Consider the following 144,179-nt stretch of genomic DNA (forward strand, 5'->3'; position numbering starts at 1 on the left):
GGACAATGATGCGTGACTCAAACCCTGCGCCTGCTTGAAGCAGACGTACGGCTTGACGCAGCATTGGGGAGATAGGGCACCCCAGAGCATTGATGGAGCTGCACCATCGTTGCGACGCAACTCCAGCAATGCGCCACCTTTACGGCACAGATGCGTAACTCTTTGGTGACGTTTTGGGCCCATTATGCACCACTTTGTAAATACGGCGCACCATGGGTGATAGTGGCGTGATGCACAATTACTGGCGCATCCCTGCTACTTTGCAGGGATGCGCCGGTAATTAAAAATCTGAACCTTAGTGTGTAGCATTACGCAGTTCTTTAAACTACACTCATACATAATTTCACAGGCCAATGAAATGAACACAAAATCTAAAACAAATAAGCATAGTAGCAAGCAACACTACTGAGAAGAAGGAGAGCAGTGTACCTGAAATGCACAGAAGATTTTGAAATATAATTTACCTACAATGTAATGAGCAGCATTATTGCTCTTGGTAAAAAATAAAAATTTGCAATATAATAACACAGCAGGAGAAAACAGAGTAGTAAAGAAATAGCTACTACTACTCACCAAGCCCGGGGATCTCAAGGCCAAGGAGGTCGAGCAGATCTCGCTCACGGGTCAGGATATCCGTCCAGCGGTGGGTGGCCTGGTTGTAGGTGCGCCCGACCCGAGAGTGGTGGTAAATGGCCTGGCACACCTTCTCCCACCGCTTCCGGCGCTCCCGGATCCCGTACCCGGCACTGATCTTGCCGCCTCCTATGATGGTCCTGGGGAGGCGGCGCTGAACATAAAAAATGAGTTGGCCCACCTCCTCCTGGCTAAAGATCTCCCTGGGTACGACCTCCTCCCCCCTCAAACGCAGGCACGGGAGCTGGACACGGGGTGCCGGACCCTTCCCCTTCTCGGGATGCTTCCCGGCTCCCTTCACCATGGTCTGGGCGGAAAGGAATAAAGAAAATAGAATAGGGAAGAGAAGAAAAGAAAAGAGTTTAAAAAAGTAGTTTAAAATTAACCAAAAGTAGCAGTAAACACAAAAATATAGGGCTAGAAAAATAGAGGGATAGATAATAAGTAAAATAGATTAAAAAAAACTTCAAACAAGCAAAGGATGGCAGAGATTTAGAGAGGATACAAAGACCATGCCCAGAACCATAGCAATGAATGAGAAACAAGATGGCCGCACCCGTTCACGACCGCGCGGGTCAGTTCGCGCGAGATTTTCCTCACGAACACTCGCGAAATTGTACTGGTGAGCCGCACACTTTGCGAGATTACACTTCGCGCCCGGAAACACGTCAGGCAAACAAGATGGCTGCGCCCTTGAACGACCGCGAGGGTAACTTCGCGCCTTGCGCTACGAGCGGCTCGCGAAAATGCACAAAGCCTTGCGAACTAACACGCCGCAAAAAAACAAATCGCATATTCGCATGAATTCGCGGTTTCCGAATCCGATCTCGCGAGTGTTCGCGCCCCGCAAATCCCGCGAAATTGCAGTGAAACGAGTTTTGCAAAACTGAAAGCACTCGGCAGGTGCAAGAGTTCAAACTCATCATTAGTAACAATTCCCTGTAGTGCTTCCTGACTGGGGCCCGTCCAGAGTTCAGTTGCTAGTTGCAACAATTGTATGACCCTGCTCTGACCCTCACAGCAGGCTCATAGAATAGCTACAAGTAGGCCACAAAAGTCCTGGAAAAAAAAATGCACTGCAACAGAAAGCAAATTACAGATAAGGAAGCAGGTGCCAGACTGGAATTTTAAAACAGTGACACATTAATAAACTAACACCAAATTAATTCATGTCAGTTGAAGCAGGGCTGGTGTGCTTGCTTGCTTTTCCCCCCCATAATCTACAGTGATGATGAACCAGAGGGTGGCATTGATGTAACAGAGGGTGGCAATGGTGAAACAGAGGGTGCTGGGAACCTGTGATGATGAACCAGACGTAGAAACAACATAATCGCGACCGTTGCGAGCCGAAATGTAAGTTTGCAATTGCGAACTGGTATAAAACCCTCGCGAACTGGCAGAAATCCTTGCAAACACAAAAAAAAAATCCGCAAATTCGCGAGAATTCGCGGATTTTGCGTATTGCGAGTTCGGCTATCCGCAAAATTCGCGAACGCGAGATTCGCAAAATTCGCCCATACTTAATGAACATGCACAATTAGTATGAAATCATCAAAATAGTATCTATCGAATGGAATGTAAACAAGAATGATTAGAAAACAGGTAATTAAAGAATTCAGGATTCTATTTTTAACAAGAACATGCACAATTCTTCTAAAATTAGTTAAAGAATAACTATGAATATATAATGTAAGCAACAAAGGAGCAAACAATATAATATTGTAAAACGTTATTACCTAACGGAAAGAGAAGAAAGAAGTCAAGAAAGATAAACAGATTCAGGATTAAGTAGGAAAACAAGATAAAGAGAAAAGTTATACTGATAAAAGAGTATTGGGTAATGTAGAAATAAAGAGAGAGCAAAAGAGAAAAGGGAGAAACAGGGAGAGGAACAATGAAAGGATCAGGAATAAGGAGAGAAAAAAGAGAAATATAAGGAAAAGACTGAAATAAGGAGCATGATAGAATATAGAAAAATGAAAACAATTGAAAGAAAAGGGAAAAAACAAGGGAAAAATATCTGAGAGATAAGGAAACACGGAACATGAATGCAATTTAATTCAAACAATTGACAACAAAAAAAGACGACAAAAAGACATACCACAAGAAGACAATGAGACTGGGGATGGTGGAACCACATGAGGAAAACAGCTTACTGGACCAAGGACTCCGTAGAAACGCGCAAGGGGAGAAGAACCTCCAAGTGAAATGTGAAAACATAATACATGAAGGGATCACGAAACGGCATCTAAAAGAAACCAAGAAAAAATAATGTAACAACTGAAGTCACAGTAAAATAAGAATAAAATGCAAAACTCAGATCACAAAATACAAAATGCAAAATACATTGGGATGAATTAAAGGAGAATAGCATGACGAAAATCGCCCCATAAGAAAAATACATGCGTTTTCCATTATGGTCGAGGAATGTCCATTGAATCAGTTCTACAAGAGTCAAGAAATTGTTGGAGCATCGCCGGATCTTCATAAGCTGTTGTTTTATTATTGTAAGTCCTTTTAAACAGGCATGGGTGGAACAAGCCATAGCGAGCATTTAGGGAGCGAAGAGCAGGCCTCATGTCCAGAAACTTCTTGCGGAGATCTGAGGTGATTTTGGCGTAATCTTGTGAAAAGAAACGATTAGAACCATTCCATGTGATCTTCCCTTTCTGCTTGGCAGCCTGTAATACCTTGAGAAAATCTGTATACTCCAAAAAATACGGGATAACACCTCTAGGCTTTGCTGACGAAGGAGAAGAAATAGGTGAACGAGAGGGTGGACTCAGACGATGTGATCACTGAATATTCAAAGTTGAAGAGCTTGGAAGACCAAGGAGCATAGGTAGGAAAGACTGAAAAAAGGATATGGCATTCGATCCTTCAAGACCTTCTGCAAGCCCATAAATGCGTAAGTTGTTATGCCTATTTCGATTTTCTAAATTTTCAACTTGGTGTTTGAGATCCTGAATTTCTCTATGCATACAGGTGATATGGTTAGTGACTACCTGAACAAGAAATTGTCTTTTCAAGATGTTACACCTTTTGTTCAGAGTGCGACCATTTATCTTCGAGATTTTGAAGGCGAGAATTTGTTTCCGTCATGTAGGATTTGAGTGAAAGGATTTCCTCTAGCAAAAATTCCATAGAAATAGAAGAGGCTATGTTGGTCGGAGATAGTGGATTGTTTTATCTCATTTTCCTGATGTAGAAGTAGAAGGTGACGGTAGTTTGGAAGAATCTTTGGCGTTTTGGCAGGAAATACTAGGAGAAGAACATTTTAAAATGAGGGTATCTTTTGATGTATCTTCCATCTTCTCTTGTAAAACACTAAAAGGATTAAAGTCCTCCAAAGGTGTTTTGGCAGTGTTAATTTGCTGAGGAGAATTTTGGTTGCCACGGGGCATTGCCATTGAAAAATTGAGGAATACATATAGAAAGCAGACAAGAGTTGGAGAGCCAAAGCAGAAAAATTCCTCAAGTGTAGAGGCAGAATGCTGTAGTAACATATTTGAATCAAAACATCAGTACCACAAAAAGGTGAGCAGTATCCCACTGGAGGAGAATAATTGACAACATGTGATGAGCACTGACTAAAAACTGTGGCAAGCAACATTATGACATGTAGAATAAACAGTATATTAGAGGAGCAAAAATGAAGCAGAAAGGTGTTCACTCTTCAATTCCAAAAGAAACTGTTACTTAACTAAGTTAGGAAACGTCACATTCAGTGAGTTCATGTTATAAGAAGGATAACTTATTGGGCAGGAAGCGTAATTTGTAAGCAAATGAGGAAAAAATCCCCTCAAAATGACGGTCAAAATGCAACTTCAGCCCAGAAACCACAGAAGAAAGCAGTCTGTGCATGTAAATGTCATTACGCCATTAAACCATCAAAGTAGGCACATATTTGAAGCCTAAAATGCAACAGGAGAATCATATGCGCAATATAGGAAGAAATCCTGAGGTGAACAGAGTGCAGCACTCACCAGGCATCAGGGAAGCTAAAATGGCGGTCGCGTCACTGGTGCAACCTGCCAGAGAGAAAAAAGCGGAATAAAACCTCCTACGCTCACCCCGCTCGGCTGTAAATCCTTCTACAAAGGCAGCAGGCACTGCAATCCGGGAAAGAGGTGAAGGCACTTGGAGGGCTCCAGTCGCTATTACGAGCCAACGGAGCCCATCGGAACAGCAGCCATTTCCCTTGGTGCCGTAGCCACGCCCCCCTGCTATAGCTTTCTTAGTCAGGCCTTGCGCCTTTTCTCATTTCAGTGCTATAACTTATGCTCTACCCCATTTAAGCATATCTGTACTCCAAAGCTGTATTCCTGGTAGTGTCTTTGCCTTCCAGTGCATATCTTTCAATCTGCAGCCCAGAAGAAGGCAAACAGAATAGGTGACATAGGGCAGCTTGAGGTGCACCTCTATGGACACAAAAGGGGGCTGATACACAGCCACCAATCACACCCTCACAGTGGGCTCTGTATAGAGAACCCTTTTACTCTCTGGGGTTTCCCATCTATGCCCCTGATGTTGAACTCCTTCTCTAGGTCTATGGCCATGCATGCTGCAAAAGTCCAGCTAGGGGCTGCATGTTTTATTGCTCTTTAAAGTCTCCTGAAATTGAGGGTTGTGGAGCGACCCAGAGTGAACATATTTTGTGCCAGAGGAACCAGATGTGGGAGATGTACCAAGAGTCATACTGCAATAACCTTTCGGAATATCTTATAGTCTGTTCCTAACATGGAGAGGGGGTGGTAAGATATCAGCTTTAGAGGATCTTTTACTGGTTTGTGGAGTGATATCAGCAGTGCCTCTCTATGTAATGAATGTAGTTGACCAGCCACAACGGCTGCATTTTACACCTCCATTAATTGTAGGTTTTACCAAGGCCTCCTATGCTTTGTAAAACTCCATCAGTAAGCCATCTAGCCCCAAAGACTTGCTTGTTGCAGCTCCTCTAGTTGCTTCCCTGACCTCTGGCACATTGACGGACGGATTGAGTTCATTTTGTGCCTGCAGTGCTATAGTAGGCAGCTTGGATGCACCAAGGAAGCGAAGGATCGATGTTTGCCAGTCCTGAAGCAGGGGTGGGACTGGGAGGTCTTAGAGTGATCAATAGATGGCGGTGACTGCTTCATGAATGTTCACTTGATTAACAACTACTTGACTCAGGGAGATTCGTATTGCAGTAAAAGTAAGATTTTCTACAGCGCTCCTGGCTAGTTGCCCTCTTCATGTATTCTGACTTGGAATGCCATATAGTCCAGACACCACAGTGATTATATGAAGATGACATGCCACCCCCGCATCGAGGGCCAGTTTATGAGTGGGATCATCCCTTGCAGCTGTCTTAGTGGCACTGAATCCTCTAGCTGAAATAGGTCTTGGGGTAATGAGGCTCCCAGTGTTTATACATTGACCATGCACGACTACACGCATGCATGGCCACCAATGCAGAATAGGGCATTCCCCGGGTTTCTGCGAAGTGCTGTGTGTGTGTGTGCCAAGTCTCAAAACAGTGAATCCTCCAAAGCGGATTCATTCAAGGCGAGCTGACATCATGTTCCACCTCGTCAACAAAGAACAACATTTAAAGAGGGATGGAAAGTCAAGTAGGTACTCAGTAACTGACCCACTTTAAAACATGTACACATTTAATATTGAGGCCATCTAAATCTGCCCATGCCCCCCACACCCTCATCACTGCAGCATATTATCATTGAACTCATAGGGGGGGCAAGAGGAAAGAAATCTCAGTGGGCTCAGACTCCCATCTTTGGATCTCAGGCATATTATGCCATCCTGTAGTTGGTATAGTTTCAAGGAGTGGTTCATATTATGTAATGTCCCCTAGGGTATTACTGCAAATATGACAAGTTGAAGCCCATTTTGGATGCTGTTTCTTCTCGGGATCTCACTGGGAAGGATCTACGCTCTAGCCAAATATTATTGACAGTGGACAGTACCTATAATAGTGAGGACCATTTTTTTACTCCCCTGTCCCTGGCAGCACTGGGACCATTGGGCTTTCTGAAATTTGTGTCAGCTCTCATGGCGCAGGAGGTGCTGAGTTCTCATATCAGCGCTGTTCCACCCAGTCCCAGGCATCCACAGGTTCTGAGAAGAAATGGACAGTGTGATTAGCTATAAGCAGGGTTTAAAATCAAGAATAATCCTCCAAATGATGAACAAAGAAAAAAGGGGTTAGGTGAACACTGTATCTCGACAGGTATTGTCAGATAGTGATTCAGATTCTGAAGTAGATTGTGGACAGATTGTATCACAAGTGTCTGATAGTGATAAAAAAGGACCTTTTGATGAGATACTTGTGGAAGGAATGTCTACACGAGTGTTGTTTGACTCCGGGGCAAAAATAACCATTGTATACAGACATTTCAGGGCCACTGGAATTATGCTGCAGGGGTGTGCCAAATAATACCGGTTGAGGACATGATTCGGCTGCCAAAAAGGGCAAATTATGTAGCATTGTGCAGCACATTTTGTGATAGTATTTCTTCACTCTGTTGTCATGTTTAAGCTTGTAAACACTGTCTGGGATTTGTTGTACCTCATCAGTACCAGTTTAACACCCACTAACACCCAAATATAGCAATAAACTACAGAAAGTTGACTAGTCAACATTTGCCATGGGCGTTACACTATGCAGAACATGTGTTGCTGTGTTTTCAGTAACTTTTGAACCGTTTGAGCTAGGAGCACAATTATTTTGGGTTAAAATCTGCAGATTATGCTTCAGGATCATGGATTATGAGGCAAATGTGGCAAATCTACAATTATAAAAACATCACACCCGCAGCACAATCGCATAGTTCCAGTGGCCCTGGCTATATATAACCTTCAGTTTGGCTTGGAATAGCAGAGAGTATGTGAGGCTCACCATTTGCAGCCATTTCATTTTGCCTAGGAAATCAGGTAGAATAAACATCTTGGCGTTTTTGTTTGTAATGGGACTCCTGGTTCTCACAGCTTGTAGATTGGTTTTGTTGTCTCTGTAATTTAGTAAACTTGTCACAACCAGGCGAGGCAGCGCTCCGGGCGGGGGTCGCCTCACCGGTACTAGATGCACCCTTTCAATAAAAAGGTGGAGAGACAGTCAAGCTGGCGCTCCCTTATTTACCAACAAGGTTTCAAAAAATCTCAAGGGATCTGTAACCTATGGGAAACGGGTGTTGTTTCGCCGCAATCTCCCCAGTGTGCATAGGATCTTGTTGTCCGGGATTCGAGCACTCTGTTCAAGCATGACTGAGACTACCAATCGCAATATGCACTTTCAAAAGGATGGTAGGAAAATCTGTTGAAAAACATCTCCACCGGGGTTTTTGTATTCATTTCATTGAGTTTACTTTGTGTTTCACACATGCTACATTACGAGCCAACATGGAACGTGTTGCAGGCCTGTGAGAAGTCACCACAATTGGGAAATCCAGGACAGAGAGCGCCCTGAGCCCTATGCCAGGGTGAGTTGAAACACGACTCCAAAGACTAGTAGGTAAACCTCACTTTGAGTTACGATTGTCATTTTCAATGACCTGCTCCACCACTGCAGCCAGATTATGGGGCGCTGAGCATATAATGGATTCGGGGTGTATGGCAGGGATTTGCCATCCTGTGTTACGCCCTTGAATGCTAACCTGAGGAAAAATGTAAACCTAGCATTTTCCAAACTTTTGGTTTAATATTGTCCTCTAAAAAGTTCATATGAAAACCATCTGCAGATATCTTTTTTGCAGGTCACACCAGTGAATCCTTTACTTTGTGACATCTCACAGAATCACTGTAAGGTTTCGTATATATTTATGTTCTATATATTCAACGTGCTGTTTGATTAGAACACATTGAGCAGCAGCACTGAGTCTAGGCCCTGAAGAAAGCTGTAACACCTTTGTTGAGGGTTATTTGCTGAAACATGTTGACCCACATTTGACACTCAAATCGTAGCCTAGGGATGCACCAATAAAGCAATGTGCGGACCCTGCTGCTAGTTTTAATTCTCACTTTCACTTTTGCTCTGCTGCCCTTAAATTTGATTTGATTTGTGGTTTTTTAAAGCTCTCGTATGCCCGTGGGTGTCTTGGCCCTGTAGAGAAGACGTGTTGTCCTAAACTGGTGAAATTAGTTTATCAGGACTTGAATAGCCATGTTTTTACCGCTTTTCTAAATGACATTAGGGAGGTACTGTTTTTGATTGAGAGAGGGAGTTGATTCCAGTCTTTGGCGGCATGTAGCAGGAAGCTTCTGCCTCCCCACCTCGTTTGTTTAAACCTAGGAACTTGTAACAATTTTGCCTGGCTGGACCGTAGGTCTCTTGTGGGGACGTATGGCTTGAGGTGTGTTCTAAGGAACAGAGATCCCGATCCTTGGAGCGCTTTATATGTTAGACACAGTGATTTGAATCTAATTCGTTTTGCCAAGGGGAGCCAGTGTAGCGTGTCTAGATGGTGCGATATGTGCTCTGATCTCCGTATGTTTAGTATCAGTCATGCTGCTGAGCTTTGCAAGCGTTGTAATTTGGTCAGGTATTGGGCTTGCATCCCGGCATATAATGTATTACCGTAGTCGAGTCTGATAAGGCTAAGGTGGTCACCACTGTTTTTCGGGAGTCTATGGGGATGTATGGCTCCAGTTTTCTGATCATTTTTAAGATGAACCACATCGTGGATACTAGTTTGTTGGTTTGGGCCTCAAAGGTGAATTTTATTATCTAGTAAGATGCCTAGGTTTTTAACTTTGGCCACCTGTGATGGGCAGTTGCCAAGATCTGTCGGCCACCATTCTGGGGACCAGATTTCTGTATTTGTTCCCAGTAGCAAAACCTCACTCTTATCCCCATTTAATTTTGGGCAATTTTTCTCCATCCACCGGCTTACCAGCTTCATGCAATTATTGAAGTTATTTGCCGTGGCTGAGGTGTCATTTTTTATAGAGACTACAATTTGCATGTCGTCGGCGTATGACACTGGCATAAAGCCACAAGCCCTGATGATTTCGGCTAGCCGTTTTACATATAGGTTAAAGAGCGTTGGGCTCAGCAAAGACCCCTGCGGGACTCCACATGAGGAGTTGAAGGGTTTAGACTTTTTCTCACCCAATTCCACTGTGAAAGTTCCATTGTCCAGGAAAGATGCCAACAGCTTTCTTGCCTCTTGGTGGACTCCTACTGCTGTTAGTCGGTCCAGGAGCGTACCATGGTTCACCGTATCGAAGGCCGCTGATAGATCTAATAATATCAAAGCGGCCTTCCCCCCGGCATCCAGCACGCTCCTGAGCTCTTCCACTGCCATCAGCAAGGCTGTTTCAGTGCCGTGCCCTTCACGGAAGCCGTACTGTGAGGGATCCAGTATGTTCGCTTCGGTAATAAATTGGGCAAGTTGTTTGTTTAACAGTTTCTCGGCTACCTTGGCACCAAAAAGAATTCTCGCTATTGGCCTGTAGTTTCCAGGTTCTTCTGGATCTAGATTGGGTTTTTTCAGAAGGGGTAGGACTGATGTTGTTTTCCAAATGGCTGGATATGTGCCCGAGTTCAGTATGAGTTCCAGAAGGCTGATCATTTGCTCACTGTACAGCTCTGGGAACAAGTGAAACCCGGAGCTCATCATTTGGGTATTTACAATACCTCACTCTCGATAAACATCCCTGGGCTCCTCCATCTCAGAGAGTGGGTTGCAGCCCATACCATGCGTAGGCATTACAGTACGAAGAGGTTCCCAATGATGAAGCATGCCACCTACAGTGAGTGAGGGAAACCGCCCTTTTAATTTTTATTTTTTATTTATACATTTTTGTATATCTCAAACATGACCCTAGCGGGTATCAGAGCGCTTCACATTTAGGGTATGAAGGATACAATAGTGGGAAAAGAATATTCGTTACATATATGTGCACAGCATGATAGCACTGGGATTCTCAGATGTGCAACAATGTAGTAATCAATCAGGGCATCAGAATTGAGGGCAGGTAAGTAAGCAGTAGAACCAAGGCTTTTTAGGGCAGAAACGTGTTTATTAGGATTTTTTCACTTCCTTTTTTAAAGAACCAAAATGGATATTCCACCATGGCTAGGTCTCCAGCTATGACAGAATTTTCCATAGAAGTGTTTCTTTTGTGGTTGACACATTCTGTGATTCGGTGTGCAAACAAAATATCAAGTTGGAAATATTGAACTACAGAAATATTGAGTTCTAAATACAGTGAGTCAGAAATAATGACAGCAAGAATATCGTGGTCAAGAATAGTGATTTTAAGGTAAGAAATATTGTTTTTAAAACTATAGAAGTCATTAATATCGTTTGCACAAATATAGTTGTTTAAAATATCGATTTTGTATTAGTGTTATGTATTTTAGTATATATTTTAAATATATGTCATGTATTTTTTTGTATATCAATTTTATTTAAATTAAATTTTGCATTTTTTAATTACGTAGCAGGTTGTGGATTTATAGGGGAATAGGCTGGGAAGTAATTTAATTTTAATACATGAATGAATATTTTGTATTTATTAATATTTAATTAATTGGATTTTTATAGTGTTAATTATGGGAAGAAATGCATTATTAATTAAAAAAATAGAAATAATATTAATTAATTAATTGGTATTAATTATGATAATATTCTAATTTATTTAGGGGAGGGTTGTGGGCTTTATACGGGTAAAGGGTGGGAAGTAATTCATTTTTAACTAATTAATAATAAGTTGTTAATTTACATTAATTAATGTTTTGAAAATTAAATATGGAAATTGTGTAATTTTAGGTGCAGGTCGTGGGGTTTATAGAGGTAATGGGTGGGAAGGAAATTCTTTTTCATTAATTGATAATTAGTTGTTAATTGATACAAATTAAATGATTGAAAATTAATTATGGACCTTTTGGAATTAATTTTAGGTGCAGGTTGTGGGGCTTATAGGGGTAAAGGGTGGTAAGTAATTTATTTGTAATTAGTTAATAATTAGTTGTTCATTAATATTAATTATTTAATTGAGAATTATATATGGACATTGTGTAATTAATTTTAGGTGTGGATTGTGGGGTTTCTAGGGGTAGAGGGTGGGAAGTAATTTATGTTTAATTAATTATTAATTAGTTTATCATTAATATTAATTAATTAATTGATATTTATTTAGAGTAATTGTTTTTTGTGAGGGTTTTACTTTTATAGGGGTAAAGGATGAGGAGTACATTATTTTTACTTACTTCATATTTATTTGTTAAATACTATTAGTTTTTTAATTGAAAATAATTTTTATTGTGTAATTCATTTTTTTTACAGTTTAATTTTAGGTGTGGGTTGTGGCGATTATAGGGATAAAGTGTGGGAAGTTAATTAATTTTATGAGTTTTAATTTGTTTTTAATTATTTCTTTAATTGGTAGTTAATTATGTTCATTACGGAAGTACATTTGTTTTTAAATTTAGATGTGGGTTATGAATTGTTTGGTGCTATAGAGTAGGAAATTAAAAAACTAATTTTATGTGATAATGGTTTTGTTTCTAAATATTTTCTAAACAAAACATATTTTTTGTTTGAGAAGTATTTTTTATTTAATTTAAATTCATATTTGTATTTATTTGTCATATATATTTAACATTTTATTATGTCCTTATTTTTTAATTTTTAATATTACATATATTTGTATATTCATTTTTAACATATTTATATATATTTGTATTTATTCTGTGTTTTAAATCTTTTTTGTTGTGTTTATTATTTTGTTTGTTTATAATTTTAAACTGACTGGAGCGGGAATAGTAATTTGTACCCATCCGCTATCCAACACTTTCTTTACCGTTACAATTATTGGAGTAGTAATAGTAATTTTTACCCCTCTGCTATCCAACACTTTCCCTACTGTTGCATTCACTGTAGTGGGAATAGTAATTTTTACCCCTCTGCTATCCAACACTTTCCCTACTGTTGCACTTACTGTAGTGGATATAGTACCTTTTATTCCTCAGCTATCTAAAACTTTACCCACTGTTGCACTTACTGGAGTGGGAATAGTACAGTTTAACCCTCCGCTATCCAACACTTTCCCTACTGTTGCACTCACTGGAGTGGGAATAGTAATATTTACCCCTTCAAAATCCAACAATTTCCCTACTGTTGCACTTATTTGGGTTGGAATAGTAATTTTTACCCCACTGCAATCCAACACTTTCCCTATTGTTGCACTGACTGTAGTTGAAATAGTACATTGTATTCCTCCGCTGTTCAACACTTTACAAACTGTTGCACTCACTGGACTGGGAATAGTAATTTTTAGCCCTCCGCTATCCAAAACTTTCCCTACTGTTGCACTCACTGGAGTGGGAATAGTAATTTTTACCCGTTCAATATCAAACACTTTCCCTACTGTTGCACGTATTGGAGTTGGAATAGCAATTGTTACCCCGCCGCTATCCAACACTTTCCCTACTGTTGCACTCATTGAATTGGTAATAGTACATTTTATAGCTCCATTATCCAACACGTTCCCTACTGTTGCGCTCACTGGAGTGGGAATAATCATGTTTACCCCTCCTCTATCCAACACTTTCCCTACTGTTGCACTCTTTGGAGTGGGAATAGTAATTTTTACCCATCTGCTATCCAATGCTTTACCTACTGTTACACTCATAGGAGTGGGATTAGTAATTTTTACCCCTCCGCTATCCAACACTTTCCCTACAGTTGCACTCATTGGAGTGGGAATAGGACATTTTATTCCTCCATAATCCAACACTTTATCTAGTGTTGCACTGACTGAAGTGGGAAATGTAAGTTTAAAGATTTTTAAATAGTTTAATATTTTAATTTATGTTATATATATATATATATATATATATATATATATATATATATATATATATATATATATATATATATATATATATATATATATATATATATATATATATATATATACCAATCCCCTCCAAATTCTGAAGGAAGCCAGGACGCTCAGAGTTCGTTGCAGAATATTTTAATGGCAGTAGAATACGGTGCGACGCGTTTCGCCGATAAGGCTTGCTCACGCTCGTCAACAACACATAGTCAGCCATTTTTAAATGCTGAAAAACACACCCCCAGTGTACTACAGTGTACTCAGACGTTAACACAAAGTCGCCATCTTATAATATATAAAAAACATTGAAAGAATTATCCTACAGTGTAATTCATACAAAACAAAGCATCGTGTGCGTAAGGGGTTAAACATAATTCTTGCATAATGTATGCTAAGTAAATTTCAGCCACAGATAAGATATTGGGTTGCTATCCCCTCATGCGCTAGTAAAACCACATAGTCCAGTACAGATTGTTATCGAGTATCCTTCAATCATTATAAGCTAATATACTAAAGATCTTGTGATAGCGAGAGGTCGCGATCACGTGGTTTACTAGGAAACAATATCCCCGCGCTCATTGGCTGCTATGAATATGTCTGAAGTCAAACCCCATGTGATTGGATATCGTCGCTAGGTAACGAGGGAAACAACAGTTTGTCACGAAAAGGACATGTAGCTGTTAAATAGCAATTCAAACATTGCCCAAGTGGGCAAATGAATAATAGTGTTAGATTGCAACATTTATAATATATACAATGATGTTACGATATAGAGTCCAAATGCGCCGTGAGTGATCATTGATCGCGCCATTTCAGTGACAGTTCAAGGTCCTTGCCCCAGTGGGCATTAATGTTGTATTTCCACAAATTGTTCCAAACGAAATAGTATCCAAATCCAATCCACTCATGATAATACGCAATGCCACATAACGTCTGTGAAAGAAAAGGTTTCTTGTGTAAGTGAGTAAAATTAAAATAAAAGGATTTAAAATACAGACAGCATATATACAGTACAGTTCATTGTAATGTGTGTATCATTCTTCATGTAAATGAATGGCCAGTTCCTCACTGGTATTCAATCCTACAGGGGCCAGACATTGAAAATCTATAATGTATCTGGATTCAAGTTTTCTCATGGAGAGCTCACAGTTACCACCCCGTACCCCCAGATCCACACAATCAATTACCACCATGCGTAACTTAGTATCATCCTGCATGTGGTGGTCAAAAAAGTGCCTGGCGACGGGATATTGCTTGGTATGATTCCGAATCGCTCTCAGATGTTCTAACACCCTCTTTTTGGCCTCAAGTTTGGTACTGCCCACATACCACTTGTTACATGGGCAGATTAACAGGTAAATACTGTAGGGGGTGTTGCAGGATAAGCTCTTTTTAATGGTAAAGACCCTCGATGTACCAGGTATGGTGAGAGATTTACAATTGGTACTGAACCTGCAGGCCTTACATCTCCTACAGCATGTGAATCCATTGGATGTGGCTTGGGTGGGGGGAATGGTGTCTGTCACATAATTGCTACTGAGCTCATCACGTAATGATCTGCCCTTTCTAAACGTTATCTGGGGGTTATCTCCTAGATATTTTTTGAGGTGATCATCCGTATTTAAGACATGCCAGTGTTTCTTAAGTACTTGTCTGACATCATGGGATTGACCAGAAAAGGTAGTGATGAATCTGATGGTTTCAGTTTGTTCTTGAGGTGGTTTAGGAACTAACAGTTCCTCACGGGATTTGCTGCTACTACGTTCTATGGCTTTGGCAATAATTTTATTGCCATAACCTCTTTGTCTGAACCTTTGGCACATGATTGTTTCTTCAGCTTTGTAACTCTCTTGTGTGCTACAGTTTCTCCTGGCACGCAAAAGTTCTCCATAGGGGATACTGTACACGAGGCTTTTGGGATGGCAACTGGATGCTTTCAGAAGGCTATTCCCTGCTGTACTTTTTCTAAACAGTTTAGTGGTCAGGGTATTGTCAATCACTTCTACTTCTACATCCAAAAACTCCATCTTCTTCTTACTGATGTGTTCAGTCAGAGTTAGATTGAGTGTGTTGTTATTAAGTTTGTCAACAAATTGTTTCGCCGACTTCTCATCACCATTCCAAATGAAAAAAATATCATCAATGTATCGCAGCCACAGGGACACATTGGTGAATTCCGCCATCTCTTGGACAATGGCGGAACACATCAGTAATATATATATATATATATATATATATATATATATATATATATATATATATATATATATATATATATATATATATATATATATATATATATATATATATATATATATTACCTACTGGCGATAGCCAGTAGGTATATATAGTTAGGATTTTTTCTCTATGGAACTTTTGAAAATTCTATGCCTAATAACTTTGGCGTTTGTGGACGGAATTGGCTGAAATTTTCAGGAAAATGGCACATTTTGTTTCTGAGCAGCTCCTGGAAATTTGGGGGGGGGTTCGTCAAGGGGGGGCCGAGAAAAAAGGGGGGTCCCAAAACGCGTTTTTCCCATGTTAATTTCCATAGGGCGGTTGGCCTCACTTTTAGCCCGAACGGCTGAATGGATTTCCAGGAAACTTGGCAAAATTGTAGGGACTGTTAGCCCGATGTGCCTTTGCTAGGTCTCAATATATGTGCTTCAGTGGATTTTGAGAAATTAACGTTTAAAACAAGATATATATCTGTAACAGCGCTCCGGGTAGCGCTCCGGTTAGCGAACTTTTCGCGTATCCGAACTTTGCGAAGCGAAGCTGATTGGCTCTCCGGTGTCTGTCAGCATTCTAAACAGTCCGGAGCGGCCGCCATCTTGTCTCTCGGTAGGATCGAGAGACAAGAGGAGACCAAAACAAAGGGGGAAATGAAGGAAAGAGGGCAAGGTAGACCCCTTCTGACCCCATAGGATTGATGAGGGGGATATTATAAAGCCACGCAAGCCAAAAAAAAAAAAAATCCGATTTTTTCGCCGTAGAGACGCGTCTTGGTACGCGAACCGGGCAGCTAACCGGACAGCTAACCGGGAAGCTAACGGGCAGTGTAACGGGAGTCTGAGGAGTAGCTGATTGGCTGTCAACATTGTAAACAGTCCGGAGCGGCCGCAATCTTGTCTCTCGGTAGGATCGAGAGACAAGAGGTGGAAAAAAAAAAGGTGTAAATGAATGAAAGGGGTAAGGCAGACCCCTCCTGAACCCCTAGGATTGATGAGGGGGCTATTAAAAATCCCTGCGGGGCAAAAGAAAAAAAAAATTGTGATTTTTCGCGGTAAAGGTGCTTCCTGGTACGTTAACCGGGCAGCTAACCGGCAGAGTAACGGGAGTCCGACATATTGTGTTTTTTGAACGTTTGTGATATGTGCATGTGTGGATTTTGTCTAATTAAGGTTAAAAAAATATATATATATCTTTAAGCGTGTTCTGGCGCGCTTACGTTTTGGGTTTGGTTTGCGCTGCAGAGACGATACGTCACAGTTATGCGATGCATCATGAGGCGTCTCACGGGCTACGTGATACGTCACTTAATAAAGAATATATTTTACAGCTATAGATATTAGCTTTTAAAAAACCAATGAAATTCACAGAAAAAACCATAGGTTATAGACCATATATAGTTAGGAATTTGCATTTACAAAACCTTGAAAATTCACTGAAAAAAACCATAGGTTATAGACCATATATAGTTAGGGATTAGCATTTAAAAAACGTTATTTTATTTGCACAAAACCATTGAAATTCCATATATAGTTAGTTGCACTAACTATATATCGCGGACCCGCAATCCACTGCTAATGATGTCACATATTACATCATTCATGACATGGTCAGTGACATCACTGATGACATCACTGATGACATCTCAAATGACATCACTGATGACATCACTGATGACATCTCAAATGACATCATTGATGACATCACTGACATCTCATTTGACATTACTGATTACATCACTGATGATATCATTTATGTGATAATACATCTTCAGACTCTAATATAACCTTAGATACACTCAGTGTAAACAGGCACTCACAGACTGTCACACATCCATGGAGTTACTCACACACCTAGTCAGTCATGCAAAGAATCAATCACATCTCCATTTCCTCAACTATACAGTTATACACACCTTACTTATTCAAACATATAGTAACACATATTTACTCTCTTATACAATCCTTGATACAAGTTCACAATGATTCATACAGCCACTCACACATTCACTGGCTCTTATGTTCAGTTATTTATATATGTCAACTCTCACATGGAGTGTGTTTTACATATGTACTTACTTTGACATGTAGCACTGAGATATCCATTCACTCACCAATATACTTATGCACACAGTCAACTGTCCATACAGCTGTTTCTACATGCACTTTTGAACCCATACACCTAGGGAATCAACTGCTCACACATCTATGCACAGAGTTATACACCTCCCAGCCACCCACACACATACTCAGTCTCCCATACAAATACTTGGGCAACCATTCAATAACCCATATAGTTACTGATATAGCTACTGATTTAAACATGCAGCAGTTTACAGAACAACATAAATAATGATTGCCAAATTAAGACACTTTAATCACTAACCCATACACTCAGTGAGACACATTTAATCATTCTCTCATACAGTCAGTCATGCACCTACTAAATCCTTCATCCAGACACTTATACATCCACTCATTCTTCAATATGTAAGACATATTTTAACTTTACAGAAACATACAGTCACTGGGTGTTGTCATCAGTGATGTCATCAGTGATGTCATTTGAGATGTCATCAGTGATGTCATCAGTGATGTCACTGACCATGTCATGAATGATGTAATATGTGACATCATTAGCAGTGGATTGCGGGTCCGCGATATATAGTTAGTGCAACTAACTATATATGGAATTTCAATGGTTTTGTGCAAATAAAATGAGGTTTTTTAAATGCTAATCCCTAACTATATATGGTCTATAACCTATGGTTTTTTCAGTGAATATATATATATATATATGTACAATACCTACTGGCAGCAGCCAGTAGGTAGTTATAGTTAGGACCTAGTTACAATAGGAAAATTGCAACATTCTATTACCAATAACTTTGGCACTGATTGACAAATCTTTGCGAAGTTTTCAAGACTACTTTTATGTTGATATCAGCTCCTATGTTGAAAATTTGGGGGAGATTCCTTAAGGAGGGGTCCAGAAAAAATGCAGGCCCCAAAACATGGTTTCTCCATGTTAATTTCCATAGGAAATCTTAGACAAGGCTACATGTCGAACGGGTGAACTGAATTACCCCATATTTGCCAGAGAGATGGGTTTTGGTGTAGAAAGCACACTTTTGTTTATTTGGTGTAAATCCGTTCAGTAGTTTTTTAAGGAATATCGAAATTTACAGATATCTATATTTGGGAATTCTGCCATCTGATTGGCTGAGGCGTTACAAGCAGGAGCTTGCTGCTTATTGGCTGCAAGCGGTTGCAACTAGGAAGTGTCGGACGCCATTTTGTGATTCCGTTTAAGCGAGTAAGGGAAAAAAGGACGAAAAAAGTAGGAAAGGAGGGTAGGAGCACTGTAAGCTTTGTGGGGGAGTGCGAAGCGCAGTAGTCACTGTTACCGGTCTGAAAGTGTGGTGTTGACCAGAGTGATATGGTGCTGATATGATATGATGCTACACTCGGGTATGAAACCGAGAGCCTAAACCGTGAGCTCATTGCTGTAAAGTGATGTGGTCTGCTGTTTGTAGCATACGTGTTCAAGTAGTGTTAGTAGGCATTTATAACATACAGGGAGTGGGAAGAGAATTACTGACCGCTACCGTGAGTTGATAGTATACTGGAAGCAGGAAGTGAAGTACTCACTCCTACGGTGTGAAAAGTTGTGGATGAAACCGAGGTAACTGGTATAAAGGGATAGGAACTGGGCGCTGTAGTATACGTGTGCAGGTAGTGTCAGTAGGCATTTATACAATACAGGGAGTGGGAAGCAAACTACTGACCCATGCTGTGCATTTACACAATACCGGAAGTGGGCTAGCGAAGTACTCACGCCTGCTGGTGTGAAGATTTTGGATGAAACCGAGCTGATTGGTGTAAATTGATGGGCTCTGGGCGCTGTAGGATACTAGCCACTGTAGTATAAGTGTGTAAGTAGTGGTAGTATGTTATTATAGTATGTAGGGAGTGGGAAGTAAACTACTCGCCCCTATTGGTCTGAAAATTCGGGGATTAAAACTTGAGCCTAAATTGTGAGCTAATTTCTGTGAAGTGAAGTGCTCTGGGCACTGTAGCATACATGTGGTAGTGTTAGTTTGCGTTTATAAAATATAGGGAGTGGGAAGCGAACTACTTATCCCTACAGGTGTCAAGACTTGTGGATGAAACCATGAGCTCATTGCTGTAAAGTCATGTGCTCTGTGTAGTATTTCAATGTAAGTCATAGTAGAATGTTCGTATGTGATTCTACTAGAATCTAAGTATGTAATGTTAGAAAGTAGTGCTGTCATGAGGGGAACCTTGCGGAGTTTGTACATGGTACTGGAGAAGACGGTTGCCTTGCTGTCTGCTCCTTTTGGTGGCTGTTTCAGGTGTCTTCTTTTCCTGTAATAAATCTGCTTGTTGGATCCACTGCTGTCTGCCTCTTCACTATATAAATTTGGCAACGAGCGGGAGAAGGTAAAAAGAAGGCACCACTCACCAATATTTAAAAATTGCCTGCGTTGTGCTGAAGACCCGTTTTCTTCATATAGACGTTTCTACTCATGCCAGGGTTGTTGGCTCATTAAACTATGTCATCCGACTTCTAATAGGATTTATATTTTTAGATTTTGCGCTTCCTCTGCTTCTTCACTACATTCTGGTTGCTGTACTACATGTGTGTAAGTAGTGTTAGTATGCGTTTGAACTAACAAATGGATCATGGTCTTAGGGAGGGCGACAACTCAGGCGCAGCTCATACAATGTCCCGGGGTGTTCATTAGTGGGACATTTGTGTTTGCTATTAGAAAGCTGGGGCATGGCTTCCACCCTTTGATAGCAAATCCTTATTTGACTACTTGAAGTGAGAGGGGGAAAACCTCGTAATGCTTTAATAGAGGGGATGAGGATGGTAAAAATAGAGAGAAAAAAGAAACAAAAAAAAGCGGGGTCTCACCTGTTCATTTAAATGAGGCCCCTTGTGGGTAATGTTCAGTGGCCAATCCAATTATTATATTGCGGGGTCTCTGTAGGACTTGGGATCTTAATGTCACATGTAAATTAGGCTCGGAAGGGCAAAGAGATGTTTCGCGTCTAGGGGCCCGCCACTTTCCTGGGTTTTGTTTACTAATTGTTTGGTAGGTTCGATGCCAACTGAAGTTTGGGGATCGCTACACTCCGGGACTTTATTTAAATATGCAGGGTGGGCCTCTGCATTCCTGCAGCCTCTGTAGTCCTAGGCAGTGCCTTATTGGTTCTGTAGTCACACGGGCAGTACTCATGGTGTTATAAAGTGATACACTCATAGAACTCTTGCAGTTGTAGAATTACCCAGGCTTCATTTGTGTAATAGTCAGTTAGATTATGTTTGGTAGGTGCACTGTACTATTAGAAAGGTTTGCCCTCATAATCTCCTATAAACAGATGATTTTCAGAATAAACTATAGACAAGTGTTGTCAGAAAAAGAAGACCTATACACTCAGTTATTTATTTGAAGAAAAAAGTAACCTTTATTAAAACACAAATAAATAGAAACTTAAGTTTAATAGAAAAAACATTATAATATTAAAAACGTGGGTTGGACTCCACTGGAAGCAGTATAGAAAACCTGCAAGACAAAAATGAAACCTAAGTACGTGTGCAATCTGGAAGAGGTAAAGAAAGGTAGTCCAAATAAAAAGACAATACTGAGGATGGGAGGGAGGGGGAGTGGGTGGAAGGGAGAAGGGGAGGGAAAGTCAAAAGAAAACCAGTCCTTGGATGCTTGTTTCCAGTCGAGAGAGGACCTGGCATTGCGGTTCCGGCTGGACTGTTCCCATAAGGCACAGGGCCAAGACTGATTTGTATACGGCCAGGTCTAAACTGGAGTGGCATGGTGAGCAAAAGAATGATGAATTTAACCCAGATCTCTTGACTGGGGGTGAATGTTTGGATTTGTTCAGCATTCTGTCCATCAATTGTGTGTCTTTTGCTTTCTAGCCCTAAGTGCACCAGACGTGGGTCCTGGGCATACTGTGCCCCTGGAATCAAGCTATCCTGGCTGAAGAGGGGTGAAACCCCAAAACCGGTGTTAGGATGCTTGCTTCTGGTCCAGGGAGGACCTGGCTTGGCAGTTCGGGCGGGACTCTTTCCATGAGGCACAGGGTCAAGACTGATTTGCATATGGCCAAGTCTAAACTGGGGTGGCATGGTGAGCAAAAAAATGATAGATTTAACCCAGATCTCTTGCTTGGGGGGTGAATGTTTTTCTTTGTTCTGCATTCCGTCCATCTGTTGTGTGTCTTTTGCTTTCTCGCTCTATGTGCACCAGGTATGCCCAGACGTGGGTTCTGGGCATACTGTGCCACTGGAATCAAGCTATCTTGGCTGAAGAGGGGTGAAAGTAAGCCTGGGAGACAAAATCCGTTCCGCTCGCGGAAATTGCGATATTTTGACATTTTCGCGCTCCGTGGAAAGCGCGAAAATATAAAAATTTTCGCGATCCGCATCTTACCAGAAATTTTTTCTTGCTTGCGCTGTAAAAAAAAGCATTTTGGCGTGCGTGCAATCGCCTTACCTAAATCCCCGCGTTCGCCGACAAGTTTTCCTGATCCGGTCACGTTCTCCACGAGATGTTGGATTGTTGGTAGCCACTTGCGCTGTCTCGTGACAGTTCGCAGCTGCATAATTGTCATTTGTCACGTGATCACATAATTTGTCGCGCAATCACGTCTTTCTTCTCGCGATCACTCACCGCGAGATTATGAGATGATTGAGATCTCAAACACGTCATTCTCCACCACGAGCGAGAGAGTGTGAGGACGCGGGCACGTCATATTGAACGCGACAGGGAGGGAGAGAACGCGCACACGCAATTTTGGATGCGCCATCGACATCCGGCGGAAGTAATGTGAAGCTAGAGAACCCGAACATGTTAAATGTTCAATTTGGAGAAAAATATCAGCTCTAGCAGCATGAACCTTCTGCAAATGATGATTTGGATGAAAACTCCTCAGATTGACATTTGGCTGTCCTTTTTGGTGCAAGGAGTCATTTTTTAAAAAGGTGGGGAGAGGGAGGAAGTGCCACAGAATCTCAAACTTCCTGTTCCTGTCCAGCAGGCTCCTCCCAGTGCTTTGTCCATCTCCTGCTCATTCTGCCTTTGGATTTTGAGCTGGAAAGATCACTCTTTTTGTCTGCTGCATCATTGCAATTGGATTTGAGGTATTTTCAATTGAATATTTTTCAAGTAAGTGGTTGTTGTGTCTCTTTGATTGGGGCATTGCAGTTGATGTAACTACAATTTATTTTTGGTAACTATCATTCCTTTTTAAAAAATGTTGTGGATAGTAGTAGTCAGTAGTAGGCCCCAGCTAATCATGGCCTCATGGGTGTGTGCATGATGAAGAAACTGTTCATTTGGTGTGTTTTGAATGTATTTCATTTTCAAGCATCATTTAGGGCCTGGATGGCATTGAATTGAGTTGGGAAATGTCTTTTTTGGGGTTGGCTTTCTGTTGTTGGGACTGGCCTTGTGTCTGGTGGCCATTTAGAAGCCCAGGCCTGCAAGCTTGTCTAGCCTTGTCTGCCAACAGGCCTGCTTTTATCCAGTAGGCTCAGAGCAGGTAGCCACAGCTTTACTAACCAAGTGTTTCTGTGTGGTCGGTTGAATTTAGACATCATTTAGGGCATTGATGGCATTGGATTGAGCTGGGAAGTGTGTTTTTTTGAGGTGGGCATTCTGATGTTGGGCGTCTTAAAGACAATAAGCATGCCTTTGTTGTGTGTGTTGGTGTGCAATGTACCCTGCAGACCTTTTTGGGGCCTGGGTATTTTCATATTTGCATTTTGTTGCATTAAAAATGCAGAGCAGTGTGCTTTAGCATGCATCCTTTGCCTGGCTTTTATAGGCCTTTTGTCAGCTCCTGGTGTTTCCCATGCCCCCTGCTTGTTGCTTGTGATTTTTTGAGTGTCCAACTGGGGATACTTGGCGGATCACTTTCTTCATTTTCCTGGCAGACGGCTCGTAAGTGGCAGCAGATTGGACTCTGTTTCCCTACGTTTCGAACAGCAACTAGCGGTACCCGCTGCGCGGGTCCCGCGTCATGTGGGAGGCGCTTTCCAGCCTCGCTATAGACACTTGGGCACTGGAGTGAATTGAAGCACCTTGAATCTGCAGGGCTGCGAGCAGGCGGAGGCGCAGGACTACCTGTCCCAGGAGTGCCCGCCCGCCCTCACTCAAACCACCTGGGCAGCTCTCCCTGCAGGCTCCTCCCCCCTCCACACTCTGATCCTATAAACAAACCAGATTAGTCCTGCTGCGCGGGAGCGACCGGGAGAAGCCGGGGACAAGGGCGGGACCGTCTGTGGCCGTCCGGGGACGATTGGGGACGCGACGGGCCACCCCCCTTTCATCTGGATTTTGTGACTCTAAACTACGTGATCTCCATCTGAAGATAAGTATTCACTTCTCTTTAATACATTGTAACACATTACCTCCTGCTTGATAAATAACGGCTACCATGTCTACAAGGGGTAGCCGGAGTAAAACTGCAGCTGGAGGTGCCAAGGTTACTGGTCCCATTGACAATTTCATCACGAAAGCAAATGAGGCAATAGACCATGGAATATCCTTATTGGAACAACGCATTTCCCTAGAACTGGCAGAGGCGAAAAGGTCGTCATTGGGTTTGCTAGCCTCAGCCAAAACTCCTTATCGAGACTCTGAAACACATGTTACGCCTGGTGTAATAGTGGAAATACATAGTATGCCAAATACTGTAGACTTATCTGCAACCCAGTCACTGTCGGAATTACAGTTGAGTTTGGAAAAATCACCAAATTTAGACCTGACAGATGATTTTAATACAGAACTGGGTATGATGACTGAGTCAATTCCAACAGCAAGTCCTGTAATAGTCCCGGACTCTATCATGATAGAGGCATCTCAAGTTACCTCTAATATTGACATTGTAAGTAGCTCCATTGTCAATGATACCCCGACTATAAACCTGGAACGGGTAGTTGCAAAGCCTATCCCTGATACACCCACTGTCACCAGTAATACTCTGGATGACTCAACCACCATTTCAAGAAATTTGAGAGGTTTAAGGGAGGGGGCCATACAGAAACGACCACCCAAAAGTTTAGATACAAATACAACTATCCCTAGGGGAAATCCTCAGGTACAGAAAAAGCAGGGGAAGGGCTCAGCAAATAGTTTTAAGAAAGGGAATAAGAAAGGGACTACAGATTCTGCATGCTTAGGGAAAATGTCTAGTCTGTGTTTGATATTGAAAGATTGTACCTCTAACAGCCAACTAATAATGAAGGTTGGGGAACTTGTGAGTGCTCATCTAGCCACTATAGATGCACGATTGGGGTTGATAGAAAAACAACTAACTGAATTAAGTACTATAATTAGAGGCCCCCCTGTAAAAACAAAACATTGTCCCCCTCCACAAAAAACTGTCCAGCCAGCATTAAAAACCATGCCACCCCCACCATCACTACCAAACCTAAGGCAGTCCCAACGGCCAAGGACTTGGTAATAAAACCAACAGTACCCACCCCAACTGCAAAATTGAAAGATAATAACCAAAAAACACCGGGGGAAAGCTCTACTAATGGGAAAGATAAAGTTAATGAGAGGAATAAGGAAAAGGAGTGGCATAAAGGGAAGAAAGGACGATTTGCCGCCAACCTCCCCCCAGGCTCAAGTCCTTATGTGGTAGTGATGACGGGAGTCCCAGAGACCCCGGATAACATAGATGAGCCATCATGGTCCCTACTAAACAAAGTTACCCACTGGTTGAGCAATAATAGGCCCTTACCACCATACTGTGCAAGCAAAATTCTGACAGTACGGAGAGTACCCTGGGTAGGCCATGAGAAAAAGAAAGTACAAGGTGATTCTGTGGTGAAATTAGTTTATCGGGACTTGAATAGCCATGTTTTTACCGCTTTTCTAAATGACATTAGGGAGGTACTGTTTTTGATTGAGAGAGGGAGTTGATTCCAGTCTTTGACGGCATGTAGCAGGAAGCTTCTGCCTCCCCACCTCGTTTGTTTAAACCTAGCAACTTGTAACAATTTTGCCTGGCTGGACCGTAGGTCTCTTGTGGGGACGTATGGCTTGAGGTGTGTTCTAAGGAACAGAGATCCCGATCCTTGGAGCGCTTTATATGTTAGACACAGTGATTTGAATCTAATTCGTTTTGCCAAGGGGAGCCAGTGTAGCGTGTCTAGATGGTGCGATATGTGCTCTGATCTCGGTATGTTTAGTATCAGTCATGCTGCTGAGCTTTGCAAGCGTTGTAATTTGGTCAGGTATTGGGCTTGCATCCCGGCATATAATGCATTACCGTAGTCGAGTCTTGATAAGGCTAAGGTGGTAATCACTGTTTTTCGGGAGTCTATGGGGATGTATGGCTCCAGTTTTCTGATCATTTTTAAGATGAACCACATCGTGGATACTAGTTTGTTGGTTTGGGCCTCAAAGGTGAATTTTATTATCTAGTAAGATGCCTAGGTTTTTAACTTTGGCCACCGGTGATGGGCAGTTGCCAAGATCTGCCGGCCACCATTCTGGGGACCAGATTTCTGTATTTGTTCCCAGTAGCAAAACCTCACTCTTATCCCCATTTAGTTTTAGGCAATTTCGCTCCATCCACCGGCTTACCAGCTTCATGCAATTATTGAAGTTATTTGAAGTGGCTGAGGTGTCATTTTTTATAGAGACTACAATTTGCATGTCGTCGGCGTATGACACTGGCATAAAGCCACAAGCCCTGATGATTTCGGCTAGCCGTTTTACATATAGGTTAAAGAGTGTTGGGCTCAGCAAAGACCCCTGCGGGACTCCACATGAGGAGTTGAAGGGTTTAGACTTTTTCTCACCCAATTCCACTGTGAAAGTTCTATTGTCCAGGAAAGATGCCAACAGCTTTCTTGCCTCTTGGTGGACTCCTACTGCTGTTAGTCGGTCCAGGAGCGTACTATGGTTCACCGTATCGAAGGCCGCTGATAGATCTAATAATATCAAAGCGGCCTTCCCCCCGGCATCCAGCACGCTCCTGAGCTCTTCCACTGCCATCAGCAAGGCTGTTTCAGTGCCGTGCCCTTCACGGAAGCCGTACTGTGAGGGATCCAGTATGTTCGCTTCGGTAATAAATTGGGCTAGTTGTTTGTTTAACAGTTTCTCAGCTACCTTGGCACCAAAAGGAATTCTCGCTATTGGCCTGTAGTTTCCAGGTTCTTCTGGATCTAGATTGGGTTTTTTCAGAAGGTGTAGGACTGATGTTGTTTTCCAAATGGCTGGATATGTAGTTCCAGAAGGCTGATCATTTGCTCACTGTACAGCTCTGGGAACAAGTGAAACCCGGAGCTCATCATTTGGGTATTTACAATACCTCACTCTCGATAAACATCCCTGGGCTCCTCCATCTCAGAGAGGGGGTTGCAGCCCATACCATGCGTAGGCATTACAGTACGAAGAGGTTCCCAATGATGAAGCATGCCACCTACAGTGAGTGAGGGAAACCGCCCTTTTAATTTTTATTTTTTATTTATACATTTTTGTATATCTCAAACATGACCCTAGCGGATATCAGAGCACTTCACATTTAGGGTATGAAGGATACAATAGTGGGAAAAGAATATTCGTTACATATATGTGCAAAGCATGATAGCACTGGGATTCTCAGATGTGCAACAATGTAGTAATCAATCAGGGCATCAGAATTGAGGGCAGGTAAGTAAGCAGTAGAACCAAGGCTTTTTAGGGCAGAAACGTGTTCATTAGGATTTTTTCACTTCCTTTTTTAAAGAACCAAAATGGATATTCCACCATGGCTAGGTCTCCAGCTATGACAGGATTTTCCATAGAAGTGTTTCTTTTGTGGTTGACACATTCTGTGATTCGGTGTGCAAACAAAATATCAAGTTGGAAATATTGAACTACAGAAATATTGAGTTCTAAATACAGTGAGTCAGAAATAACGACAGCAAGAATATCGTGGTGAAGAATAGTGATTTTAAGGTAAGAAATATTGTTTTTAAAACTATAGAAGTCATTAATATCGTTTGCACAAATATAGTTGTTTAAAATATCGATTTTGTATTAGTGTTATGTATTTTTGTATATATTTTAAATATATGTGATGTATTTTTTTGTATATCAATTTTATTTAAATTAAATTTTGCATTTTTTGTTTACGTAGCAGGTTGTGGATTTATAGGGTAATAGGCTGGGAAGTAATTTAATTTTAATACATGAAGGAATATTTTGTATTTATTAATATTTAATTAATTGGATTTTTATAGTGTTAATTATGGGAAGAAATGCATTATTAATTAAAAAAATAGAAATAATATTAATTAATTAATTGGTATTAATTATGATAATATTCTAATTTATTTAGGGGAGGGTTGTGGGCTTTATACGGGTAAAGGGTGGGAAGTAATTCATTTTTAATTAATTAATAATAAGTTGTTAATTTACATTAATTAATGTTTTGAAAATTAAATATGGAAATTGTGTAATTTTAGGTGCAGGTTGTGGGGTTTATAGAGGTAATGGGTGGGAAGGAAATTCTTTTTCATTAATTGATAATTAGTTGTTAATTGATACAAATTAACTGATTGAAAATTAATTATGGACCTTTTGGAATTAATTTTAGGTGCAGGTTGTGGGGCTTATAGGGGTAAAGGGTGGTAAGTAATTTATTTGTAATTAGTTAATAATTAGTTGTTCATTAATATTAGTTATTTAATTGAGAATTATATATGGACATTGTGTAATTAATTTTAGGTGTGGATTGTGGGGTTTCTAGGGGTAGAGGGTGGGAAGTAATTTCTGTTTAATTAATTAATAATTAGTTTATCATTAATATTAATTAATTAATTGATATTTATTTAGGGTAATTGTTTTTTGTGAGGGTTATACTTTTATAGGGGTAAAGGATGAGGAGTACATTATTTTTACTTACTTCATATTTATTTGTTAAATACTATTAGTTTTTTAATTGAAAATAATTTTTATTGTGTAATTCATTTTTTTTACAGTTTAATTTTAGGTGTGGGTTGTGGCGATTATAGGGATAAAGTGTGGGAAGTTAATTAATTTTATGAGTTTTAATTTGTTTTTAAATATTTCTTTAATTGGTAGTTAATTATGTTCATTACGGAAGTACATTTGTTTTTAAATTTAGATGTGGGTTATGAATTGTTTGGTGCTATAGAGTAGGAAATTAAAAAAACTAATTTTATGTAATAATGTTTTTGTTTCTAAATATTTTCTAAACAAAACATATTTTTTGTTTGAGAAGTATTTTTTATTTAATTTAAATTAATATTTGTAGTTATTTGTCATATGTATTTAACATTATATTATGTCCTTATTTTTTAATTTTTAATATTACATATATTTGTGTATTCATTTTTAACATATTTATATATATTTGTATTTATTCTGTGTTTTAAATCTTTTTTGTTGTGTGTATTATTTTGTTTGTTTATAATTTTAAACTGACTGGAGCGGGAATAGTAATTTGTACCCATCCGCTATCCAAAACTTTCTTTACCGTTACAATTATTGGAGTAGTAATAGTAATTTTTACCCCTCTGCTATCCAACACTTTCCCTACTGTTGCATTCACTGTAGTGGGAATAACTATTGCACTTATTTGGGTTGGAATAGTAATTTTTACCCCACTGCAATCCAACACTTTCCCTATTGTTGCACTGACTGTAGTTGAAATAGTACATTGTATTCCTCCGCTGTTCAACACTTTACAAATTGTTGCACTCCCCGGACTGGGAATAGTAATTTTTAGCCCTCCGCTATCCAAAACTTTCCCTACTGTTGCACTCACTGGAGTGGGAATAGTAATTTTTACCCGTTCAATATCAAGCACTTTCCCTACTGTTGCACGTATTGGAGTTGGAATAGCAATTGTTACCCCGCCGCTATCCAACACTTTCCCTACTGTTGCACTCATTGAATTGGTAATAGTACATTTTATAGCTCCATTATCCAACACGTTCCCTACTGTTGCGCTCACTGGAGTGGGAATAATCATGTTTACCCCTCCTCTATCTAACACTTTCCCTACTGTTGCACTCTTTGGAGTGGGAATAGTAATTTTTACCCCTCCGCTATCCAACACTTTCCCTACAGTTGCACTCATTGGAGTGGGAATAGGACATTTTATTCCTCCATAATCCAACACTTTATCATTTGTCATTTGAGATGTCATCAGTGATGTCATTTGAGATGTCATCAGTGATGTCATCAGTGATGTCACTAACCATGTCATGAATAATGTAATATGTGACATCATCAGCAGTGGATTGCGGGTGCGCGATATATAGTTAGTGGAACTAACTATTTATGAAATTTCAATGGTTTTGTGTGAGTAAAATAAGGTTTTGAAAATGCTAATCCCTAACTATATATGGTCTATAACCAATGGTTTTTTCAGTGAATTTTCAAGGTTTTGTAAATGCAAATTCCTAACTATATATGGCCTATAACCTATGTTTTTTTCTGTGAATTTCAATGGTTTTTTAATAGCAAATATCAAAAGCTGTAAAATGTCAAGTACGTGATAGGTAAAAACTTTTTCGTGTTTATGCACGCTGATGTGCTTTGAACGCTGCCCCCCTCCCCTCTTTTCTCTTAGTAGTACTCTCTCTTTGCAGATAGTGAAGAGTAGTTAACGCAGGCCTTTACCCCCGTTGTAATCCGTCGTGCCTGCTTGTCTCTCCATTTGATTGATTGTTATCCAAGCATTTACTGTTTTACAATTGATTCTCTTTGGTTCATTCTCTATTTACAAACAAGCACAAAGTCGCAATACTCTGTTTAGTCTTTGCAGATAGTGAAAAATCGTGTAAAAAAATAAAATTAATCGAGCAAAATCAGTAGGCCACTAATTGGATCTCTTTTTGACCTCGCTAAAATAGAAATATTAGGAACAACCCTTCATGAGAAATACGAAAATAGTGAGATGAACTGAGCTACACACCATGAGGGCTGCAAGACAGCTCGGCTCCGTCACCCACCCCGCCCAAAATAACAACAAACCCTATGCAAATATTAAAAATATAGACAACACACCAGCAAAGAAACAGGGTAAAACATTTTATTAAATAACTATTTACATAACTATTTTATACTTTTTATTGCCCGATCCGGCTAGCTCAATCGATCGAGCATGAAACTCATGCACTCTGATAGCAAGCGTTGCTACTGATGCTATGCAGACCAAAACTGGTTTTCAGTTTGTACATTTTTCTAGATTTTTCCATCCAAGGTTGGTTGAGTTTGTAGAACGATGGCTTCAGATTTTCAACATACGGTGTGGTGGCCCGGACTGGGAGGGGGCGCTTCGCTCCTGCCCACTCCCCAAGTAAGATTTTCATACGTGAAAGTACGTTAATGGTTTTGGTCCCTGAGTTGCTTCAATGTCACTGCCATTCTCAAATGGCATAAGTTCTGGATGTTGGGTGCCATAGTTCAGAGTTCTGAGCAGCGCTTGTAACACTGTCTGAAGCTTATTTCCACCTACTGCAGCTTCACTATTCTCAAAGTAAGTGAGTGTCGTTTGTGGACCTGACTGCATTTGAAAACAATGTGATATGGTACCTCCCTAAACCGCTTAACGGAGGCCCCCGAGGGGCGGTGTGATGGCACGGACTCGGAGAAGACGCTTGGCTCCGACCCCCTCCCCAAGTCTTATAGCACCGGTTTAGCCTGAGATCGCCCCCGACATAGGCGGCCGGCTCCCTTGGTCTGGCGGAACTTTTTGCCTTTTGATGACTCTTCTATTCTGGACCTTGTCCCACAATCCGTTTGACCTGAAGACACGCTGTAGTGGGGCGCCCCTTTACCGTTTTAGTTGCCATTCCGCCCGCTTTTGCTACACTGTGCCTCTTCCGCCATTCAGCTGTTTACCGCCCGCTCTTGCGACTACAGCGTCTCGCTCACCATGTAGTTGAGTTGCTCCCGCTCTTGCGATGCAACGATAGCCGACTGCCACAGGACTCTCAAAATGGCGGCCGGCTCTTCAGATTTGGGCGTGGTCCACTAAAATGGCCCTGGGACACCTTGGAACTCGGAAGCTTCCCTGATAGGGCTTGGGTCCCATTCTCGAAAGCGTCCCCTCAGCCGTGAAGATTCTACAAAAGTCTTGGGGGCCCCCGACTCCCGCAGGCTTCTGGTGGGGAGCGGCTGCCATGTCTGCTCGTGGAATGGCCACGACAGAGCTACGAGATGGTGGTGCTCTCATGCTGACTCCAGCTTTAGTCTGAAACATCCAGAAACACTGTAGACTACCAATTCGATCAGTTCCGGTAGCGCCCCAACATGACCCGGTAGAGAAGAACTTTCCCTCCCCTCTTTGACTGATGGTTCTTGTTGCCTGTCCCCTCTGTTGTCATTTTACAGAACTTTTTGGACTGCTGAAAGGGGTTGTGTTCCGAACGCTGGTTGGTGGAGACATTTTGACTATATTCTTGACCTACGTTGTCGCGTAATGCGTTATATGACACGCCGCGTTAGCGCACCCGGAAGTGATACGGGGCGCGGCGCGCAGCGCGTAACGTAAGCATAACAGGTCATGTGACTTGTTAATAAAACTTTTTATTGGTTCATTTTACTTTTGTTATTTTAATAATGAAAAGCTTGGTCATATGACCTAAAAAATACGCTTTTTATTGATTTCGAACTTTTTTTTTTATAACATATATGTTATAATATTCCAGGCTAATGTACTTTCCCGGAAAATTTACAACTGTCCTGCAAGTAAAATATATTCCTTTTTCGAGAAAAAGGGCGTTTCTTCGTTCCATGACGGAGCCGTTGAGTAAAAGAGACTCGGCCTGCTGTCTTACTCGCCGATACGCCTGATTATCAGATTCTTATCAATCACTTTATGTTGCAGGAGTGGAAAACACAACTGCCCTTGACCATTTATCTTTACTGCGTTCCTACATATTATACCTTTTATCCGTCATGTAATTGGACTGCTTTATTTCACTTGCCTTTTACTGATTCTAAAACAGTGACTAAAAGTAAAAACTTTACCAATGTAAATACTACTACCATGTTTTGTTTTAAAAACCTTTATTGTGAAAATGTCAGTATACAAATACGGGCCTATAACCACGAGGGCCGGCCACGGAGCAAACTGAAATCGTATATGATGAGGAGACATTTACATTATAGAGGAACGTAACGAACGAGCCATTAGGTTGCAAGAACTAAGGTGTCTAACAGTTGGGGAATCGGTGGACGTACATTTTGTAATTAAAATACGACAGGGCCACTTACAAAAAATTTATCTAGATATACATTTGCGTGCAAGTACCATGGGTGACGTTAATTCGAACTTTCAATAGTACAGTAATCAATAACACATCAGAACTTAATATCAATAGGGATGTCGAAATTTTCAATCAATTCTCGTCCCCGCCCGCCATGAGCATCAAAACTGCATTCATATCTCGTGATATCAACGTTGTTCAACCAGTACACAACAAGGAGTTACGAGTCCCATTTATACCGGCGCCATTTTGGGCGAGGCCGGGCAGGTCCAAGATATAGTCAAAATGTCTCCACCAACCATCAACCGGACCAGAACCCCTTTCGGCCCTTTATGCTACAAGATGGTGTCTTCCATTCAGAAAATATTGTTGGCAGCATTTTGAAAGGAAAGTTAAACAGCCGTTCTCCTAGTGAGTCTCACATTGTTACATTTAGGAAGAATGTTGAAGAGTAATATGTGGAAAATCTGAAGCCATTTTTCTACAAACTCTCAATCAGCCTTGGATGGAAAAAAAAATCCTGAAGAATGTACAAACTGAAAACCAATTTTTGTCTGTATAGCATCAACAGCAACGCTTGAGTCAGCTTTGTGTCAAGTCGCCATTTTCATTCAATCAATAGCGTCCCCCTGCACACATTCAGGGACCTGGTCGTGTCTTCAGGTGAAACGGATTGTGGGACAAGAAGCAGAAAGGAAAAGGAAAAAAGTTCCGCCGGACCTCGGGAGCCGGCCGCCTATGTCATGGGCGATCTTTGGCCACACCAGGGCAATAGTGAAGCTGCAGCAGGTGCAAATAAGCTTCAGACAGTCTTACAAGCACTGCTCAGAACTCTCAACGATGGCACTGAACATCCACGACTTGCCATCCGGATCTTGGCGCCTTGTGCTGCTTCCGAACTATTCACACATCGGTCCACTACTGACATCACCTCATAAGCCAACGGGGCACCCCACACCGACTTTCGGCGCAGCATTGTAGGATGGCAACTTGCTGGACACAACCTCGGTGCCATCCGGATCTCGGCGCGTTCGAGTCACTGTACCGCAAAAGTGACCGGAACTCAGCTGAACACGCCGTCTTTCGGCGCAGCATTGTAGGATGGCCACACCAGTACGGCAATTTGCTGGACACCACCTCGGTGCCATCCGGATCTCAGCGCGTTGTGCTGCCTTCGGCCTACTGTAGCCACAAGTGCGACGCAACTCAGTTGGACGGCGAGTGAAAAGATAAGGGGCGCCGCACTGCAGCCGAGGAGCCTCCATCTTGGGGGAGACGCACTGCCCCCACTGACTGACGCGACCTCACAGGCCAATGGGGCGCCCCATGCCGACTTTCGGCGCAGCATTGTAGGATAGCCACACCAGTGCAGCAACTTGCTGGACACTAACTCGGTGCCATCCGGATCTCGGCGCGTTGTGCTGCCTTCGGCCTATTTGCACACCGGTCCGCTACTGACGCCGCCTCACGTGCCATCGGATTTTCTACGCTTTTTGTAGCCCTATGCCGCATAACAGGTCATGTGTTTTGTTTATAAAACTTTTCATTGGTTCATTTTACTTTTGGTTTCCTAAAGATGGAAGGCTTGGTCATATGACCTAAAAATAACACTTTTCATTGGTTTAGAACATTTTTTTTTCCCAAACGATGAAAGCCCCACCTTGTTTCTGGATGATTCAGACTGAAGCTGGCGTCACCATGAGAGCACCACCATCTCGTGGCTCCGTCGTGGTCATTCCGCGAGCAATCATGGCAGCCGCTCCCCACCGGAAGCCTGCAGGAGTCGAGGGCCCCCAAGACTTTTGTAGAATCTTCACGGCTGAGGGGACGCTTTCGAGAATGGAGCCCAAGCCCTAGCAGGCAAGCGTCCGAGTTCCAAGGTGTCCCAGGGCCATTTTAGTGGACCAGGCCCAAAACCGAAGAGCCGGCCGCCATTTTAAGAGTCCTGTGGCAGCCGCCTATCGCTGCACTGCAAGAGTGGGAGCAACTCAACTACATGGTGAGCAAGACGCTGTAGCCGCAAGAGCGGGCGCAACTCAGCTGGATGGCCGCCACCTGGGGAGGCCCGTTCACGCCGCCTCCCCCACGCCCCCCCCCGGGCCGCCCCACCCCAATTTTCGGAGCAGCATTGTAGGATACCAAAACCAGTGCAGCAGTTTACTGGACATCACCTGGGTGCCATCCACATCTCAGCGCGTTCTGCTGCCTTGGGACTATTCGCACAACAGACCGCTACTGACGAGGCCTCCCCCCGCACCACCCGGGACGCCCCAAGCTGTTTTTCTGAGCTGCATTGTAGGAAACCAAAAACCAGTGCGGCACCCAGGTGACATCACCTGGGTGCCGTCCAGAACTCAGCACGTTGTGCTGCCTTGGGACTATTCGCACAAAAGTCAGCTTCTGACCATTGTTGCTTTTTTTTGTCAAAAATGTTTAAATGTTTGTTACAGTTTTTGTTCCGTTCGTTATATTTAAAAGTTAATAAAGTTTTATAATCCTACTTTGTTGGAGTGCTATATATTTTTAAAAAATCGGGTGAATGGGGCCTTGAATCAGGGTATTGTCATGTGTGGGCTTTGCAAGTGTACTGCTACAGGATCGGACATTTCAAACTCAAATGCACGTTCTTTTTCTTACCTTTCCGAAGCATGGAGCGCAATAGCAGGCAGAGAAAGGGTGATGCAAGTGTTGAACACTGCCTGGCCTGGCAAGTTGCTGGCAGTGCCCCCCCCCCCGCCCGCTCCTGAAAGAGGACACACACACACCGCCGCCCAGAGTACTTCACAGATCTTTAAAAGACCATGCGCTTGTTCATGAGGCTTAAATGGTTTATCACCCCTTCTAGAACCCCTGCATCGACCCTCTGACGTTTCCTGGAAGAATTACCACGTAACACAATACCAAGCCTTGTCAGCTGAAACCCCCGAGGAATCGTGGGGCATAGTATCAAGGGGGTTTATCTCCGCTTTTTTGGCTTTAAAAGCCAAGAAAGCGGAGATAAAATTATCTCCCTATTACCAAGCTGTCGCTAACACCAGTTAGTGACAGCTAAAAGGAGATAGCGACCATCTTGGGCTCCGCTTTGCATGTCAGTGATATTTATCACTAATGACATGCAAAGTGGGCGTGCCAAGATGTTAGCGACTGGAAACAGTCCCTAACATCGCTATCTCCTATTACCAACTTTTGGAGATATTCGCGCTAAGCGCGAATATCTCCAAAAGCTAACACCTGACCTGAGCAGTTCTTAGCCATGTTATCCAATGGGAGGTGGATAACATGGCTAAGAGCATTTGCTCGATAATGCATGAATATCGCTGACTTTTCAGCGATATTCATGCATTGCGGCCGTTTTTTTTCGCATTTGCGATAAACCTTGCTAATAGCAAGGTTTATCTGCGATAAAAATCGCCGATGTGCGGCGATAATTTTTGTCTCTAAACAAGTTAGAGACAAAAATTATCGCTAGTTGTTGGTAATATGCCCCCGGGTTTTTGCTTGCAGAAATCGGGAGGCGGGAGACTAGCACTGAAATCAGTAGTCTCACGCCTGAATCGGGAGGGTTGGCATGTCTGGATTCTCTGCAGCTGGGGCCATAAACTACATCCGCAGGGCTAGGTGATAGCCTGGGACCGGCCTGGCATCTAAAATGGCTGCCGTGCACGACAAAATTGTGGGATTGGAAAAAAGGCAAGATGGCGCAGACAATGTTAATCAATAAGGATTCATTTATAACAAAATATTTTATCGCACTGACAAATTGGCGGTCAACACTTCCTGATTTCCATCGAATCGAACGTTAACAGACGTAACGCAGCAAAAAAAAAAAAAGCTCACGCACAGCCGCTGGAAGAGATGTATCAACATATATGAGCCTCCTCAGCCACCCTCAGAAAACATAGGGGATTAGGATACGTCTCCCGCACCCCCTTATACCTAGTAATTTAATTAAAACAAAGCACAAAATGGCGAATTCCCGTTTCGCTACCAGTTTGCGGCCCAGTTCGCGGCCCGTGAAGCGCTTCTACCGTGAAAAATATTTTTTTTTTATTTTCCCCACGGGACCCTTTAATAACCCCAACAACATTCCTAGGGGGTCAAGAGGGGTATACCTTGCCCCCTTTCATTAAATTCCCCTTTCGTTTTTCACCTCTTCTTCTCTCTCGATCCTACCGAGAGATAAGATGGCGGCCGCTCCGGACTGTTTAGAATGTTGACAGACACCGGGGAGCCAATCAGCTTCGCATCGCAAAGTTCCGTTTCGCGAAAAGTAAGCGGACCGGAGCGCAGCCCGGAGCGCTGTTACAGATATATGTCTTGTTTTGAACGTTAATTTTTCAAAATCCACTGGAGCACATATATTGAGACCTAGCAAAGGCACATCGGGCTAACAGTCCCTAAAATTTTGCCAAGTTTCGTGCAAATCCATTCAGCCGTTCGAGCTAAAAGTGAGGCCAAAGGCCCTATGGAAATTAACATGGGAAAAACGTGTTTTGGGACCCCCCTTTTTTCTCGGCCCCCCCCTGACGAAACCCCCCAAATTTTCAGGGGCTGCTCAGAAACAAAATGTGCCATTTTCCTGAAAATTTCAGCCGATTCCATCCACAAACGCCAAAGTTATTAGACATAGAATTTTCAAAAGTTCCATAGACAAATAATCCTAACTATATATACCTACTGGCTATCGCCAGTAGGTAATATATATATATATATATATATATATATATATATATATATATATGTATATATATATATATATATATATATATATATATATATACAATACCTACTGGCGGCGGCCAGTAGGTAGTTATAGTTAGGACCTAGTTACAATAGGAAAATTGCAACATTCTATTACCAATAACTTTGGCGCTGATTGACGAATCTTTGCGAAGTTTTCAAGACTACTTTTATGTTGATATCAGCTCCTATGTTGAAAATTTGGGGGTGATTCCTTAAGGAGGGGTCCAGAAAAAATGGAGGCCCCAAAACATGTTTTCTCCATGTTAATTTCCATAGGAAATCTTAGACAAGGCTACATGTCGATCGGGTGAACTGAATTACCCCATATTTGCCAGGGAGATGGGTTTTGGTGTAGAAAGCACACTTTTGTTTATTTGGTGTAAATCCGTTCAGTAATTTTTTAAGGAATATCGAAATTTACAGATATCCATATTTGGGAATTCTGCCATCTGATTGGCTGAGGCGTTACAAGCAGGAGCTTGCTGCTTATTGGCTGCAAGTGGTTGCAACTAGGAAGTGTCGGACGCCATTTTGTGATTCCGTTTAAGCGAGTAAGGGAAAAAATGGACGAAAAAAGTGGGAAAGGAGGGTAGGAGCACTGTAAGCTTTGTGGGGTAGTGCGAAGCGCAGTAGTCACTGTTACCGGTCTGAAAGTGTGGTGTTGCTCAGAGTGATATGGTGCTGATATGATATGATGCTACACTCGGGTATGAAACCGAGAGCCTAAACCGTGAGCTCATTGCTGTAAAGTGATGTGGTCTGCTGTTTGTAGCATACGTGTTCAAGTAGTGTTAGTAGGCATTTATAACATACAGGGAGTGGGAAGAGAATTACTGACCGCTACCGTGAGTTGATAGTATACTGGAAGCAGGAAGTGAAGTACTCACTCCTACCGGTGTGAAAAGTTGTGGATGAAACCGAGGTAACTGGTATAAAGGGATAGGCACTGGGCGCTGTAGTATACGTGTGCAGGTAGTGTCAGTAGGCATTTATACAATACAGGGAGTGGGAAGCAAACTACTGACCCATGCTGTGCATTTACACAATACCAGAAGAGGGCTAGTGAAGTACTCATGCCTGCTGGTGTGAAGATTTGGGATGAAACCGAGCTGATTGGTGTAAATTGATGGGCTCTGGGCGCTGTAGGATACTAGCCACTGTAGTATAAGTGTGTAAGTAGTGGTAGTATGTTATTATAGTATGTAGGGAGTGGAAAGTAAACTACTCACCCCTATTGGTCTGAAGATTCGGGGATTAAAAGGTGAGCCTAAATTGTGAGCTAATTTCTGTGAAGTGAAGTGCTCTGGGCACTGTAGCATACATGTGGTAGTGTTAGTTTGCGTTTATAAAATATAGGGAGTGGGAAGCAAACTACTTATCCCTACAGGTGTCAAGACTTGTGGATGAAACCATGAGCTCATTGCTGTAAAGTCATGTGCTCTGTGTAGTATTTCAATGTAAGTCATAGTAGAATGTTCGTATGTGATTCTACTAGAATCTAAGTATGTAATGTTAGAATGTAGTGCTGTCATGAGGGGAACCTTGCGGAGTTGTACATGGTACTGGAGAAGACGGTTGCCTTGCTGTCTGCTCCTTTTGGTGGCTGTTTCAGGTGTCTTGTTTTCCTGTAATAAATCTACTTGTTGGATCCACTGCTGTCTGCCTCTTCACTACATAAATTTGGCAACGAGCGGGAGAAGGTAAAAAGAAGGCACCACTCACCAATATTAAAAAATTGCCTGCGTTGTGCTGAAGACCCGTTTTCTTCATGTAGACGTTTCTACTCATGCCAGGGTTGTTGGCTCATTAAACTATGTCATCCGACTTCTAATAGGATTTATATTTTTAGATTTTGCGCTTCCTCTGCTTCTTCACTACATTCTGGTTGCTGTACTACATGTGTGTAAGTAGTGTTAGTATGCGTTTGAACTAACAAATGGATCATGGTCTTAGGGAGGGCGACAACTCAGGCGCAGCTCATACAATGTCCTGGGGTGTTCATTAGTGGGACATTTGTGTTTGCTATTAGAAAGCTGGGGCATGGCTTCCACCCTTTGATAGCAAATCCTTATTTGACTACTTGAAGTGAGAGGGGGAAAACCTCGTATGGCTTTAATAGAGGGGATGAGGATGGTAAAAATAGAGAGAAAAAAGAAACAAAAAAAAGCGGGGTCTCACCTGTTCATTTAAATGAGGGCCCTTGTGGGTAATGTTCAGTGGCCAATCCAATTATTATATTGCGGGGTCTCTGTAGGACTTGGGATCTTAATGTCACATGTAAATTAGGCGCGGAAGGGCAAAGAGATGTTCTGCGTCTAGGGGGCCGCCACTTTCCTGGGTTTTGTTTACTAATTGTTTGGGAGGTTCGAGGCCAACTGAAGTCTGGGGATCGCTACACTCCGGGACTTTATTTAAATATGCAGGGTGGGCCTCTGCATTCCTGCAGCCTCTGTAGTCCTAGGCAGTGCCTTATTGGTTCTGTAGTCACACGGGCAGTACTCATGGTGTTATAAAGTGATACACTCATAGAACTCTTGCAGTTGTAGAATTACCCAGGCTTCATTTGTGTAATAGTCAGTTAGATTATGTTTGGTAGGTGCACTGTACTATTAGAAAGGTTTGCCCTCATAATCTCCTATAAACAGATGATTTTCAGAATAAACTATAGACAAGTGTTGTCAGAAAAAGAAGACCTATACACTCAGTTATTTATTTGAAGAAAAAAGTAACCTTTATTAAAACACAAATAAATAGAAACTTAAGTTTAATAGAAAAAACATTATAATATTAAAAACGTGGGTTGGACTCCACTGGAAGCAGTATAGAAAACCTGCAAGACAAAAATGAAACCTAAGTACGTGTGCAATCTGGAAGAGGTAAAGAAAGGTTGTTCAAATGAAAGGACAATACTGAGGATGGGAGGGAGGGGGAGTGGGTGGAAGGGAGAAGGGGAGGGAAAGTCAAAAGAAAACCAGTCCTTGGATGCTTTTTTCCAGTCGAGGGAGGACCTGGCTTTGCGGTTCCGGCTGGACTGTTCCCATAACGCACAGGGCCAAGACTGATTTGTATACGGCCAGGTCTAAACTGGAGTGGCATGGTGAGCAAAAGAATGATGAATTTAACTCGGATCTCTTGACTGGGGGTGAATGTTTGGATTTGTTCAGCATTCTGTCCATCAATTGTGTGTCCTTTGCTTTCTCGCCCTAAGTGCACCAGACGTGGGTCCTGGGCATACTGTGCCACTGGAATCAAGCTATCCTGGCTGAAGAGGGGTGAAACCCCAAAACGGGTGTTAGGATGCTTGCTTCTGGTCCAGGGAGGACCTGGCTTGGCAGTTTGGGCGGGACTCTTTCCATGAGGCACAGGGTCAATACTGATTTGCATATGGCCAAGTCTAAACTGGGGTGGCATGGTGAGAAAAAAAATGATAGATTTAACCCAGATCTCTTGCTTGGGGGGTGAATGTTTTTCTTTGTTCTGCATTCCGTCCATCCATTGTGTTTTTTTTGCTTTCTCGCTCTATGTGCACCAGGTATGCCCAGACGTGGGTCCTGGGCATACTGTGCCACTGGAATCAAGCTATCTTGGCTGAAGAGGGGTGAAAGTAAGCCTGGGCGACAAAATCCGTTCCGCTCGCGGAAATTGCGATATTTTGACATTTTCGCGCTCCGTGGAAAGCGCGAAAATATAAAAATGTTCGCAATCCGCATCTTACCGGACATTTTTTCTTGCTTGCGCTGTAAAAAAAAGCATTTTGGCGTGCGTGCCTTACCTAAATCCCCACGTTCGCCGACAAGTTTTCCTGATCCGGTCACGTTCTCCACGAGATGTTGGATTGTTGGTAGCCACTTGCGCTGTCTCGCGACAGTTCGCAGCTGTATAATTGTCATTTGTCACGTGATCACATAATTTGTCGCGCAATCACGTCTTTCTTCTCGCGATCACTCACCGCGAGATTATGAGATGATTGAGATCTCGAACACGTCATTCTCCACCACGAGCGAGAGAGTGTGAGGACGCGGGCACGTCATATTGAACGCGACAAGGAGCAAGAGACCCCAAACACGTCATATCCAACGCGACCGGGAGGGAGAGAACGCGAACACGCAATTTTGGATGCGCCATCGACATCCGGCGGAAGTAATGTGAAGCTAGAGAACTCGAACATGTTAAATGTTCAATTTGGAGAAAAATATCAGCTCTAGCTGCATGAACCTTCTGCAAATGATGATTTGGATGAAAACTCCTCAGATTGACATTTGGCTGTCCTTTTTGGTGCAAGGAGTCCTTTTTTAAAAAGGTGGGGAGAGGGAGGAAGTGCCACAGAATCTCAAACTTCCTGTTCCTGTCCAGCAGGCTCCTCCCAGTGCTTTGTCCATCTCCTGCTCATTCTGCCTTTGGATTTTCAGCTGGAAAGATCACTCTTTTTGTCTGCTGCATCATTGCAATTGGATTTGAGGTATTTTCAATTGAATATTTTACAAGTAAGTGGTTGTTGTGTCTCTTTGATTGGGGGCATTGCAGTTGATGTAACTACAATTTATTTTTGGTAACTATCATTCCTTTTTAAAAAATGTTGTGGGTAGTAGTAGTCAGTAGTAGGCCCCATCTAATCATGGCCTCATGGGTGTGTGCATGATGAAGCAACTGTTCATTTGGTGTGTTTTGAATGTATTTCATTTTCAAGCATCATTTAGGGCCTGGATGGCATTGAATTGAGTTGGGAAATGTCTTTTTTGGGGTTGGCTTTCTGTTGTTGGGACTGGCCTTGTGTCTGGTGGCCATTTAGAAGCCCAGGCCTGCAAGCTTGTCTAGCCTTGTCTGCCAACAGGCCTGCTTTTATCCAGTAGGCTCAGAGCAGGTAGCCACAGCTTTATTAACCAAGTGTTTCTGTGTGGTCGGTTGAATTTAGACATCATTTAGGGCACTGATGGCATTGGATTGAGCTGGGAAGTGTGTTTTTTTGGGGTGGGCATTCTGATGTTGGGCGTCTTAAAGACAATGGACATGCCTTTGTTGTGTGTGTTGGTGTGCAATGTACCCTGCAGACCTTTTTGGGGCCTGTGTATTTTCATATTTGCATTTTGTTGCATTAAAAATGCAGAGCAGTGTGCTTTAGCATGCATCCTTTGCCTGGCTTTTATAGGCCTTTTGTCAGCTCCTGGTGTTTCCCATGCCCCCTGCTTGTTGCTTGTGATTTTTTGAGTGTCCAACTGGGGATACTTGGCGGATCACTTTCTTCATTTTCCTGGCAGACGGCTCGTAAGTGGCAGCAGATTGGACTCTGTTGCCCTACGTTTCGAACAGCAACTAGCAGTACCCGCTGCGCGGGTCCCGCGTCATGTGGGAGGCGCTTTCCAGCCTCGCTATAGACACTTGGGCACTGGAGTGAATCGAAGCACCTTGAATCTGCAGGGCTGCGAGCAGGCGGAGGCGCAGGACTACCTGTCCCAGGAGCGCCCGCCCGCCCTCACTCAAACCACCTGGGCAGCTCTCCCTGCAGGCTCCTCCCCCCCCCACACTCTGATCCTATAAACAAACCAGATTAGTCCCGCTGCGCAGGAGCGACCGGGAGAAGCCGGGGACAAGGGCGGGACCGTCTGTGGCCGTCCGGGGACGATTGGGGACGGGACAGGCCACCCCCCTTTCATCTGGATTTTGTGACTCTAAATTACGTGATCTCCATCTGAAGATAAGTATTTACTTCTCTTTAATACATCGTAACACATTACCTTCTGCTTGATAAATAACGGCTACCATGTCTACAAGGGGTAGCCGGAGTAAAACTGCAGCTGGAGGAGCCAAGGTTACTGGTCCCATTGACAATTTCATCACGAAAGCAAATGAGGCAATAGACCATGGAATATCCTTATTGGAACAACGCGTTTCCCTAGAACTGGCAGAGGCAAAAAGGTCGTCATTGGGTTTGCTAGCCTCAGCCAAAACTCCTTATCGAGACTCTGAAACACATGTTACGCCTGGTGTAATAGTGGAAATACATAGTATGCCAAATACTGTAGACTTATCTGCAACCCAGTCACTGTCAGAATTACAGTTGAGTTTGGAAAAATCACCAAATTTAGACCTGACAGATGATTTCAATACAGAACTGGGTATGGTGACTGAGTCAATTCCAACAGCAAGTCCTGTAATAGTCCCGGACTCTATCATGATAGAGGCATCTCAAGTTACCTCTAATATTGACATTGTAAGTAGCTCCATTGTCAATGATACCCCGACTATAAACCTGGACCGGGTAGTTGCAAACCCCATCCCTGATACACCCACTGTCACCAGTAATACTCTGGATGACTCAACCACCATTTCAAGAAATTTTAGAGGTTTAAGGGAGGGGGCCATACAGAAACGACCACCCAAAAGTATAGATACAAATACAACTATCCCTAGGGGAAATCCTCAGGTACAGAAAAAGCATGGGAAGGGCTCAGCAAATAGTTTTAAGAAAGGGAATAAGAAAGGGACTACAGATTCTGCATGCTTAGGGGAAATGTCTAGTCTGGGTTTGATATGTAAAGATTGTACCTCTAACAGCCAACTAATAATGAAGGTTGGGGAACTTGTGAGTGCTCATCTAGCCACTATAGATGCACGATTGGGGTTGATAGAAAAACAACTAACTGAATTAAGTACTATAATTAGAGGCCCCCTGTAAAAACAAAACATTGTCCCCCTCCGCAAAAAACTCTCCAGCCAGCATTAAAAACCATGCCACCCCCCACCATCACTACCAAACCTAAGGCAGTCCCAACGGTCAAGGACTTGGTAATAAAACCAACAGTACCCACCCCAACTGCAAAATTGAAAGATAAAGTTAATGAGGGGAATAAGGAAAAGGAGTGGCATAAAGGGAAGAAAGGACGATTTGCCGCCAACCTCCCCCCAGGCTCAAGTCTTTATGTGGTAGTGATGACGGGAGTCCCAGAGACCCCGGATAACATAGATGAGCCATCATGGTCCCTACTAAACAAAGTTACCCACTGGTTGAGCAATAATAGGCCCTTACCACCATACTGTGCAAGTAAAATTCTGACAGTACGGAGAGTACCCTGGGTAGGCCATGAGAAAAAGAAAGTACAAGGTGATTGTGTGATCATTAATTTTGATGACCCCCGCACAGTGGACTATATCTGCTCCTGGGTTATTGAGGGATATAACGAGGGCATCGAGACAAGGCATCTTTCATATTTCTACCCACCAAGGGGAAATGTTAGACAAGAACGCTATGACCATGGATTGGATGAAGGATGGTCTCAGGTGGGGCAGAGGGACTTAGGAAATAACTGGGGAGAATGGGGGAGAAATGAGCACAGGCACAATAATTATAGAAACTATCAGAGATGTCCTCCAGCAAGGGATGCTATTTGGGGGTTCCCTACATCTAACAGATTCAACAGCCTGGATATGGTTGACTGACTACCATCACTAATTGAACCACAAAATACTACAACATATGTCAGCGCTGGGGAAAAAATCAGCAGCGAGGTTGAGCTGGGAAGTATACAAATAGATGAGGCACACCTTACACTAGCTCAAGGCTTAGTTAGTGTACCGGGCCACATGTTGCCCCAAGAAAAGGAAGAATATGCCACCCCCTATGAGTTGGTGGCACAGAGGATTCAAGACCCGGGTTGCTACATTAGTACTCAGGACACTAATTTAAATAGGGGCAGACAACACTCACAGGCGCCAAATAAGGAACTTAGAATCATAAGCTGGAATGTTGCAGGACTCCAGCAAAGGGTCTCTGACTCGGAATGGCTAAAGGTTATCTCGGATAAGGATATAATATTATTGCAGAAAACCTGGGCGACAACTGCGGTGCATATAGAGGGTTTTCATTGTTATTGTATCAAGGCCCAAAAGCCTGTTTTTGGCCGCCCGATTGGAGGTCTACTAATCAGGTTTAAGATAAATATAGGGGGGTCTATAAAACTGATCCCCTCTAAAAGTGCAAACATTCAGATAATTGAGTATACCCGTAGGCTTCCATATTACTTAATTAATTTTTATAATAATGATTTTAATTCAACTCCGAATAAGAACTATATAGAAATTTTCGGAGAATTATCCAAAATAGCGGAAAATTCTCATAACCAGGTGAGCACTAGGACAATTCTTGCAGGAGATTTTAATGCGAAGTTCTTAAAATCTAAAATGGACAATACACAAATAGACAGGGCTTTCAAACGCGGTGAAGAATTAGAATGTTTTATTAATGAACATATCTTAACAGATATAATGGATATTAATAAAAACGAGCCACCTACTTACATCCCAACCTTTAGAGGACGAGAATTCTCTAGCACAGTGGACTATATCTTTATGTCTTCCGACCTAATAGATAGAGTCAAGAAGGCTGGGGTTCTTGAGACCGCCTTCGGGGACCATAATGCCTTGGAGGTAAACATTGGTCTAGGTTCCTCTAATGCCTTTGCTCGCACTTTGGGAGCTAGGGACATCATGGCCTCAACTAATAATTTTTAGAATAAAATGGCGAGGGGTAGATAGTAGTCAAGTAACAAACACAATTATGAGTAACCATGGCTCGCTAGTCGACTCCTGTTCTTTTGATGACGGGAACCATCAGAGGATAGTAAAAGATTTTGCCACACTCTGCTATATTATAAAATCTCTCCTAAGTGTCCCTACTAAATTGACTGCCCCTGAGCCAAGGTGGTTTGATAGTTATTGTTCAGCAGCTAACAAAGCCCTTCGCAGGGCCTTAAACTGTAAACCTAGAAGTATAAGGGATTTACGGGCTGCTAGACAAAATTATAAAACAGCTATAGGATCAAGGAAGGCGGCTTTATTAGTTGAGCAATGGGAGGCACTAACAACTGCTGCTGCAATAGGGAGCAGTACGACTTTCTGGCCTGCTGTTAAAAAGATGCAGGACATGGGTAAGCAGCTAACTCCAACTAGCTGTACCATAGCAAGTGAGCAATGGGAGTTACATTTTTCCAAAATATATGCTAGCCCCGGAGCTGCCATAGGAGATTATGCCCCAGGAACACTGGAATCTTTAGAAATTACCTTGGGGGAAGTCACCGTGGCCATTAATCAGAGCCTTGGTAATAAGGCACCTGGGCCTGACGGCTTCCCAATGTATATAATCAAGTATAAGCCGGAACTCTGGGGACAAATTTTTGTAAATACTTTTAATAGTCTCCCGTTTGTCCCAATACCTGCAACCTGGTCCACGAGCATAATTGTGCCCATTTATAAAAAGGGCGAAAGATCTGATCCTGTAAATTACAGGCCCATTTCGCTCCTGGACAACACACTGAAGATCTTGGGTAGGGTATTGTACAATAGAGTTAATGACTGGGCTGAGGAAATGGGGGTACTAGACCGTTGTCAAATGGGGTTTAGATGTAAGGTTGGGACCATTGAACAATGCCTAAATCTAAATCTTTTAATAAGCAAATACAACATAGCCCAGGCATCGCCCATTTACCTTGCATTTATGGATTTATCGTCCGCATTTGACCTGGTAAATAGGTCAAAATTATGGTCGACTCTTTTGTCCTACGGCCTAGATGCCCCTTTGGTACATTTCCTCGCCTACCTGCACAAAGATACAAAGGCGCAAGTACGGATTGACATGGAGGGCACAGTTTCCGGGCCAATTAATGTTGAAAGAGGTGTGAGGCAGGGGTGCGTTTTAGCACCCCTGTTATTTATTATCTATATAAATGGCCTGAGTAACTCCCTGAAGAGGGCCACCTCAGATGTTCCCAAAATTAAAGGAGGCTTACTACCCTGTCTTTTGTATGCGGATGATGCTGTGCTCATGGGATTAACACCTAATGCCCTACGCGCATTAGTCAGGGATTTTTCTTCCTATATGGGGAACTTGGATCTTAAAGTAAATTTTAATAAATCATTTATTATGTCCTGTGGGCCGGGTGCCAGGCAACTAAATTCTGTCACGGTAGGAGCTGATAAGTTGCTCTAAACTAAAACTTTTCCATACTTAGGTATGGTCTTTGCTGCGAACGGCCTGTGGAGTGGGCACATTGCCCACGCCACAGGCAAGTTCTCAAAGGCTATAAACTCAATCTTATCCCTTCCCAGACCGAGGAAAATCGGAGCAACTAAGGCAATCCTAAAGATATACAGGCTACAATGTACTCCTGTGGCAACCTATGGCGCCGAAATCTGGGGGTTAGTAAAAACCCCTACATTACAAAGAGAAGAGAATCGGCTCTGTAGGAAACTACTGGGGGCTCCCATTTCATCATCGGGGTACATTTGTCACTCAGTGTTGAATATACCGTATATCAGTGATTTTATTGCTGCAAGGCCTGCCCTACTTTGGTTGGCTATTTGGGCAAATGACTATGCTAGTTTAACACAGGATAACCTGAGGGAGTGCTTAGCCTGTGATAAATGGAACAGGATCCCATGGCTTCGTGCTATACAGGAAAGTTTGTCTAGCATAGGCAGAGGCGATCTCTTTGATAATCCATCTCACATTAAGAGTAATGATAAAAAGGAAGTCCAATTTGAATTATATGCCACCTATAATAAAAAGAGACTGTCAGATGAGATGCGGAAACAAACTGTTGTGTCCTATACCAACAATGGCTTATTTATTCAACAACTCCCATTGTATTTGATACTGCCAATGTGTAATTGGGAAAGATCCTTACTCTTCAGAATGAGAGCCGGAACTATCACGTTTTCACTCTGTTTCCCTCTGGGACACAGCACATCTGGAAATAGTCCTGGTCCTTGCGACGGAGTCAGTAAACAAAATGACTTACACTTCTTTTTTATTTGTAAGTTTTATATGAAATATATCAAATGGTTTTTAGACCCATATTTTAAAAAACATAGACCGCTCTCCTTGAATCAGTCCTATTTAATGCTCCTAAAATTAGAGGACGATGAACTTATATTCCGCACAAGCACTTTCTTAAAAGTTATTTTTAATGTACGCAAAACTATGGAATGTCCCTGATTTATTTGCACTCTTCATGATTGTTGACCTCCTTTGCACTCTATACAATGGAAATATGTTACTTTGAAATTGTATTGATATGCACTTTATAACACTTATTACATTTATTGTAATTTTGAAATGTTGAATTGTAATTTAAACTGTGCTTTTATGGATTTCTTGTAATCCGAATAAATATTTTGAATCGAATCGAATCGAGTGTCCAATTGTCCATGTGGCTGGTGGCTTTTCTTTGTGTTGGGAGTTAGTAGTGTCCTGCTTTGCCATATAGGCCTGCATGGTTTTCCTATTGGTTTACTGCTTCCATCCATCCACCCCCTTTGCCAGCAGCAGCTCCATGAATGATGTGATGCTCTAATAATTGTATGGCAAATAGGGTCCACCCCACTTGTTCTTATTCTCTTTCCTATCCTTTCTGAGAGTATAGTGGGTGTATACACAGTAGTATAACATAGCCCTTGTTGACAAAGTCCCAGAAATGGCTAGACTATATCTTTTGTTGTACAGTAGTAAGTAACTGAACCACAACATTTTAAATGGATCCATGCTTTTTAAATTGTTCAAGTCACTAAACAGTGATCAAAAAGAGATTGCTCTCCAGCCAAATGGCTGTACTCAATAGTCTTAAACCAAAGAGAGGGGCTCAATCTAACCCAAAGGGAAATAGAGCTCCAAAATAATGTAAAGTAAAAAATATATTTTTCCTTTTGGGAGGTAATATGATCTCAAGTTCAAACAGTCACTTCACTCAGTCAAGATCTCTCACTCAGTTATGCGTTATCAACTTATTATTTGGGAAATACTCAGCAACGAAAAAAACAATGATCATATAAAATATACACTTTTATTTTCCATAAAAAACATAAATCAGTATAATTTCATTAAAACCCTGCACAATACATGTTAAAACCACCTAATGTGGAATAGGAGAAATGTGGACCAAGACAATAAACTTTGTCTTGATATTGTTAATTTGGGCACTTTGTTGACAACATTGGGAAGTTTTCCATTTCTTATACTCAACTATTAGCTGACAACTCCAAATGTAACCCTTCTGTAATGCGTTGACGCGTTTCGGAAACCTTTGATGATTATGGCCTCCTTCTTCAGGACTATGTCTATGAATTTCTCCAAATTCAATATTTCACCTGATGCATATAAAATATTGCTAATAGCAAACATTTCTTAATTTTAACTTTAACATAATATATGAACAGTAGTAAACTAAAAACAATCTTTTTCCTGAACCACAACAACAAATGCAACATTTCACTGATGTTCTTCTCCTGCCTTATTTGCTTTTAGGTGCACAAAAAGCCATAATCATTCATCACCCGTTGTACTGCCAGCCAGACAAAGTCCTGCTGCACATCACATTCACGTGTGACCACAACTTGTTGTGCATCTGCATCCTGCCTGACATTTGAAGAAGATGTCCCAAAGAAAGATACCAGGCACAGTACCAAGAAAGTTGCTGGTGAGAAGAAGGAACAGAAAAAGGAAGTGCCATTAACCACAACTGATGTTACGGCCAATTTTTTTGGGGTCCCAAAAAAAAGGGACGCCTGTAGCAGCGTTGTATGGGAAACAAGCTTGGAGCAGCATCTCCGCACCAGCGGGCCAACCCCACCAACCTCGGCCCAAGCCCTTGAGTGTTGCAGAGGTAGCCAGTCTACTAACGATCAGCGATGTTGAAATGTCATTATCACAAAGTAGTGCACAATCAACGCAGGCGGAAACTCAGCAGATAAGTGTGCAGCCGCAACAAGAACAGCAGCAGATGCAACAAGAACAGCAGCAGCTGCAACAAGAACAGCAGCAGCCGCAAGAAAAGCCCACCATAGTAGCTGTTGCTCCTGACGTAGGGGCATTTCAGGAAATCGAGTTTCCTGCAGACAAAGTAGAGCAAACCACTGTTTCTGAAGATCTATTGTCTTCCAGACCACGAGCAAGGAAAAGGAGGCTTAGTCCATCATCTCCTTCTTCAAGCCCCGCCCTGATGACTGTGATGCCACTTGGCAGCCACCAGCTCAGTCTGAGAGTGATGCATGACACAAGCAATGCTTTTGAAAAGAAGGTCCCTGAAAAACTTAGAGTTATGGAGGTAGATGTAGAAGAGGGTGGTGATGTTGATGAAGATGAGCAAGTCATCATGCACATTACCCCCGCCCCAAAGGGATTGGAGACCAACATTCTTACCCTATCCAGAAAGGCTGCTACTGAGTCGGATGTAGCACGGATATCACCAACACAGGTTACACCACCACTACCTCCAGCTGCCATATTTTCAAATCCAGCTCAACCATCTCATTAGGTAGTCGTAGTAAAAGTCACAGTGTAGCTGCACTGAGTAACATTCCAAGCACACCCTCCAGTTCATCTGGTATTGAAAGTGTCACATCCAGCAGTGCCACAAAGTTCTCCTCATCAGTTTGGGACTTCTTTTCTGTTAGCACAAAGGAGGAGAACATTGCTATATGCTCAATTTGTTGCACTGGTGTTCGGCGCGGTAAGCTCGGTACAAACTATGGTACCGGAGTCAAGTCATCTCAGAATACTATTGTGTGGGAGAATCACCTACCTCACTTAAAAGAAAATAGAAAAAGTCAACCCATTGAAGTTGGTCATGAAGAATCAGGGGATGATATTATTGTGGTGGAAGGTGAAGAAGAAGGAGGCATTTAGAGCCCTGTCCCCAGTACTGTAGTGGTACCTCGAATATCCTCCTCAGTAACATCTGAATGGCACCACAGTAAGAGCCATACTAAGAGTAAGGCTGTGACACCAAGGCAACCGAGTACAGCAATGAGACAACCTGCGTCGTTGAGCCTAAGTGGGTTAATGAAAACAACAGCACCACAAAGGAAAGTAATCCAGCCTACCATTGAGAAAATGCTTAGGTTGGAGGGGCAGTTCCAACGCAACCACCCAATGGCACAGTTGTAGAATGCAAAGCTTGCTAAAATGTTAGCACTGGACCTTCTCCCTTTTTCATTTGTGGAAGGGGTGGGTTTCCTTGAATTTGTGTCTGCCATCTGCCCTAAATGGAAGGTTCCCAGCTGGTCCTATTTCGCAAGAATTGCTGTTCCGGCACTACATCATGATGTGCTGGAATTGGTTGGACAAACTTTGCAGCAGAGTGCTGTTCACAAAATCCACCTGACAACAGGCATGTGGACCAGTTGCCAAGCCACATATTACATGTGCATCACAGCACCCTGGGTGTCTTTTGAATGGGTTAGAGATAAGCTATCTGAAAGAGGTGCTGTTGACACAACTCAGAAACATGAAACTGTAGTCATGTTTGCCATGGAGAAATCTCATACTGCTGTAAACATTTTACAAGAGTTTTGCAGCAAGGTTTTTGAATGGCTGCACCCACGAAGGCTTAGTATGGGTTTTGTTGCCACAGATAATGGCAGTAATGTACTTAAGGCCATGGAGCTTGGTTCCTATTTCAGGGTTCCGTGCTTGGCATACTGCATAAACATTATAGTTCAAGACTTTCAGAAAAAAAAACATGGTCAGCAACTTACTGACCATCTGCCAAAAAATATGCATTCATTTCAGCCATTCTTTTAAAGCTCGGAAGCAGCTGAGGATCATTTAACCTGAATATAGGATGCCAGTCAAAGCACTCATCCAGGAGGTGGCAACATATTGGAACTCAACGTATTACATGCTTGATCGTCTGTTTGAGCAGTACAGGCCGCTCAATGAATATGTTATGCAAAGAGGGGATGCTACTGTGAAAGGCATGACCCTTCAGATGGAGCAATGGGGCCTAGTTAAATGCCTGACTAAGATGCTTCGTCCTTTTGAGGTCTTCACACTTGAAGTCAGCAAGGAGGACTTTACAATGGGCCAAGCTATCAAATTATTGCAAATGCTAGAGCATCAGCTGAAGAAGGTGAAAGAATCATACAAAGGTGTACAGGACAAAAAGGAAGCATATGACTTGGTGAAGAGCTTAGCCCGTCACTTAGATGAAAATACATGGATAGAAAATAAAATGTTGTTACAAGAACATTACATTTCTGCCACAATTCTGGATCCACGGGCAAAATTGGGACTAAGGGCATTCTTTCCTTTTTCAGAGATTGATGTTGCCCTCTACAAAACTTGGATAGCTGAGGTAGTGAGTAAGTTAGAAAATGAATGGCTGCTAATTAAAAGCCCGCAAGATCAACCCACAAGAAGTACTGCAGCAGGGAATGCAGCATCAAGTGCAACTTCGGAGGCTGTGGGCAGTGCGTTTGGATCACAACACTCACCATCACTATTGACAATAGCAACAATACATGGATCATTAGGACCAGTAGAATCGTTAGACGATTGGTATGTACAGTTAGGCATTAATAAGCACAGTGCTGATGCACAGAGAAAAGAGCCTGAAAGCTTAGAAGCAGCACCCCTGAACATTGAGCGGATGGTCCAGGCCTATCTGGATGACCCAACAGTGGTGCACATTGATTAAAACTCATTGCAGTATTGGTATAGGAAAAGGTCTGAATGGCCACTGCTCAGCAGGCTGGCGATAAGCTATCTGGCTTGCCCTGTCGCAAGTGTCTCTTCCGAACGTGTTTTGAGTCCTGCTGATTCCATTTTAACAGTGAGAAGGACCACTCTCGCCCAGAAACATGGAGAGGTTAACAATGATCAAAATGAATCAGCACTTCATACCACCGAATTACACAATACATGAAGCAAGGGAGTAAGATGAGGAGGACAGCGGAAGTAGTGTGTCACATGATTACCTACTACTGGCTGAACCCCCAGAGTTTGAGGACGAGCTATACTTCCCTGACAATTAGGCTTGCAGTTACTGTCTTTATCCCTTTTTTCCTTTATTTATATGTCTGTCATTCTGGTTACAAACTTGTGAATCACAACAAATCCATTCCATTCCCACCATCTTCTACTCTTCTTATTTCAATATACAACTTTCAGGTGTCTGCATTTGACATTGCAGTCCCCTGAATACAGCTCCTCCGCTCCATCATACTGAATCTCCCACCTAAATCCATTGCCCTCATGATGATTGGATGATGGAAAATAGAAGAAGAAATAAAAACGTTCCTTGTCCCGCCAAAAAAAGTGGAACATGATGACTACTATAGCTATCCTCCTTTCAGAGCCGAGAGAGACTGCCCATTAACTAAAAATGAGATGGAACAGGAGCATTCTCCAGGTTCAGATGCTCCGTCCATCACCACCCCCTTTTGTACCGCTAAGTTAAACATCAAGCAAAAGTAAGAGAAGTTTGGGGAAGGCATAATTAATAATGGACATGTTTTCAATGAATTCACACACCCCTTTGAGTCCAGATAAAGAATGCATAGACTAGAAGAGAGAGACTGATAGTACTGGTAGGACAACTCAATCAGTGAGGGGTGTCAAATCTATCTGTTCGTGTCTTACACAGTCAGCCAATTATTTGAATCAAACACTGGCTATAGGCGGACCTGCACAAGCAAGGAAACAGTGTGATGTAAAACAGTAACCCCACCTACAAAACATTACCAACATTGCATGTATAGTATACATATAGATTTAATGTACCCTAACAAAAATAAACTCACAAAAACTGACCCACCCCCCTCTCTAACCCCAACGAATGTCCGTAAGAAACTGTAGTCCAAATGTCCAAAAATCCCCAACGCCCAATTCCCACCCACCCAAACAAGAATTAAAAAAGGGGCAGAAGACAGCGACTCTAAGATGAGTGGCGTGATTAGAGGACGACACGCATTTGCTCCTCTAAACGGGCGAAACAGCGCTTGAGAGCGCGGCAGCTGGAGCAGCAGTTGGGGGGCACCAGAGATGGCAGCGGGCAGCCACCAGAGGGTGGCGCCGTACCACTGGAGGGCAGTGGCTGGGGCCAGAGGCACTGGAGGAGGCTTCAAGTGCTGCAGCAGTCTCCTCCTCCTCCTCTGCCAAGACCACCAGCTGCCGATATTTGCGCTGGATTGCCTCCAGCTTCCGGCGCCGTGCCTTGGCGGTCAACTCCTTCTGATCAACTTTGGAAGGAGTAGCTGTAAATCAAGAAGAAAACTGAACACCAGGTGATCTGACCTGACTTTTAGTCTTCTCCATAAAATTTTCAACGCAGATTTAAAATCACAGATAGATGAGGCCATTGGTTACTCAATACTCCCGCCCCTATGCCAAATAAAGGGTGTCTTCACTCTTCAAACGTTCACAACAACTCTTACTTACTTAGGACATCGGATGGCGGGCGGGCAAAGTCTGCCCGCCATCCTCACGCTAAGAAGGAACCGCCCACCATAAGGGCACGAGTCCCTTGTGGATAATTAGGATGCCACCGCCACAGTGGCGGGTGCATCCTTTATTTTTAACATTATGGTGGGCGGTGCCAAAAGCACCACCTGCCTCAATGCTATAAAAACATGTTGTGCTTTTCCAAGCACAACATGATAGGCCCCGCGCGGAGCCTGTCAGGTTGTGCTTTGAAAGGCAGGGGGGTACCATAGCATAGGTACCCACCATGGGGGCCCGCAATGGGCACCCCAAGCATACTCCGCATGCCTTTCTGTGGCGGCAATGGCTCCACGGAAAGGCATTCCAAAATGCACAATATACGGCTGGCGGTGTGTTCAGACACCGCCCGCCACCATATTCAAAACGTTTCCGCCCAGTCGACATGTCGACTGTGCGGAACATCGGCTAACGGTTTCTATCCGCCACGGACCTCCCAGCCATTGTAATAATGCGGGGGTCTTTTCTAACAGGGATGGCTGGAGGTTTGCCCCTTCGGGGTCGGCGGTGACCACCGCCTGCCATCCTAATGGGGCCCTAAGTCTCAACAGTACATTATATATACAGTACACCCTTGCAGTGAGTGTAATGTCAACAATAGTTATGGATTATGAATCTAACTTACTACCGCCCACCACTGGTGCTGGCACTCCCACTACCGCTCCATCGGTATCATCGGCAACTGCTGCATCCTTTCCGTGTCGCCTTGGCTGGCCCCGGCAATGGTGGTCATGGTCAATAGTGCGTCTAGAAAACATCAAACATTTTTAGGCATCATATACACCTCCCCCCATTGGTCAGTAGCAAGATTGAAAAATGAGTTAACAGTATATAACATAAATCACTAGTACAAATCAGGTAGTAGTAGAGTAGACACTAGTAGTTATATATGGTTCCTAGGGTCATTCTAGCCTTTGCTTAGTTAGCCCGAGCCATGCAACCATTTTACCTTTGTGTCTTTTATTTTTGCACATGTGACGTTACCTTGCAGCTTGTTGTATAAGACACCTTTGAGCCCACATGGCCTCACACTGCTACTGTATAAGCGCTGCGTATAAGCGGTCAACTAAAACATGAACAAGCCACTTTTTTAATGAAGTTCTGGTGTACTGTTAGTCCATATTGCTTATACATAAATGCTACACTTTTTTGCACGGCTGAGAAATGCTTGCAATATACTAACGCGCACCATTTCATATTTCGCATTACAGACGGAAGATTCCCTTCTATGAACCAGAGCTTTGCAGAGCTTATGATGCAACAACTACCAGTACTAGGTTCTTTTAAGGTGAGGGGTCCCTTCACTCGGAGATTTTCATTCATAAATTTATATAAACTAAATTCCTACCTAGGGGATGTTAGTGCTTCCACCACTGTCCAGTTATCATGATTTAATTCCCAACTGTAAGTAAGTATAACAATGTTTATTGTTTTAATTTTATTGATTTTCCTGTTGCTGCTGCATTATAAAAGAACAACGTACAGTGCTTGTCAATAAACATTTTGAACTTACATAGACTTGGTGGTATTTGGTGTGGACTTACACGAGTGAGCAAATTAAAAGAAGGGTGTGCAATGTGCATTTGCATTGCTTCCACGACTGAGAGGTTGAGTGTGTTATGTTCTGGGTTGTGTACTTGTTGGGTATCTTGGGGGGGAGGGTTCGGAGAGCTAATAGTTATGACAAGACACTACTATAACTAGTTGGGCAGGGGATTGCGGTGGGTTCTGAACTTCTGATTGAGGTATGTGAGGAAGGTCCAACCTACCATCACCAACATCCTATTTTCTTGTGCAAAGGTCTGTATGTGCAAAATCCCTACAACAGTAGTAGTATGTGCTATCATATCAAAATAGTAATACATCTGGTTGTGTATTTGTTGGTGTGAATTGTCAAAGCCTCAAGATTAATAAAGACTCAAGATCAATAAGAGTAGACATAGTACAAGAGGACGACCAAAGGATTGGACTCAATGGCTAGAGCTACTGGTGAATCTGAGTTTTATTTACAACCTTTTAAATAAAGAGTGGCCATTTGGGCAAGCTTAGCTACTACAGTACAGAGAGACTAATAGTAGTAGTAGTACAGCGAGTCATCATAGCAGAGGCAGGGATAACAAAATGTTTGAAACAGTACATATCGAAGGGGGAAATATGGTGCAGTAAAAGTTATGGAATAAGAATTATTATTAAAAACAAGAAGACTTACTAGGGCCAGCAGAGGAGGCCTCGTTGGTGTCCTCCTGGTGTTGCTCTCCCACCGACTGTGTCCCACTCCCTGTCTGCCTGCCCCTGGGTGCTGAACAGGAAAGATATAAGAAAGAGAGAGACAAACATTGATGGATGGTGTAAAACAAATAAAATATTTTTAAAGAATGTTAAAAAAACACTTATGTAAACAACAATTGCAATAACTAAATTGACCAATCTCATCTGGTCAACAAGTATTATCAGGGGATTCGCGGATCGACTACTTACTATTTATCAACACTAATCCAGTCTGCCATTCTGATTCCAGAATACTAACTAAGCATAAGTACAACGTACTACCCGACCTAGCCCACCTATTCCAGGCATGCCAATTGTACATTAAGTATGCATTTCCACTTCTTTTAGTCCTCAACAATGCATATGGTCAAATGAAGGACACATGACTACATTTTTTGTATACACCAAATTTTGCGTTGATTGATTGATGATGATGTTCTGCTAGTGCTAAGCCTATTACCACCACTCATTGAACAAACTAGAAAAGGATCTAATACTAGGGACTAGCATCACATGACGTAACTGAAGGGGCATCACGCATACCACTAAAAAATTACAAACTCATACAAAGTAACTAAACCTGAGTATTAATCTGCCCCTATCTCTTAGTGACAGGACAAAGTAAGGACTAGAGTCACTATATCATTACGTAACTTAATTTCTCTAAAATAAACTCTTACGTAATCACGCTAAGCGAGCGCAAACGCAAAGTTGCAAACAAGTAAAATTAGTAGTAGCGCAGAGGAGCACCTGTGTCATAACAATCACGGAGACACAGGACTGCCACCTGCTGCCAGTGTGGAGGGGAGGTTGCGCTGCACAAAGAAGATAAGTGCAGCAAACTCCATCTCCCCAAATAAGGCCCGTGCCTGCACCCCTTGTGGGCGCCGCCTTCCGCAAGGAAGGCGGTCGCGGCTCTGGCTGCAGCGAGCCCTACCCTTCGGCGTGGTTTTGGGGAGAGAGAGACGGGCGGGAAAGAAAAGGTAATACAATTTAAAAAAGTAAACAAAGGAAATAGCAGGCAATAGAAAAAGAGTGGAAAGTAGCTAAGAAACACAAATAAAGTAGACAAAAAACAAAAATATAGAAGCAGGAAAAGGGTTAGAGAGTTAATAAAAAAAAAAGATTTAAAAAAGTGGCTTGAAACAAAGGATTGTTAAGATACAGGGAGGATTGAAAATCAGGCCCCAGAACCATGCAATAGAGTGAAAAATAAGATGGCTGCGCCCATTGTGACTACGTGGGCAAGTTCGTGTGATATTTTCTCCCCGAGCACGCAAAAAGCGGCGCAAACAAAAAAAAGCATACCCGAACAGGAAATACGTACCGCGAATGGGCGCGAGCATGCATTGCGTGACCCGGAACAGGAAGTAAGCATTGCGGGTGGGACAAGTGAAAACAAGATGGCCGCGCCCATGAGCAACTGCATGGGTAAGTTGGCGAGCCGTGATCACGTAGAAAATACAGCGAATGGGCGGGAAAAAAACTTCTGCATATTCGCGATATTTCCGTGTGTTTGCAGACATTTTTTACATTTTCGCGATAGTTTGCAAAAGTGAATTTCACAAATTCTGCCCACCCGTAGGTGAAACCCCGAAACTGGTCCTAGGATGCTTGTTTATGGTCCAGGGAGGACCTGGCTTGGCAGTTCGGGCTGGACTGTTCCCATGAGGCACAGGGTCAAAACTGATTTGCTAAAGAATGATGGATTTAACCCAGATCTCTTGACTGGGGGTGAATGTTTTGATTTGTTCTACATTCCGTCCATTAATTGTGTGTCTTTTGCTTTCTCACACTAAGTGCTCCAGGTATGCCCAGACATGGGTACTGGGCTTACTTTGTCTCTGGAATCAAGCTATATTGGCTGAAGAGGGGTGAAATCCTGAAACCGGTCATGGGATGCTTGTTTCTGGTTCAGGGAGGACCTGGCTTGGCAGTTCGGGCTGGACTGTTCCCATGAGGCACAGGGTCAGGACTGATTTGCATATGGCCAGGTCTAAACTGGGGTGGCATGGTGAGCAAAAGAATGATGGATTTAACCCAGATCTCTTGACTGGGGGTGAATGTTTTGATTTGTTCTGCATATCGTCCATCAATTGTGTTTCTTTTGCTTTCATACCCAATACAGGCAGCTCCTGGTCACTCCCGAAAGGCTGAGATAACCCCTCAGTGCAGAAGATCACACAGTTCTTAGAGTAAGGACAGGCTTACTCATAGAAATAAATCATTCTCTTCAAACCATGCGATGTTGTTGCAATGTTTCTAAAATTGGCCATTGAGAGAGGATTGCATGTTTGAACATTAGTCAGTATGTACCTTGGGAAAACGCCCTCAGTGAATTTGTGTGCTAGACTGAACGAGTTTGTCAAAACCATCTCCCCAAGGCCACCTATTAGCATACTTTGAAGGCCGCTAAAATGGCATAAATTTCCAGGATGCAAGCAGAGAAAGGGATGCTCTTGTTCCCACTTCGGTGCAAACAGTTGTCACTCTGTTGTTCCCAGTGAACTTTCATTCCTAACATGGGTCAGAACCCCAGGTCTGCTGCTCACATCTGATTAAAGGATGCAGCGCTGTTAAAGCTCTTTAACCTACTTTTTCTCAGTGCTTGAAATGGAAGAATAGAAGCACAGGTGCTCTGTAGCAGAATACCTGCTTGTTTCTGAGAAGTACTCTACCTCTCAGTTAAAGCACTATGTGTTGTTCGATCTGCACTTAGCTTCAAACCAACTTAAATTAGCTAAACTCCACCACATTGTCATGAAGCCATTTCAACACTTCACTACATGGCTACTGGATTAATTGATCAACTCCTCACTGTACCAACCTCCCTCCTAAATCTGTTTCTGCAGTGAAAGAAGAAGATCTGTACGGTAGCTCCAGACAGAGAAGATCACTGGGTGTTCAGGTACCAGGTTCAACCTTATAGTCTTATAGTCCTGATTTAATGGTCATGCTATATTTTTTTCAAGACTTTGTAAGTGCTTGCAGGTTCAAAAATCAGTATGCTCTCTTGCTCTCTCCCGCTTTATTTCTCTCTCTCTCTGCATATATATATATATATATATATATATATATATATATATATATATATATATATATATATATATATATATATATATATATATATATATATATATCCAAAGTTAGTTTTGCGCTCTGGACCCCTGCCCCTTGCAGCGGAGGGCCTGGACGGGGTAGCCACTCCCCAGATCTCCAAAAACAATTCCACACGGTGAAGAAAGGAATGTCCAGGCCAGCTTTAGGGTAGGAGCTGAACATTAAAGCTCTTTAAAACTGCAAAGCTGGCCTGGACATTCCTTTCTTCACCGTGTGGAATTGTTTTTGGATATATATATATATTCACTGAAAAAACCATAGGCTATAGACCATATATAGTTAGGAATTAGCATTTACAAAACCTTGAAAATTCACTGAAAAAACCATAGGTTATAGACCATATATAGTTAGGAATTCGCATTTACAAAACCTTATTTTACTCACACAAAACCATTGAAATTCCATATATAGTTAGTTGCACTAACTATATATCGCGCACCCGCAATCCACTGCTGATGATGTCACATATTACATCATTCATGACATGGTCAGTGACATCACTGATGACATCACTGATGACATCTCAAATGACATCACTGATGACATCACTGATGACAACATCCAGTGACTGTATGTTTCTGTAAAGTTAAAATATGTCTTACATATTGAAGAATGAGTGGATGTATAAGTGTCTGGATGAAGGATTTTGTAGGTGCATGACTGACTGTATGAGTGAGTGATTAAATGTGTCTCACTGAGTGCATGGGTTAGTGACTAAACTGTCTTAATTTGTGCATCATTATGTCTGTTGTTCTGTAAACTGTTGCATGTGTTGATAAGTAGCTATATGAGTAACTATATGGGTTATTGATTGGTTGCCCAAGTATTTGTATGGGAGACTGAGTGTGTGTGTGGGTGGCTGGGAGGTGTATGACTCTGTGCATAGATGTGTGAGCAGTTGATTCACTAGATGTATGGTTTCAAAAGTGCATGTGGAAACAGCTGTATGGGCGGTTGACTGTGTGCATGAGTGTATTGGTGAGTGAATGGATATCTCAGTGCTACATGTCAAAGTAAGTACATATGTAAAACACAGTACATGTGAGAGTTGACATATATAAATAACTGTGCATAAGAGCCAGTGAATGTGTGAGTGGCTGTATGGATCATTGTGAACTTGTATCAGGGATTGTATAAGAGAGTAAATATGTGTTAGTATATGTTTGAATAAGTAAAGTTTGTATAACTGTATAGTTGAGGAAATGGAGGTGTGATTGATTCTTTGCATGACTGACTAGGTGTGTGAGTAACTCCATGGATGAGTGACAGTCTGTGAGTGTCTGTTTACACTGATTGTATCTAAGGTTATATTAGAGTCTGAAGAGGTTCATCGTATTATCACATGAATGATATCATCAGTGATGTGATCAGTAATGTCAAATGAGATGTCATCAGTGATGTCATCAGTGATGTCATTTGAGATGTCATCAGTGATGTCATTTGAGATGTCATCAGTGATGTCATCAGTGATGTCACTGACCATGTCATGAATGATGTAATATGTGACATCATCAGCAGTGGATTGCGGGTGCGCGATATATAGTTAGTGCAACTAACTATATATGGAATTTCAATGGTTTTGTGTGAGTAAAATAAGGTTTTGTAAATGCGAATTCCTAACTATATATGGTCTATAACCTATGGTTTTTTCAGTGAATATATATATATATATATTATTCCAACCTCATCTTGAATTTTCCAATGCCTTTGAAAAAAGACTAGCGCAGACCCAAGTTCGGTGCATTAGTTTATTTTCGCCGATGCCACCATGACGCGTTTCGGGAGATCCCCTATATGTGTGTATATATATATATGTGTGTGTGTGTGTGTATATATATGTCTATATATATACATATGTATAAATATTTATGTATATATATGTATATATATTGCAGTTAACCCTATTTCCTTAACAATGCAACACTTCCGGAATCGGAAAAACGGAACAGACTTCTCTTCTGTTGTGCAACATTTTACTTTATGTTTCTTTGCGCTGTACCGCCATGACGCCTTTCGGCGCGTGCGAGCCTTGATCACATGGCACGCTGACAACACTTCTCCATTTTTAAAGCGCCTGTGCATACAATAGATAGCAACAACAGGCTATCATGTTTCAGAAAGATTTAGCAGCATGGTAAAGTCAAACGTTACATTTGTTATAGGTTTCAAAACCCAATGTGCAAATATGCGTAATTATAACTGTATCAATGCAATAAATAACACACATGTGTAAGACATTGTTAAAAGCTTAGTAAATCCATTCGATAATGTGTATGGTTACCTAATAAAATAAATCAATTAGGCACGCCCATAGTGCGAAGTTGCGCATCAAATTAATTCGTATAAATACATTAAATACAATAACAGATATGATTTCCTCTACTGTTTCAATACATCTTAGGTTACTGATGTCTAAAATGTTGGCCTTATTTTTATAACAATGTTGATGAGACATCCCGCTCTGCTCAATTTCAGACTCTACTACTACATGATAGTTGAAGTGCAAAATAATATGTGTGCAAAATAACGCCATTCTGTTCACCTGTGCAATGAAAGCTATATTTGAAACTTGAGGAGTTTTTTTATGTGACAGTGCTTTGTACAGTTTACTTGATATTGAAATCTTATACTACAACTGTTTTTCTAAAATATATATATATTTTCAGTGTTTAGTATTATGCAGACAATATATATATATCTCTATATCTATATATATCTATATATATCTATATATATCTATATATAGATATATATATATATATATATATATATATATATATATATATATATATATATATATATATATTCCTAAATATATATAAATATATATTTAGTTATTGAAATTATGTACACAATCTGCCCACCACCTTCAGCTACACTTGGTGTTGTTGCAATAGCCATGAGTCAATCTGTGGTACTTTGAGCATACATAGTAAAAGAGTAAAAGAGTGTTCACATATAGAGTGGTAATTAATTGTATCACTGGTCATTCCTCCTCGGCGTTCTTTAGTACAAGGCTTCCATAAGATATAAAACTTGAAGCAATGCTCCAGTGCTTTAAAATAGCTAGATTAAGTGATACGTTCATGCCATATTTCTTCAATAGATGGTGGTTGTGCTCATGGACTTTTCAAGTTTTTGTAAGCTGACGTTTAGACACACCTGTTTTCATAGGGCTATCGAGTTTCACTAATTGGTCAGCTCAGGCAGACTTCTGTCTCTTGCTCTTATCAGAGCATAGCAGCGAATATGATGCTGATTTCTTGATTGAGACAATCGTTCCCCAATGCCACTCAGGGAGCTATATTTGTCAAGCATAGAGCATGCAAACTGGAGTTACCAAGCATTTTTGTTATGCTGGTGTTCTCTTTTCCTGTTTGTGTGGTAAAACTCACACTCTCTGGACGGTTGGTAGAAAATAGCCCCATTGCACTTTGCCAGTGATGACTACACCTTTCTAACTAACGGCCAGATTCATCAAGCCGAAAACGGCTCGCAAAGGGCCGTTTCTGAGAATCTGGCCCTTTGCGAGCGCTATTTTTGCATTTTGGATTCATCATCCCAAATGCAAAAATCGCATTTTTTGAAATTCCATATTTGCGAATAATTGCATTTAAGAAATCTCAATTAGAGATTCCTTAAATGCAATTCAAGAAGCATTTAAAAATTGCAGAATCGCTATTTTTGGCCGCTATTTACCACAAAGTCTGATTTCGTGGTAAATAGCGAAAACCTAGAAAAATGTACTTTAGTGCATTTTTCTAAGTTGTATGTTACACACACACATGTCCTTTGGACATGTGTGTGCGCAACATCAGTCTAAAATTACATTTCAGGGGTGCTACAGCTAAGGAAGCTGTAGGAATCACAATTTTTTTAGCGATTTCTACATGAATCCCGTTTTGCAAGTCCTTAATAGCGATTCCTTAATAATCGCTGTTAAGGACTCGCAAAACGGGACAATGATGAATCTAGCTGAATGTCCCTACAGTGTGGCCACATCACAGCAGGAAATATTTGGTTTGATTTCAGGGCTCCATAATACTTGGGACAAGCTCTTTTGCGTTTGGCATTAAGGGAATGAAACGCATATTGTCGGGTAGAAGAGCTATTAGGCAGTGGCGGCTGGTAAACTTAGAAAATGGAGGTCGTAAATACGAGTCACCGACTGGAGGGAGAGAGCAAATCAAGCAAGCATGGCCTCTTTTCACGGGGTTCTCTCACTGTGACATTTCTGGGGGCAATAGTGCCAACTGTTGCATTTTGTAGCATAGTTTTGAAAAAACTTTCCTAAAACTCCAGAGGTTCTGAAGGGATATTACTGAAATATTCCAAAGATTTTCATGCGTGAAGCCAAATGTACCCTGCCAGAGGTGTTATCAGCCAACTTCCCTTAAATACGGATATGCCTCCTTCTGAAATATACGGTAAAGAACATCCTGGGCTTTTGCTTTATAAACAATCACAAACGCTTTTCAATGTGAATTTCTATTAGTCAGAGGAGAGGCCTCCTTCCTGATGCATGTACTGCTCGGCTGTGCCAGCCTCTGCTATTAGCCAGGCCGTTATGTTTTCTGGAGGACTTTGAAAGATAGGATGAAAGATTCAGGCTGTGAAGGTATAGTAGATATATTTTAGCGGACAAACCTGATTATGGCACAACAGGCTTTTTATTCAAACGTGCTCATTATAGCCCAGAGCGTGGGATGGATTTAGCTCCGGACATAGTACTGTGAGATCGACTTCTGATAATATTTTGGTGTCTCCACCTACCTTCACATCTAGTCTATATGTCAATTTTCTTGCTTGCTGCTTTATTAAGTTACAATACATAAAATGATTAGGTTCTGTTCCTGTGCAGGCTTGGATTTTACCTTGTCTTTCAGAAGGTATATATCTTTGCATGTTTTGCATTCATACGTTGTGAAATTACCTCTTAGGTGTTTCTGAGCAGCCATGGCCGGTAGTGGGAGTACCTGCCGGGCTGTGACGTGGGGAGGGGGAGGGGCAGAGTGGGGGGAGTAGTAATGTATGGATTACGGAGTTTAACAGGTAAGTAAACACAGTGGCGGCTGGTGACATTTGAAAGTGGTGAGGCTGCAAATTATTGCCGGCCCGCATGGCAGCAAGCGAGCGTAGAAAGTGAGCCCGTACAACCTCCGGGGCCTCGGGGGAGAACATATTGAAAAAAGAGTGGACAAATGGTGCATTTTTAAGCAAATTTGAGAAAGCAGGAAGGTTAATAAAGCAATACAATTGAATTATGTCATTTAAGAAATTGCCAATTTTTATGAGCTCTAGAGGACAATCTTTGCCAGAAGCGCCAAGGAATGCCCTACACTTCTACTGTTGCCCGTGTCCAGCGTTACGTAAAAACTCCATAGGTATGAGTGAACCTACAGAAACAATATTTTACTGAGACAGACATATAACTTAGAAAACCAACAGTAATAGCTCACTGTGACCCCACAGCACAAAAATATACCATGTCAGTGTGCAAGCGCTGCAAACGTGTACAGAAACTACCAGCAGTAAAATCATGGGAGAACAGCAAAAACAATGCACCGTGAATTCAAGTCACAGAATCAAATTCACACTGTGAAATAACAGCACAGCCTACCCGTAAAGACACATCTCTCTGCACCATCTGAGAAAAGCAAACACGTGGACAGCATAAATACACAAAAGTATATACTGTTAGCAGAGGAAATCACAAATATGTAAAACTCTTCCGTTTTTTTTGGTGCATGAAAACATGTACTTAATCATTTCATTTTTCCATCAGCCCGAATGGAATAGACCTAGACATTTCTATGAGTTTGTTGAAAAGCAAAACAGAGAGGCACACACATTTGACGAGACCGGACTTGCTGTAATACATTAGCAAAAAAAAACACATGGACATCATTATTTTCGGTCTGTAGAACACCCTTTGACACCCCGTCCATGGAAGGCATAATCTATGGAGTCCGCAGCTCACATCAAGGAAGGCCTGTGTTTGAGGTGCCCCGTGTCAAAGTAGCAACCAGCAGTGTCACTTTATGGTACTAACAAACACCAGCAGGCTGCAGCTCCCTGATCGCGCGCTGCCGTTCATTATGTTAACCTTATCTCACAGATTAATGCATGTCACATTTTAGAATCTCTGTAGGTATTAAGGGGTCAATTAGGATCGCGGACGGACTTGAGTCCGTCCGCGACCCCAGAGTATGAGGGAACGTCCGCATGGGCTGCGGCGTTCCCTCATGTGCGATTAGGATGTGACCGCCACCCTGGCGGTCACATCCTGGATATTTAACATTGCGGCGGGTGCTGCTTCAAGCAGCACCGGCCGCAATGTTAAAAGTGCATGTGTAACATTTACATGCACAAAGCGGCAGGCACCGCGCGGTGCCTGCCGCATTGTGCATGTAAATGCTGGGGGGTACCATAGGTACCCCCCATGTGCACCCCCCACCCGCAAACACCCTGGGGGCCCGCAACGGGCCCCAAAAATCAAAAGTACACATGCTTTTCCACGGCGGAAAAACCGCAGCGGAAAAGCATGTTTTCAAATGCTTCCTAATTTGGCCGGCGGTGTCTGATAGACACTGCCAGCCAAATGAGAGCTTTTCCACCGCGGTTGTAATCCGACCGCGGCGGAAAAGCAGCGGACAGAAACCAAGACCCACCAGCCATCGTAATGCGGCGGTGGGTCTTTGGTGAGTCCGCAGAGGATTTTCCGCCTCCTCCGGGCCGGAGGTGGCTTCCGCCGGCCCGGAGGAGGCGGAAAATCCTCCATCCTAATCGGCCCCCATATGTGGTTCAATTCGTTCACTGGTAATGATGGTTATTATCAATCAGTCCTGACCCTTCATTTAACAAGTCATTGCATTCAGTGACTTTATGTGCTTTCATGGAACCATTTGGACCAACAGATGACAAGTATGATTTATAGAACTCTCTATTCTAAGTTGTTTTTTTGTATTTTTACACTGTAGTTCTGATGGATTATCTGGCCTACAAATTCCATAGCGCAAAATAAATATTTAAAAAAAACACAATGGCCGACTCATCACTGACAGGTGGCCCAAGGAATGGTGAGACAGTTGATATATCTGGCCATGAGATTAGATCATAATCCTTCCGGTCAGGACACAAACGGTGTGTATTGTATATGGAATATTGTAAGCTTATGCCTTAACATTTGCCCCTCGTTGCCATCAGCCATAAAAAACATTGGGAGGCACACGCACAGAAGCATGCACACAATCGCTGTTTGCTTAGACGAATCATCACTCTGTCTGCTACTCAAATGATGTCACCCAAACTTATCTTATTATAAACATGGAAACGTACTTAGTCATTTATAAAATTATGCACGAGCGCGGAGACAGACGAAGAACATATCAGTTGCTAAATTTAAAAAAAGATCATTCGTCATTTGAAATGAAAAGCATTTGCTTTTATATGACGTTAGATAGTCTAAAATTCATGCTAAAACAATATCTCTTAAAAACGTTTGGCGCGGGAAGCTGACAGGGTGCTGGTAGGCGGCGGACGGAATTCAAGGAGTCTTGCCCTGAGTTGCCAATGCCTTTGCACTTTCTTCTAAGAATACCCGATTGTGTCCAGGAATGAGGGCCAGCAGTGCTGCAGGGGGCCGGGCGCCAACAGCTGCTTCAGGTTACACGGAACCGGGCAGCGTGAGGCGTGTTGTGGTTGGGGGTTTACACACAGCTCACTCTGACACGTTTAAAATCCTGGTTTGCCATTTAACCAGTAGCTGCGTGTTCAAAGTTTAAGTCACCCAGTGATGGATTGCTTGGGGATGCCTCTCGAAAAAAAGTAACATGATCAAAGCGCTGGGATTTCACGAATTTCAGAAAATGTATGCCCGGTTTCACATAGGTTCATCGAAGGGATTTCCGTTTAAACAAGAAGACCACGCTGATTAATCTGGGGCAAGAATTCGCTAGTTCCTGTGCATGCAGGCACGCGCGGACCTCCCACCTGAACTAGTTCACGCATCATCAGTGCATCTGCGTTACCTCCCGAGTCCCGTTCCTCTTTCTCACGATAGTCAACTGGTGGGGGGGTCGAGGGAGGTGGGGGTGGGGGGCCGGCCGGGGAATTAGAATAAAGGAAGAAAACTTACCTGACCGCCGGTCAGCGCCGCATCTTCTGGGACCTTGGCGCCTTGCTTCACTGGAGCAGAAATCCCGCCCTCCGTCCTCAGCCAATCCTACCGCAGGAGCAGCGCCAGGATTGACACAGGGCGTGGTTGCTTTCTGCCCGCCTGCCCATTAGGAGAGCGAGGTTTCGCTCTTCTAATGGGCATGCACCAGGCACAAGTGCGCATGCGTGGGCAAGGCTGAAAAACGTGCCTCCGGCCCCACTCATGCGCACCTGTGCTGCTGCCTGCCCCTGACAATGCCTGTCAGTCAACATGAAACAGGACCGCCCACCCACTTCAGACTCTGAAGAGAGTGGGCGGTCCTGCTGCATCATGCTGACTGACAGGCATTGTCCCGCGGCGTCTTTGAACTTGTTTACTTCAGTTCAGACTCAGAGACGTCACGTCGAGGGAGCTACAGGTGCGGGCGGGGGGGGGCAATGCCCCAACGCCCCCAATGGACGCACCGCCACTGAGTAAACATATAAATAAATAAAAAGAATTTCGTTGCGCGTACTGCATCGCATTTGGAGATGCAGTGCACGTAATGAAATTTGTTTTATTTATGTATATGTTTACTTACCTGTTACACTCCGTAATCCATACATTACTACCCCCCACCCTGCCCATCCCCCTCCCCACGTCACCGCCCGGCAGGTACTCCCAATACTGCCTGGCCGCGACTGCATCTGAGACCCCATTTCCTGGCTGAATATGATCACTCATAATTACTTGTGCATACATGCAGACGAGGAATTGCACACACAGTTGGTCCTGCATTCTCACTCCCACCCATCTCTTTCTATTTCTCCCTGTACTTTATCTTAGTCTATTTTGCACTCTCTAATGTTCTCTGCTTTTAATTCATTTTCACTTTTTCTCTCTCCTTTTTTATCATATTTCTCTTTACTAATCATAATTAGGAGCCAAATACCATTTGACTGGGGACTGAGTTCAGGAAAATAGTGCTCACAACATGGCCGCTGATTCATGGTCATTTCTGTCTGCGCAAAGGGCCTCTACTCTCAAAATAATTTCCTTCTTTCAATCTTTACTCGTGTTAGGCCTGTTAGCATTAGGGTGATCTTCCTCCAAAAATATTGCCTTTGCCCTCTACTTTCTGCTGAAATATGTTTTTGCTAGCTGAAGGACTCTGTGCACTTTACCACTGCTGACCAGTGCTAAAATACTTGTGCTCTCTCTGTTAAACATGGGAATGTTAGATTGGCTTACAACCATTTGGCATATTTAATTTACCTCTAAGTCTCTTGTAGGGAGGTATAACATATACTCAGGGCCTGTAAATCAAATGCTGTGGCCTGCAGCAGTTATTGTGCCACCCTCTTAAGTAGCCCCTTAAAACATGCCCTCGAGATTTGTTACCCTAGCACCATTTTCTGATGCTGGCAGTCTCAGGCAGTCATGGGTAGAGGGCTGCTAGATTTGCTGCTGCTCCAGTAGATTTTCTACTTGAGTGGCAGGACACTCAACTATGTACCTACGTATTGTATTACTCTCCTTTGACCCATTTCTTTGGTAATTATGTAATTATTCTTGCATTTATTCCTACTTAACCCCTCCGCTGCGCCGAACGTTCCGTGCTGGTCTGGAACGTTCTATTGCGCGGACGGGGCCGGAACGTTCGGCAGACGTGTGCAGCACTACCAAGGTAGTGCACGCGACGTCCGCTGAACGTGCACCGCACGTAAGGGGTTAATGTCGATAGTGTATGCATTACCTTCCTTCCATCCTTTTTTGTAAAGCGCTCTGATATCCTTCGGGATCTTGTTTGCGCTAAAATAAAATAAATAAAATAAAATAAAAAAATTAACTTGAATGGCCACACTCTCTCGTGCACCACATGCTGTTGTTCGCGCTGATTCTACAGTACTGCCCTAACTACTGGTGTCGAATTGCAGCTTGAGCATTGCAACATTCATATTTTCCTCCCATTGGTGGATTTCCTCTGCAGAATATCATTATGTTTTTCTGCAACTCCACAGAACTTTGCGTAGTGAAACTCTGCAAGATTCACCCAACCCTATATTAACCCCTTTGCCAAGCCTGAAATTCCCTTTTTTTGCATATTGTTAGGTGTGAAATTCTAATACCTGCAATGCACTCTTTTCACGCTATATTAGGTTAATAGTGCATGGCTAAATAGATGCCATTCGTATTCATGTTATGCAAACCACTGAGTTATCCCCGTAATGTGAAGGTTTCAGTTAGCGAGTGTGACTCCATTTTGTATTTCGTAATCCCCATTAGGCTGCTTAGGCTGTGCCTTAGTTAGGCCTCATTGCTCATATAGCTTGCCTCAGCAGAACACTGTGTTTCATTGTTATTTTCTCTTTTTTCCAAGGATATTTTCTTGACTTGCTAATGAATAAGCTATTCTGCCCTTGCATGCCTATCTGAAAGTGTAGTTTCTGCTCCCACGTTAGGAGATGCTGAGACCCAGCACCATAGCCTTGAATCCCTGATGAAATGTTGCCATCTGGCAGGTGTAAGCTCATCCTATTATGTCTCTTTGTTCATGTTCGGCCCGGGCTGGTAGTTTTCCATTGTGAGCGTTGTTGGGGGGATCTCAAGAGGGATGACTACTCACTGTAAACTGTTGGCAGGCCAGTCCCTTGGCAGACATCTTAGGGTGTAGGCCATGAAGGACGACTCCACTGCAGATTATTGCTAATAAACGGTTTGTATTCTCTACTGTCTGACCGACTCTTAATTCTTAGGCAGGCATAGCAGGTGGTTGTAAGTAACTCGTGTGGCCCCTAAAGGCCATTTCCTTCATTGGGGCCCACCAGGGAGGGGGGGACAGCACCGACACGGACTCCGATTATGCTGTGACAAAGGCCGCTTTATTGGAAGCAGGTGCACCTCACAAAATTATCCCTTGGCCTGTGCCATACAAAACTACGCCTCGCTAAATAACAACTTCCTAACAGGACCCCCCACCCCCTCCCCTAAAGATAGTTCCCCAAACCAAAACATGAACAATTAGCCAAAGTAAACTTGCCTCCCTACCTAACTAAATAACCTGTTGCACTTATCCCCCCTCCCTTCATAAAACAGACCTCCTAAATTCTCCCAGCCCTTAGGGAAAAAACACCCAACTGTAGACTGAACAACACACCAGCACCTGTTCCAGCACCAAAACCCCGTACATAAACCCCCCCCCCTTATGCACCATCTCCCAAAAAAACGTCCGCCTGTCCTCACTACCATCCCTCTACACCAAACCTCCCTACATTCCCTTCTCGCCACCCATAAAGGGCGGGCGGGTGGTCAAATTGAAAATGCCCCCACAGTCCCTGAGCCTGTTGCTGTGTCACTGCCACTGAAATGGTGGACAGTGACTTCAAAATGGCCGGTTGTATGTCCCCTAGCCCAAATACAGCCCAACTCCCAGCCCACCCCAGCCTAAGGCAAACTACCCAGCCCAAAAACCAGCCCACTTACAGTGCTGGCTACTACCCCCCCTCCCCGGGGCCCCAAACTCCCCGGGAGGAACAGGCCTCCCTCCGGCCGGCTGCCCCTCTCAAAGCCCTCATATACATCACTCCTAAGCTAGGCCTTAGATAGCCCACAGGGAAGTGTGCTTTGTAGTCCTGGACCCTGGGTAGTGGTGCTAAAGTTGCTCAGTCCAAAATGTAATACTTGAACTTAGTAACTTGTTGTCTAAAATCACCTAGTGAGAGAAGTCCGGGACCAGGCTGCTCACCTATCCACCTGTGGTGCATTGCCTGTCAGCCTGACTTCACAGCAGCTCCAGCAATTTTCTCTGCAACAGCAAATCCTGTTCAGTGGTCCTTCACAGAAGGGGTATCCAGCCTCCTGGAACTCTCATTGGCTACAGTCTCCAGCTTCACTCCACTGGAGATTTTTGACTTCCAATAAAGAGACTAAGTCCATACATTATAACTTTGTCCTATGGCTCCCCAATGACAATGCATCCACCTAGGACAGCACCTGCAGCCTTGCATTGCTGACTTTCCCTTTTGAGAACATTGTCTTCAAAATGTCTTCTAGGTCCGATGGTAAACCACTTCTTATATCTGAATTTGCACCATCTAGGTTACCATATGTTTTGACTTTGACCTTGTGTTGCATGACTAGATGTCCGCAGTTGGTGGATTGATCATTTAGGTGCTATTGTGTACCAATAACTTTAAAAAAAATCCTAGATCCAGTTCTACTGATTGGTTTGCTGTCATTTTGGTGTCAATTAATTTACAATGTACTCTATTTTTCTGAATGATTGTTGGATTTTTCTTGTGTTGTGTTTTTACTTAAATACTGTTTGTTTGCTGCATGAATACTTTACACCTTGCCTCAACATTAAGCCTGACTACTTTTGTGCCATGAAGAACTGCTCTGCTGCTTTGCTGCAATAAGTACTGCCCCTTGCTAACCTGATGCCCTCCTGCCTGAATGAGAAGTACTGAACCTGTATCTTGTACCGAGGAGCACCAGAGTTACTCCAAGGCCGGGTGGCTGGCCTCATGATCAGAAGCCTATGGGACAGAACAGGCCTCCTCAGTGTTGCATCCATCACCTGGACTCACCAGCTGTGAGGACTCCCCTTCCAAATGGTGCCACCCTTTGACCTCCCCTTTCACACTAAGCATATCATGAAAGGGGGCCTTATTTACAAGGCAGCTTTAGGCCATGTCAAGTGGCTTAACGCTGCCTTGTAAATAGGGGCAAAGCCTTTTCGCTGCAGGAATGTGCTAAAAAGTGATGTTTCTGTGGCAGTAGGGGCTTGTAAATATGCCCCCTAATCCTTCTATTGTGTACCTGTCTAGGAGGAATACGCAAAGTCCAGCTGACATCTACGCCCAGTCATCTGACCCAGGAACAAGCTTTAAGTTTGGGCACTAAATAGGGCAGGAACATGTCAACTTTCTAAAAAGGGCATTATCTAAATTGTGACTCAAAATCTGATAATAGAATTTAAAATTATAATTTCTCACATACAAAGCGGCAGGCAAATGCCCTTGTGAATTCCCATAGAAACCCAGGTTAACACCAGAATCTGGGCTTTTATGGGAATTCACAAGAGCATATTATCAAGCCCATTATTGCTGCTTTAGTGGCACTTTCCCGACGATAAAAGTGGCGATGATGTATCGCCCGTTCTTGATAATATGGCCCCTAGAGCACTGTGTAAGATGAGCACCTTTGATCAAGTAAGGCTGTGGCTTAAGGCGACTGTAAGAATTATTAACCTGCCATCTGTGGGTCCTCTTTATTGCTTTGTCCTCTTCCAATGTGCACATCTTTGTTATGGCATTAAGTTGTTTCTTAAATATGGAGGATGACACCCCAGTAACCCAAAAGCTGAACATTTGTAGAACATGGACTGCTTCTTGTTGTGCACGGCTGTATGAAGACCTGTGTTTCAAATTGCTAATTTCATGCAAGCTTGTGTTGTTAAAAAATGTTTATCTGCAAATCAAAATATATAACATATCTTGAGGTAAGAGCTTCGGATCGACCAGCATTTATTGATCAGTCCAAGTTCCTAAGGAAGCTGTGCCTGTGATGTATAGTTTGGTAGCCGAAACACAGCCCTGTATGCTTTTGCCAATAACTGATCTAGTTTCCTTGTGGCTTTGTCCAAGATGATTTAGCTGACATTGCCTCCTGTAGTTACCCTATATTTGAGCCATTGAGTAACCTTGAGAGGGTTATGAATCCTGCAGTCAGGGCAACAGCCTTGTGTTTCGTGCTTCCAGGTGCGGCTTAAAAGAATCCCTTCTGTCGAATATTACCCCTCGATATTTATATTGTGCCTCACAGGAGAAGAACCCCGAGCCATTTGTTTTAGTTTTCTTTGATAAGATCACAATTTTAGTTTTGTTAAGATTGATTTCCAATCCCTTCTACCACGTAAAGGGGGAAAGTTTGTGTGGGAGGCGTTGTAGGAGAACAGGTCTCTGGCTCATCAGAAATAAGTCTTCAGCATAAAGGATGCCAGAAAGTGTGTGTCCTCCAAGGTTCGATGGGTGGGCATTTGTTAAATCAATCTCTTGAGAGGTGTGAAGTTTGTGGGGGAGTTTTGCACCATCTTCAATTTCCACACGTCGCCATGTAATATTACATAAAAGTTGCACAGCTTTATGTAGTGTTGATGGAATCCCAGCTGATAATTTTTTCCAAGGAGGCTATGTGAGACCCTCCTACATGCAGTTTTAAAGTCAATAAAAGATGGGCTTGCTGCTAAACGCTTTGTCCATGCAGGTTGCTAGGGCAGCTAGGTTGGTTGAGGTGCCCTGCCCTGCACAGAAACCTGAAAAACAACAAGTAAATGTAACACGGTGGAAAACGTGTTGTAGATTTTGATTGTTAAAGAGAATTTTGATGATAAAATGTCAGTAGTTACACTTGAAGTATGACAAATGGTGTCATTATGTTATTTTAGTTTTAACAGTGTTCCCCTGACAAAGGCGCAAGGCACCGAAATGCATTGGGAAGATTTGTGAAAAAGAAGATTTTGGAAATTTCTGTGAATGGAATTGTGGAACATGGTTTATGTTATTTGGAATTAAAACGCAGAACATTGAAAATTTTGAAATCATATATGAATAATTGAGTGAAGCATCATTTTGAGTTTTTCTTGATTTCGGAATATGTACGCATAGTTGCATGCTTAAAATTTTGGAAATATGCATATTGTCGGATAATACATCATAAAAATTAAAAATGAAATGTTGAAAAAGAATTTAGGTTGATAATAGAAAACTTTTATGACACTGCAGCATTTAATAATGTAATTGCACCTTATAGGGCAACTTGAACAGTGCATCCCAGCGACTAAACACATTTGTGTTTAGAAACCCTGAGACATATTAGAGACCTGACAGGGGGTAGTCAGGCAGAGCAGGGTTGCATCAATAAACAAACAAGATAAAAACAGAGTTTAAACAGTGGATATAAAGAAGGTGTGCAGGTTATCTCAAGACAAATAAGTTAGATACCCGCATTGCTGGAGTGTGTCACAAAAGTGACGCAACTCTAGCAATGGGTCATTAAACATGGGCAAGTCCCATGTGAAATGTGCCTGTGCCATGAGGCAGGGGTGAGATATTGATGCATTTGCGTCCTAGAAGTGGCACAGTGAAATCTTACAGATTTCACTGCGTCACTGCTATGACCCTTTCTTGTGTCCGAACGCCCCCCTGCATACATTAATCCTAGCGCAGGTATAATGTGGCACAGGGGTTTATAAAGTGACACATCTACCTAAATATGTCACTTTGTTAATATGGTGCAACAAGGCACATTTTGTACACCACTGGTGTTTCACAAAAAGTGATGCACCGGCGGCGCAAAAATGACGAAAGGACTCATAAATAAGCCCCCCAATCTGTTGGTAGTTTGAGGCATCACTCCTATCCCCTCCTTTAAAAATAGGATGCCTTACACTTCCATGGATGTTGCAGGCTCACTGCACTATAAAGACTTACGAGTTATTTTGCCCAAAACTCGGTTTTGAACTGGAATAGAGCTGACGTAAGCCTGTTAGGTCCGGGTGTGCCATCGGCTCTAGTCTTCTTTTTTACAATTTCTAGAAGATGTGTATTTTGCCCTTGCAGGACATGGTAAGCTGCCAGTTCCAGGAGCCCAGTAGAATACAATAGTTCTGGCAGCTGTTTACCAAGTGTAGTCTCCGCTAATTAATTATTGCCTGCTTCTTTTCGAGCTGACAGCACTGGAGTGATTTGGTAAATGCAACTTTATATGCTGTACCCAGGCCTCCTCAGGTATATTAGCATTATAGGCAGCTGTGCGGTCCTTGTCACCGCCATTGACGGTTTTCTATAATGCTCTACTACCTAGTTTTTGCCAAAACATGTCAGTGTGGACATTTGGCCTTCCATACTGCATTTTTGTTAAGTGTTCGAAGTTTCTACGCCTTGGTTAACTGTAATTTATCAGACAAGTTGTTTTTTAGGTGATGGTACTCTCTGTCCAACTTTGTCTTCAGCTTGCCGAGTTGTTTAGTGACCCAAGGTGGGTCTATCCCCTTCACCCGCATGTGATGTGGGGCATGCTTCTTTCTACTGCACTGATCCAAAAGTACCTTGCAGGATTGGAATAGCATTTAATATGGTGAAAGAGTACTCCTACAACCGGGTTATGCATTTATCCAAGATATGTTCCTATTACCTAGTTTGCCATTGGAGTCATTTCAGGTTTTCTGATTTTAAGTCAGAAAGGACGTTATCAGCATTATCCGAGTCATGAGTATTGTACTCACCGATCATTGTCATGGACTGAGGATTGTGGTCACTCTTCTCGCAGTCTTCATTCCCATAGTGTCTATTGGATTTAAATATAGCTATTGAGGTGGTGGTGTAATCTATATTAGGGGCAGACTTTTGCAAAATATATGTCTGGGCAATAGGCCAATCTCCTGGGATCTTTCATTAAGTATTCACAGACCTAATATGGCAACAAGGGTGGCTAGATGAGATTCTTGGATGTTATTGCACTTTGTGGCCAAGGCTACCTTCAGTGGAATGTTCCATACCTCATTTTGTACTATGAAGGTTTCTTCTATGTTGCTCATGTGAAAAAGATTTAGATTGAACTCCCAGGTAATTATCTTGCGGTGGGTATTAATTATATTATGGTCCTTCATCAGATTATGCATGATTATTTCAAGTTATGAGATGGCAGCTGATTTCTCAAGATAAACAACCCTGTGCCACTGAGTGAACAATTATCCATTTTGTAAGCCTGGGTAGAGTTTGCATAGCAGAGCTATGTGGAACTCTGTGAAGCTGTAAAAAAAACTATGCCGCAATACATGGAGTTCCACAAGTTGCTTCTCCCACCCGTTCCTGTGACATTTCCGCCATACGGTACCCTGGATTGCTTCTTCGGGGGGAAATATCATGCGAACTGCACCAATCGGTCACGTGTGAGTGTGGCCCTCTTGTTTTCTTCTCTATTGTGGTGCTGGTTCCTACTTTTTGAATCCTTCCTAAATCTTTTCAATCCTTCTTTACCAAACCTTTTTTCTGATCTTTTTTATTTATTATCTTTCCCCTCAGTGTAAGTTTTGCATTTTTTCTACTTTTTGTGTGTTTTTTGTGAGTTTTGTACTGTTTTTTCCTCTACTTCCTTCCTATTTTTTTTACTTTCTTCCATCTTCTACCTGTTATTTTTTATAGGTTCTACATTTTATTTTCCACCCCCCGGCATCATGTCAGAGACCTGTGCCACTAAAAAGGTGGCAGAGAAGAGGTGCCATCCTTGTGGAAGGCAGGTCCCGGAAAGAGTGCATCCTCGGGCCTTGTCTTCAGTGGTGAAGGTGGGAGCGCTGTTTATTTTTTTGTGAAGCACCACCATCCCTCCACCTTGCAGCAGGCAGCAGGCCTGGGTCTGGGTGCGGGATCCGGGTACGCCAGCAGGAGAGGGTGCGTCAGGCAGTGTATCGATGCTCTGGGGTCTGGCGCATCCACAATAAGAAGACGCACCAGTGGTCTGACATCCTGGAACAAGACAGAACCTGCTGGGCCTGCTAAGGGTTGGGGTGATGGGGCTTGGTTAGTTGCTAATTGTTAATATTATTATTACATGTGTGTTCTAAAATATTATTAGTGTTTTTCCCCAAACAGAAAGCATGTTGCTCATATGCAGGTAAGTTATGTTTACAAATCTTATATTTTGTAATCGTTTTTCTAGACAGGTGCTCAGCGATCCCTAATTGTTCTTCTTTGCAACTTTGCGCTCACTTGGGCTGATTATGTAGGAACTTAAGTAATGCAGACTAGAGGGAGACTCCTTTCCTTTGTCCTGTCACTAAGATAGTGGTAGTTAGTATTAGTAATTTAGCTACACGCGTCCTCTCACTTCAGTTCTTAGAACATTTTTTGTAGCTCAACAGTGACAAGCAACCAACCAATTTGGTGTATGCATGCGTCCATCTATGCATTTAAAGATAAAATGCAGACCTAGTGAATTGGTCCGTCAAAGGGGGTTGAGAATGATTGTGAATGAGATCAGGACTTAGAAGCAAATATCATTTGTTGCAAGTTTTTCCAAAGTCTTTGGAATAAGTGGGCTAGGTAGGTTTAGGAAATGTGGAATATAGACAGTCTGTGACTCTAGTCTACTACTAGCCGATCTAATTTAGGAAATTTTAAATGTTATTAAAATTATCATTTCCTGTCCAAAAATATTTTTGGAGACATTCTTTATTAACCACCAATTATTTCTTGCCTTTTTAATTATATCTCACATCAGCAGGGGCAAGAGGTCGTCCGAGACGGGTGCAGTAGCTGGAGGTGCGTTCCAGGAATTACGATCCTCGGCTCAAGGCTCTTCTGGCCCCAGTAACTCCTCCTGATGTTACTGATTTATATATATTTCCCTAGCTTTCACTGCTCCTTTACTTGAGCTATTTTATACCTGTTTCATAATTTTATTTTTTCCCAAAATCCTCTTCGATCTATCCAATTAAATAAGGTGTGCAACAAGAAGACTCAAAGGCAGCATGACTAAATTTCTGTTTCAGGCAGTTACCTTCAACAACAGCCCCCCACCCACTGACCACTTAGCTTCGAATTTGAGCCAGACTAGACTGAGCACACAGCATTTTCCTAATCAGGTAAAAAATCAATGTGCCGCTGTCCGTCACACCACCAACCACCACCACTACACAGACTGGTGTAGATCTGGTGTTGTTTACCTTTAGGCCACTTCAAAGATATTATCATCCAAATTGGATGGTTTCAGTGAATCTGATGACTTCCATCTTCTTCTGATGGCAGTTCTCCAAGTAAAGTAGTCATGCTCACTCCCATGCTCTGAGTCATTCCATCATCTCTGATCCTCCTGAGTCTGACTCTGAATCTGGTGTCCAACTCCATACCAAAGTGTTCCGAGTCGTGACTCAAAATTGCAATAGATCGGCCTGTAATAGTAACATTTTGCTATTGAACAACAAGAAGGGAAAGATTGAGTCACTTTTTGTGTAGACTAGATTTGTGTTTGCAAACTTTGCATTATCTAAGAGACTTGTCGGGTCTGAATCTTTGAGGAGTATATCTTTGAGTGGAGTGGTGTGGCTCACTGGTTAGAGGCGGCAGACCCGGAAGCGGAGAAAGGCCTGGGACCAGGGTTCAATTCCCGACGTGGCAGGGTCGTGGACCAGGGTCAGCAGACTCGATAATTCTCGCCTCGGTGCCTACTCTAACCAGGGTTCACACTCGGCAACTCTGGGCATTAGCTTGCCTCATCTCTACAACGGCCCCCCACATTCTCTGGGGATGCCTGGTTTCACCTTGGAGATACCCAGTAGGGACCATCTCATAGGGATAGCCAGGACGGGTTCCCCAGCGGTCTACAGCGCCACGCCGCCTCAGGGCAGCAGTGCGCTTTACAAGACCACATACATTCCATTACATTACATAAAGCATAAAACAATAAAAAAAGCAATGTGGACTTTGTGGAGTGTACTCGATAAAGGAATCTTGCTATCCAATCTCTCAAAGGGGAAGATAAAAAAACAACCTTCAAGGGAAAATTATTGATCAGCCATTGGTAGAACATAAACATTGTGAATCTCAATCATCACTAACACATTATGCGTAACAAGAAAACACCCAGACTCAGACTGCCTTCCACTACATGAATCATCTCTTCTCAGTCTCAACACATACGTTGACGACATATCACATCAAGTTCACATCACAACAAACAGCAATCACTCAGCGTGCAAAGCATGCCAGCATTTACCTGTTCTTCCAGTGTGCTCACATTAATCGATTTGTGGTACATTTCAGAATACAGATCCTCCATCACAAAGCAGAGATTTGCCAGTTTAAATTTCATTATAATAATGTCACATGTGTTGCTGTCCCTCTAGGCCACATTTGTTTGTATTCTCCGACCAATGTCTGGCTTGAGGGAAATGGCTTTAAAGGGCGAGTCCACACTTCTTCACTGCACACAGTTGCAACTGTAATCCGGCACTAAAATGTGTCTTAGAGCAAGACAATAGGGATGAATTGGTCAACCAGACACACACAAATAGTAAAGTAAATAATGTTCCCAAGCTATATATTTTTGTGGGCGTTAAAGAAAAAAAGCCTAGTAGTCAAGGAAGTAGAGCTCAACCTCAAACTCTGGTAGTTATCCCAGAAATAGGTAATCAAATACACTGCTTCCATGACCTGAGTCTCAGTCATCCTCCTCCTGTGGTCCCTCAGGTATGGTGTAATCCAGTGGTATAAAGTGCTGATTCATTTTGATCATGGTTAATCTTTCCACATTTTGGGGGAAGAGACTGGTCCTTCTCAATGTGACAATGGCACAAGTGCTACTGAAAACACAATCAGTGAAGACACTGGCTACAGGGTAAGCAGATAATTTATTGCCAAACTGCTAAGAACTGGCCATTCGCCAATTCGTCAATTGGTTTTGATCAAGGTAGACCTCTGTTGCTCCATCCAGTAAGGCCTGGACCATTTGCTCAATGTTTATTGCTGGTGCTCTACTTTGCTCGATTTATTTTGTCTTCGCCTCTGCACTGCACGTAAGCCCTGCAGAATTGGTGGCTGACGCCTCTGGTATTGTATTTGTTGATGGTGTTCCTGTTGTTGCTTTTGGCTGCTGTGAGCCAACAGCACTGCCCTTAGGCTCTGAACTGGAAGGCTGCCCCACAGGACTTGTGCCCTGGATCAGTGGGCCTCTAATTCCTTGCTGTTCTTTTTCCAGCTCACTGCCTTGCTCAGCTATCCATGTTTTGTATTTTCTAAAATCCCCTTCTGAAAAAGAGATGAAAGTGAACTGTAATGGTTTTTACCATAGATCAAAAAGTGTGGCACGGATGTAATGTTTAGATGACACAATGTCTCTCTGCACCCTTGTCTTAGCAGTCAAGTGAAGAATTAAGCTCTCCACCAAGTCATAAGCATCTTTTTTCCTCCACACCTGTGTTCATTGCAGGCACTTCCTTTAGCTGTTCCTGTAGCAGTTGCAACAATCTCTTTGCTGACTCCCCATGTGAACACCTGAAAATGAAGCAGCATCTCTGTCAGGCATTTGACTAGGCCCCATTGGTACAGCTCAATGATCATGCCTTTCACTGTTGCAAACCCTCTTTGCATGACATATTCAATGCTAGGTCTGTACTGCTCAAAAAGGCGTTTAAGCATGTAATTCGTTGAGTTCCAGCTTGTTAGCACAGCCTATATGGGTGCTTTAACTGGCTTTCTATTATCACGCTGAATGACCCTCAATTGCTTTTGTGTTTAATTGAACGGCTACAATGATTGCAGATTCTTCTGCAGGTGGACAGTAAGTTGCTGGCTTAGTATTCCTTTTTGAGGAAGTCCTGTACAATGATGCTGATGCAGTGCGCCAAACACAGGACTCTAAAAAACACTATCAGACATGGCCTCAACTATATTACTGCCATTGTGCATGACAATACATCCAATCTTAAGCCCTCTTGTTCACATCCATTTAAAGACCTTGTTGTTAAAGTCTTCCAAAATGTTTGCAATTGTATGAGATTTCTCCATTGCAAAAATTGCTACTTTTGTATGCTTATAAGCAGTCTTAAAAACCTCAGCAGTGTCAACAGCTGCATATATTATTTTTCTAGCACCCACAAAAGAGATCCAGTGTGCAGTAATGCACATGTAATCAGTTGCTTGGCAACTGGAACACCTGTCTGTTGTCAGGTGGATACTGTGGACAGCACTCTGCTGCAAAGCTTGTCCAAGCATAGGACTGCCTGGGAACCTTCCATTTCAGGCAGATGGCTGCCACAAATTCCAGAAAACCCACCCATTCAAAAAATCAAAAAGGAAGGAGGTCCAGCACTAACATTTTAGAAAGCTTTGGGTTGTTCAAACATGCCACTGGGTGGCTGCATTCATACTTCCCCTTTGGCCTAAACATGGCAGGAATAGTAGCCTGCATTTTTTTTTCTTTCCTGATGCCACTGATGCAGGTGACCTCTTGAGAGCAGGCAGTGGTGCTTTTTTAGCAGAGCAGTTACTGTCCTCTGTTGCCTTGGTGTCTCAACCTGATCCCATTGGGATGTTGCTGCTGTGGACAATATTACTGCACTGCTGGGGAGAGTGCTGCTTTCCCTAATGAAGATGTCTTCCTCTTCTTCACCTTCCACCATGATTGGATCAGATTTGGATTCCCTTCACCAACAACACTTGCAGTTTTTTAGCCGCTAAGGTGCGCCTCCCAACAGATCGTATGGGGCTTTCTCAAATTAGTTGTTTGGCCCACGGTACCATAGTTTGTACCAAGCTTACCCCCACTAACACTTGCTCTACAAAGGGAGCATATGACAATGTTACCCTCCTTCAAAAAACCGAAAAGAAGTTCCAAACAGGAGATCTCGACTTTCTGACGCTGGTGCCACTGTCAATTTCGGATGAACTGGCGCTGGTACATCGACATTTTGACATTTGACTCTCTGCAGTACCTACAACTACTGAGGTGGTTGTGGCTGTGGGTCGCTGTTGGGACTTTACAGATATGGCAGCTGGCGGTTTTTGGATTTGTGATTTCACTGTCACATCTCCCACGGGAAGATGGGATTGGGGCTGGGATAACAAACAGTATGACTCGCACCTGACAATACATTTTTAAAGTCCATTAACAGTACAAATAATAAATCCAGGTGCATGGCCACAATAAAACAAACAACACAAGTTTTTCAACTTACTTGTCAAATCTCAAATGCAAAAGTCCTTAAATCCAATAGGATATGCAGCAGACATAAAGAGTGATCCTTCTAGCTCCAAACCCAAATGAAAAGTGACTACCAGATGGACAAATCAAGGGGAGGAGCCAGCTGGACAGGAACAGGAAGTTGAAGACTCAGGGGAACTTCCTTCCAGGTTTTAGAAAAGTAAAAAACCAAAATAAAGACTCCTTGCAAAAAAAAAACATTGCCCAAAGTCAATTCGAGGAGGTTTTTAACTCCAAATCTTCAGTTCAGAAAGCTTTTGGTGCTTCTCGAGGATAGAATCTTCCTTTTTTTTAAAAACTTATTTTATTCACATTTTGAAATTTATTACAATCGCCCCCTCCCCCTCCGAAGACCACGTTCTTGAAACAAATTAGATTAAACCATCTGAAATATAAACATCAAAGAAACAAACTACCAGAGCAAATTACATCATACAAAAGCTATATAGGCAGATGTCCACAAAAAGGGTTAAAGGACCGTACAGTATCGTATTCCTGTAGGGAAGAGATAATAGCTCAGACTGAAATTCGGAATCCCTCTAGCTCTTGCAGGATACCCCCATTACCATATAGCCCTTAGGCGTGAGCTTGTATCAACTGTAACAATGGATCCCATATCAGCATACCTCTTTGGTTTTTTTTTTATCCCTTTTTTTATATATCGCCACCTCCACACTACAAATTGCAAGTAGTCTAGCCCTCCGTTGTGTGAATGACGGCGGCTGAGGGTCCAGCCATGAGGAGACTATACATAGTTGAAGAGCTACAAAAATCAGCCCCTGTTGGTTTGACGGCCGCTCGATTCCAGCCACTCCAAGTATCATTTCTTCAGTGAGGATAGTAATTTCTACATGAAATATGTCAGATATAAAGCTAGATAGCTCTGTCCTAAGATTTGTAAGTGCTGAGCATGTGGCGAACATATGAATGTCGTTGGCGCCAGCCAATGAGCAGCGTGGACAGGCCGTTCCCAGAACGCTGGCCCATTTGGCCATTTTACAAGGGGTACAGTATAGGGCAAAAAATGTTTTATAGAATTGCGCTTGCAATTTCATTGACATTAGCCAGCTTTGTGCGAACTCTAACGCACGAGCAGGTGTTACTAGCTGAACCTCTAGGTTAGTCTGCCACCTAGCGAAGTGCTTGTCTAAATCGTCCGGCAGAGTGCTATTAAACTCCTTGTAAATTTCCCCAATTTTAGGGGTGGTTTCCATACACAAATTATCTATGGCGGCAATATTTTGGAATTTGCCTCAACCCCCCATTTTCCTTGACAAGAAATTCCTAATCTGTAGGTATTTAAAAAAATCCATATTGCTGATATTGCATTCGTTACGCAGCTCTGAGAAGCTTTTTACCCGATTTGCGGTAAAAAAGCAGCCCAGTTGGGTAATCCCTGCCCATACCCACCTAGACATGCACCCATCTTGAAAAATCTCTGGGAGATCGGAATTGCAGTTAAGTGGAGTATAACAGGAAAAACGTCCCAACCCTAAAAGTTTGCAGATATTGATCCAAACTTTCCAAATGCTCGAAATAGTCTTCAGTTTAATTTTCTTTAAAAAATTATCCTTAACATGTCGCCATAAATACCCTTTGCTTCTATCCCCTAGAACCATTTCCTGTGGAGTAGGGATTAAAAGATTGCTAGAGTCACTAGCTATCATGTTTGCCTAATATTTAGCCACTGTTGCCCAATAATAGATCCTAAAGCTTGGCATAGCTAACACTCCTCTTTCTTTTAGTAGCATTATCCATTTGAGGGCCCTTTTAGGTTTCTTGAATCCCCAGATAAATCTGGAGAACAGAGATTCAATATTTTTAAAGTAGTGCGGACAAAACTCAAGACAAATCGTTCTAAAGAAATATAAAAATCTAGGTAAGAACAGCATTTTAATCATATTGCACTTACCACCAATTGTCAAGTGTAACTTATCCAATCTGATCAAATCTAATCTGGTGCATCCTATTAATGGGTCGAGATTTATCTGTACGATTTTGTCTACCTTGGCGTCAAGATAAAGAGTGTGCTCCACTACTCTAATGTCCCTCATCTCTACTTTATCATTGATAACAATCTGAGTTTTCCCTGTATTCAATTTGTATCCAGAGGTTTTACCAAATTGTACTGCCTCATCCTCGACAATCTTAATAGCCTCCTTGGGGTTGGTGGTAACTAGTGCTATATCGTCCGCGTAAGCTAGGACTTTTGTGTCATAGTTATTGATCATTATCGGTGACACACAAGGGTTGCTTTCAAGTTTGCGGATAAATTGATCAATATATACCGCAAATAAGAGAGGCGAGCAGGGGCACCCTTGTCTAGTTCTCCTTCTGATCATAAAACTCTCGGACATACTCCCATTTATCATGACGCTAGCACTCGGGTTGACATAGAATTCTTGGATAGCCTTAATAAATCCCTTCGTTATTCCACAGTTTGACATAGCTGCCCATAAATACTTCCAGGAGACCCTATTGACGCCTTTTCTGCATCCAACAGAATAAGGGGCATAGGGTCTCCTGTAGTCTCTGCATAGTCAAATATGGAGATCACTCTCTGTATGTGGTCAGCTGTCGATCTGCCGGGGATAAATCCTTGTTGTCGAGTTGATACCATCTTATGGATTATAGGTGCCAATCGCCCTGCAAGGAGTTTCGAATAGATCTTCAAGTCTCCATTAATTAATGTAATCGGGCGGTACGAGCCTATTTCCAACTGATTTTTCTTTTTCTTAAGGAGGATCATGATCTTTGCCATGGACCAGGATGGAGGTGGATTTCCCTCCCTGAAGTATGGATTTTAAGAGTTGTAGCATGATAGTTTTTAGTTGTTCTGCAAATTAAAAAAAAACTCTGTGGGGATCCCATCTACCCCGGCTGCTTTACCAGCAGTCAAAGATTTCATAGATAGTAATATTTCATCCCAGCTAAGGGGAGAATCCAATCCATCTTGATCCTCTTGATCCAGGCGCCCACTCAAGTCTTCATCAAAATACTCTCTTGCATCCTCTTGTTCTCTCAGCGGTTCCTTATACAGTTCTAAATAAAACCTTTGGAAAGCAGCTCTAATGTCGGGTTCTTCTAATCTCAGCACGCCATTGCTATCATTAATAGATTTGATCATATTCCCAGTCATCTTCTCCCTTGTACGCACTGCCAATTGGTGCCCAACTTGTTCACTAAGTTGATAAGTTTTTTCTTTGTAAATTGTGGCTTTAGTGATGGCTTTTTAGATAAAGATCCCAGATATCTTATTTCTAGCGATGGCAACTTGCGCTAATCCCTCGGTACCCTGACCTGCTTGTACAGCTACTATCAAATCTGCCTCTACTTTATTCAAGATCTGTTGTAAAGAGGCTAGTTGCTGTTTACCTTATCTATTTGTACAGACTGAGAACTGCAGTGTCTCCCCTCTAATGTCCGCCTTCATGGTATCCCATACTACCTGGACAGGAGCACTACCCATGTTTACTTCTAGAAAGGATGGTAGCCACCTTCTCATACGACTACAATAATCCTCATTTTTTTAAAAGGCTCTTTTGAAGGCGCAGGTAGCACTGCTGCATGCTATATTAAGTTCTAGTGGGTTGTGGTCAGATAGTACCCTTGGGAGCTTCCTTATAGTACAACTGTCCCTGAGTGAATTAGATACTAATATATAATACAGCCGTGCATGACGAGAATTGGGGTGGGAAAAGAAAGTGTATCCATGATCCCCGAGGTGTCTCAATTGCCATTCATCCGTCAAGCCAGGCAACTCGCACAGATCTTTGAATGCTCTAAAGACTTTGGGTTTCCTCCCCTGATACGTAAATTGAGGGCCCGCAGTCCAATCTCCTGGGAGGTGAAGGTTAAGGTCCCCGCATACAATTAGCGGTAAGGGCCAATGTGCTACTTCAGTAGAAATACTTAGTAAAGTATCCGGGTCATCCCCCAGATTCCCATATACTGTACATAAGGTCACCGTGTTTTGCCCACTATTGTAGCGGCACTCTGTAATGGCCCATCTTCCAAACATGTCTGCAAGAGATCGATTAAATTTTAAGCCCCCTCCTTTCGCAAGAATTGCCACTCCCTTAGTGCGAGTTCCCTGAGTGGAAGCGGTTATAAGTTGGTACGCTAAATATTTTAATAGATGTTGTTGTCCCGTCTCTATATGTGTCTCTTGTAAGCAGACTATGTTGTCCTCCATAACATGCAGCCCCTCTGCTACCGTTTGCCTCTTTTTTAGATTGTTGAGGCCGCAGATATTTACAGATACAATTCTTAATCTAGCCATCTTTCTTATAAATCTTTCTTTGAGTTAAAGCAATGTTTAAGATTTTTTTTGTTTTATTATTTTTGTTTTTGCCCCTTCAGGCCCTTGTGAGTTAATATATTAGCCCTTTTCCAACTACTACATCTGTTTACTTGCGTGGTTATCAGCGTTAGAGATCCTTGTAGCAGATTTACTCTTATTAAAGCATTACAGTTATTCTCTTTAGTGTTTGTCTTCTCTTGGTCTTCCCCCATTCCCTCCCTTCCCTCCCTTCCTCCCGCCTAGCCCCCCTCACCCCCCCTTACCACCCTATGAGGCGTCCTGGGAACTTGAGTACCCAGGTGTGGGCATCCGTCTAGTCCAGAGGTCTTCAAACTTTTGTAGGTTGAGCCCCTCCAGCTCACTTTTTTCAGCTGTTGCCCCCCCCCCCCCCCCAAAACCTGACCGAAATTTCTGGAATCTGGTACACTACATAATTTACCGCCGCGCCAAACCCGGGGCCATATCCAGCATATAATGTCCAACATAATAAGAGTGTTTAGTTAAGTGCAGGTTTGTGAGTGGGGGTGCTGAAATGACAGATTATTACATAGCTCAAACCACCATTTTCCTAGATAAAATGTGCGCAAATTGTTTTTACTAGGATGCTTTGTTTTACACATGACATTGATTGATAACACCACCAACATAAATGTTACGGGTGTGCCCATTTTTCGTCACAGACGCTCAATCTGTGGATGGATTTTTGAGAATGAGAAGCGAGTTGTCTGAATGCAAGGTGCATTCCAAGACACTTGAAGTAACTCAGAATGTTATTGAGGGCAGAGTAGGGTTTCAAACGTGTTAAACGATGGGCAGTCACAAACTTTCTCTCGGGGGCCAAATTTACAGTGTGGTTTGTGTCCGAGGGCCGCACCGGTGGGGGCAGGGTAAGTGGGGGAGGAGGGGGGGCTAGAGAAAACAAAAAAAACTGAGGTTGAACAGAGGTCCCTGCAGCAGACGCCTTCGTCCACTGAGCCACCAGACCAGGCATACACACATCTCTCTCTCACTCTCTCTCTCTCTCCATCTCTCTCCCTCTCTCCCTCTGTCTCACTCAGACTGTCTCACTCCCTCTCTCTCCCTCCCTGTCTCACTCACTCTGACTGTCTCACTCCCTCTCTCTCTCTGTCTCTCTCTGTCTGTGTCTCCCTCTCTCTCTGTCTCCCACTCTCTCTGTATCCCTCTCTCTCCTTCCCTATCCCTCTCTGTCTCCCTCTCTCTCCTACCCTCCTCACTCTGTCGCCCTCCTCACTCTGTCGCCCTCCCCCTCCCTCCCTCTGTCACCCTCTGTCTCCCTCTCTCTCCCTTTCTCTGTCTCCCTCCCTCTCCTTGTCTCCCTCTGTCTGTCTCCCTTTCCCTGTCACCCTCCCTCTCCCTCTCTTTGTCTCCCTCTGGCTGTTTCCCTGTTTCCCTCCCTCTCCCTCTGTTTCCCTCCCTCTCCCTCTCTTTGTCTCCCTCTGTCTCCCTCCCTCTCCCTCTCTTTGTCTCCCTCTTTCTGTCTCCCTTTCTCTGTCTCCCTCTCTCTCTGTCTCCCTTTCTCTCCCTCCCTCGCTCTCACTCTGTCTGCCTCCCATTCCCTCCCTCCTTTCCTTCCCTCCCTCGCTCTCCCTCTGTCTGCCTTCCTTTCCCTCCTTCCTTTCCCTCCCTCCCTCGCTCACCCTCTGTCTGCTTCCCTTTCTCTCCCTCCCTCTCCCTCCCTTTCCCTCCCTCCCTCGCTCTCCCTCTGTTGCCTCCATTTCCCTCCATCCCTCTCCCTCCCCCTCCCACCCTCGCTCTCACTCTGTCTGCCTCCCTTTCCCGTTCCTCTACTTAAGCACACACAAGCAAGCATTTGCAAACATTTGTTCCAACGGAGACACTTCGGTGAATTGGAAAGCTGAAAGCCTTGCTATATTTAGTACGTAAATATAAGGTAAGGTACTTTTAATATTATAATTTAAGAACGCATTCTTGTTAGCTTCCTTAACGTTTTTAAAAATATATTTGTATATTTATAAAAAGTACACTAAAAAGTACATACATCATTGAGATGTGGGAATTGTTACAGTACTTAGCTGCAACCCTCCAAATAGAGGTGTCCTCAAGGCAGTTAAATACAGCTTTGTTATTGTGCCCATTCAAATGGTGGCCTCTCAGCTGATGCTCCTATTCTGCGGGAGTCAAGCAGCACGGAATGGGTAAATTCGCCCCTAATGCATCTGGACTAGCTTGCCTCAACAGTCAGATGTACACCTTGTAGCACTATCATGGACCCTTGACTTGCTTTAGCATTTCTCACTCTTTTAAGATGGGACTTTGCCTGAAAGCGCCTCAAGGCCATCATGATTCGTGTGAGCTTTAGCCCAGCTGACCCCTCGTAACTTCTGCCAGAGTGCATGATGGTGGTAGGAGGTAAGTGAGCGGGTTCACACATCTGCTGGAGAAACGTCCTCGCAGGCTGCAGAGTGTGAGTTTGAACCCTAGCAGGGCCGGCTGCGCACCGTCCTCCCACTGTCAGGAAAATGACTATCATGGAGATGCGGGAATTGTTATAGTACTTAGCCGCAACCCTCCAAATAGAGGTGTCCTCAAGGCAGTTAAATACAGCTTTGTTATTGTGCCCATTCAAATAGTGGCCTCTCAGCTGATGCTCCTATTGTGCGGGAGTCAAGCAGCACGGAATGTGTTAATTCGCCCCTAATGCAACGTTAGAACATAGTGCTACATAAAACTATAATAAATAATGCACCACGGACGCTTTTAAAAACAAATAGATAAAAAACAATGCCACACACACACACACACACCCGCACCCAAACACTTCACGGTACCATGTGTATGTTAATGAGGCTTCAGTATTTCACCTCTGGGGACAGACAATCAGGAATGTGGGTTAAGGGACCATTGGCAAGCGCCACAAATCAATTGCTATAAATGTGTCTTTACGATTTTGTGCTCTTGGTATGGATTCACTCCATTTCAAAGGGGGGCCGGGCTCCGTGTCAACTTCAAATGCTTCATGTTTGCAATTGGCGCTGTTCCCATTTTTTCATGAACCATAATTTGCATTTGGGCTCAGTCACCTAAAGCAGCGCCACCCACGTCACCATGGCTTCTGTGAATATCATAAGAAACCATCACAGACCTCTTTTCCTAAATTAAATGTCCTCGAAAGGCAGTTTTCGGTTTAGTAGAGGAGTCTTCCTGCCTCCTTGCTGAAGTTGAATGAATTAACCCCCTCCTGGGAGGGTAAACATAATAAAAGAATGGGCACTTTGGGCCTCATCGATTTCCCCTCCCTCCTCCCTCGACTTGCCACAGAGAACAAAGGTGAAATTAGAGAGTAGTTGTGAAATTAGAGAGTAGTTCGCGCCCCCCAAGGATGGTGTCGGGCCCCCCTAGGGGGCGCGCCCCACAGTTTGAAGAACTCTGGTCTAGTCAGTAAGCTTAAGCTTGCCCCGTGGCCTGGTAATATATTATCTAGATATAATGACTGGAGGGCGGTGGATGTTCATTTGTAAGCGTGGACATTTTGCAAAACATTTTTTTTTTAAAACTAAGCCAAATATTAATATCATATTTGATCTACGAGCTGTGATCCAAAATCCCCGCCCCGCCACATCACCAGGCTGTGACCCATAAAATTCACAAATTCTTCGTTCTAGACAGTTCAAATTTTATATTTTAGAGCCGCAGTGTCAATGTCTTTGAGTTTCTGCTGCCCATTACTGACAAATTTTTCTTTGTAACCCCACTATTTGCCATTGTTTTGTTTCCCTCTCTCTGAAATTTCCTTTAGGTAAGTCTCTGCTTCTATTTCACTTGTGAAACTTCTCGTTGATCCCCTGAAGATGATTTTTCAACGAGCTGGGTTTTGCAGAAACACCGTAGCTCCCATTTTTCCAAAGGGGGTGAAAATTTGTCTCATGCGCCATCTGCGTTCGACAGTTGCATGTGCAAAATCCGGTCTGACAAAGAATATAAATCCCTTGTGCTCTCTTTTGGTTGTAGGCCTAGCTAGGTCATAAATAGCTTCACGTAGCAGAAAGTTTCTGAAATTGACCAGCATTGCCCTGGGATATTGAGGTGGTTTGTCAGATCGTTTCGGTAAAGTTAGAGGAAAGCGATGGGCGCGATGAATTTCCCTGTCCATTTCCCATAATTCAAGTTCTGGGAATGCAGATTTAAGAAAGTTGGACATAAAGCCCCTTGGATCACTTCCTTCTATGCCCTCAGGGATCCAGAGAAAGCGCAGGTTATTTCTCCTTGCTCGGTTTTCATGGTCTTCAACTTTTGCCATTAAGTCTTTTATTATGCCATCTTGTTCCTTTGCCTGAGATTGAAGCTTGCCAACATCAGTCTCTAAATTTTCTGTACGCACTTCTACAGAACCCATTCTATCAGAGATCTCCAAGCAGGTGTTACCCACTTTGTCAATAGCACCTTCTAGTTTTTGAATAGCCACATGGTTCCGTTGACTGTCTTTTTTTACGTCTTGGTGGAAAATCTCAATTGAGCTAAGGACTTCCCTCAGTGAGGGCTCTATGGATGGTCCCATGTCATTCCCATATCTGTTTTTCCTTTGCCCCCCCTCTTCGGGTTCGTCCATAATGCTCTGATTCCATTTTGGTTCAACATTTGTTTTTGAGTGGTAGCTTTTACGTATTAGTTTAGTTCTCCCTGTGATTTGCTTAGGATAGAATCTTCCAGTCGATCCTGCCCATTTGGGTTGGTGTACAGCAGAAAACATCTACCTGAAGTTGCACACTTGAATGACGTGTTGATGACCGCAAGATTTTGCGGGAGGATGCAGCCAGCTAGCAAATCTCATGGTGCCAACAAACAGCCCTAAAGAACTCACTGGCAATCGCCAGCACCCGGCATGTCAATCCCACATGTGCAAAATGACATTTAAAAGCGCAGAGCAAAAATACTCTGCTTTGTTTTGGAGTGCAGAGTTTAAGAGTAACTTTGTGTTCTCTGCGGAATGCAGAGTTTCTGAATACCGCAAACTCAGTATACAGACTGGAGTTTTAGGCCCAGACTTAATATTTTGGTGACCTTCAGCCAAGGCTCCTGCAATCAGGTGTGAGGAGATGTAAAATGTGAGCCCTCCTTTTAATCTGCCCCTAGAGCTGGTTCTGATAGCTGGATTGGTTTATTCCTAGTATCTCATAAGAGGCATAGAGATATCAGCCCAGATCTACTGCATGGCAATGAGCTGGAACTTCCTCAAGTTAATAGCAGTATCAGTGATTTTGTTTTGGATATGTCATGTTTTACGAGCAGATTTTCAATGTAGTGAGCGGTGGTCTGCTTGTATTGGCACTATTGGTGTTCTCACTTATTTGACGAGGTAAGAACCCTGTGGGCCATAATCATGCATCATTCGACACTTATCAAAGGAGAAGGGAGCCATGAACAGTCAGGTTAGTACAGGTAGCAGGGCTGCCTAGCTTTACTGCATTGCTGGTCCACGTGGCTGAATTTATGTAATGTAATGTAATGTAATCTGGCACTTGTAAAGCTCACTGTCACTCCGACAAACATCATGGTGATATGTAGTACCCTGAGTTGGAACAAAACTTGGTAGCTGCAGGAGAGGAAGAAAAGTTAGATACATGTTCTGCATGAGGCGTCAGAGGCCAAAAAGATCCACGTTTTTAGGGCCTTCCTGAAGCACGTTTCAGACTGGATCTGACGGAACTGGTTAGGGAGTTGATTCCACGCTTTGGAACCTATCACAGCGAGCAATTTTCCTCCTTTTAAAATATATGTAAACGTTAGTGGGTTTAACAGGTATGAGTTAGAGGAGCTAAGACTTCGGGAAGGTATATAACGCATAAATCTAGCCTGGGGGTAGTGTGGTCCTGAGGAGTAAAATATTCTGAAGGTGATTATCAGAATCTTAAACATACCTCTTTTATGGATAGGCAGCCAATGTAGTGTTTCTAGGGCCCCGGATGCACTAGACATGCTGCTGCGTGTTGGACCATTTGGAGTTTGTGTAATACTGACATGTATGCCCCTGCATTAAGGCTGTTGCAGTATTCCAATCTAGATGTGATTAGGCCACAGCAACTGCCTGTCTGGCTGAAATGGGGAGCAGATCAAAAAGCTTTTTGATTTATTTATGATTTGAAAGCAGGTTCCAGCAACTGCCAGGGATTGCTGTTTGAAGGATAGAGTGGCATCAAATTGGATTCCTAGATTGCTGGTCACTTTCACTTAGTTTGTAGGAGGGGGAGTGTCACCTGGCCACAATATATTGGGAGTTTTTCCGTCTTTTCAGAGTTGCACTTTAGATGGTTGTTTTTCATCCATTGGAAAGCAGCAGTGAAACATGAGTGGACATTTTCTCCCACCTGTGTGGTATTTTTGTCCAGGACCAGGATTAGCTGCGTATCGTCCGCATATGAGATGGTCTCTATGTTAAAGGACAACAACAGACTGATCAATGGGGCCATGTAGTCGTTAAAGAGCATCGGGCTAGGGATGGACCCCTGAGGAACACCAGAGCAGAAGTTTTTCTTTTGACTTGTATTGACCAAGGGTGATGCCTTGTCTGTGGTTCTGCAAGAACCCTTTAAGCCAGGCCAGGGCTATGTGGGAGATGCCGTGAGATTCGAGACGGCCTAAAAGGATGACATGTGAGACTGTGTCAAACACGGCCAATAGATCTAATAGAAGCAGAACTGCATTATTTCCTTGATCAAGTTTAGCTTTGATAGATTCAGCCATGTACAGTAGAGCTGACTCTGTCGAGGGCTGGGATCTGAAACCAAATTGGTTAGGGTGTAAGATATTTCCTTCTTCCAGGTAAGTTATGAGTTGGGTGTTGTTAACAAGTTTTTCAGTGATCTTGTTAAGGCATGGTGGTAGTAGGGAAATAGGTCGAAGGTTGTTGAGGGAAGAGAGATCTGCAAGTTGTTTCTTTTGTAGCAGCTTAACTGCTGTGAGCTTCCATTCTTTAGTATATTTGCTGATGACAGGGAGGCATTAAATATTTTGTTTATGATTGGATTTGGGGCACCGATTATATTGTGTAAGAACGAGGGAAGACAGGGGTCAAAGGGAGAGCCCGATTTAATAGTGAGAATCACCTGGCAAGATTGGTCAAGGCTAATCGGCTTGAATGTTTGTAGAGTCGGTCTATCTTTGCCTAAGGCGGCATTGTTGTTAGTGGAGGGACAGAGGGGTAAAATGAAGTCTTGTTGTAATGTTTGAACTTTCTGTTTGAAATAGTCTGCTACGCTATCGCAAAGAGACTGCGAGGGGGGATCTCTTGTTGCAGTAATTTTGGGTTGGTAAAAGCAACATTTATCTTAAAGATACTTTTTTAATTTGAATTAGCCAATTTTAGGTCTCGCCTACGCAGCGCGCATGGTTACATAGGAGGGGACCTCTTGGAATCAATCAGCTTTGGCAAAAAACATGCACCTTTTGCATTGTTTTCTATGGCAACGCATGCACGTTTGGCGTTTCCCTTGCGGGAGCGAGCTTTGGCGACATCTGTTTGTAATTATCTTGCAAACAGATGGTGCCCTTGCTCGCTCCCGCAAGGGAAATGCTGTGCGTGTTTCGTCCTTAGTACTCTTTAACTTTCGCAGCCGCGGGCCACACTGGTCTTTCAGTGCTTGTGCTTGTTTAGAGTGGGCACGGGGACGTGATATGCACACTTGTGCACCCCACTGTCACGTAGTTTCTTCGTGCAGTGAATGTTTATGAGGCAGGGCTACGCAGACTGTGTAGTTTGTATAATTAGTATCTGTTCGTGAACAGGTAACTTGCTGTCAAACATCCTTTAACATTTACATTTTCACGCATGGTGCAGCATTTGGACTTCCCTAGCACAGTGCGCCTTGAAGCTTGGGCAGGCAGTACCTCAACAGAAGCTGTTCCTGAGGGCTCCCTCTGTCCACGGAACCCCCAGAATTCAGAGAAGCCGCGCAGGCTAGAGGATAGGCAGGTCCCAGTCTAGAGATACAATCTTTGTGCTCAGCTGCTCGGATCACAAACCAGGGAATCTGGTAGCAACAAAATCACAATTTGTATCTATACAAAGTCCCTTATTTCTACTGCTGCTCACAAAGAAGATTTTTTAGTTGATGGAAAAATTAGGTAGCCACTTGTATTTCCACATGTATTAAATTGGTGCTTGTATACTTGCTAATAGGTGTGCATTTTTATAGTGCTGACTAGCCACATACTATGAAAAAACAATATTCTCAAAAACAATATTCTCATCTGAAACTATTTTAACTGCAGTACAGGTACATGCTCGCATGGGCAACTACTTCAGGTTCATTTATAAATCTTATGCCCTTTTAAACTCCAAGTGCTGGTCATATACATAGCTTTTGGGCTTATTTAATCTTGAGTGGCAGCAAATAGAGACACTCAAGGGGTCGATTCGGATTCGGTAAACTAATCCGTATGACAATCAAATCCGTATCCCTTTCCGTACGACTCGTCAAATTACCGTCCGAATCTCGTAGTATGATTCATAGGAAAAATATACGACCGAATCGTTGCAAACCGTACGAACAGCAAGGGAAAATCCGTACGACACAGACCCTCAAAGTGAACCATACAAATCGGAAACATGCTGTACGACCCGAAAAGTACGATCCAGAACCGGGGAATCAGAATGCGATTCGTACGGAAAACGTCGCGTATGAGCGATCCACACAATCAAATACAAGAGAAACCCTCACTGAACGACACACACGCGAACCTCGTAAAACAGCACAAGGAGGGTGAAAACGATTCGTACCCCGGAGAACGTCGCGTATGACCGAGTCGGACACACAAATAAACAGAACCAAATCCAACTAAACGAGCCGTACTGAACCACGCAGACACTGTAAAACAGCACAAGGAGGGTGAAAACGACTCGCACAACACCACAAAACACATCTCCAGTGTACAAACCATGGAAATGAATGTCCTGGGCAGATCCAAACAGGCAAACAGAGGGGGCTAACTCAGAACCACCCCTTATAACACACCCACCGAAAATTCAAACTAAGCCCCACCCACAAATGGACCAATAAAAAGGACCCACACACACAAACCATGATCCTTTGCAACAGACTCAATTTGCAACAGACACTGCCAACACACCACCAACTGCACACATCCACCTTCACACATACCCCCATTCACATTCCATACACACCGTCACCCCACATCATGTCCACACAGAAGAATCCAAAGTTAACAAAGAAGGAGATGGAGACCCTTGTCAACGAAGTCCTCAGAGTCAAGCCACAGCTGTTCGGCACATTGGTCAGATGGACCATTGCTGAGAAAACCCGCCTGTGGGAGAGGATAGTCAATAGGGTGAATGCTGTTGCACCCATCTGACGCACAAGGGAGGAGGGCCAGGCCAGGTGGTAGGATCTACGGAGGATGATCAAGCGCAAAATGGATGAAGACTATGCACAGAGCCAGCACACTGGAGGTGGGGGTCGCCGCAGACCAGTACAGTACCAGCCCTGGGAGGAGAAGGTGATGGCCCTGCTTCCACCGGTGGGAGTACATGGAATTGAATGAGTAGTAGAGCCTGGTGAGCACCCAAACAACTCATGTAACATGGGGGTAATGGTATCCACACCCCAAGTACAAAAAATGCATGCACCAACCCCCAAGCGCCCAACGCCCAGACATACAGCCAAAAACAACACTAATGCCACTAACATGTGTATGCCCCATTGAAATAAATAAATAAATAACACAACAAGACCAATACAGATCTGCTGAAGCATCCAAGCCAAAAATCCACGGCGCAGATTTACAAGCCACTTGAGCCTCTTTTACGTCGCCGTTGCATCACTTTTGTGACGCAGCGGCGGCACAAAAGTGGTGCCATGGTGCAGGGTATTTTCAAGGTGACGCATCTGGGAAATGATTCACGTTGTAAAGCCCTGCTCCAGAAGTAGGTGTTCCCGAGCAGGGGGCCGGGGGGCATTCCGGCACAGGAACGCCTCCTAAAAGTGGCTGAGTGAAATCTACAAGATTTCACTCAGTCACCTTTAAGCCCATGTTGCGTTAAAACCCTGCGCCTGCTTGAAGCAGGCGTAAGGATTGACGCAGGATTGTGCAGATAGGGCCCCCCAGAGCATTGCTGGAGCTGCGTTGCGCTTGCGGCACAACTCCAGCAAGGCACCACTTTTACGGCACAGATGCGTGATGCATCTGTGCCATTTTTTCCCCATGGTACGCCGCATTTTAATGCAGAGCATCAATGCTGGCGGAGCTGTGACACACAATAACTGGTGCATCCCTGCTGATATGCAGGGATGTGCAAGTTATTGTAAACATGCCCCCACATGTCAATGACTCAGGAGCATCTATCAATATGACCCCACAACATACCCATCCACAAGTGAACATTGAGGACAATGCAAACCACAGACAACTACTTGGTGGAACAGTGCCAACTACAATGTGTATGAAACATGGATGTTGCATCAAATGGAATTAACATTGTCTGTCTCTCATACCCACAGGGCACCATGCAAAATCTATACCCAGCAATGGAGGAGATGATTCACAGTCCCAGGCTCCGCAGGACCCTGATCCCACCGTCAGCAACGCCTCTCACAACTCCACAGATGACCCCGACTACCCTGGCCCTCTGTTGTCCAAACCCCTGCAGCACCTGGATCCGGAACATCTGTGCAAACTACCACCACCATTCCTGCCACATCCCAGCAGACATCTAGGAGCCCTGCCCGCAGTGAACAACTGAGCCAGTCTGACGATGAGGGACAAGGTCCGCTGGGCAAACCATGAGGTGGCAGACACCACCACCACTGCCATCCCTCAAGGGTCCCATCGTCCTGATGTGCCCACAACGGCAGGCCAGGCTTGTGTGGGCAGGGGTGGTGGGAGTGATGGCAGGCGGAGGCAAAATCCTGACCAACCAGCTGCAGGGCCCGGTATGTCTGAACTACGCAACATCATGGAGGCATACCGACGGGTCACCAGTGAGACCAGCCAGGTAGTGGTGACCCTCACAACCATCAGAAACCTGCAGGTCCAGCAACACGCCAGTCAACAACAACACCAAGGACGGATGGAGGCAAGACTGGTTGAGCTCCTGGCGGTGCAAAGGGACATGAGCAATTCACTCCGTTGGATCGCAGACAACATGGAGCACCCTACCTGTGTCACCAGGCAACACACTTCTAGGCGAAGACCGCCACCAGGCAAAGGGGGGAAGGAGGAGGAGGAATCGTCCGACAGAGCATCCCATGCATCGTCAAGGCCTGCATATCAGGGTCCACCAAGGAAGGTGGGTCGTTCATTGAAAAAAACATGAGAGGCAGCGGGCCATGCACATCTCTCAGGTCACCTGGTCTGGCACCTGGACTTTGTGTGCAACAGCATCACCTCATTGACTGTCATACTATGCCACATGGACTTGCTGGTTGCAGTCTGAACAATGATGCCAATCACTGTGGTCTGGACTCTGGTGACACCAACTACAAAGCATCACATCTCCCTCTGTTAATTTTGGATTCTCTGGATTATTGTACAGCAACTATCACCTACTCACGAATCACGCACCTGACAGAGAAATAAAGAAAACAATCACAAGTTAAATTGATGTTGCAGTCATTTAGCATGAGTCAACAACATACGTGTGGGGATATGTCAAAGTATGCCTGAGTGTGGAACAAACTCAAGCCATCCATACACTGGGATCTGAGTCCGTTCAAGGACACACATAGGTCACAATGTATCTTCAAATTCATACATGGAGCGCAATACTCACCCGTGATGGTCTCAAGCTGCTGGGGGGGGGTGCAATACTGCTCGGACAGTTAGGTTTGGAAGAGTACCATGAAGGCGTATAGGTCATGAGTCATGTGGAGGTGCCCGGGGAGGGAGTCCCAGGTCTGTTTGGTGAGGTGTGAGAACTATCTCCTGCATGCAGTTGTTCTGTGGATGTGATCAATGGTGGCCAGGGCAAGGTTCGCTGGATGAAGTTGGGGCAACAGGGTGTTTGGTGAGAGACGTCCAAGGTCTTTTTTGGGTCTGGGGTTGTGGACTGCCTCCTGAGTGTGGGTGAAGAGTCTGAAGGTGATCCTGCAGTTGACAGTGAGCCATTGTAGGTATCTCAAGTTGACGGTGATGTGGCTGTGGCGGGGGATGTTGAGGATGAGGTGTGCGGATGCACCCTGGATGTGTACAAGTCCTACTGGAGTTTGGCTGTTGTTTCTGCATAGAGGGCGCTGCTGTAGTTGACCCGGCTGGTGTCGTGGAGCTAGGTGACTGTCTGTCTAGCCTAGGAGTGGATCTATCTGAGGATCATTTGCAGCATGCGGAGGGTCTTGCAGCATGAATTAGAGATGGTGTTGAGTTGCATGGTTATTTTGTTCGAGAAGTCTACGATGAACACCAGCTTGCATGCATGATCACTGGTGCTGGTGTGGTGCCCAGGCTGGTGGCTGATGTTCATCCATTTGTCAATGGACCTCATGCCTTCTTCAAGGTTGGATCTGGCAGTGGCTGGGTCTTTGGTGAGGGTGAGGAGCAGCTGGATGTCAATGGCATAGGAGATGATGATGAGGTTGTGTGCGCATGTGAGGGTGGAGAGAGAGGTCATGGAGACATTGAAGATCATCACGCTGAGAGATGAGCCCTGGGGCATGGGCCAGATGACCCTAGTGTAGTACGTGCTGAAGGGGGGAGGCGGACTCCCTGGCCCTTGTTGGTGAGGTACTTGATGATTTAATCCTGGGCCCTCCTCTGGATTCCAGTGTTGGAGATATGTGATCTGACAGTGTGGTAGCACATGGTGTAGAATGCTGTTGAGAGGTCAAGGGGGTGAGGGTGGTGGTCTCACCATTGTTGATCAGGGTCCAAGATGTTGGTGGTGGTGGCAATGAGGGCAGTTGCAGTGTTGTGAATACTGTGGAAGATGGACTGGGGAGGGCTGCCTGGAGGTGTTTGCTTGGATGAAGTTGGTCAGTTGTTCGTTGACTGTCTTCTTGATGACATTTGCTGGGTAGGGAAGCAGGGTGATGTTTCAGGAGATCCTGCGGTACTGCCTTCTGTTGTTTAAGAAGGACCTGGGTCTCTAGATGCCCACAGCTCACTGGAATGTGTCGTACTCAAAGGAGACATTCATGATGTGCCGGCTGTGGGCTTCAAGGATAGGATATGCTGTGATTGAGATGTTGTGTGGGAAGGGTCCTGATGGAGAGCCTTAGTGAATGGTGTACATGAGCGGGTGGTGTATTTGCTGCTGACGGGAGTCCAGAACCTGAGGGGGGGTATGTCCCGTGGATAATCACGCTGTCTACCTCTGTGTGCCGAGGCTGTCACGTATGTCCACAAGCGTGCCGTGGTATAATGTTGCGAGGGATTCGCTTGGCCTTGCAAGGGTGGGATGTCTTTTGATGGAGAGCTGGGGTTAGATAGTTCACTCACGATGCCGATTAGCTCATTGATGTCGTGTGTGTTGGTCCCTAGGCCCTATCTAAAGGATGTCCTCTTGTCCATGCTGATGATATGGTGATGTCTGTGTGTGGCGGTTTCCATGGCTGAAAGGTAACTGATGGTTGTTTGTGTCGCAAGGTTTGCACAAGAGTCCGGCTAGATCTGCATGAGTCCAGTTGGTCTGCCTTGTCCCAGGGGGTTTAACTCTTGTTGTGCTTCACAGGAAAGTCCGTCAATGTGGCAAGATTGTTGGATCAGTCGCTGATCCAGTGTGTGAGGTTGCAGGGTGTTGTGGGGGTGTTGGTCGGAGTATCCTGGGCGAGGGTGCCACACAGCTCGTCTGTGGTGACTTAGATCAAGCATCTTCGGGGGATCTGTAGCGGGTGTGGGGCAGTGTGTTGCTTGCCTGAGAAGTGGATGCAAATGTTAATATACCAATGAAGGATGGTGGTGTGGTTGTCCTCCAGCCAGAAGTTGCTTTCCCAAAGCCACATGTAGTCTGTGGAGGTGAGGGCGTGCGTTCTGATGTAGTTGTTGATGGCTTAGCGGAATTGTGGATGTAGGCCTGGAGATCTGTTAGTCTGAGGGTGGTCAGGGCGTTGGTGTGAAACCTGAAGTGCAGGTGCTTGACAATGCTGAGTGTGTCCTTGGTGTTGTTTGTGACTTTGAGGTTGTACTTGTGAATGAATTTCAATTCATCTGGCGGTATTGTTGGTGCGGTCCCTGCGGGTGATCTTGTATCCGTCTGTGATGGCAATGTTGAAGTTGTGTGCTGAGAATGCGTTCCACCAGGCTACTGTAATGAAGGCAATGTGTGGGGCTGTTGTGTTGAGGAGGTAACAGAGTCCAATGGTGTGCTGGTGGACAGAGCGGGTGTGGAGTAGGAGGCACATGGCCTGGTTGTTCTGACATGGTCTGGTAGGCGGGGCAGCGCGGTGTAGGCAGTTGGGGTTGTACACCCAGCATGCAAAGCTGTCGTGTGTGCGCTTAGGGGTTGCCTGATAGCAGGTGGTTGATTGTCCGGTATTCATTGCTTGGAGGGTGGCTGGAGCATGAGTCTGTTGTGTTACGTGGGTCATGCAAGGACCAGAGGGTCTTGCACTGTGCACGTTGCAGGTGCTGACGGACACTGACGGTCCTGCCTTTGGCACGGTGTTGGCGCAACAGTGGCACAGACAAGCTGCTGTCTGCTTTAAGAATGGGTGGAGGGAGGGAGGAGCATCTGGGAGGCATGTGGGTTGCAGAATCAGGGCACTCGGTGGGGCAGTGCCGCAGGGGAGGCAGAAGCAGGAATGCGTGAACACTTGACGGCGGAAGGGGTGAGAAACTAGGCAAAAACTAGCAAACAAAGACAAGGAGGTTAGAAAGGCACAGTGTAAAAGGTGTGTGAAAAGGAAGGAGTGCCAGGTTACTCATGGGTCACTCAAAGAAAATGGATTAACAATCACCAAAAATGACGGGCTCAGGATCAGGCTCCAAAAGGCCAACCTGCGCCCAGGACACACAGCATCAGCAGGCGTTGTCTGACCGTTGCGGGTGGCAACATGCACAAATACATGCACAACCAAGTACTTCATGCAAAATTGGGATCATTAGCCATGAAGAACTGCATGCATGTTGCCAAAGTACACATACACTCATATCCACAATCTTTGACAATTATGCCACAGATGACGCATGCAAAGTGGCAAAAGATCTGCGTAACAGAGATGAGGCACATTGTATTGTAGTGAACACATTTACTACAGAAACGGATCAAGTATGTGTTGAGGCCATGCTGCATGAGCCAATGTCCAAGGCCAGTGAAATTGCTCTGCGGCAAATAACAGTCATGTAATGAGTCTGCCTGTACTGCTGGTGATCCAATGTGCACATGACTGCCTGTGACTGTCAGGGCCTTGAATCCTCGGAAACGTGCAATGCTCTACTCAGCCCTTTGGTCTGAGTAGAAATAACAGACTCAAAAGGGTGATCAGGTGAGGGAAGGAAAGGAAGGGAACATCAGGGAGGGAGATCTGAAACAAAGGTAAACAAGCATAAGTATTTAGCACTTCTTGTCAATGAATCACAGAATACCTCAGGACCTATACTGTAAGAGTAATACCTGTAAAGGAAAACAACAGCCGCTGTATCCTAGTTGGGACCACAGTAATGAAAGTGCTACTGGATCTAAGGATAGATAAGGACATTACTAAACACTTAGAAAAGAAGGCTGTTCTATATGTTTCCATGTATTTATCCAGCACTTAGCAACATACCCAAAAAAGTTATAAGAGCCAAGTAACAGGAGAATTTGAGCTTTCTCCAGGACGAGATCTACAAGCCCCTGCTTTGAAAACAGAGATGAACAATCTACATGAATTTATAGCACATGGAAAGGTGAATAAACACCATAACACACCAAAGATAATGTAGTACGAGTTGCAAAAGAAATGGCCAATGTTATGATTAAGCATGAGCGAATTTTGCGGATCTCGCGTTCGCGAATTTTGCGGATTTGCGGATTCGCAATCCGCAAAATCCGCGAATTCCCGCGAATTTGCGGATTTTTTTTTTGTGTGTTCGCCCGTGTTTCTGCCAGTTCGCGAGGGTTTTGTACACTTTCGCAAATTGCGAACTTACCTGTCGGGTCGCAAGTTTCGCGAACTTGTTGTTTCTACGTGTCCAGCCTGTTTGGGACACTCTTCTTCATCACTGCCACTCTCTGTCACCACTGCCACTCTCTGACTACTCATGCCACCCTCTGGCCCACCCATGCCACCCTCTGTTTCATCACCACACCCTCTGGTTGTCCAGTGTACATTATTTTCGGCAAAGCAAAGCACACCTTCCCTGCCTCAAGTGACCTGAATTAATTTGGGGCTGATTAATGTGTCACAGAATATTTTTTTTAGCTGGCACCTGCTTCCTTAGTGCGCCCTGATTAGTGATCTTTTGCACTTGCTAAGTGCTTTCATTGTTGCAAAATTAGTTACAACACCTGCCCTGCCCCAACTGACAATAATGAATTAGGGGCTGATTAATGGATTTTAACTTCCAGCCTGGCTCCTGCTTGTCTCCCTTAGCTGTAATTCAGGACCTTTGTGGCATATGTGTAACTATTCTGAGGTTCAGAGCAGGGTCACATAATAGTTTCAACTGGCAACTGAACTCTGGAGGGGCCCCTCAGGAAGCACTACAGGAAATGGCTACTAATGATGAGCCTGAACTTTTGAACCTGGTAAGTAGTTACTTTCAGTTTTGCTAAGATCGTATTTCTGCAATTTTGCACTTATTCGCGGGGCGCGAACTCACGTGAACTCACGCGAACAGTGCGAGCAGTGCGAGCAAAATCCGCTGCTCGCGGATTTGCGGATTTTGCGGGAGATTCGCAAATCTCGCGGATTGCGGATTTCCCGAAAATCCGCAAAATCCGCGAGCGGAACGGATTTTCCGCCCATGCCTAGTTATGATCTTGTTCTAAGGAATGTGCAACTAGCACAGGGATCACAGAAGAAACATAAACGGTAGCAGAGTATTGCAGTGATATGAAGGGGGTATAACGCTGTGCAGGCTCCTTCAATGCAATTAAAGCCTTGCGGTAATCCAGAAATTCACAGTGTATCAATAAAGTCCAATAAACAGTATTTCAAATGCGCTGCTGCACGTCTCACACAAAGCGGACAATCCGTAGTTCCCCCAGGGAATCAGTGAGGGGCAAGAAGGGAAATTACCCAGCCTCTGCAAGAGTTAAGAAGCTCGTCCAATGAGGGAGGGAATTAGGTAAACACGAGGAAGCCCCGCAAGAGCCAGTCATCGGCTCGTCCTACTGGACTTCGAAATGCCCAACAGAACAAGCTGCTAGGCAGGAATTCAACAGAGAGTAACGAGGAGCGATGGTGCAAAAGCACCCCTACCGTGACCAGGATATGCAGTACGCCAAAAAGAAAATCCTGGATTTAATGGCACCCAACTGGTGCCACGGAAGTGTTTACATTCGCTTCCATGCAACGTCGTGACGTCATCAGCATCACGTTCTTGGCTACATGGGAAATGTAATTTCTCGTCCACTTACTGAGAAGGCTTGCAACGCAGTGTTCTCCACCGGCCCTGAAGAAGCGACGTGACAGTGACATGACATAGTGGCACAAAGGGACATGCATCCATACGAACAGACTCACAGGGCAGTTGACAGAGCATGTGGGACATACTCTGGCCCCCACCTCCACAACATGGATGTTGTAACTCCAAATGAACTGGCACACAAGATTAAGGGGATGAGCCAAACACATCCTGCTGCACATGGAGAGACTGCAATTCCCCACAGAGCCTTTTTTTGTGATGTCCCACACAATGTCAACCCGTGACATCCGCACTGTGTCAGGGGCAAGGTTTACACACATTGATGCCTTCACCAGACTCCACACTCCACTAGAGATGACTGTCAAGAAGGGTGACTGTCATGTCTTGGGAGTGATGCTATATGTTATTTGATCCATGGTGAGGAGACATGTATGCATGGTACTACAACATGCACAGAAACAGTTCCCACACATTCACAAACCGTACCAACACCAAAAAGCCTGTTTGGATTCCTTACCCGAACTGACATTTACACATGTCCGTGCATGGAACACTGATTCGGCTCACATTGCAATCATCATGAGGAATAGCAGGAGGACAAAGATGACACGAGCAGACAACAGGCACAGCAACTTGGGAATGACAGACACACAAGAGGTCATCGGAATTTTTTTTTGCAGCAGACATGGGCAGTTACGAAACATGAACAATGTAGGACACATGCAAATTTCAAAGAAAGTCATTCCGCATTACTGTGTGGCATGACATCAGCACTCGAGTGACACATCAGAACTCACATCAAAGTCACTTTGCATTCATTCAGCTGGACACAGACATTGCAACACATGCCACTCAATGCTGCAAGCTTGCTCACTCATACCCAGTGAATCACAATTATGAGAAGAAGTTGCGTATGAGCTGACTCCAGATATCATCCTCCTCCTCCTCATCACTTGCATTGTGACCAAGCCCTTGATCCTCAACAGGTAGATGTTCCTGCTCTTCAGGATCCAGGATGAGTGGCACTGCCTTCTCAATTGCCATGTTGTGCAGCATGCAGCACAAGATGAAGATCTTACAGACCTTGTCCGGTGAATATGGGAGGGATCCGCCGGTCTTATCGAGGCAGCGGAATCGGCTCTTCAGGAGTCCAAACGTCCTCGTCCGTTCGTCAAGTCCGCAATCAACTGTTGAGTGAATCTGTAACATCAGATGCAGTCACCTTCCCTCATGGTAGCCAAGTCTGGGAATGGCCTTGGTACAGGTGGTGCCCTGCAGGACATTTTCGGGAAAAATGAAGATTGACAGTCAGCCAACATCAATGGCAATGAACATAGCACATGCAAAACTGCTGCTAGACATCAGGTTACTATGGAGTCTGGTGTGTGCAATACATCCAGGACACATATGCCAGCTTGCTTGCACTCCTACGAAAAGCCAGATACACTTGTTGATAGACAAATCAATATGACATGCTCTGAAATGAGCTGGTGGGCCTGTCTGAGTGAACAGCCAGGGATATCACCGGAGTGACACACGTCACTATACCTGCAGTGGAAGGATGTCATCCCATCCAGACAGCTGACTGCAAGGCACATGCACAGGTCACATGGAATGTCAAATGTACATATCAAACACATTGTAATTAAGGGGTACATGTGACAACAAAACAACACAGCCATTGACACGACGCAGACATGTATCCCTGGGGAAATATGATGTCTGAAGCACACAGACCCAACAGCCGTGGGAATCCACATGTCGCATGTTGTGCGTAGATGTGAAACCATTCCCATCTCAACACAGACCCATGTTAGATGCACCAACAGCAGATGCAGTTTACGGAACACAAACAGCAAGCTCAATAGAACACATGACACACTCCTGACATAGTCACATAGGGTCATGCTGAGTGTGACATGTCAGTTGACAAAGTGCCCCTGTCCCTGGCATCAGGAGACAGGTGCCGGTAGTAATGACTGTGCCATCCCAGTGATGCTGTGCATGACAAAATCGGACTGCTGATACACATGTGACAAGTGTCAAGGTGATGTGTACCACATAGTGCCCCATCACACATGACATGTGTCCACAGGTCATCACACATCGATTGTGCAACAAGATTAGATGACCTTTGCTATATCACTGGCTGCCACACGTAGGGCATGCACATGAAAGTATGCAATGACAAGTAATTGATAGACATCTTTGTTCCACTTGTACACCTGCATTCATGGAGTGTTGCGCCTCGTATCATTATTGTAATGGTGCCATACGCGAGCGTGTGAAACGCACCGTACCCCGCATTCATGGTGTGTGTGCGCCTCGTATCATTATTGTATTGGTGCCATACGTGAGCGTGTGAAACGCACCGTAGCCCGCATTCATGGCTTGTGTGCACCTCCTATCATTATTGTAATGGTGCCATACGCGAGCGTGTGAAATGCACCGTACACGTGTGTGGATCTCAAAATTACATATGGGACACATAGAGGACGAGTAGTAGGCCCTGAATGCATCCTGGGTGTCATGGATACAGAGTTTTAAGTTGCTATGTGTCCAACAGTTGTCCTGCCGAGGTCAGTTAGCCAAAAAAATACAATGTTGCAAAGTGATTGTTGAGATGAAGCTCAAATTTTAAACGAGGCAAATGCATATCAGACGGGTATGTTTAAAAGGATTGGAGGAAACGTACAATGCAAACGAATCTGACCTATTACTCTGTACTCCTCGAACTGAATGCCCCTCAGTAGCACTGATTTAAGGCAGCATGAACTCCTGAGAGGGCACTTGGCTGCACAACTTTGGAGTGGACCACACTGCTGCTGTCTCTGCATCCTCTGGCTACCATGGCACGCACTGTGGAGAGGGCCCAGACACTCACAGAGGATGAGAACCAGGCCCTTTTGTACAGCCTCCTCCCACAGTACCCAAAGCTGTATGTGACACCAGGGGAGCAGGTGAGTGCTGACGCCACTACCTTTGACTGTGCACCTGCTGTGTGAGTGTCACTACTGGCATTGTGTCCAGGTGGGGCAGACATGCAATGTGGTTTGGAGAGAGTCCGAGGGGGTGTACATGCTGATGTCTCTCATGCAGACCATAATGTTGTTCATGTGTGTTCACTCCTCACTTGCATTGTGCTTACTGTGACATTCACTGCATAGTGAATGACACAGTCAGCCAGGCCAAACCTTTGTGGCTTTATTTCCTAATGTCCTGAGGCGGAACAGTGGTCCCCCCGGAGTGACAGGTGACTGTACTCACAGATGTTTATGACTTGAGGGGACCTGTGATGAGATTGTCCAAATGATGTGTACAACCTCATGGACATTGATGTGTGTGAATGTGCCTTGTCATGTGGGTGAGTGTCTATGTGATGTGTTGCACCACAGCTGCATAGCGTATGCAGCAGCTCTCCCCATCTGATGTGACAACTAAGCAGTGATGTGTGCCTGACTTGCAAAGCTAGCACGACACCTGTGACACCCTACAGGCAACTGGCACATGTGCCGAGTGAGGGTTGTATCAGCTGTTGTCAGTGACAGGCGAGTGATCTGTGCAGGGTGTGTCTGTCTGGTATGCTGAGGGTTCGTCAGTGGAGTGGGACATGTGACTGCTTGGCATGTACTGTCCGACATCCTGCAGTTGCATGTGCTGCCCAGTGTGTGCCATGATCAGTGAGTGTGTTGCACCCCTTATGCCATCAGTTGGCTTTCAATGCCATGTAGTGCATTGGGGCTTGCACACAGGCCAAAATCACATGGACAATGATGCAATTCCTGTCAGCATCCTATGCCCTGTTCACATTATCAAAGATGTTCAAGTGTGTGTTTCTGGGATATGGAGCAGGTGTAGTGATGTTGTCTCACTGTGTCATCCTGACAGGTAACAGCCTACGAGAAGGGGTAATCTGGCGTGACATCGTCAGGGCCATCAGGTGTGTGGGGGGGCCTCGCCGGCCGCTAAGGAACGTCCAAAAGAGGTGGTAGGACATTCGGTGCTGGACCCTGCGTATTGCCCGGGTCCAGCTGAAGTTGTCACCTCCGCGTCGGCATGGTGGATGCCATCGCCTGAACACCCACATGCTCCGTGTCCTGGCGGTGGTTTTCCCAGACCTCGATGGGCTGTTACAGGAGAAACAGCAGCAAGGAGGGGGTAGGTACATGGCTGTTTGTCATGTTGTGTGTCACCTGCTTTTTGAAGTGCTCTGAAGCCTGGCTACACTTCCACAGTTGAGGTGTCTGCTCAGACAGGTTATATGTGCCTTTTCAGTTCCCCATAGTCACCTGGTGCTCATTTTCATCCCTTCCCCTCCTTGACATGTGTCCCCTGGTCTGTGTGTAATCACATTTGCACATGTTCATCTAGGGTGCAAGAAAATCAACCTGCACATTGATTTCCGCATCATGTGGGAGGGTGGTCTGTGACATGTGTTGGGACCTTGCCTGTGCCATGACCTGTGCACCGTGTTGGGGCTCCATATTTGTTGGCACTGATGATGAGTCTCAACATAGGAGTGTGAGGTTTCAACTGCACACCCTTGCAGCATACATGCCCAATGTTGTGGCCTCAGACATGATGTACATGAGTAGGAGATATGCATAGTGCCATGTTGGTTGCTCATGGTACAGTTAGCTCATTCGAGGCCCACTGAGCAATGTGCCCACTACAGTCCCCTGAGACACCCTGACCTCCTAATCATGTGTGCCTTCCAACACTGTGTCCATTCTATGTGGGTTCAGCATAGGTCTGCCTCTGTGGCATTGTTCCCTGGCATAGTTTGTATTTTTCCTGTGTCTGCTACATGTGTCCACTGGACAGGGATACAACATTTGGCTTGTGCGTACTCACACTGGGCAGTGCCTGTGTGCCTATTCACAGCAATCTGTTGATAGTTGATTGTCACAAATATGTTTTGCCAGCCCCAAGAGGTGATCTTGGTTCACTTTTGAAATTGTTGCTGCACAGTTTTTGTAACCCCGATACAGAGGTGTCACTTCTTGAGCTGTATAAATCACATTGACTGAGGTATGCAGGGGTTGTGCGGGAGAGGTCTATATGGGCACCCCTGATTTTGCATTGCCAGGTCTGACCTGTGGGTGAGAATTGGCTGAACAATGTTTCACCATGCACTGCCCCTGTGATGGTGGCCAGTGCTTACTGTTTAGGCTTTGCAGCCTGTGTCATTTTGTAGTATTGGGTTCCCAAGGCCTACATGTTCCGAAGATAACCCACTTACATTCAAGAACTGTTGGCACGGAAACTGTAAAATTCAAAGAACAAGTTTATTAAGACCCCATGGGGTGGTGGTACATTCCTACAGCACCCTTCGGTAATGCAAGAAGTATCACACCGAACATCGGTGTGACTCGTTCTTTTATACAGTTTACAGGTAATAAAAAGATAGGCGGCACAAAGTTACAAAGCGTTATGTACATATAAGGTCATCTTTTGGAACACAGCCAGCTCATTGGAGGGTTTCAACCCTGCTGGTCAGTTTGGCGGCACATTCCTGAGGGACGGCTGGTCAGTGGAGACTGCGCATGTACGGGTTGACCAATACTAAAAATAGCCTGTTGCTGGGCAAACTTGAGTGGTCAGTGGTACGGACAGCGGACTAAAGGGCACGCTAGCCACGAGGCCGCTTATGGTCTAAGATGGCCGCCGTAACATACAAAATGGCGGTTTCATGTATAGTCAATTTAAGCGGGAAAACGTGTAGCATAGCTAAGCGCTAACTCGGCCATTGTCAAATTACAACAGACGACCCTTTTAGCGTTTAGCTGATGCTACCTCATAGTGAACATAGTCAGGGTGTTCATCTTCAATATCTATCAACATTATCTGAGTTACTTCTTTATGAAGCATCATTTTGTCATGGGCAAGAGCTCGTCTTGATGGTACACAAGCTGATAAACACATAGAGCATAAAGCTGGGCCACATTGGATACATAAGCATAAAAAAAACAGTATTCCAACAATGATGCATAGAATCGTTAGCAGTTTCCAACCCCAAGTGGTGAGCATTGACCAGAACCATCCTGAAAGTGTCCAAGTTCCATTGTCCGGGTGTATTTCAGCAGCTATCTTATGTAGCTTTGAAATGGCATCATAAACAGATGGGGAATTGTCAGGTACGTATACACAACAGCTGCTTCCGATAATTCTGCATGCCCCCCCACGGTCAGCTAGGACAACATCTAAGACCATCCTATTTTGGAGCGTAACAATTCTAGAAATCTGAAGTTCTTCAGTGATATTCCCAAGTGCAATGGCAGTGTCATTTGCTACAGCCTCAACAACACGTGTCAATCGTCTTATTTTCCGACTGTTTAATGCAGCCCCCACAAATGAAAACAGCCCCAAATTGAAGTCCACATATTGCTGCAAGGCAGTATCAGTCTGGTCGATGTCGTCCAGAACAACAGTCCGTTTGACCCGATTTAAAACAAAATCATGATATAAGACATAGTCATTATGATACATTGGTGGGGCAATGAATACAGGGGGTAGTACAAAAGATACATAGCACGTGCCTAACCATCCCAACGGAAGCTGATGATAACCCTTCGTTCCACAGATAAAGTAAGTATTACGAGATGCTACAAATGATATACCAATTGGACTGTCAAATGTGAGTGTGGTGTTGCATTCACTTTTCCCAACTGAAATTGTACCTTTATTGCGTATACACAAATCAGCTTTTGTAGCAATGACATTAATGACATGTGAACTGGATACGTTGATATTCCGCTGATTACTGTAAACACGTGGGGCAGACACATTATCGGGGCGGTACTCCTCCCATTCAAATCGAGTACCTTCCCGATCATGGTAGCAGATTTTATTCAAACGGAAAAGTACCCCCCCTTTCGTTGGCCATCTCAAAGTGAATAAAAGAGTGTACCAGGCATTGCAGGATCCATTATGTGAAAACGGGAGTGGAATGAGTGGTGTACCCCCCTTTTTCTGATGCCCAGGCAACATCCCATACACCCAACAGTTGGACGTATTTGTCATGTTATGCGTATGATGTAGGATCTGAATAAAGCTATTGTTCAAATAAGTCTGTCGGTGCCGTTCTTCATGGTAGGGCAAAGTGAAATGAAAATGTTCAGATGGAGCCGGGGTAGTTGGCAGCAAATGTTCACGTGCAGGTACCACAAGTTCAACTACCCAAGCTATTACCGCTATTACCACAATTGTCAAGACAAAAAGGATGGCACCAAGTATTCTTTTATCTCGTGCTGCGGAAGACGCCATAGTTCAAGAAGTTCTCAAATAGTTCACAAAGTTCACAAAGTCTCAGTGCACATATGCATGTGCCTAAAAAAAAGAAAAATACGGTGCTGAGCTCCGAGGTAGCCGTTGTTTTCTTCTCCGTGCCAAGACGGGTGTCGCTACACTGGGCAGAACTGATCCCCCCCCCTTGGAATTCCCGGTTTCCGTTTCACAAACCCCAGAGCGGTAACCAACCAGTCTTGAAAAAACCCCCAAAAAAATCTTCTTTATCGTGGCCGCAGATTGTAGCGCTCTCGTCCAGAAACAGTATGGTCCGGGAAGGCTCCCTCAACTTCGGCCGATGTCACAGCTGGGCTCTTTTCTTTCTCCAAAATTTCCTTGTAGTCTGTTAACACAGCAGGATTCACCAGATCAGGAGAGACACGCCGGCAGTGAGTTGAATGCACCCACCGCTTCCTATTGGTCACTCGTACTGCTGTCCGGGTCGCCAGAAGGACCTGCTCAGGGCGTCGCCACCTCGGTTCCAAGCTGCTCGCCCTCTCAAACGATCTGATCATAACATGATCACCAGGGCGAAGATCATGGCCCTCTCCAGTAGAGTTGTCACGGAGCGCTTCTCGAACCTGTTGATGAATAGAAAGCAAATCATTTGTTAATCGTGCCAAATAGTCATTCATCATTATACAGGGCACATCATGTATCAATCGCGGCTTAGGCACTCCCCAAATGTTCATCGGCCTTCCGAACACCACTTCATATGGTGTGAGGCCTGTTCGGGAGTGAGGTACTGATCTAAGAGAGAGTAATGCTAGCGGTAAGGCATCCGGCCACTTCAATGACGTGGATGCCACAATCTTAGCCAGTTTCAGTTTCAACGTGGCATTGTACCGCTCGACAAGACCTGCTGACTGAGGGTGGAACACAGCATGAAACTTCTGCTGAATCCCTAACCCCTTCAGTACATACTCCACAATTTTTCCAACAAAATGAGGCCCATTATCGCTCCACAGAAATTTGCAAACTCCAAAGCGAGGAAAAAACTCCTTGAGCAACACCTTCGCTGTTGTCAGAGCTGTATTGTCTTTCGTGGGGAAAGCCTCTACCCATTTGCTAAAGGCACATACCACCACTAAGACGTACTTCAGATTGTTGCAACGCTCAAGCTGGATGTAATCCATTTGGAGTACCTCGAATGGTGCGGAAGGTGGAACAAACCCTCCTTTCGGAGTATGGGTCCCCTTTCCAGGATTGTGTTGCAAACACACCAGGCAGGTCTGCACTACTCTCTTGGCAGTATTAGCAATCTCGGGATGTTCCCAAACTCGTGTTAGCACTCGAGTGATTGCGAGAGCTCCCACATGTGCCAACCCATGTGTCATCTGAACCATCGCCTGCAAGTAAGCTGCAGGCAATTTCCATTTCTCCATGTCCTTGCTTCTCCAGCAACCTTCATCATCTAGTACCCCATCTGTTGCCCATGCCGCGAGTTCAGATTCAGTAGCTGATTTCTGAATATCTAAGATTTCTGCTCTAGCATCGCTCCATCGCTCAGCCTGTGATTGTGCCACGTACATGGGGGAGTCAGTTCGAGACATAGCCGTTTGTCTCGCTATGCTGTCCGCAAAGGCATTTCCTTGACCCACTTAATCAGTGATCTTTTTATGGGCACTACATTTTATTATCGCCACTTTCTTTGGGCAAAGCAACGCATTTAGGAGATCACGCACTAGTTCTCCGTGCATAATGTGAACTCCATGAGAAGTCAAAAACCCACGTTCTTTCCAGAGTAGCCCGAAGTCATGCGCTACTCCGAAGGCGTACCGGCTGTCTGTGTAGATGTTCACACATAGGCCAGCACTCAATTCGCGGGCTCTTGTTAACGCTATCAGCTCTGCTGCCTGAGCCGATTTCTGTGGTATTCTAGCTGTTTCTACCACTGTCTTAAGTGTCGTGATCGCGTATGCTGCGGAAGTCGTACAATCTGGCAGCCTCAAACACGATCCATCAACCCACAGTTCCCCATCCACATCTGGAAGTGGCATATCCTGTAAGTCGACACGACCCTTTGTCTGTTCCTCAGTCAGGAAAACACAATCATGATGTTTTTCTTCCTGACCCTCCTCGACCGGATAGGCAATAAAGTGGCAGGGTTCAGGGTAGCGCATCTTTTCAGTGTAATGTGTGGCGCCAAAAGTGTAAGCTCATATCCTGTCAAACGTGCACTCGTGAGATATTGGGTCTTCGTTTGATTTAACAGGGCATCTACTGCATGGGGGACTAACACCAATAATTTATGCAATAACACTATTCCCTCACTCTGCCGTATAGCTACTGCTGTTGCTGCCACTGCTCGAAAACACCCAGGTAACCCTCGTGCTACAGGATCAAGAAGGGCAGAAAAATACGCACATGGCCTCTGCTTATCCCCGTGTGTCTGCACTAACACTCACAACGCGCACCCATCTTTCTCGTGCACGTACAATGTGAAAATTTTCGTGTAATCTGGTATACCTAACACGGGTGCAGAGCAAAGGGCCTGTCTCAATTGCTCAAAAGCATTCTGACATTCATCTGTCCATTCAAGGGGCATTGGAGTAGATTTGGACAGTAATGCTAACAAAGGTTTTATAATGTGTGAAAACCCCATGATCCACTGTCTACAAAAGGACGTTAAACCTATGAAAGCACGTACATCTCTCTGCGTGCGGGGGACTGGTGTATCTAAAATCGCCTGAATTCGATCTGATGTTAATGCACGCCCCTCCTTAGACAAAAGATGACCGAGGTAGGTCACCTTGGGTCTACAGTATTGAAGCTTTTTCTTAGAAACCTTGTCATTATTCTGAGCCAGAAAGGAAAGCAAAGCAAGCGTACTCTCCTCACATTGTGCATAAGTGTCTGCAGCAAGCAGAAGGTCATCCACATACTGGATAAGGACAACCCCAGACTGTAACTCAAAAGAATCAAGCTGTCTTTTCAGAGCCTGGCTGTAGATACTAGGGCTCTCAGTGTAACCTTGGGGAACACGACAAAATCTATACGATTTATTATTTAACGTGAAGCCAAACAAATATCTGCTATCAGGATGGACGGGGATGGAAAAGAATGCATTTTTTAAGTCAATTACACTAAAGGTCGTTGCCGTTGGTGGCACCAATGTAAGCAAGGTCGTAATGTCGGACACCACCGGATATTGAGGAATGACAATTTTGTTGATCTCTCTCAAGTCAATAATAAACCGATAGACTTTGTCGTCAGTATCTCTTTTAAGAATCGGGAGAATAGGGCTGTTACAAACATTATAAGGAACCTCCTCCACCACCCCCGCAGTCATCAAATCTTGAACAATATGCATCAGGGCAATTTCACCTTCCTTCGAAATCTTATACTGTGGCACCCGTGTCAGAGAGGCTCCCTCCTTAACAGTAATATGAATAGGTGGAATACGCATCTCTCCTACATCCGTGTCTGAGGTCGCCCATAACGTGTGCGGGAGAGAGGCCAATACTTCAGCATTCTTAATCGTAAAAAATCTGTTCGGATCTGGATAATTGTCATTTAGAATAACCCGCACCCCTTCAGGAGCACAGCGTATTGTTGCACGAAAATATTTAAGCAAATCAATGCCCAGAATATTATCTGGGGTATAAGGTGATAACAAAAATTGGCCAAAGCTGAAAAATTTATCAAGACAAAGTGCAAGAGGCTTCGATAATGGGCTAGGAGTGGGTGTGCCATCAAACCCTACACATGTTATCATATCGCCAGACAGGGGAGCCCTCAGAACCAAGTTTTTAGACAAAGCGCTACGAGTAGCTCCTGTGTCGACTAGAAATTGATCAGTAGAACCCAGAATACCCGCTGATACATATGGACCACTCTGATCTACTGGCACTTCAACTGATTCCGTACCCCATCCTACGCAATCCTATGCATGTACATAATCCTGATGTTCCACATTCTCGCCTTCTGATATCTGATACTGATTCCGTCTATCAAACGTATTACGTTCATCCTGGCCACGGCCCCTCTCTTCAAACCTGCTACGATCACCTCCACTACCCCTCGCTCCCGAATAACCTCCTCTCGACCTTCCACCTCCTCGACCACGCTGACTACGCTGTTCACGCAGTACCGGACAATCATCAGCCCAATGCCCAAACTCCTTACAGTAAGCACATTGATCCTCCGCTATATCCGTACGACCATACGACGTAGTGCCTCCACCCCGTCTACCTCTATCATACCCTCTACCCTGTGTTCCACGAACCTGTGCTAACATCACCTTCGTTTTCAATTCTTTCGCTTTTTTATCAATACTTTCTTTAGCCTCCAACTCCTGCCGCTCATAATACTGAGCCATAGTTAACAAAGACGCAGGGGTCGCCGTGGCCCAGGAACTTTCACTCGATTTCAATCGCTTTGCAATCTCCGGTAGGAGATTAGCTACATACTTATCGACAAACAAATGCCTACCCGTATCCTCTGTTAAATATTGGCCACTGTAATCATGAAACGCCTCTTCGAAGCGTGTAAAGAAATCTGAAACCGTTTCATCTGGCTTTTGTTTGCACGAAGCTAACATAGTCCAATCGATCTTTTTAGAAGGCACGAGCGTTTTTAATTTAATCAAAATACCCGCCGGGAGTTCTAAAATCAATTGACAGGGCTTACATGCCGGTTCGCTATCTAAATCGGCTGCCGTTATTTCTTTCCAAGTATCGTTTCATCATTATTTTTACGACTCTGTCTCCACATATCAGGTGGAAGAATTAACCCAAAAAACAGATCTATATCGACAAGAGTCATCACACAAGATGAAATAGCCCCTTCCACCCCTTCATAGAATGCCGCTGGATTTTTACGAAGGTCAGGTAAAGAATTTTTCAATGCCATAACATCTGCTCTGTTCCAAGGCGTATACACCCAGTTATATATAAAATATCCCTTCGCATCCTTTGACAATTTATCATCATCTGTACCTGCTCCTTTTGGTGGAACATACAAAGGTGCGGCTTCACGCATAGGCATGACATGCAGCGCAGAACTCTTATCTGAACCCCGGAGAAAACACTCCTTAGACTGGACATTAGACTCCGGCTCGGACTCCTTATTCTTTTTCCGCTCGTTCCGCAATCTGGTAGTCTCATCTCGCAGCCGGATTAGTTGCTTGTAAAAGGTATCAACATCTGCAAGATCAAACAAACCTTTATCCAGATTCTCACGGTGAACTGACACATCTTTAGATTCTAATGTATCTGAAAGTTGACGATACGCGGTAACAACTTCATCTGCCAAACTAGCTAGAAAATACAATAATTCATGATCCGTCCAACTACCCCTTTCCGTAACAATTTCAGACTGAGAAACATAGTTTGTATTCACTTTACGAGCCCAACTACGTAAATGTGCGGATCTCTCCGCAGAAAACCTGAGAGCAGATACACCCTTCTTTTCCGGCTTATCCTGTCCATCTTCCTCCGAATCCGCAGCTGGAGCCGTAGGCGAAACGTACGGAGGCGGTGACTGATCTAGCAATGAAAAATCATCAATTTCATTATTAAGGACAGGATAAAGCGGTCGGCAAATAGGGTATTGACCAGTCGTTTGCAATTTACGTTCCCGTTCCTCCCTCTCTTTCTTCTCCTGAGCCTCTTTTTCCTCAAGCTGTAAAGCCTTATCCCGAGCAGCCTTGCGCTGCTCTTTGTCCGCCAAGGCAACTTCACGTTTCATTCGTTCACGCACCGCTTTCTCCCACATTCGCACACAATCAAACATATTTTGTCTAGACCTGCGTTGAAACAAACATTGCTCCACAAACTGTACTTTTCGTAAATCGAACGACCCATGTAGAGGCCATTGCAATTCAGGATCGGATTTCGTATACTTATGCCATAATTTACTGTACATTATAGGGGGAAGGCCAAATTTAATGTACATATCACGGTTTGGTGTTCCTTCTGGGGGAGCCGGCTGTGCTTCCGCTAACCTAATTGTGGTACCATTTCCAAGACAGCACATCCCTCGGAGTGTGCTAAAAACAGGCATGTTCAAAAGGTATCACGAAAGCGTGACACCGTATTAAATGGCACTTACAGTACTTCACACAAATGTGCCGCTCAAAGGAAAGAAACAAAGTTAGAGAAACATCTCTACATGCCTGCCTATGTGAAGTGCACTACACATATAGATTCAAAGATCACAAATTCACAAACGTTAGCTAACTCAAATCAAATCATAGATCATAGAACTCCGGCAAGCGTCCAAAGACTACCTTACCGATCACAAATCATAGAACTTCAGTAAGCGTCCGCAGACTACCTTACCGATCACAAATCTTACCCAAACTCTCAAATGTCCAGAGTCCAACTGCCAAGGTCTTGTAAGCGAATCAGCCAAACGGCACTTTCCCAGCAACGCAGACGATCGAAAACTCAGTCGGAGACCGGCACCACCTGGAAGGTCAGATCGGAAGGAAAGGAAGAAACACCGCGGGTGCCAAGACTCGGGTCACTCGGTGGCAGCGTACGCGTCCATGGCGAGTTTCCAATCCTTCGTCACGACCTCTCCTTCGGGCATCCGAGTCGCCGATGAGTCCCTTCGTGGTCGCCAATTTGTAGTATTGGGTTCCCAAGGCCTACATGTTCCGAAGATAACCCACTTACATTCAAGAACTGTTGGCACGGAAACTGTAAAATTCAAAGAACAAGTTTATTAAGACCCCATGGGGTGGTGGTACATTCCTACAGCACCCTTCGGTAATGCAAGAAGTATCACACCGAACATCGGTGTGACTCGTTCTTTTATACAGTTTACAGGTAATAAAAAGATAGGCGGCACAAAGTTACAAAGCGTTATGTACATATAAGGTAATCTTTTGGAACACAGCCAGCTCATTGGAGGGTTTCAACCCCGCTGGTCAGTTTGGCGGCACATTCCTGAGGGACGGCTGGTCAGTGGGGACTGCGCATGTACGGGTTGACCAATACTAAAAATAGCCTGTTGCTGGGCAAACTTGAGTGGTCAGTGGTACGGACAACGGACTAAAGGGCACGCTAGCCACGAGGCCGCTTATGGTCTAAGATGGCCGCCGTAACATACAAAATGGCGGTTTCATGTATAGTCAATTTAAGCGGGAAAACGTGTAGCATAGCTAAGCGCTAACTCGGCCATTGTCAAATTACAACAATTTTGTTCGATACATGATTCAGGCTCATACATTTTTGTCACCTTTGTGTAATTCAGATGCAAAGCAGTTTTGTTTTTGTGTGCAGACATCTGTGTCGACATTCTGCCTGGGGATAAGTGTGTGTCCACCATGCAGCAAGGATTTTGTCCATCACAATTGCAGGCCCATTAGCTAAGCATTGTCCTGAGTTGGGACATGTGTGCAACTCCACATGACAGCCAGTAGGTTTTATGTGCAGGCAACTGTGTCATCAGGGAACGGATGCCCATGCGAGGACTGACATAATTCAAGTTGTGACACACAAATGATTGTACTTTGGCACTCACAACACTTGTTAAAAGTTATTCATGTTTTGAATGTGGTAATTTGACGATTTGTGGAAATAACACGTATGTGCCTGCATGAAAGATGTCTCACAAGGAAGTGCACACAAAACTACATTTCCACTTTCATGGAAGACGCTGGCACCGTTTCAAAGCAGCCAGTGTTAGCGATAAATGGTGTGGCTGGATCTCCATATACATGTTCCCACAGTGGTCTTGAGTAAGCATGGGTGGAAAATCTGTTCCGCTCGCGGATTTTGCGGATTTTCGGTAAATTTGCAATCCACGAGATTCGCGAATTTCCCGCAAAATCCGCGAGCGAAACGGATTGGTTCAAAAGTTCAAGCTGACTTTTGTAACTCTTTTAGAATGGCGCCGATAAGCTGCCAGAGCCATTCTAAAATAGTTACAAAAGTCAGCTTCAACAGGAAGCTCTAATAAATAAAGTAAAGCAGGTGCTCGAGTTGAAGCTCAAATTCAGTTACACAATCATTAATCACCCCAAACTTGGGGTGATTAATGATTGTGTAACTTAATTTGACCTTCAACTCGAGCACCTGCTTTACTTTATCCATTAGTGCTTCCTGTTGAAGCTCTTTGTAGCTATTTTAAAATGGCGCCGGCAACTTGCCGGCGCCATTCTAAGTGGGGCTGAGGGCAGAAGGGCATAAAAGTGGGACAGAGGGCAGAAGGGGACAAAAAAAGAGTGGGGCAGAGGGCAGAAGGGCATAAAAAACGAGAGGGTGGCAGTGATTAACCAGGCAAAAAAAACCCCGCGAACACACAAAGCGCCCCGTGAACACCCGCAAACAGGCAGGTGGCCCCGCGAACACCCGCGAACACGCAAAAATAAAAAAATCTGCAAATTTCACCCATGCTTAGTCTTGAGGTCTTGAAACTCCTTTGTTGTTGATGATACAAACTAAGAAGTGTCAAGATATCAAGACCTCCGTTGGCCCATGTATATGGACATTCTGCAACACCATTTGTTTCTAACAGTGTTTTATTTGAAATGGTGCAAGCTTTTTCAATGAAGGTGGACATGTAGTTTTGTGTGCACTTCCTTGTGAGACATCTGTCATGCAGGCACATAAGTGTTCTTTTCACAAAATTGCGAATTACCACATTCAATACATGTCGATTGTGTAAAGTATTGTGAGTCCCAAGGTACCAATTTTTTTAAGTACTTGCAGGGCTTTGAGTGGGTGACACCTTGGGTAGTGAGGTGGGTTAGTTTACCTTGAGGGGCACCACTACTGTTTCTTTCTTGGTGAACAAGAGGTGGCATCACTTCATTGTATTGATCTGCTCTCCTGTTCACAAACACTAGCTTCTCTGTGTATTTCTCTACAAGATCTGGCCTGGTGTGTTCTTTGGATCTTTTTTTCCAAGTAGCATTGTGTGTCTACCAGCTGGGCTGCACAGGGCTCAAATATGGGCGGAGTTATCTGGCTGTTACTCCTGATGCATGACCTATTGATTTTGTACTCATGTGTCAGATGTATACAGGTGGCTGATACATTTTTGTTTCTTCACCTTGCCCACAACATCATCACCTGAAACTGGGGGAGACAGCTGCACCGACCAGGAGGAGGGACCTAGCCACAGTGCCACTAGCGTGGAGGAGTCTGAGAGAGCCAGTTGGACGGAGGGTGAGGGGAGTCAGTCAGCGGACCTGTCGGGAGGCGACGCTTCTTCCTACACTGATAGGTCCGAATCTGACTCCCATGAGGAGGCGGAAGTTGCAGCAACACCTGGCAGCAGGACAGAGTCTGTCCCCGCCTCCTCCAGCACCATCCCCACCCCCCCAGTTGCTCCCATCCCTTCTGTCCAAGCAGCCCCCATGTCTCCTTTATCCCCGGCACGGCAGCCCCTGCCCCTGTCACCCCTGCTGCCCTCAGTGCGGAGTCTATGGACTTACTCCGCCAGTTACAGGTTGGTCAGACATCGATGCTGAATGTTCCTCATGTCCACACTCAACTTCTGATGCAGTTGGCGTCTTCAATGGAGGGCATGTCATCAACGATGTCTGACCAATGTCGGATTATGCAGTCCATGGACTTATCACTGATGGCTGCAGTTTCCCTCCTGCAGCAGTCCGTCCCCCCACCTCCTTCGGACCCATCCACACTTCCCTCTCCCATACCTGTCCCACGCACATGCAGGAATACACGGTCACGCACCCCAACAGACACAGGCAGCACACCCAGACATAAGGTGAAGCACACACCTCCTGGCACTTACACTCAAGGGGCTACAGGCACACCCACAGGGGCTGGGGTCAAACAGCATACACGTAGCCAGAGTCGCAGTCCACACTCCTCACAACCTTCTCCCTCTACTACAATAGTGTCCTCAGGTGCAGGGGTTGGCCTGGACGAACTGGCTGCAGTGTGCAGCGCCGAGTATATGGCCACCTTTGGTGCAGCCCCACCCATTGAGGTGGATACGTCCACCCCTGCACCCATCACACCAACCCTTCCCACTCCTGCCCTACGGTGCCCAGTCCTGCCCCAATGGTGCCCCCCCAAGGGTCGACGTTCGATGAGGAACTGTATGTGCAGGAAAGGTAAGGGTAGACATCTGTGAAGGACTGGCCATTGGCCTAATTTGAGCATGGACTCTTTTTCACCCACTTATAATTTCTGTGCTGAATAAAGCCTTTTTTTTACTTGAAACACTTTGGCATTGCAGGTACTTGATGTTGCAGATGAGGGTCCTGGAGTTGGTGTCATGGAATTATATGTGGGTAATGAATGATGTTTGTTGTTGATGGTCCTGATGTGGGCCCTGGTATCTGTGTGCCATAACAGTGTCTCTGCAATTCCTCATTTGTTGTGTGTGTTCATTTGGGTTTGAGACAGTGTCCCAAGGAGTGTTCCTTCCTCTGTGGCACCTGACACCTTCACTGCAAACTGATGCACAATTGTTGCGCTGACATGTGTGCACGTTTCCTTTGTTGGTGACGGTTCCCTTCAACAATGGCCATGCCTGCAGTGCTCACAGATGTCTACTGCTCATTCGTCTGTGCCACCCTTGTGTTTTGAGTATGTACAAATGCATTCAAGGACACATTCACCCTTTTCACCACTATGCATGTGTGTAATCACAGCCTACCCCTATGATGGGAATTGTTATGCAGTGTATTTGGGCACATGATTCACAATTTTGAGCATTGTATCTAAGGGGATTCAACCCTATTCCTTCCATGAGGGACTACATCTTGGTGGTCTGACCACCACCTGGACATTTATATCAGTCCTGGATTGTGCGTGACAGTGTCTGTTCCCTTTCGCCCTCTTTGTTTGGTAGGCAGTTACATCACTATACACTATTGTGTCATGATGGTAGGGAGTGTATTTAGCCTGCAGCCGCCATGGATGGGTATGCATGTGGTATTTGACATCACACCCACATGTGGTGTGTCATGCAGTGGGTGAAAGTCATCCATCCTCCAGGGAGTGGGACACTGCTGTAAGTGATGTGTTGCTATGTGTTGCTATGTCACAAGTTAGGGTTGTGCACATACCCTCATGTAGTTGTGGTATGCTGATGATGATGTACCCCCTATATATGAGCACTGCTGGTAGTCATATCCACCCACCCCTCATATGGCTGGCCACTGCTTGGAGTCCTCTGCACCCACCCCCATAGTGTTGGCCACTGCTGGGAGTCATATCCACCCACCCCTCATATAGCTGGCCACTGCTGGGAGTCCTCTGCACCCACCCCCATATGACTGGCCAATGCTGGGAGTTGTCTCCACCCACCCCATATGACTGGCCACTGCTGGGAGTCCTCTGCTCCCACCCCCATAGTGCTGGCTACTGCTGGTAGTCATACACTCCCAACCCCATAGTGTTGGCCACTGCTGGGAGTCATATCCACCCACCCCTCATATGGCTCTCCACTGCTGGGAGTCCTCTGCACCCACCCCCATATGACTGGCCACTGCTGGGAGTCATCTGCACCCACCCCCTATGACTGGCCACTGCTGGTAGTGATGTACACCCACCCCCCTTGGAGCTGGACACTGCTGGCCCGGACCTGCACACACCAATGTGAAGGTAATATGCAGGGCCAGATCGACACGTACCCTTCCGTTGGTGCGGTATGCAGGGGTTGCTGGACACGCCCCCCAGGTAACCGGACATTGGTGGTGATGTATGGCATACAGATTATGGGGTGGGACTTTAGTATGGGTGATGTTTCCCGCCCCTCGCCCCCCCTAGCCCCTGGTTGTTGTTCTTGCATCAGGTCCTAGGTGTACAGGACTGGTATGACACGGACACTGGGGTTGATGTTGTGTGTGCGCCTCGTATCACTATTGTGATGGAGCCATACGCCAGCATGTGTAACTCACTGTACCCCTGCATTCATGGCGTGTGTGTGCCTCATAATACTATTGTAATGGAGCCATACGTGAGCATGTGTAACGCACCGTACCCCGGCATTCATGGTGTGTGTGCACCTCGTATCACTATTGTGATGGAGCCATACGCGACCGTGTGTAACGCACTGTACCTCGGCATTCATGGCGTGTGTGCACCTCGTATCACTATTGTGATGGAGCCATAGGTGAGCGTGTGTAAGGCACCGTACCTCGGCATTTATGGCGTGTGTGCGCCTCGTATCACTATTGTGATGGAGCCATACGCAAGCGTGTGTAACGCACCGTACCCCGGCATTCATGGCGTGTGTGCGCCTTGTATCACTATTGTAATGGAGGCATACATGAGCGTGTGTAACGCACCTTACCCCGGCATTCATGGCATGTGTGCGCCTTGTATCACTATTGTAATGGAGCCATACGCAAGCGTGTGTAACGCACCATACCCCGGCATTCATGGCGTGTGTGCGCCTCGTATCACTATTGTGATGGAGCCATACGCAAGCGTGTGTAACACACCGTACCCCAGCATTCATGGCGCGTGTGCACCTCGTATTAATATTTCAATGGTGCTATACGCGAGCGTGTGAAACACACCGTACAAGTACACTTTCGTTGTTGCGGTACGCAGGGGTTGCTGTACACACCCCCCAAGTAACCGCACATTGGTGGTGATGTATGTCATCCAGATTATGGGTTTGGACTTTGGTATGGGTGATACATATGAAGAACATATTATAATGTGACTTTAAAAACATTGACCTCATAGTAATTAGTCTTAGACAAATTCCAGAAAGTCATCTAACAACTCAGTCAGTCAAAAGTTTACTTTATTTGGTTAATCATAACCATAAAGCATACATATACAAAATTTAATTTAATTTAATTTGCGTGTTTATATAGCGCTAGAATCACTCCCGGGGGAGTATCTCCATGCTTCGACCGCTGCGAAACCCTTCCTGGCTTCCCTGAGAGATGGTCCCTTAATGGGTGTCTCCAGGGTGAGACCAGGCATCCCAGGCGGTCTGGTGGGGCCGTTAGTGAAGATGAGGCAAGCTAATGCCCAGAGTTGCCGAGTGTGATCGCTGATCAGAGTGGGCACCGAGGCGAGAGAATTATCGAGTCCGCTGACCCTGGTTCATAAACCTGCCGCGCCGGGAATCGAACCCTGGTCCCGGGCCGTCCTCTGCTCTCGGGTCTGCCGCCTCTAACCAGTGAGCCACACTACTTCACAAGAATTCCATATAAAATAGCAGCAAGTTAATAGTTCATTTAGTTAAAATGTATTTTCTCATTCATTAATTGCACACTTTGTCTCAGGCCTTATCTGTAGTCTATTTCTATTTTTTGAAGCTGAGACTCTACAAAATTCATAAATTTTACCCCGCGGCATGCTAGGATGTTTGAACCGCCTACCATCCAGCTGATCACAGCTTGCCTGCAGGTACGAATCTGTAGCATGTTAAAAATTGGTTTCAATAATGTTTTCCTCTTTTCTTTTAAGGGCACACATGTACACAGGAGATGGCACAGAGTCTCACTGTGATAATTGCATAGTCTACATCTTGGTCCCTGATGTGTGTCTTTCCATGATGGAATCAAGTCTTTGGAGAAATGGTCACCCATTCTAAGGGCCATGAATTTTCTTTTTCAGGATAGCCTGAAGTGCGCCACAAGGTAAGGTTGAGGTTTTAAACATTTGTACGAGTTTAGAATGGTCCATGCGTGTCGCCGTTTGGCCAGAGTCTTTTTATCTTCAGCCAGAGATAGGGCTTTTGCATTTAGCTTGCATTTCTTTTTAAAGGCAGCTTCTTCAGGTGGATTCTTCCAGATCTCCTCTATTTTGAGGGTTTCTAATGATGCTCGCAGATCATTGCCCCATGAGTTGGATTCCTGTTGGTCGTGTTGTTTTTTAATTTCTTGCCAACATAAATTGTTTAGAGATCCTGATTCCACCGTTCTCAGTTTCCAGCACCATTTTGCTAGGGCTGCTTTCCTTTGATATATTTGGTTTTGCAGACCAAATTCCAGCCTGATTTGGGCCGGGGCCGATCCTTTGTGTAGGTGAAACACGGATTTATATATTTTTGTCTGGAGGGTATTTAAAATGGCTGCTTCTTTCCCATGCCATATATCCAGTCCGTATGAGAGAGAGGGTAGGACTTGGGCTGCCACTACCTTTAGCAGATGGTCGTGTGATGGACATTGCAGTTTCTTTTGGAGCACTTTGTACGCAAAGCTCAGTGATTGTGCTTTTGCGGCAATTATTCTTTTTTGAGTTGAGAGGGACATGTTTTTGCTTATTGAGACCCCTAGGTATTTGTAAGCCGTTACTTCCTCAATGTGTCTGCCATTAGTGAACCACTTGAAAGATCTTTTATTGGAGCCCGCCAGTCTCACCACTTTTGTTTTTTTGAGGTTTAGTTCCAGGCCTTCTCTCGCAAAATAATCTGTTAGTTCGGCTATTGTTCTTTGAAGGCCTATTGGTGTTTGACTTAAGATTGCAATATCATCCGCGTATTGGAGGAATTGAATGCTTTCGTTTGCCAATTTGGGCGGGTGTCCGTTCACGTTCTTGAGTTGGTCTTTCAAATCGGCCAGATATATATTGAAAAGGGTTGGGGAAAGCACGCAGCCCTGTTTGAGGCCGTTAGTTATTTTTTGTTCTGCGGATATTCTTCTTCCGTCTCCTAGTTTTACTTTTGCCCATGTTCTGCTATATAGAGCCATTATTGTTTCCATTAATGCTTTCGGAAGACCCCCACTGCTCCAGTTTTTTCCATAGGCGTCTTCTGGGCACTCGGTCGAAAGGGGATTTCAGGTCTATATAGCAGGCTATTAATCCGGTCTTCCTTTTCCCCGCGCCTTCAATTAGTAATGACAGAGCAGACAGATTGGTTAAACAGCCCATGCCTTCTCTAAAACCGGTTTGGAATTTGGGTATTATTTTGTTAACCTTTATCCATTGTCGCAGAAGAGACAATATACAAGATGAAAAGAGCTTCGCCTCCACGTCGAATAAAGCTATTAATCTATAGTTCCTGGGTTCCATTCTGCATCCACTTTTGTATATTGGATGGAAGATGTTTCCTTGCCAGGATTGTGGGATCTTTTTTTCTTTATGAATGTAGTTAAATAGTGGTGTTAAGTATGTTGCCCAGAAGTCAGTGTCATATTTGAATAAGGCGTTTGGCAATCCATTTGGCCCAGCTGCTCCTTCCGCTTTCATTTTCTTTATTAGTTCGGTTAACTGTTTGATAGTTGTCAGTGGCATTTGTTCGTCTTTGTCTGTGCCGTCCTGCCGGTCATTTTTTTGTCCAAGAACTATTTATTTTTGTTCAATACCGTTTTTTAGATTTTTGAATGTTTCTCTGTTGATTGGGTAACTCTGGATGTTATTCAGATTATCAATATAAGCGGCCCATGTTGTTTCACTTATTCCTATATTAAGTTGACCACCTGCTCCTTTCGAAAGTTTATTTATTACATTCCAGAATTCTCCACTATTTGGTAACTTGTTAGTCCTTAACAGCTCTACCCAGATTTCCTCTGTGTGGGATTTTTTAGCTTTTCGGCACTCCTCTTTATATTCTTTCCTCATTTTTTGTATGTCGTTGTTGTCTACTTTTTTTCCTAACCTTTTTTCTGCGGCCTTTTTCCTTAGTTTTTTCCCAAGTTCCCTTTTCATATCTCTTAGTTTAGTGTTATACCATGGCTCAGTATTTGCATTGTGGCCATGAATTACTGATGTGTTTATCGCAAATTTTCCCAGCACAAATTTGTGTAAGTTCTCCCATTTGGTCATGGGTGATTGATTTACAAAAGCGTTCGTAGATTTTCCGTGTTCCAATACGGCATTCATTATCTCCTTTTTTACTGGGCCCTTGCTTTTAATTTTCTTCAGTTTATATATTTCCGGAATTGCGGTCAGATATTCTAATTGTGTTTTCTCCTCGATGTTTTTCCTCATTATTGTCTCTTGTGGGGAGTGATCACTCTCCGGTCGGATTTGTATTCCAAAGTGATCTATGTTCTTTCTCAGTTCCTTGCTTGTTAGGGTAAAATCAATTGTGGAGTTCCTTTTACCACTGGAGAAGGTGGTCTTGGCGGGTATGTCTCCCTCCGTATTTCCATTTAGAATTATTAAGCCTAGGGGTTCCAGATTGCTCCAAACTTTCTCAACTTTATTCTTGGTCCGGTTGGTTTTTATTAGGTTACAGTTGAAGTCACCAGACATAAATATCTCATGGGATTGGTAAGATTTGTGTAAAGTTTTTATCAAGTTTATTACAGTTTGAGCTTTTTTCCATTTTGTGGCCTTGTCTGGGTGGATATATAAATTTATAATTAGTAAATTCCATCCGGGGCTTTTTTTGCTTGCTTTAGACTCTATTTTGATCACTTGTAACCAGTTCTCCCCTGATTCGAGCAGTTCGGTTTTCCAGTCTAAAATATTTGTGATAAAGATGGACAAACCGCCCCTTGGGTGTCCGTATTTTGCAAATTTTTCTGCCATTATGTGATGTTCCTCGTATCCCAATATTTGTCTCGGGGTTACATTCCATGTTTCTTGGAGTAGTATTATTTCAAAGTTGCTCAGGTATTCTATTGTCTCTTGGTCTTGGGACATTTCTTTAAAACCGTGTACATTCCATGAGCAAATCTTTATTTTTGTTTCTGATATTAAGTTTAGCTTGGGGTTTTGTCTTTGGGTTCTTTCTGTTGCTTTGCCTACATCAGGATTAATGGGTGTTTAGTGCCTGTGCCAACCAAGACCAGTCTTTATTTTCCTTCAAACCCTGGTGTTGCTGCTTTGTTTTAGTGCTACTCAGGTCTTGTTCAGAAATTGATTTGCTTCTTGCTCCCCTCAAGATTGTTTGGGTTGTTTCCTTTACGTTGTTGGGTAGAGGAATCTTGTTCTTTAATAAGGGGAATGGGTATTTTGTTGTGGTGTGACGCTTTAAAGTTATTCCCCATTCTGAAAAGTGTGTCCTAGTTGAGAAAATAAGTTCTGCTATTTCTTTAGATGCCCAGGTGGTACTGCTTATTTCTGAATTCATATTTTTGTTTCCTTGAATGAATTCTACAGCCTTCAGGTCTCTTGTTGTGATTCCCCTTAGTTTTGGTATCTCTTCGATTAGTCGCAGGATGTTTCCCCTGTTCAGCATATCTGAATTCCCTTTTGTTTGAAATTCCGGCTTAAATAGTAGTTTACAATCTGTTACCATGCTTGCTGTTTCGGGATGTCGTGTTTGATAAACTCTCCTTTTTCCCTCAGCTGTGTCAAGCCGAATGTGAGGTGTGTTATCAAACTGGTAGACCGTAGTTGTCAAATCTGATCGAATATAATGTGCCGTGGATGTTTCTTTTAAAGGGTGAATTTCTCCTTCATTTGTTTGTATATTACTTTCGTTTTGTCTTATCTTATCGTTTGACTCAGTTTCTTGATGGTCTCTGCAAATTCTTCCTTTGTTTCCTGCTGTGATTATCCGGCCAATATTTGGTTCCCTCACTTGGTCTGCCTGAGTTTTGTGGCTTTGATCTTTTACCGGTCTTTCCTTGATAAATGGTGAATGTCCTCCGGTCTGCCAATTTAATCCTTTACGAGTCAAAGTTTCACATTCCCCCTGTGGCTTGTTTTCCTGTGTTTTTTGTTGTTCTGTGGCCTCTCTTTGATTTGATTTCAGTATTTCACTTTTATCATTGACTTTGTTTATGCTTGACTTTTCCTCGTCTTCTGGTTTTCCTTGTTTGCTTGCTATTATTTTGATCTGATCTGGAGATTGAGTGTGGTCTTCTGCTTTGTCTGTATTATTTCCTTTGTTAATTCCTTTTGTCTATCTTCATTGATAGAGATGTCTATAATTTGATTAATTGGGGCCTCTTTTGTCTTTTGTTCGAAGATGGCAAAGAGTTGTTTTGCCTGCTTGTTTTTATAGCATTTTTTCTTGCCTTCCGTGCCTGTTTCCGCTGTCTTTTGGTTAGGGGTTCTGACATACCTGATGAACCCATAGTTTTGTTTTCTTCCAGACATCGCTTTAAAGATTTGTTATCCTCAGAGTCATTTAACATTTTTTCTACTTCTGTTTTGTTAATAGTTCTATTTTGATTTCCAATTTTATTGGCCGCTGTGTTGGGGTTATCACCTTTACTGATTTTCCCGCAAGTTACTGCTAATATTTCTTTCAAAATGTCTGGTAGTGAAACTAATTTATCTATTATGTCCTTGCAGACGCAGTTTTGTTCTGTTAGTTTCTCTTTCCATTGTTTTTCTTCTTCCTTTTCTTTTGTGAGGTATTACAAAATTTTTTCCAGTTTCAGATTTATTCCTGATATATATGATGCCATTAGGTTAATCAGGTGACCGCCATATCCTCGATAGAAGCGGTCGCTCACTTCACCTCCTCCTCACTCGAGTCCTTGACATAGCGCTTCAATTCTGCTAAGTACCTCTTCGTTGCGCACTGCTAGACGCTGTGGGCCTCTTTGCTTTGAAAACTGCTGAGTGTATTTGGCGCTTTGCTTTGCCTTTGAAAACTGCTGAGTGTATTTGGCGCTTTGCTTTGCTTTTGAAAACTGCTGAGTGTATTTGGCGCTTTGCTTTGCTTTTGAAAACTGCTGAGTGTAATTGGCGCTTTTACAACTACGTAGCGCACTGCGGGGCTTTGGCTCACCTTACTGTCTGTGTATTAATTGCTGTGGGCTTTACCTCTCTTCCTGCCGTTTTTAATTCCCTCGCTTTGGGCTCTGTGTATTATCTGCTTGCACAATCCATAGCGCCCCCATCGTTACCTTAGCGCTTTGTACCACTAGAAACTTGTGCATTATTTGTCCCCTGAACGCTCCATCTTGGCCAAATTCGACGTGCCCCTCGCAGCATTTGTTGTTATTGTTGCTGCCATTTTGTCTGCTGTGACGTCCCACACCACCTCCCACACCTTGACCCCGCCCCCCAGCTGACCCTCCCACGCTCCGCCCCCTCCACCATCCATTTATGGCCAATGCCCCCACGCGCAGCGTCCACGCGCTACGGCCACGCCGAAGGTGCGCCAAAGGTAAGCCCGTCTACGCCCGTCCGCGCCTGGACCGCGCCCAGCGCCATACCCCCTGGTCCCCGTAATGCCCACCCCTCCCGCATTACTTACGATGCCACCACCCTCCTAGCCCTTAACCCTGGCCGCTCCCCCATCTGCGTCCAATAAGCATGGGCGAATTTTGCGGATCTCGCGTTCGCGAATTTTGCGGATTTGCGAACTCGCAATCCGCAAAATCCGCGAATTCCCGCGAATTTGCGGATTTTTTTTTTTTGTGTTTGCCCGTGTTTCTGCCAGTTCGCGAGGGTTTTTACAATTTCGCAATTTGCGAACTTACCTGTCGGGTCGCAAGTTTTGCGAACTTGTTGTTTCTACGTGTCCAGCCTGTTTGGGACACTCTTCTTCATCACTGCCACTCTCTATCACCACTGCCACTCTCTGACTACTCATGCCACCCTCTGGCCCACCCATGCCACCCTCTGTTTCATCACCACACCCTCTGGTTGTCCAGTGTACATTATTTTCGGCAAAGCAAAGCACACCTTCCCTGCCTCAAGTGACCTGAATTAATTTGGGGCTGATTAATGTGTCACAGAATATTTTTTTAGCTGGCACCTGCTTCCTTAGTGCGCCCTGATTAGTGATCTTTTGCACTTGCTAAGTGCTTTCATTGTTGCAAAATTAGTTACAACACCTGCCCTGCCCCAACTGACAATAATGAATTAGGGGCTGCTTAATGGATTTTAACTTCCAGCCTGGCTCCTGCTTGTCTCCCTTAGCTGTAATTCAGGACCTTTGTGGCATATGTGTAACTATTCTGAGGTTCAGAGCAGGGTCACATAATAGTTGCAACTGGCAACTGAACTCTGGAGGGGCCCCTCCGGAAGCACTACAGGAAATGGCTACTAATGATGAGCCTGAACGTTTGAACCTGGCAAGTAGTTTCAGTTTTGCTAAGATCGTATTTCTGCAATTTAGCACTTATTCGCGGGGCGCGAAGTTGTACTGGGAAGCCGCGAACTCACGTGAACAGTGCGAGCAGTGCGAGCAAAATCCGCTGCTCGCGGATTTGCGGATTTTGCGGGAGATTCGTGAATCTCGCGGATTGCGGATTTCCCGAAAATCCGCAAAATCGGCGAGCGAAACGGATTTTCCGCCCATACCTAGCGTCCAAGCCGCTCCTGGACACACCCATGGACCCTTTTCCTGCTACTCCTGCAAGTTCAACGGCACCAAGAACAACTCCTCATCCACGAACACACAACAGATATCCGATCCCAACCACCTACAATGCATCTTGCTCAATACCCGCTCGGTCCACAGACACGCCATTGACCTCTGGAATCTACTCGACACCATCTCTCCGGACGTCGCCTTCCTAACAGAAACATGGATGAATGCCTCTTCAGCCCCAGACATCACCATTGCCATCCCGGAAGGCTATAAGATCATTCGCAAGGACCGTACTGGCCACACAGGAGGAGGCATCGCTATCGTCCATAAGAAATCCATCCGCATCTCAACCAGCTCAGACGTCAAACTCGCCAACTCTGAACACCTTCACTTCCAGATCCACATCGACCCCAAGACCACACTCAGAGGCACCCTCCTTTACAGGCCACCAGGACCCCGCGCACAATTTAGTGAAGACATCACGGACTTCATCACTCCACACGCGCTCCCCTCCAAGGACTACATCCTTTTGGGAGACCTCAACTTTCACCTTGAAAAGAACAACGACCACAACACCACCACCCTTATGGACAACCTCGCAAACCTCGGACTTAAACAACTTGTCACTACCCCCACCCACATCGCAGGTCACACACTCGACCCTATCTTCACCTCCAGCAAGCATGTTTCCTTCAGCCACACCACAGCTCTCCTTTGGACTGACCACAGCTGCGTTCACTTCACCTACAACAAGCCCACATCCAACAACCACCCCCAACCCACTCTGCAAAGAAACTGGAACAAAATCACCATCGACCAGATCTCCTCATCGCTTCTTCAAAAGCCCCCCGCCCACTCCTCAAACCCAGACCAAGCAGCCACCAACCTCACCCAATGGTTATCCAACAGCGCCGATATCCTAGCACCACTGAAAAAACGACAAATCAAACTAGGCAGCAAGAAGGCCTTCTGGTTCAACGATGACCTTAAAAAATCCAAGAACTCTGTCGCTCCCTCGAGAAGGCCTGGAAAAAAGACCCAAACACCAGCACCAGGGACGCCTTCAAAAACGCCACCCGCATACACCACCAACTAATCCGAAATGCCAAGAAAGCAGCCTTCAAGGACCGTCTAGATAACACCGCCCACAACAGCAAGGAATTATTCAACATCGTCAAGGAATTTACCAACCCCTCAGCCAACTCCAACGACATCACCCCCTCTCAAGCCCTCTGCGACTCCCTAGCCTCATTCTTCCACAACAAAATTGCAGACATCCACAACAGCTTCGACAACCATTCCGGAGACCAACCCACCCAAGCCCCTGCAGGACCCCCACCCCCCACTGAACATCCTCAATGACTGGAAGCCAATCTCCACCGAGGACACCATCCGTCTGATGAACTCTATCCACTCAGGATCCCCCACAGACCCTTGCCCTCACCACATCTTTAACAAAGCGGACTCCATTATTGCACCGCACCTCCGAGACGTCATCAACTGCTCCCTCAACTCCGCAACCTTCCCGGAAAGCTGGAAACATGCCGAACTCAGCGCCCTCCTGAAGAAACCCACAGCTGACCCCACCGAACTCAAAAACTATCGCCCTATCTCACTCCTTCCATTCCCGGCCAAAGTCATCGAGAAAGCTGTCAACAACCAGCTCGCTGCATTCCTCGAAACCAACAAATCACTCGACTCCTCACAGTCCGGCTTCCGAGCCAAGCACAGCACCGAAACCGCCCTCATCGCAGCAACAGACGACATTCGAACTCTACTGGACAATGGAGACACTGTTGCACTCATCCTCCTCAACCTCTCCGCAGCCTTCGACACGGTCTGCCATAGCACCCTTCTACAGCGCCTCAAAAACATCGGAATCCAAGGAAAACACTGGAATGGATCACCTCGTTCCTCTCTGGAAGAACCCAGAGAGTCAGCCTTCCACCATTCAAGTCAGAGGCTACTGAAGTCATCTGCGGCGTACCTCAAGGGTCCTCACTCAGTCCCACCCTCTTCAACGTTTACATGAGCCCCCTCGCGACCATCGCACGCCAACATAACCTCAACATCATCTCCTACGCCGATGACACTCAACTGATCCTATCACTCACCAGAGACCCTAACACGGCTAAAACCAACCTACACGAAGGAATGAAAGAAGTAGCCGAATGGATGAAGCACAGCCGTCTGAAACTGAACTCAGACAAAACAGAAGTCCTCATCTTAGGTACCTCCCCCTCCGCCTGGGACGACTCTTGGTGGCCAGAGGTCCTTGGAAAAGCACCCATCCCGACGGACCACGCACGGAACCTGGGCGTCATCCTGGATTCCTCACTCTCGATGAACAGACAAGTCAACGCCGTTTCTTCATCTTGCTTCAACATTCTTCGCATGCTCAAAAAAACATTTCGCTGGATCCCTACCGAAACTAGAAAAACAGTCACCCACGCTCTGGTCACGAGCCGACTGGACTACGGAAACACCCTCTACGCCGGCATCACCGCAAAACTCCAGAAAAAACTACAACGCATCCAGAACGCCTCAGCCAGGCTCATATTAGACATTCCGCGTAAAGAACACATCTCTGATCACCTGAAAAACCTACACTGGCTCCCCGTCAATAAGAGGATCACTTTCCGGCTCCTAACCCACGCACACAAAGCACTCTACGAAATCGGACCCGAATGCCTCAACACAGGACTATCCTTCTACACCCCCTCCCGCCAGCTACGATCCTCCAACCAAGCCCTTGCCACTGTACCTCGCATCAACAAAACCACCATGGGAGGTAGATCCTTCTCCTACCTAGCAGCTAAAACTTGGAACTCACTTCCCACTCACCTTCGCCTCACTCAGAACCACCTAGCATTCAGAAAACAAATCAAAACGTGGATATTCGACAAGTAACTCCCCACCCTTCTTCAAGCGCCTTGAGACCCTCTGGGTATGTAGCGCGCTATACAAATCTTTTGACTTGACTTGACTTGACTGCACATCGAGTTTGTTCGATTGAAAATTCAGCGCATTAATTGCTTGTTGTAAGCTTTTTAGGAGCACGTCCCCCCAGAGTGTAGATTTTTCTTTGGTTTGTAGCGGCTGTGCCCCTGTAGACCTATTTGGACTTTCTGAGAAAGAGATCGTTATAGGGTGTTCTTCTTTTGGTATATTCTTTGCTGTGTAAGAGACCTGGCTTTTATCGGTCGATTGTCTAATTGGGCTTGATGTTAGGATTATTGGAGAGGATGTGGCTTCTTTTTTTCTCCATGTGCCTTCCTTTTACCAATGTTTTCGAGTTCTTCCAGTTTTCTCAAGTTTTCGAGACTCAGTTGCATTGGGTCGATCTCCTTATGTGTATTTTCTTCGAGCATTCTCCGCAGTTCTGATTCTGGACCACTCTATCTTTTGGGCGATATTCTGCAGATTTATTTGAGATCCTAATTTGCTCTGGTAGATGTTTCCTGGACTATTTTCATTAATCTCATTTGGAATTAAGTTTGGAGTTAGCTTTGTTTGGTTGCAGGTTGCATGAACTTGTGCCGTGGTTTTGATCAGCCAGTTCTTTATTGTTGATTTTTCTTTGAGATTAGGACTCATACTTTTTTCCGAGATATTTCTCACCTTGCGTTTTTTACGTGATGAGGTCAAACAGGTTTTTTTTTTTTTACTATTTTGAGGTTTTGCACCCTTACTATTGCTTGGCGTTGCCACCCCTTGCTCTTTTGTGAACTGAAAATTGAACTTCAATTTATCCTCCCCGAACTTGAAAGGTTCAGTCATGGGGATATGTGCCTGATCAGATTGTTCGCTCCCGGTTGGCTCTTCTGAGTAGCTTTTATTCCCGTGTTCTTTTTTCCCTTTTCCTGCCAACCTTCTTTTTGCTTTCTGTATTCGAGGCTGTCGGATTTTTCCTGACCTCATCTTCCAACTACAATTTTCCGGAATGTTTTCCCTTCCGGCTCATATACTGTATTTCTTTGGCCAAATCTCCCTAAGCCCGTCTGCCGCTTCAGCGACAGCTGCCGTCGAGGAAGTTCACTTGTCTGTTAGGTCGGGTGTACTTAATATTCGTTGCTCGCCCTCTGAGACTTTGCCTCTGCCTATTAAGCTGGCTCTGGCTTGCCTCAGCTCTCCAAGTTTTCTCAGGGTTTCTCAAGGTTTTTCCGGGTTTCTCCTGGTGGGTACTCTAATGTCTCAAGACCCCTCGTGTCTCCTCCAGCTCCTTCGAACCCTTGGCCCCTTTGCTCCTTGATGCTCTCTAGATGCTCACTAGGCCCAGCCCGCAGCCCTAGATTATCATTTGCTGCTCCATCTTCTTTTCCTTGGGCTTCGGGCTTCAAACGCGTTGATTATTTCGCGGACTGCAATGGCGCTTCCTGGGGTCCGCCTCCTCCCGTGGCGTGGCGTCTTAGTAATTTTTTGCAATGTTCCTTTAGAAGTCTCCTCGCGGTGCTCACGGTGCCCCCGGCTTGGTTGTTCTCCTGCGCCCTGAGCGCCCTAAGCCTCTTGAGGAACACTTTTATATATGCTTTTGTATAAGTTCTGTTCAGCTTATGCTGGAATTTCGTCTTCTCATTGAGATGCCTTGGGCTGCTTGCTGTTTGGCTTCTTATTTGCTTTTTATTCCCCCAAAGCGTGTCTCCAGCTCCTTCAAAGTCCCCCTATGCCCCTCTTGGTCTCGGAGGGTCGAACAGGTCAAAAAGGTCAAGGGTACAGTGGGCTCCCGGGGTCCAATGCCCTTGGAATCAGAGCATGCCCTTGGTCGTTCTTATTTTTTCACTCCCACCCCCTTGCAGCCCAAGCAGCGCGCTGCTGCTACACCTGCGGGACCAGCTCACAGGTTTCTTCAGCCGGCTGCTCTCAGTTCTCTACAGCTGGTGGACAGAAAGGCTTCCGCCTATGCTTTGCCTTTGTGTCCGTGTATCAGTGTGCTGCAGTGTGCTGCAGTGTGCTGCAGTGCTGTGATCCCCCACTGCTCTGCTCTGCTCTGCGGTACTCGGCGTTATGCCGCAGGCGGTTGCCTGCCTCGCTCTGCCTCGCACTGTAACTGAGGCTCACCTTTAGATTTTTTCGGCTTGGTGGCGTCTTTCGAACACAGCTTTCGAGCTCCGCTTCCACTCCCGGTGAAAACGGTGAGAAAACGCCACCGCCACCGCCGCCGCTGCAGCTCCTCGCCGCACCTCTGCTCCTCTGCTCCTCCGCGAAAACTCTCTCGTACAGCACTCTGGCGCCACCTCGTGTCTCTGTAATGCAAGAATTTTGTCTGTTCTGTACATCTATTCTGACTCACACAAACATCCTTAGACAACATACAGGACCAAATCATCTAACAACTCTTAATCTACTCTGCAATTAACACAGGTGGAGTAGTGAAAAAGGTAGTGTCCATAGTCATTACATATTTGAATGTTCAGGGCAACTACTTCAGAGGTGTAGGGTATATGGGTTGGGGGGGGGGGCAAGAATAAGGCCAAAACTGGTCGTCTGGGAAGAATTATAGTCCCACTCAGTGCTTTAAGAGGGCAGGTACTATCTAGCACTGAGTACCTGCACTTCGATTACCTGTACTCTTCAGCAGTGGTCCAAACCTTTCAACGGGAGGGTACTTAAGTACTAAAGAGGAACTCTGGGATAGTGTGTATAAAAACATACGCATAACTTTTGACAGAAATGCAAAGTACAAAATTGTTTATATTTAGGATTATAAAAAGGTAATTAGGTCAATGTACTCATTGCTGTATATAAACAATCCCTAAACAGAGGTCAGCAAATGTGCTTAAAGACTAACTGCAGTGAAGAGTCAAACTGTCCTACATGGATACATGGGTGAAGTAGTCTTCCTGAAACAACACAAGAAGCACAAAGAGTAAATAACAAAACAAAAAAAACCACTCAAATTGGGCACCAAAATAAAAACAAGCATTGGCATAGCCAATAGGTCTCGCCTTTGGGACCTTATAAGTGTTTAGCCATGCAACAGTTGATGTTGTTGCACCTAGGATATTGTGCTGGATAACTAAACACTTACAAGGTCCCAAAGGCGAGACCTATTGGCTATGCCAATGCTTTTAGCACTTCCCTATAGTAGGCTTTTTTGGCTATTTTAACCTGGATGTGGTAGTTTTTGAGAGCCGTTTGGAATTTGCTTAGTTCGGTATGCTCATAGTTCAGTTGCCATCTGCGTTCTAGGGTCCTACAATGGGTTTGTAATTCTTTCAGGGTTTGAGTGTACCATGGGGTGGAGGGTTTCTTTTGTGGATGGATGTTTTGTGGACCTGGAGATGCAAAAGGGTCCCTCAGGGTATGCATCCAGTGCGTGATGAGTTGGTTGTCTACTGTTGGATCTCCTGACAAGTTACGGCTGCAGGCTAATGCAGCTTAATGTAAGTCAGGTGGGCTGTCATCTCCTTCCACCTAGGCTTAGCTTACAGGAAGGGTGGGGTGCGCCCCTTGGTGTTTGGCATGCACTGGGATCTGATTTTTAAGGGGATCAGCTTATGGTCAGTCCAGGTTAGGTTAACTGGGGCCTTGACTCTGAGGGTTTTGAGGTTGGAGCAAATACTATCTAGTGTGTGGCCAGCGTTGTGAGTAGCGGACGAAATATGCTGCTCTAGGCCGAGTGTGTCCATGATTTCATGTAAGTTTGGTGCCCGAGGGTCATTAACTGTGTCAAGGTGGATATTAATATCTCCTAACAAGATGAAGTTGGAGAATCTGAGGATGAGTGAGCTCACAATGTCTCCAATACTGTCCAAAAAGGCTTTATAGGGATCCTGTGGGTGGGAAAGTAGGGCTCCTGAAAAAGTGAAGGAATACTCTAATTGGAAGCAGAAACTGATGCCCTCTGCTCCTTTGAGGTCTGGTAATTGGGATACTGGACACTTCAATGAGCTACAGTAGATAATTGCCAGGCCTCCGCCACATTCTTCTGCTCTATCTAATCTGTGAATGAGGTGGCCGGGGGGGGGGGGGGGGGGGGGCGGGGCACTGACTATATTGGGGTTATGCTTGCACAGTGATCGAGCATTTATCAACCAACCTCATAGGCAATTCAGTTTAGTGCTGTTTTCAGGTGCTATATTCTGTATAGGACTGAGAGTTTGTTTACAGTTATTGCAACAGATTGGCCACTTCCGGTTTGCTACATCCAACGAGTGTTTGCAGTTTAAGGGGTTCCTGTTTTGGGCTAGGATGGAGTGCTTTGTGAGGCGCTTACCCGGTGGAAAAAGGGCAGCGTTTCTGGCTCCGGACGTGTTCTGGACACCCCAAACGGGCTTGCCTTTGGCACGCCTTTGGCCTTTGTGTTTCTGTTGGCTCATATTTGTGGAGCCAATGTCATTCCTCAGGAAGAAATATGATGAGTAGACTGAATACCTATTTTCTAACTGAGACCTGGCATCCTTGGTGTGGTTTCCCCTGACCCTTTGCCTTCAGACCCTCAGTTGTGCTGACTTCATTTTTGCTGACTTTAGGATTCTGGGCATTTTACCAAAGCTAATCAATGCTAAAAATCGATATGCTGTTTACTCAAAACATGGTAAGATTGGTTTATTTAAACAAAAAAAAGGAGGAGCGAATGTCTCAGGGAACATTTAAAGACTAGCGCGAATGTATTCCCCAAAGATAACTGTCCAAACAGTGAAAAGATCCGCGGGTCTACTGCGTCAAACAAGGCTATTACTATGGCTAAATACCTAAAAATCAGTGGTGCTATTGGCAGAGGATGGACAGACCTCAATGAGGGAGCCCATCACCCTTACATATTTGTCTCTTCACATCTGTGATATTGTAGAGAGCTTTCTCTCTTTAATTTCTTCACCGTATCTCCTTGAAAACATCCTTGAGCTCCCTTCTCAGTCTAATAAGGTTGCAGCCCTTAGTTACACTAGTGTGTGAACAGGGGGAGGCCCAGATGATGAAGCATGTCACCTTGGTGAGTGATGGGAATCCGTCCTTTTTTAAGGATTATCTTCCTTAAGGGCTCCCTCATTGAGGTCTGTCCTTCCTCTGCCAATAGCACCACTGATTTTTATGTCTTTAGCCATAGTAATACTCTTGTTTGACTTAGTAGAACCGCAGATCTTTTCATTGTTCTGACAACATTGGTTTATTCACAAGTGGCATATTTAATTTACTTATAAGTTCCCAGTAGAGTGCATTATATGTTTACAGGGCCTGAAAATTAATTGATATTAGGTGGTCTGCAGCACTAACTATGGCACTTGCTCATTAGCCCTTTAAACATGGCTCAGGCCTGCCACTGCAGAGCCTATGTATGCAGTTTTAAAATGGTATTTCGACCTGGCAAATTAACCAATGTCCAGGCCCAAACCTTAACGTTTATTACATATAAGGACCTAGGCAGCCCTTTGAGTAGGGTGCAGTGTATTTAAAAGTTAGGACGTGTACTTATGAGCTTTCTATGTCCTGGTAGTGAAAAACTGCTACGTTAGTTTTTCACTACTGCAAGGCATAATTCTCCCATAGGTAAACATTTGGATTGCCTTAAAACGGTAACTGGGCATAATATCAATTGCAAAATATCGAATGTAAGTAATATCGAGTATACATAAATATCGAATGTCAGAATATTGATGTTAGAAATATTGTTTTATATTTTCAGTAATAAATATCGTTGTAAAAATTATCTAGGCAATAATATCGTTTTGTATTAATATCGTTTTGTTAGTGTAGTGTTAAATATCGATATTAGATATAGAGAATGTACAAAATATCGAAAAAATAATATAGAAAGTATGAAATATCGAAAATAAATATATATATAATATTTATAATAGTAATTTATTAAATTTGGAAATAATTTTCTTAATTTTGTAAATTTGAAATTAATTTAATTGTATTTAATAATTTATTTGTGTATTTAATGTTTTTTTTTAGGGACGGGATGTTGGGTTATTAGGGGATAAGGGTGGGGAATGTTTTAAAATAATTAGTAATATTTTTATAAATATGCAAAAAAAATTGTACATTTCCCAAATGTTTGTTTAGAAATTAAAATGTAAATTTCTAATTGATTTAATTTTTTTAGGAATGGGATGTTTGGTAATAGGTGATAAGGGTGGGTAGTGTTTTTAAAAAAAAGTAATATTTTATAAAATATGAATTTTATTAAAAAAATCGAAATTATTTTTTTGAATTTTAAATAAAAATTTCGAATTTCTATGAAAAATTTATGAACAGGATGTTGGGTTAATAGTGGATAAGGGTGGGGAGTGTTTTAAAATGATGAATAATATTTTAGAAAATATAGATTAAAATTATAATTAAAATCAAAAAATTTAGGAACGGGATGTTGGGCTAATAGGGGATAAGTGTGGGGAGTGTTTTAAAATATTTTGTAATACATTTTAAAAAATGAAATAAAATTATGAATTTTGGAAATAATTTTATTTTTACATTTAATTTGTAAATTGTATTTAAAAATGAGATATATTTATGAAATATTTATCATATAATTAACGTTTAAAAATATTTTTAAATTAAAATTAAAATGTTATATAAAATTTTTCGAAATTATAATTTATAAATAATGAATGGGATGTTGAATTAAAATAGGATAATAGTGTGATGTATTAAAATAATTATGAATATAGAATTACATATAATTAATATTTTAAAAATGTCTAAAATATATTTTTCAAAAAATAAATTTAATGAGAGCAAAAAATATTCATTACATTTTAAAAATATATTTTTAATAAATAGGTAAACACAAATCCTGAAATATGTATTTTTAATGATTCATTTTAACAATAATGTTGACAACATTAATTGGAATTTTTTATGGATTTCATAAAACATTAAACAATTTTTTAAATATTTTAGAATTTTAAAAATACATTGTATAGTTTGGGTTATTGTTTATTAGTTGAACAGTGTCCAGCTTATTTTCAGACTTTCATTTGACTGGAATGGGAATAGTCAATTATATTGGGTCAGTGTCCAGCACCTTCCTGACTTTCACCTAACTGGAGTGGGAATAGTAAATTATATAGAGTTAGTGTCGAGCACCTTCCCTGACTTTCAACTGACTGGAGTGGGAATAGTAAATTATAAGGGGTCAGTGTCCAGCACCTTCCCTGACTTTTACCTAATTAGAGTGGGAATAGTAAATTAATTTGGGTCAGTGTCCAGCATCTTCCTTGATTTTCACATGACTGGAGTGGGAATAGTATATTATATTGAGACAGTGTCCAGCACCTTCCCTGACTTTCACCTCATTGGAGTGGGAATAGTAAATTAAATTGGGTCAGTGTCCAGCATCTTCCTTGATTTTCACTTGACTGGAGTGGGAATATTATAATATATTGGGTCAGTGTCCAGCACCTTCCCAGATTTTCACCTCATTGGATTGGAAATAGTAAATTATATGGGGTCAGTGTCCAGCACCTTCCTTGATTTTCACATGACTTGAGTGGGAATAGTATATTATATTGGGTCAGTGTCCAGCACCTTCTCTGACTTTCACCTCATTGGAGTGGGAATAGTAAATTAAATTGGGTCAGTGTCCAACACCTTCCCTGACTTTTAACTCATTGGAGTGGGAATAATAAATTCAATTGGGTCAATGTCCAGCACCTTCCCTGATTTTCACATGAGTGGAGTGGGAATAATAAATTAGATTGGGTTAATGTCCAGCACTGTCCCTGACTTTCATGTGACTGGAGTGGGAATAGTAAATTAAATTGGGTCAGTGTCCAGCACCTTCCCTGACTTTCACCTCATTGGAGTGGGAATAGTAAATAAAATTTGGTCAGTGTCCAGCATCTTCCCTGACTTTCACCTCATTAAAGTGGGAATAGTAAATTAAAGTGGGTCAGTGTCCAGCACCTTCCTTGATTTTCACATGACTGGAGTGGGAATAGTATATTATATTGGGTCAGTGTCCAGCACCTTCCCTGATTTTCACATGACTGGAGTGGAAATAGTAAATTAGATTGGGTCATTGTCCAGCACCTTCCCTGACTTTCATCTGACTGGAGTGGGAATATTAAATTAAATAGGGTCAGTGTGCATCATTTTCAATGAATTTTACTTGACTGCAGTGGGTAAAGTAAGTTATATATGTTTTATATTTTAGTTAGAAAAGTAATGTAAAAAATGTTATGTTGTAACATTATAATTGCAGATTAAATATTTGTAAGTGAAAATGTATATGTCAATATATAACTATTATAATAATAATCATAGTTACAAACACCGTTCCCTCTAGGGTGAGCGCGCGCGCGCGTGCACCTCCTCTGACCTCAGCGCGCACCACCTCACTTGGAGCGCGCACACGGTCAGGACGTCACGCCGCCGGCCGCTTTGAAAGAAGCGAGCGGCACGAATGAAGCGGAGCGGTCGTGAGGCGTGCAGGTAAGGAGGCTGGGGGAGGGCTTGTGGCACTTATGGCTATGAGGGAGTGCGGGGCAGACTCTGGCCATTTGTTTAGGTATTGATGTTAATCAGAGCCCCTTCACGGGCTCCGATTAACAGCAATACTTAAACAAAAGGCCAGAGTCTTCCCCGCGCTTTCCTAACAAAAGCGTAGACAGTTTCCAAACACACGCTGTCTTTGGAAACTGCCTACACTTTTGTTAGGAAAGCGCGGGCAGACTCTGGCCTTTTGTTTAAGTATTGTTGTTAATCGGAGCCCGTGAAGGGGCTATGATTAACATCAATACTTAAACAAAAGGCCCCAGTGGCTGGGGAAATTAGCGGAACAGGAG

The sequence above is a fragment of the Lissotriton vulgaris genome, chromosome 5 (genome assembly GCF_964263255.1).
Source record: "Lissotriton vulgaris chromosome 5, aLisVul1.2, whole genome shotgun sequence".
Classification (NCBI taxonomy): domain Eukaryota; kingdom Metazoa; phylum Chordata; class Amphibia; order Caudata; family Salamandridae; genus Lissotriton; species Lissotriton vulgaris.